Source organism: Triturus cristatus, chromosome 2_1 (genome assembly GCF_964204655.1).
Source record: "Triturus cristatus chromosome 2_1, aTriCri1.1, whole genome shotgun sequence".
Classification (NCBI taxonomy): Eukaryota; Metazoa; Chordata; class Amphibia; order Caudata; family Salamandridae; genus Triturus; species Triturus cristatus.
In genome coordinates, this window is record NC_140581.1 from 990,492,572 (window position 1) to 990,636,750 (window position 144,179).

A 144,179-nucleotide genomic window follows, 5' to 3' on the forward strand; every position below is an offset into this window, starting at 1 on the left:
GCTGGCCCGTGACTAGGTCCTACCTATGGGTGGGGCCAGGAGGGGGGTGGTTACACCCCTATCCTTTGTCCGGCTTCGCCCCAGCTCAGGGGCAGGGTTGCCCCCGAAACTGGTTTGAGCCGGGCTATGCACAGTGAGCACCGGGGGTGCCACTTGCAATCACCTTCCTTTCAGCCCTGCCTACCTGGGATACACAAACCCTGTCTGGGATGGTGCTAACACCGCCCTCGACAGGAAACCCTTTGTCCAAGCTCCCCTCGCTGGAAGGTCTCCCAGCAGCAGGAGGTCAGACTTGTGTCTGGTGGCAGCATCCATTTTGTGATGCTGAGGCTTGAGTCAACTTTAACCGGGGTTCAAGGTTACTTCCATGTCGTGCCCCTCTAAAAGGGAGGAATGCTAACCCCGTCGCCAGAATTGGCGAGGGGTTCGTATTCCAAATCGTATGACACCTTACTCGACATGTGTGGGTGATGCGATGCCAAAGTTAGCAAATAACCGCGAGGATTATAATGCATTTTAAGGTAGTTGGCACGCGTCACCATGGAACGGCTATTAGGACTTGGTTCCGCAAGCCGTCGACGGGCTCAGCTCGCGCCAGAGCACCATCCCACATGATTCCCAGCACTCTGCCTTCAGGATTGATAAGGCCTGCCATAGGAGTGACTGATAGGAATCCATGTGTCCATTTTAGGGTTAGGTATAGGAATACTACACCTACAGCAACGGGTGATTACACCACCTTGCCCCAGCTGTCGTGCAGCCAGTTGTGTCAGATTTGGGCGGCCATCCAGGGGTGGCATAATACATGCTGCAGCCCCTGGTAGGCCCTGGGTACACCGATGCCCTGGATACCTGTGGTATGCTGATACAGGGACTGATACGGCGGCCCAGTTCCAATTAGTGGATGCACCTAATGTACATGTGTGTTAATTTCGAGAGAGAACAGCTAGGCTGTGGGTCGGATTGGCAGGCCCACAGCCAGGGAAAGTCGTAAACCAATGAAGCAAAAGCAAAAAAATCTGGGTGATCATAGGATTGCAGACCCTACTCTCCTACACTATCTGTCTCCATTCATCGTGACTCAGAGTCCTACCTAGCTCCCCCTCCCATCGTTCGCGTCCCGGATTATAAAAGTGCGAGGGGGGCACCTGGAGGAATCCGTATAGGTTGCTGATGAGTTTAGCGTCGGACGTCCGCGTTAACAGCCAGCGTTCGTAAGGGAGGAGTCGTCTGTCCGCCGCCTCGCGCACCTGTGGGTGCAACGCCCAGTGGCGAACCTGCAGGTACCGTAATCTCTCGGTCTCTGATAATGCATACTCTTGTCTGAGGTCCGCGAAGGGGATAATCCCTTCCGCATTTTAGAGATGGCATAGAGCCCTACACCCCGCCTCATGCCAGCGCACGAACGCGCCCCTCTCCATCCCCGGAGCGAAATCCGGGTTATCCGTCAAGGGCGTTAACGGGGAGGGAAATGTGGTCAGCCCGTGTGTGAGATTTGTAGCATCCCAGACCTGGAGCTGCACTCTGGTGATAAAAGAGGCATATAAGTTAGCGGGTCGGTGAGCTCTGCGTAAAAATGGTACCTCCTGTAGAGGCCTCCCCGCCACCGCCTGATCCTGGAAGAGCCAATGTTTGTCCGACTCCCACCTGCTCCACTCCACCATGTAGCGCAACTGTGCTGCGTAAAAGTATTTACGTAGGTCCTCGATGCCTAGTCCCCCGGTCTCCGGCGTTAGCAGTGAAAGTGCTCTCCTCATTCTAGGTTTCTTGCCCTGCCAGATAAAGCGCCCCAGCTCCGACTGCATCTGCCGGAGCCAGCCCACCGGTGGGCGCAGCGGGAGTGCCCGAAACAGATATAGGATCTTGGGCAGAATTGTCATCTTAACTGCTGCCACTCTACCTAATAACGAAAGAGTGCCTCGGTCCCAACGCGTCAGTTCCTCCCGTATTTTCCGGCCCAAGGCGGTGTAGTTGGCCAGCACCATTGCCGGTAGAGTTGGAGCCAGGAGGACCCCTAAATAGAGCACTGGCTCCCGAGACCAGACTATTGGGACCCGATGTTGTAAAAGGGTCCTGGTCGCTGGTGCGAGGGAGAGATCCAAGGCCACCGATTTCCCCATATTCATCTTGAAGCCTGCCACCTCTGCGAAGCAGGTCAACTCGTCAATGCAAGCCGGCAAAGCCGAGAGCGGATCGTCTAAAGAGAGTATCACGTCATCCGCGTACAGGCTGATGGCATGACTAAAGCCACCGAATCTCACCCCTCTTACCGCCGGGTTGTCCCGGATCCGCTGTGCGAAGGGTTCCATATATAACTCGAAGAGTAACGGTGACAGCGGGCATCCCTGTCGCGTACCTCTTTCAATTTGGAAGCTCCTCGAACTGTACCCGTTGACTCATACTACAGCCGTTGGGGATTTGTAGCAGTTAAAAATCATATGACGAAATTTGTCTCTCACCCCTATCTTCTCTAGCACCTGTTCTAGGTACGGCCAGTGGACGCGATCGAACACATTTTCGGCGTCCACCAGTAACAACATCCTCTCTCCCCGGATCCGTGACGCCTTCTCAATGAGATGCGTGATTCTCTTGGTGTTGTCGACCGTTTGCCTTCCGGGAACGAAGCCCGCTTGGTCCGGGTCGATAAGTCCCGGCAAGAGGGGGGCGAGGCGTGCCGCCAAGATCCCTGTGTATAATTTAAGATCTACATTTAGGAGAGATATCGGCCGGTAAGTGTCAAGAATTCCTGTCATGCGAGGGGAGGAAAACGGTAACCAGCGAAAACGGACTACATCTCCCAGGATGCTTAGCGGTTGAGAGGTTATGTAAACAGGAGAGCTGTTACATAACTCAAGGAAAATACGCCCTTATGTAAACAGGAGAGCTGTTACATAACTCAAGGAAAACACGCCCTTATGTAAACAGGAGAGCTGTTACATAACTCAAGGAAAACACGCCCTATAAAGGGAGGAACCGGGAGGTACAACGCTGTTGGATATTGTGTTTACACCGACGTACCTGCTTAGTGAAGAGCAGTGTTCCGGAGTGGTGCTCCAGCAAGGCAAGAACGGAGGTAGGTCGAGTCGTTACTCCCTGGGCCGTGTCTTGCCCCATCGTCACCTGTGAAGGACCCGGAAGCTCTACCGGATAACCATTGAGCTTCGCTTTTTGACTCGGCTGAGTCAAAGCGCAGTGGCGCTTTTGCTGGTTGGAGTCGTAACTCCCAGCCCGACCAGAGATACAGGGACTGCCAGCTGTAACGCACACCAGGAGGTGTTTGCCGCGTTACAGACTCGGAAGCCCACAGGATCGATCGAGCGGCTGCTCTCGGTTCAGTCTTCTTTGCTTGTGATTGGGGTATCGGTGACGCATCACCAGGAGGTGACTCCGCGTCCCGGTGCAGTCTGAGGAAGAGGTTGAGCGGCTGCTCCCTTCAGGTAGAGACCCCGGCTGGGTGTTTCCCTGACTCCTCGATTCTCCCCAACACTCTTCGTGCCCCTCACAGCCTACCGATTGGCATTGTCGGCCATTTCATTTCTGCCCTCTGTTGGCATACGCCGGGATCGGCGTATATGCAGAGGACGGCTAGGACCATCCGTGCTGTGGGCTGGTAACGTACTTAGCCTGGAGGATTCCAGTGACTATAACCTTTGTTTATTCCTTGTAATATTTTTGCCTTCATTAAAATAACTAAACCTTCACAAGTGGTTGCGTTCTCATTATCGTGTCTGTTAAACGATCCTGAGACGTTCAGGGCGTTACAAAATATCCGACCTTAATAACACTAACTGTCTCCCGGTCGATAACAGACATGGCAACACTTGATGATGTGCTGGCTGCTTTAGCGACCGTGCAAATTGAATTGGCTGCCTCCAGGCAAGAAACAGCCGATGTAAAAGCCAGACTGGATGCTATCCAATTGGACCCGCTCACGCCCAGCACCTCCCTCACGAACCAGACCCCTGCGGTAGTAGTGGAAATGCCGGTAGCCGTCCCCTTGGCAACACCAGAGAGGTACAGTGGGGATCCTAACACAGTGCAGGTATTCCTCACACAAGTGGCGCTACATTTATCGTGCAAACCAAGGGCGTTCCCCACGAGTCAGGCTCGTGTGGCTTTCCTTATATCCTATTTGGCTGGAAACGCGGCACAATGGGCCGTACCTCTGGTGAGCAGGGACGACCCCATCTTATGTGATTGGGGTGCTTTTCGCGAGGAATTCCTGAAAGTCTTCGACAGAAGGGCTGACTCGTACACGGCGGACCGTGAAATGCTTGAGTTGAGACAGGGATCCAACAACCTGGTGCAGTATCTCAACGCGTTCCGAAGGCTGGTTGCGGAAACCAAGTGGCCTGTTGCTAAACAGACGGCGCTCTTCCATCACGGGCTGTGCGATGAGCTCAAGGACGCCGTGGCTCTTATTGACCCACAACCCAAGACATGTGAGGGCCTTATCAACCTGGTATTACGGCTGGAACATAGGCTAAGTGAAAGAAAGGGGGATCATGGGAGAAAAGGAAACACCCTTCCATCCTATGTGACAGTGGGAAGTCCTGAAACTTCCACCGCATCCAAGGGAGAACCCATGGACATCGGCGCAATACGAGCGAGCCTCACAGCCACGGAGAAAGAGTCACGCCGTAAACAAGGATTGTGCCTATATTGTGGCAAAAAAGGCCACTACGTACGTGAATGCCCTGCCAAACCGAAGACGTCACGTTATCGGGCCAACCGGTCGGTAACAGCCGTGGTGGACGTACCGGCGGAAAACTAGAGGACTCCCAGACCAAAGAAGGGGCATCTCGGAGTCACTCATCCATCCCTTCACTTTCCAACTCGGTCACTAAGGGACAACGACACCTGTTTCTCACGGTGCACGTGGGAGTGCATGACCAGTGGATACCCGTTGTGGCCATGGTGGATTCAGGGGCCACTGGCATGTTTATGGACCACAACGAGGCATGCAGGCTAGGGCTAGTGCTTCTTCCCAAAGCTGTACCCGAAGACGTCTATGCTGTAGACGGAAGGCGATTGGTGACGGGGCCCATCGGGCAGCACACGGGGGTCCTTCCGATGAGATGTGGGAGGAACCATTTGGAACAAATCGATTTTAACATCATCCGAGCGCCCCAATATGGCGTCATATTGGGATTGCCGTGGCTACAGAAACACAACCCCTCTGTGGATTGGCCAACACATCGCATCGAACTGACGTCACCGTATTGCATCCTGCATTGTGGAATAGGAACGGAATCCCTTGACGCAGATGAGAGCGGGAGTCAGACGGTGGCTACAGCGGCAGAAAAAGATGTGGCTCTCCCCCAGGCTTATCACAGTTTTGAGGATGTATTTGATGAGGTGAAGGCGGAAGTGCTGCCACCACATAGACAGTTTGACTGCCAGATCGACCTGGTGCCAGGGGCCAGCGTTCCCAGCGGCAGGCTGTATGCCCTGACGGAGCCTGAAAACGTGCATCTCCGGGGGTACCTGGATAAACTCCTCAAGCTAGGATTCATCCGCCCGTCCAAGTCTCCGGCCGCCTCGCCACTCTTCTTCATCCCGAAGGCTAATGGGGAGCTGAGAGCCTGTGTGGACTTTAGGGCATTGAATGCGATAACCGTAAAGAATCGGTACCCCTTGCCTCTCATCAGTGTACTTCTGGAACAGGTCAAGAAAGCTCGTATCTACACCAAGTTGGATTTGAAAGGGGCATACCATCTGGTGCGCATGAGGGACGGAGACGAGTGGAAGACCGCCTTTAAGACCAGGTTCGGCCTTTTTGAGTACCTCGTCATGCCGTTCGGTCTGTGCAACGCCCCGGCAGCCTTTCAGTACTTTTTGAATGAGGTATTCAGAGAGGAGTTGGATATCTACGTGGTCGTATATATCGACGACATCCTCATCTATTCGTCCAGTGTGGAGGAGCACGTACACCACGTCAAAGCTGTGCTCCAAAAGCTGAGGGAAAACATGCTGTTTTGTAAACTCAGCAAGTGTGACTTCCACGTCACATCCGTGGAATTCCTCGGAGTGATGCTGAGTCCAGAGGGACAGGAGATGGCAGAACGAAAGATCAAGGCGGTGAAAGAATGGCCGGTGCCCCAAAGCGTGAAGGACGTCCAAAGTTTCATTGGCTTCGCCAACTTTTACAGGCGGTTTATAGATGGATTTTCAGGATTGGTGGCCCCAATCACACAGCTACTGAGGAAGTCCAAGGAGTTTGTCTGGTCCCCTGAAGCGAACAAAGCCTTTGAGGCCCTGAAAAGCGCCTTTGGTAAGGCGCCGGTGTTGGCTCACCCCGATCCGGATCTCCCCTACGTGGTGGAAGCGGACGCATCGGATGTGGCGCTGGGGGCTATCTTGTCCCAACACAACCACGACACAGGGGTGCTTCATCCTGTTGCGTACATGTCCCGCAAACTCAACGACGCCGAACGCAACTACCATATTGCGGAGAAGGAGCTTCTCGCAATCAAGGACGCCTTCACCGAATGGAGGCATTGGTTGATGGGGGCAAGACATGTGGTATCGGTGTACACGGACCATCGGAACCTACAGTTCATGACGGCCACTAGACACCTTTCTCCCAGACAGCTGCGGTGGATGATCTTCTTTGCGGGGTTCAACTTCCGCATCACATATCGGCCGGGGACGGAAAACCGGAAGGCGGACGCCCTGTCCCGTCAATCTGCAGTTAAGGAACCATTGCCTGCGACCGAGCATTCCATCATTTCCCCGAGGATGGTATTGGGGGTTATCCAACCGGATACTTTCCTGAGGGGAATAAAGAGAGGGATCAGGTCATTCGCATGGCGGAGGTGGCTCCTCAGTCACAGAGAATGGCAGCTGAAGGACGGGATACCCCTGAAGGGTAGGTGCCTATTGATACCCACGCCTAGGCTAAGGAAACAAGCATTCATCTGGTGCCATGACTCTCCATGCGCAGGTCATTTGGGCTTTGAAAAAACGGTGGCTAGCATGGGACGGCATTTCTGGTGGCCAACCATGAGAGTGGATGTCAGGAGGTGGGGACAGGAGTGTCCTACGTGTGCTACCATGAAGGCCGACCATGGCCGAACCCAAGGGCTCTTACATCCACTTCCGACCCCGGATAGACCATGGGATAGCATATCACTGGACTTCGTGGTGGGCCTACCGGTAGACCAGGGGATGACGGCAATACTGGTGGTGGTGGATTACTTGACGAAAATGGGGCACTTCATCCCCTGCAAGAGAGTCCCTACGGCCGGGGAATTGGCGTCACTACTCCTAAAGAATGTGGTACGACTGCATGGATTACCTGGGGTGATCGTGTCGGACCGGGGGTCGCAGTTTACTGCGCAATTCTGGAAGACTTGGTGCACTGCGCTGCATGTTAAGACCGCCCTGTCCACCAGCTACCACCCTCAAACGGACGGCCAAACCGAGCGCCTGAACCAAACGCTCAAACAGTATCTGCGATGTTTTGTGGACCAGGGCAGGGAAGAATGGGTCTCCTTGTTCCATCGGCGTTTTCCTGCCAGCGCTGGACCCGTGGGGAGCCGCTGAGAGGGAGGATGTACTGTCAAGAATTCCTGTCATGCGAGGGGAGGAAAACGGTAACCAGCGAAAACGGACTACATCTCCCAGGATGCTTAGCGGTTGAGAGGTTATGTAAACAGGAGAGCTGTTACATAACTCAAGGAAAACACGCCCTCATGTAAACAGGAGAGCTGTTACATAACTCAAGGAAAACACGCCCTTATGTAAACAGGAGAGCTGTTACATAACTCAAGGAAAACACGCCCTATAAAGGGAGGAACCGGGAGGTACAACGCTGTCGGATATTGTGTTTACACCGACGTACCTGCTTAGTGAAGAGCAGTGTTCCGGAGTGGTGCTCCAGCAAGGCAAGAACGGAGGTAGGTCGAGTCGTTACTCCCTGGGCCGTGTCTTGCCCCATCGTCACCTGTGAAGGACCCGGAAGCTCTACCGGATAACCATTGAGCTTCGCTTTTTGACTCGGCTGAGTCAAAGCGCAGTGGCGCTTTTGCTGGTTGGAGTCGTAACTCCCAGCCCGACCAGAGATACAGGGACTGCCAGCTGTAATGCACACCAGGAGGTGTTTGCCGCGTTACAGACTCGGAAGCCCACAGGATCGATCGAGCGGCTGCTCTCGGTTCAGTCTTCTTTGCTTGTGATTGGGGTATCGGTGACGCATCACCAGGAGGTGACTCCGCGTCCTGGTGCAGTCTGAGGAAGAGGTTGAGCGGCTGCTCCCTTCAGGTAGAGACCCCGGCTGGGTGTTTCCCTGACTCCTCGATTCTCCCCAACACTCTTCGTGCCCCTCACAGCCTACCGATTGGCATTGTCGGCCATTTCATTTCTGCCCTCTGTTGGCATACGCCGGGATCGGCGTATATGCAGAGGACGGCTAGGACCATCCGTGCTGTGGGCTGGTAACGTACTTAGCCTGGAGGATTCCAGTGACTATAACCTTTGTTTATTCCTTGTAATATTTTTGCCTTCATTAAAATAACTAAACCTTCACAAGTGGTTGCGTTCTCATTATCGTGTCTGTTAAACGATCCTGAGACGTTCAGGGCGTTACAGTAAGAGCCACAGTGTGATCTATCCTTTCCCGGCTTCGGGATGACCGCGAGGGATGCCCGCAGCAGATCTGGTGGGATTGCTCCCGGCGTCGCGAAGGCATTGAACAATCGTGTGAGAATCGGCGCCAGTAATGTGCAAAATGTTTTATAGAAGAGAGACGTGAAGCCGTCCGGCCCCGGGGATTTACCGTGTTTGAGACGGGCTATGGCCGATATCACTTCCTCGGTCTTGATGTCCCCCTCTAGTGCCTCCGCCTGTGAGGGCGTTAAGGACGGTAGGGAGACCGAGGTCAGATATCTCTGCGTTGCAAGGGCGTCTGGAGGGTCTCCAGCGTACAGGTCGGCATAGTACTTTCGAAAACTTTCCGCTATGTGAGCGTCCTCTGTAACCGTGGACCCTGTGGGGTCGGTGATCGCCTTCACCGTGTGTTTCTGACGGGCGGCTCTGAGCTTGCTCGCCAACAACCTACCACACTTGTCCCCCCCTGTGTAATAGACATGCTTGAGGCGCAGTGCCGCATATTCCGCACAATCCATGTCTAGGGCCGTCAGAAGCTTTCTCGCCCCTTGGAGTTGCCGCCAAATCAGGGGTGCGCCCGTCCGACCATGTATATGTTCTAATTCACGGACCCTCTGCGTGAGTTCCTCCCATTTCTCCCGCCTGATGGCATTATCTGCCGAGGCAATCGCGATAAATTCCCCCCGAAGCACTGCTTTCAGAGCTGCCCATTGAGTCGCCCGAGACGTGTCAGGGGGTCTCATTATGGGACAGATATTCCTGTATCGCCTTCGTCACCTGCTGCACCACATCTCGTCTACTGAGCAGTGTGTCCCGTAAACGCCAGACCCTAGGAGAGCATGAGGCCGGCAGCAAACAGAAGGTGGCAGTCACCGGGGCGTGGTCCGACACCGAAATCACCCCTATGTCCGCCGCCGTGGCCAAAGCGCGTACCGGTCCCGAGACCAAAAGGTAATCCAGCCGCGCATACGTCTTGTGTGCATGCGAGTAGTACGAATAGGTCCGTTCCGCAGGGTGCATTTGCCGCCAGAGGTCCCCCATACCCATCTTCGTTAGGTGTGCCTTACACTCCTTCGAGAATTCCCCGCTCTGTGGGGAGCGGTGGGCGGATCTATCGGCGGCGCCTTCAAAGACCATATTGAGGTCGCCCCCAATGATAACGTGCCTATCCTGTGTAGCCGCGATCTCCTCCAGCGCCAAGGTGAGGAAGCGGTCCTGCCGGTCGTTCGGGCTATAGATGGACCCAATCGTGAATGTGAGGCCCGCTCCTCGAACTCTATAGGCCAGGAGCCTACCTTTCAATTCTGTTTGTTTGTGAAGTATTTCCCCTCTAAAGCACCGGGCCACTAGTATCGCCACTCCCGCTGTTTTAGTGTTGCTGGATGAGTAGAATTGTGTAGGGAATGCGGAGGATCGCAGTCTGGGGCAGTCCTGAAGCAGGAGGTGTGTCTCCTGTAAGAGACAGATATCTGCCTGGGTGCTCTCTAGCAGGGATAGTACGGCTCGTTGTTTGATCGGGTTATTAAGGCCCCTGACATTGAGCGTGACAATTTTAAATGTTGTAGGTGTCATGTTGGAAACTCGCCCAGCCTGCCCCTGCATCCCTGGAATCTACGGACTTCACGAATCAGAGTGTGTGTGCCGCTACTGCGGCCGTGTTTCCGGGCCCGCACTGGACTCCCCCCCACCCCCCCTGCTTCCTCCCCTTCCCCCGCCCCTCTCCCGTAGTCCCCCCCCTCCCCTCCCAGATTCCTGCAACAAACACCCCAACCATCCCACCATTCACCCATCGGCAACGTGCCAATGTCTCCCGAACCCCCTCAGGCACTGCCCCCCTCCCACTCCCTTCAACCTGAGTCAACATTGTCCAAGTCCAGTCCCGAAGGGACAAGTCTTTGGTAAAGTACTCCAGTGGACGTCCAGCCACTGAACCCCCCCTCCCCCCGCCTCCGTCCCGATCCGGCCCCCAAACCTGCTTAGTGTCGAAGGCTGTGAAGATCTCCCCCCGGAGCCGACCTACGCCGTCAGCGCCGTGTCACCTAGTCCAGTATTCTCCGCCACCACGGACACCGCCTCCGCCATGCTGGCTCTGATGGTGGGTGAATCTGGTCTCACTTGTCGTGCCGGGTTGTGCCGCCGCGACACCCGTTGCCATCCATCACTGCCGGCGCGCCCCCGCCTCCGCGGAGCCGCGTCTTCCTCCGGGGTCGATATGCCCAGGACTCCGCATGTCTCCTGCAGCGACCGTAGTTGATGCATAGTGCCATTCCATCGGAATATGAGCATGAACGGGTGGCCCCAGGCGTGTTTCGTGCGATCTCAGGAAGTCGGTGGCAATTTTGAACGCTTTCCGTTTCTGAAGCGTGATTGCGGACAGATCCTGATACAAGGCAACTGAGTGGCCCCGGAAGGTGAGGGACTGCTTCTTCCGAGCCTCCGCCAGGATGCGCTCTTTGAGCGGGAAGTCCGGAAGAAAGGCCAGGATGTCCGGGGGCGGCAACGACGCCCTGCGCCGCGGCCCTACTCGATGCGCTCTGTCTATCCGTACCTGGAACCCCGCCGGTTCTCCCAGAACCTCTCGAAACAGGTCCTGCAGGTAGCCCGCTATATCCGTCCCTTCTTCTGTGAGTGGAACGCCTTGGACTCTGATGTTGTTGCGTCGCGATCTGTTTTCTAGATCCTCAGCGTGTGCCTGGAGGTCGATCTGTTGATCCCGTAGTCGTAGCACCTCTTGTTGCAGACGTTCGATTTCCTCATCCCTGTTCCGTCCGGTGTCCTCCATCGTGGCCACCCGCTCTCCCAAGCTGTCCACTTCCCGCCGGACCTCCCGCACCTCGCTGGCAACCTCCTTCTTCAAAGCTTGGAAATCCTCCCGCAGGGAGCCGAAAAGGAATTCCATGAAAGATCTGGTGATCGGAGGCTCCCCACCATCGGCGACCAGCGACCCGCCGGAGGGCCCGGGCGATTGCTGCCCCCGGTCGGTTCCCTGCTGGTTCCTACTCAGTAGTTCGGGGAGAGTGCGGTCCCCCTTCCGTCCTCCCTTGCTGCCCGCCATGAGCTCCGGGAGACAATGCTGATCGCCTCTTCTGAGCCACTGAACCCCCACGAGGGCTCCAGTCCCGCTTCTGCGTCTCTGGGGCTCCGATTGTCCTCCTCCGCGTTCTCTCCCTGTGGTGCCCCCGCCTCTGCTGAAGCGCTCCTGTGGTCCGCCGATATGCCCCTCCGAGCCCCTTCTGCTCACCTCCGTGCTCGTGGCGCAGCCGCCGCCGGGGGCCGCGAGCCCCCCTCCCGCCAATCACTCTCAGTACTTGGACCGGCCACTGCTAACGCTACATTCTCGTGCCGCGCAATGGGGAGCGCGTAGGCCAGGGTCCGTCCATCCTGACTCCGGCTCCCATGTGCATGAGGCAGGTCTCTCCAAGCACTCCTTTCAGTCCGCGGTGCCCATCCAACCCCGGAGCTGGTTCCAAGGGCTGCGGGGGTGGGGAACAAAAAGGGGGGGTGCTCCTGCAGTCGCTTCCCCCGCGATCCAGCGGCTTCACCCCACCAGCGCGATCTCCAGGCCGCAGCGCTGGCGTGTGCACGTGTCTCCTCTGCCCACGCGTGTCCCACAGGCCTCTGTCCGCTGCGTTACCTCTGGGTTGTGGGGCCCGCACTCCACTCTCGGGGCCGCGTCCCGTGCAGCGCCACTGCCAGCTCCGCCGCTGTATTCACCCCACCGGGCTAGAAACTGCCCCTCCGGTCTCTGCTGGGCCACCGGGGCGCTGCCTATCCTCCACACCAAGCGCTTACTCCGCTTTCCAGCCTCCGGGGGCGGTGTCAAGCCCCCTCCCGGGTCCGATCACTCTTGCCCCAGTGCCGTGTCTCTATTAGCTCCAGTCCGGGCCGTTACCGGGTCCTCGGTTGATGTGTGGGGCGTCCCTTCTTGTCTCGGCCTACCGCTTCTGTGAAGCGGGGCGCTTTCCTCGGCAGGCGTCCGGGTCTACTGCTCCCTGCGCCAGCCCGTTGCTCCGCCCCCTCTCGGCTATGATCTCCGATCCGCTCCGGCGGGCGCTGCAGGCCTCCCTTGATCTCTCCGGGGGCCGGGCAGCCCCCCCCCCGCACTCCAGAGTCTCGGCTGACGATTTCCCGCACCTCCGGGGGGGAGATGCAGTAATTAGGCTCGGTCTAGGGCCTCACGGAAGCGGGAGCCGGCTGAGAAGCCGTCCGCTCACCTCGCCATCTTGGCCACGCCCCCGCTTTTCGATCTTTTAAGTACTTAAGATCATCTTCAGGACATATAGTGAGCAGTCTGAAATCTTATTAGGGTGTCACTATCCAGGAGGAGAGTTGAACTGTAGTCACTTTAGCAATGCAGGCAGGCCTCATGCGTCGGGAGGCTGTGTTGATTAGGGTAACATCCAAAGTGGCGTCAAGGTGGAGCTACTTCCAGCCAGAGGCAGCGTGTAGTCTGGAAACATTCAGGGGTTCGAGTTATTTGTACTGGATTATCTGGCACAGGATGAAGTTGCGGTTACAGTCGGTGAACCTGCGCGCCCGCCAGGATGGTGTTTAACTCGCCTCCGGTACTCTGAATCAATTTCGGACAAGACCAAACAACTCAACTTGTCCCATACTTCACATCAAGCGCTACTCCTGTTTGGAAGTAACCGCAACTTCATCCTGTGCCACATAACCATTGTTCTCTCTAAACATACACTAATCCCAGGTTCACATTTCGGGGTACCCTTGTTCTCCCATACTCCAAATCGAAATTAGCATTATTAAATGTAGTAATGTAACAAATTGCTTCCCTATGGAGCAGCCAGCCTTGCTAGACTGAAGCTTATGGTCCATTTTCACTGTAAAGACCTGATGAACATTAACAATTTGCATGAGCTATTTTTAAATACCATACACCCTTCCTTATGGGCAATAAGGCTACTTAAGGGTAATATTCTAAAATTAGTGTTTGGTCTTTAAAAGTGTTTATTTTGACAGGTTGAATTGACAGTTTAATATTGCACAACCAGGCTACAAAGGAATGCTTGGAAACATGATTTACATTGCAACCTCAGTGGATTGCACGTTGAGTATGGCAGTCCACTGTTAGTATTTCACTTACAGGCCTTGTGTAGAATTTGGCATATTTAATTGGCCTATAAGTCCCCTAGTATATGGTACAATCAGGATAATAAAAAAAATCATGTTTAAAGGGCAGTACAAGCACTAGACTTCTGGTAAGCAGGAGTAAAGCGTGCAGATTCTAAACAAACAAAAACAGTTCATGCAAAGATCTGGACATACACCACATAGATGGTCATTTCCAACAGTAACAATAATTAAGATTATGAGATGTTAATGGAGTGGGAAGCTGCTACATAATGTACTGGATGTGAGTATGTGTACATACCAGAACTATTGTCAGATTGTAATGTAAAAATTATGCATATCTTCAGATTATAACATGCAGCTTGTTAAACTACATCCTGGATACATTTTAACCAAGACTACATAAGAAGTGTCTGTACAAGAGAGAGTGTGGAGCATAGTGTCCTGAGTGTGTGTATGAGACACAAAATATATATTCTTTAAAACTAGGAACACTGTAATTCTGAGAGTGAATTATCTAACTAATATTAATATATACTCGTTCAAAACCATTCTGTGACATATATAGAATACTATAATGTAAGAATAACACTTTTTTATATACAAGACATGTATATAGACATATTTAACAGACATGGAATAACAAATAGTCTTTCAAGTTTGGCCTTTTTCTTTTTCGTAACATTAATAAAAAAATAATGATCAGTCAAACATGAAGTCATTTTTTAGATCTATTAACATATCAGAAAATAACATTAACAAAAACATGATAGAGAATAATGCTGCGTGAATTTCATTATCAAACAAGTGCATTTCTTAATGTGCAAAAATCTTATTTTGTGCAAATAAATATATATATTTTTTAATTAGGTATGATGAGTGATGTCATTTGAGATGTCATCAGTGATGTCATCAGTGATGTCACTGACCATGTCATGAGTGATGTAATATGTGACGTCATCAGCAGTGCATTGCAGGGGCGCGAGTTATAGTTAGCTGAACTAACTATAACAGGGGAATTTCTAGGGTTTTGTACGAGGGAAATGTCCAGCTAACTATAACGCCCCTGAAACCTTTGGTTTTTTCAGTGAAATTCTAAGGTTTTTTAAATGCCAATTCCTAACTATAACGCCCCTGAAACCTTTGGTTTTTTCAGTGAATTTCAAAGGTTTTTTAAATGCTAATTCCTATCTATAACTTATCGCTGAAGATATCATGAAAAGCATTCTTTTTTAAAAGTAGGGTGCACATTAGTTTTGTGGAGAAGCATCTTTGTGATTGGTTAAGAAAAAGCAGTTTCAACGTGGAGTACATATCAAAGGATAAAATTTGCTCAGATCAACCACACCTGCTACTTGCATTAGAAAGGCACTATTCGAACTTAAAACAATCGTCAACTTTTAACCTGCACATGTCGTTAAATATTCAAGAAAATGTTACAAAAAAATATCGTTAAGTTTTAAAAAATTGATGAACTTTTAACCTGCACGTGTTGTAGAATGTTCTAGAAAGTGTTGATAGAATGCGTTGCACTTCTGACTTCTATGTGTCCTTGAATATTAAAAAAAACTGTTTATATGGAAAATTAAAATAAAAAAATAGAGCAGTTTTGCAATCTAAAAGAATCGAGGAACTATTCTAATTCGTTCTTTACATGTATTTATGTGTGCAGCAACAAAATTATAGACACAACAGCACTAGGAAGAGGAAGATGCAGAGAGTGGGGGGAGGGGGGGAGATGGGCAGAATGGCACACATGCACAATTAAGTACAACACACATATAGACTAACAATGGCCAAAATGAAACACACCAACAAGCAGCACAAGTCACACAACCCGCCAACATCACACCACTGAACGAGCATAGAAGTGAAAACCACGCTGCATTCATACAGGATGTGTACAAAGGCCAGTCGATGGTGTTGTGGGATGTCTGTGACCGTGGTCATCATGGATGAGATGCCCAGCATGTGGCACATGGTCGAGTTCACTGTGTGTTATGTTGCCAAACGGCTGCACCTCCCTCCCACGAGCCCCCACACTTTTGTACGGTGCGCTATTGTATCTCGTGCACTCGTACGGCACACCATTGTAATGCCTATTTGTGCATGTCCTGCTACATTCCAACTACAACATCACAGTGCCGTTTGGAGGTGGTGCATGCCAGTTTACAACATCAACTGCTGCGGCTCTTGTAGCAGGCCACACCAGAACACAGAGACACACTTACCGCACTTCCTGTACACGGACATGTCCGAGACACCCCGTTCCCCTTGCCGGATAGGCACACCCCTGCACTGACCTGTGAACCCCAGACCAGCACACGCCAGTTGTGCATGCAGGAGGATGCGTGCATAGCTACACATCCAGGCTCACTGCCAACGCTGAGGTGACAGCACACTGTGATGTTGCAGGGCTCGTGCCTATCATGCTAAGACAATGACCACAGGGACACACTTACTAAGATGTGGGTTTGGGGGGCATTGGCGGTCCTGGAGTTGTTGAGAAGAGTCTTCTGGCCCTCATGGGTATCCCTGTATCATGCTCATTGACTCTATGGTACCTGTGGGTGTTCTGGTGTGGCTCTTGGCTGTGTTCCCTTTCATGGTGCAGGTAGTTGTCCTGCTTAACACCAGCAGAAAGCAGGTGTAAAATCCCTGGTGCTAACGTGTCTCATCGCCGGAATTTGTTTCGCATTGCAATTGGTGTGAAAGTTGTGATGTGATTTTTTTCGTGTGCAGAACAATATATGAACTGAGCAGTGTATCTCATCAAGATCCAGCACCTGACACACTATTCCCAATCAATATAAATACAATGAGATTTCTTAATAGATTTTATGTGTACACTGTAAGTGCAGCCAATACCTCAGTGCAATTCGGAAAGGTGCACCTCGTGTCTTTTTGCACGGGAATGGCTACTCTCCATTTTATTATCAGCACTTTAACGGAAGTAAAGTTGAGATAAATCTAACACACTATTCAGAAGTTGGTGCAAACTGCAGATATCACCAGTATTCCAGCGATAAGTGCCCCATAATTTAACACCATGGTGGACTCCATCAAATAACAGTAATAAGAACAAGAAAGAGTCACACACCAGTTAAGAGAACAACCAAAAACGTTATTAATTTTTTTTCAAACTTTCTTTTTTATAATAATAAATATATAAACGAAAAACTATTTTCAAACTTTATTTTTTTATTAACATATATATGAACAATAAACTAATAAACAAAATGTAACAACAATAATAAAAAACAACAAGGCGGAACACTAGTGTGGGGACAATGGATGTCGACGACAGACCTGGAAAATAAGAAAGATTGTTAAAAAAAAAAACAACATGGTATTCTCAACAAAATACCACAAGAAACAAATCACAGATATATAAAATGCATACAGCTAACAAAAATTTTATACGTTTAACTTACAAAAACTGTAAATGTTGCCGCTTTAAAATATTTATCGAATCTGAAGAAAATGTTTTGCAGAAGGCACCACACAAGCAACGTATTTCTTCAGTGGTGAGGACATTTTTTACTTTTTCCAAGGAGCAAACAAAGACCAATGCCACATTCGTCACTCGCAAGATTTGCCAAAGAGTTCTGTTACGAGGAGATCCTAACAAAAAATACTCGTGCGGCACAGCAAGTATGATGAAACACCTAAGGACCCTTCATCCAAACAATCTTGCACGAGAAGAGTGCAAACAGATGAGAAACACTCCTGTTCTGTATCTGTAAAAAAGAATCACAAATAAATGTATATTAATAACTTTCAAATTTATACTATTCCATTACTGTACAAACACATTTTATATAAAAACTGACTATGAAACTATAGCCCTGAACCACAAGTGTGACGATCATTAAAACACTACATGCATAGTGCATACTACTTTGAAGCAGTTCATGCCCTAAAGCCTACCTCACTAAAAGACTACATGCTAACTGACTAAATGATTACAGTACTATAAGGAGACACACTGGGTGACTCACAGGGTGTTTGCTAGAAGAGTATGAATACTAATTAGGGAATAGAAGGTGTGAAACACAACAGTGTAGGTGATTAGAGGACTGCATCCATACTGCATAGGCATTTAAAGCAGTCCATGTGCTAAGGCCTGGCTCACTGCATGACTACTTGGGTACTGACTGAATGATTATCGTACAGCAAGGAGAGTGCCTAGGTGAATTTATGAGTGCTAGGCTTTTCGCACAGGGAATAGATTAGTACTTGGTACTGAATGGGTCACTAGAGGAGTGCAAAGGCAGTGACAAGTGCTGGACTGTATGGATACTGACTAGGAAATTGAAAGTGTGAAATACAAGGGTCTAGGTGGTTAGAGGACTGCATGCATAGTGCATAGGGGTTTGAAGCAGTCCATGTGCTGAGGCCTGGCTCAGTGTATGAATACTTAGGCACTGACTGAATGATTAGAGTACTGCAAAGATAGTATCTTGGTGAGTTTATAAGTGTTTGGGTTTTAGCACAGTGAATGGATTAGTACATGGTGCTGAATGGGTCACTAGAGGACTGCAAAGAGAGTCACGGGATATTTCCTGGAAGTGTGTGGATACTGACTAGGGAATTGAAGGTGTGAAAGACAATTGTGTAGGTGGTTAGAGGACTGCATACATAGAGGATAAGGGTTTGAAGCAGTCCATATACTAAGGCCTGGGTCACTGGATGAGTACTTGGGTACTGACTGAATGATTAGAGTACTGCAAGGAGAGTGCCTGGGTGAATTTATTAGGGTTTGGCGCTGTGAATGGATTAGTACATGATGCTGAATGGGTCACTAGATGAGTGGAACGGCAGTGACAGGGTGTTTGCTGGAAGTGAACGGATACTGACTGGGGAATTGAAGGTGTGAAATACAAGTGTGTAGGTGGTTAGAGGACTGCATGCATAGTGGATATGGGTTTGACGTAGTCCATGTGCTAAGACCTGGCTCAGTGCATGAATACTTAGGCAGTAACTGAATCATTAGAGTACTGGAAAGAGAGTGTCTAGGTGAATTTATAAGTGTTTGAGTTTTGGCACAGTCAATGGATTAGTACATGCTGTTGAATGGGTGTCTAGAGGACTGCAAAGGAATTGACAGGATGTTTCCTGGAAGTGTATGGATACTGACTAGGGAATTGAAGGTGTAAAAGACAAGTGTATAGTATGTCAGAACACTTTTATTTGAAGCAATCTATTAGGTACTTAGAAACTGACTAAATAATCAGACTACTTCTAGGACAGTGCTTAGGTAAAACTTTTAAATTTTCAGTTCTGCCACAGTGAACAGAATAGTACATGGTACTGCACCTTAGTGTCAAACCCTGACTCATTTTATCAATGCATAAGCAAAGACTAGCTTCTAATGCTACTAAAACTTGACAACATGAGAGGTTTTAAATTAGTTATCTGTCTGCAAATACACGATGTTACCAAATGCTTCTCTCACAGTGGTTCTCAAATGCACACAGACTCACAGTGTAATTCTAGACAACAACCACTATACCTAGGAGTTTACCAAAAATCATTCACTACTGTGGAAGTGGTAAGCGAACTGCACACAATCTTCATATTTCAGGACTGCACTTTTGTGTCAAAGCCTGACTCATTTAATCAAAGCATAAGCAAAGACTGGCTTCTAATGCTACTAAAACTTCACAACATGACCGGTTTTAAAACAGGTATATGTCAGCAAATACACAATGTTACCAAATGCTTCTCTCACAATCCTTACCCAAATGCACACAGACTCACAGTGTGATTTTAGACAAGCAACACTATCCTAGGAGTTTACCAAAACTCATTCACTACTCTGGAAGAGTTAATGGTACTGCACACAATCTACATATTTAAGTACACCACATCAGTGTCAAAGCATGACTCATTTAATCAACGCATAAGCAAAGACTGGATTCTAATCCTACTAATACTTCACAACATGACAGGTTTTAAAACAGTTATCTGTCAGCAAATACATGATGTTACCAAATGCTTCTCTCACAGTGATCCCAAATACACACTAACTCACAGTGTGATTCTAGACAAGCACCACTATCCCTATGAGTTTACCAAAACTCATTCACTACAGTGCAAGTGGTAAGGGAACTGCACACAATCTACATATTTCACAACTGCAATTTACTGTCAATGCCTGACTCATATAATGAAAGCATGAGCCATAACTGTCTTCTAATGCTACTAAAACTTGACAACATGACAAGTTTTAAAACAGTTTTCTGTCAGCAAATACACAATGTTACCAAACGCTTTTTTCACAGTGGTTCCCAAATGCACAAAGAGTCACAGTGTGATTCTAGACAAGCACCAGTATCCCTATGAGCTTAGCAAAACTCATTCACTACACTGGAAGTGGTAAGGGAACTGCACACAATCTACATATTTCATGACTGCAATTTACTGTCAATGCCTCACTCATTTAATGAAAGCATAAGCCATAACTGTCTTCTAATGCTACTAAAACTTGACAACCTGACTGGTTTTAAAACAGTTATCTGTCAGCAAATACACGATATTACCAAATGCTTCTCTCACAGTGGTTCCCAAATGCACACAGACTCACTGTGTGATTCTAGACAAACAACACTATCCCTTGCACTATATCAAAACACATTTCTTCATCTAGAAGAAGTACTACATTTTAGTATAGAAACATAACATAACTCATTTCACAAATTCATAAACAATGACTGGTTTCTAATTCTACCAAAATATAAAAACTGCACAGTTATCTGTCTACAAACACATGAAAAACACAAATGCCAATCACAAAATGGTTTCTACATGCACACACATTGTAGAGAAAAAAAGTACTCCCTACACTTTAGCAGGAAAAATACATTAGTCTGATTGAAATCAAAATAGTCTACATACATCCCCTCACAATTAAATAACTCATCTTTCAAGTTCTTTTGTAGATTAAGGAGTATATCAATCACTCACCATATTTTCTTTTACAGAATCTCTGCACTGTGCACCTCTCAGCAAAAGCAAAGAATGGAAAAGTTTCCCTTTCATTTTCCACACATATACATGTAAACATCAAATCACAATCCTCCACACATAAACTCAAAAGCAAACACACATTTCTATTGGTTAAACATTTCAACCCTTTCCAACTGAAATACATTTCAACCCTTCCCCCAATCTGCCTTTTGCCTTTTACCATAGAAACAGGTCATGGAACACTGCACTGAGCTCACAGGTCACAAGTTCAGCACACAATGTTCCTACACAAGACAGGAAGTGTGCTTGACTTTTCAACATATCAGCTTATCATATATAATGTTCCTTACAATCTGTTTTTGTTAACCAATAATAATCATACCTTTAAAAAACAAAAATATACACCCTACCTTTCAGTGTAGAAAGTTGTTATACAACCAATGATTTCTTGTCGTTTTTCAAAAAACGTTGCCGTGTATCCGCGCACCCACCGCGAGAGAATCCGTGCATCCAACGCGATAGGATGCACGCATCGTGCGCACATGTCGCCGCTTTTTTAAAAAAAAAAGGGGGGCCACAGGGGGGTCCTTCTGGGACCCCCTAAGCAGATCTAGAGGGTCAGAGTATTTCCACTCGGCCCCCTTTATATCTTTTACACACTTATTCCTCTTCCATCTTCAGCCTCGTGAGGCAGAAAATGGCCGCCAACAGTTCCTGGTTTCAAATGTAGAGAGACGCTCGACAGCCAATTAGCATTCAGCGCGCGATCGGGAGGGTGCGCGCTCCGTTCGGGGAGGGTGCGCTTACGGTGCGGGTACGGTCCGCGGATCCTCCGCGGCCATAGATATCACTAACCATTTTACCCTAATTTTCTCAGGAACTACTGAACAGATTCACACCAAATATGCAAAAGGCACGAGTCCGAACTGAGGACTACCTCTTTGCCAAATTTGGTGTCATTCCGTTCAGCGGTTCGGGCTGTAGCTGCGACAACAGATCCTATGGGAAATTGCATGGGGAAAACGCGTTTTGGGACCCCCCTTTTTTCTCGGCCCCCGCTTCACGGATCACCGTAAAACTTTCAGGGTAGGAGCGGAGCGGAGCTGGCCAAAAGTTTGGAGAATTTCGCGAAGATTCGTCAATCGGCGGCAATGATATTCCCAATAGAATGTTGCGGATTTCCTATGGAAAATTGGTCCTAACTATAACTATCTACTGGCGACCGCCAGTAGATTATTTATATATATATATATATATATATATATATATATATATATATATATATATATATATATATATATATATATATATATATATATATGTATATATATTTATATTTTCAAACACGAAGGTTGCCCTCTAGGAGATGCCACACGCATCGGGGTATACGCACAAAACACCACAGGCAGCAGTCAGGTCAGCAGGCTGCAAGCGTTCCAAAGCCATACGCGTTTCAAGCTATTACAGCTCTTGATCACTGGCGGCAATGAGGAATACAGCTGCATTGTAATAACAACTCATTTATTCAAGTAAGAGTCCCGCCCCAATGGGCGTCACCCAAATGGCATGCTGGTCATAGTAGTTCATGTAAGACTCAAAGTTCTTTAACCAAGCGGACTCCGCTGAAACCTCATGCTAAAAATAATGTTCCCTGTAGGGTGGAAAGCAGTATCAGTATCCGCCTTCCCTCTGCCAATATATTCCTGTAGTTGAGGCCCCCTCTGCTCATGAAGCACTCGTGTTGTCAAGTGCTTCGGAAACGCTTCAACAACGTCGGGGCATCTCCGCGGCCGGACCTGCCGCTTAAAATTTTCAAACACGAAGGTTGTCCTCTAAGAGATGCCACACGCATCGGGGTATACGCACAAAACACCACAGGCAACAGTCAGGTCAGCAGGCTGCAAGCGTTCCAAAGCCATACGCGTTTCGAGCTATTACAGCTCTTGATCACTGGCGGCAATGAGGAATACAGCGGCATTGTAAGAACAACTCATTTATTCAAGTAAGAGTCCCGCCCGAATGGGCGTCACCCAAATGGCATGCTGGTCATAGTAGTTCATGTAAGACTCAAAGTTCTTTAACCAAGTGGACTCCGCTGAAACCTCATGCTAAAAATAATGTTCCCTGTAGGGTGGAAAGCAGTATCAGTATCCTCCTTCCCTCTGCCAATATATTCCTGTAGTTGAGGCCCCCTCTGCTCATGAAGCACACGTGTTGTCAAGTGCTTCGGAAACGCTTCAACAACGTCGGGGCATCTCCGCGGCTGGACCAGCCGCTTAAAATTTTCAAACACGAAGGTTGCCCTCTAGGAGATGCCACACGCATCGGGGTATACGCACAAAACACCACAGGCAGCAGTCAGGTCAGCAGGCTGCAAGCGTTCCAAAGCCATACGCGTTTCGAGCTATTACAGCTCTTGATCACTGGCGGCAATGAGGAATACAGCGGCATTGTAAGAACAACTCATTTATTCAAGTAAGAGTCCCGCCCCAATGGGCGTCACCCAAATGGCATGCTGGTCATAGTAGTTCATGTAAGACTCAAAGTTCTTTAACCAAGTGGACTCCGCTGAAACCTCATGCTAAAAATAATGTTCCCTGTAGGGTGGAAAGCAGTATCAGTATCCGCCTTCCCTCTGCCAATATATTCCTGTAGTTGAGGCCCCCTCTGCTCATGAAGCACTCGTGTTGTCAAGTGCTTCGGAAACGCTTCAACAACGTCGGGGCATCTCCGCGGCCGGACCAGCCGCTTAAAATTTTCAAACACGAAGGTTGCCCTCTAGGAGATGCCACACGCATCGGGGTATACGCACAAAACACCACAGGCAGCAGTCAGGTCAGCAGGCTGCAAGCGTTCCAAAGCCATACGCGTTTCGAGCTATTACAGCTCTTGATCACTGGCGGCAATGAGGAATACAGCGGCATTGTAAGAACAACTCATTTATTCAAGTAAGAGTCCCGCCCCAATGGGCGTCACCCAAATGGCATGCTGGTCATAGTACTTCATGTAAGACTCAAAGTTCTTTAACCAAGTGGACTCCGCTGAAACCTCATGCTAAAAATAATGTTCCCTGTAGGGTGGAAAGCAGTATCAGTATCCGCCTTCCCTCTGCCAATATATTCCTGCAGTTGAGGCCTCCTCTGCTCATGAAGCACTCGTGTTGTCAAGTGCTTCGGAAACGCTTCAACAACGTCGGGGCATCTCCGCGGCCGGACCAGCCGCTTAAAATTTTCAAACACGAAGGTTGCCCTCTAGGAGATGCCACACGCATCGGGGTATACGCACAAAACACCACAGGCAGCAGTCAGGTCAGCAGGCTGCAAGCGTTCCAAAGCCATACGCGTTTCGAGCTATTACAGCTCTTGATCACTGGCGGCAATGAGGAATACAGCGGCACTGTAAGAACAACTCATTTATTCAAGTAAGAGTCCCGCCCCAATGGGCGTCACCCAAATGGCATGCTGGTCATAGTAGTTCATGTAAGACTCAAAGTTCTTTAACCAAGTGGACTCTGCTGAAACCTCATGCTAAAAATAATGTTCCCTGTAGGGTGGAAAGCAGTATCAGTAACACGAGTGCTTCATGGGCAGAGGGGGCCTCAACTACAGGAATATATTGGCAGAGGGAAGGCGGATACTGATACTGCTTTCCGAGAAACGCACCATCCCGATAACTGGGAGCCACGTGGCGGGCTATTTACCTGTCCTCATGTGTGGGAGTCTGTTGATGGCGCAGGATGCATCTTCGCACTGGGGCCCATCTGTGGGCTTTGATTATGGACAGCAATGAAATAGTGATGCGCCCATATTGGGTGTAATTTGATGGACGCACTACAGGACCCAGAATGCTTTGCCCTATGTGGGGCGTGGGATGAAATTTAAAACTGTGGGTGTGTCCTCTTGCATTTGTCAAGCCTCTGAGGAAGAAGCAATCTAGCTTTGAAACGCGTCAGGCTTTTTGACATGCTGTAATGCCATCAGCGCTGTGAGATGTTTGCCTTATAAAGGATTGCAACACCAACTTTTTCGAGTGCATTTCTACGAGAGGGGCACCTGGAGCAGTCATCGAATACGCGGCAGCCCTCGCCGCGGGGAATGCACCCTCCTGATAACTAGGAGCTACGGGGCGGGGTATTTACCCGGCCTCATGTGTCGAGTGCATTTCTAAGAGAGGGGCACTTGGAGCAATAATTGAACACGCGGCAGCCCCTGCCGCGAGAAACGCACCATCCCGATAACTGGGAGCCACGTGGCGGGCTATTTACCTGTCCTCATGTGTGGGAGTCTGTTGATGGCGCAGGATGCATCTTCGCACTGGGGCCCATCTGTGGGCTTTGATTATGGACAGCAATGAAATAGTGATGCGCCCATATTGGGTGTAATTTGATGGACGCACTACAGGACCCAGAATGCTTTGCCCTATGTGGGGCGTGGGATGAAATTTAAAACTGTGGGTGTGTCCTCTTGCATTTGTCAAGCCTCTGAGGAAGAAGCAATCTAGCTTTGAAACGCGTCAGGCTTTTTGACATGCTGTAATGCCATCAGCGCTGTAAGATGTTTGCCTTATAAAGGATTGCAACACCAACTTTTTCGAGTGCATTTCTACGAGAGGGGCACCTGGAGCAGTCATCGAATACGCGGCAGCCCTCGCCGCGGGGAATGCACCCTCCTGATAACTAGGAGCTACGGGGCGGGGTATTTACCCGGCCTCATGTGTCGAGTGCATTTCTAAGAGAGGGGCACTTGGAGCAATAATTGAACACGCGGCAGCCCCTGCCGCGAGAAACGCACCATCCCGATAACTGGGAGCCACGTGGCGGGCTATTTACCTGTCCTCATGTGTGGGAGTCTGTTGATGGCGCAGGATGCATCTTCGCACTGGGGCCCATCTGTGGGCTTTGATTATGGACAGCAATGAAATAGTGATGCGCCCATATTGGGTGTAATTTGATGGACGCACTACAGGACCCAGAATGCTTTGCCCTATGTGGGGCGTGGGATGAAATTTAAAACTGTGGGTGTGTCCTCTTGCATTTGTCAAGCCTCTGAGGAAGAAGCAATCTAGCTTTGAAACGCGTCAGGCTTTTTGACATGCTGTAATGCCATCAGCGCTGTGAGATGTTTGCCTTATAAAGGATTGCAACACCAACTTTTTCGAGTGCATTTCTACGAGAGGGGCACCTGGAGCAGTCATCGAATACGCGGCAGCCCTCGCCGCGGGGAATGCACCCTCCTGATAACTAGGAGCTACGGGGCGGGGTATTTACCCGGCCTCATGTGTCGAGTGCATTTCTAAGAGAGGGGCACTTGGAGCAATAATTGAACACGCGGCAGCCCCTGCCGCGAGAAACGCACCATCCCGATAACTGGGAGCCACGTGGCGGGCTATTTACCTGTCCTCATGTGTGGGAGTCTGTTGATGGCGCAGGATGCATCTTCGCACTGGGGCCCATCTGTGGGCTTTGATTATGGACAGCAATGAAATAGTGATGCGCCCATATTGGGTGTAATTTGATGGACGCACTACAGGACCCAGAATGCTTTGCCCTATGTGGGGCGTGGGATGAAATTTAAAACTGTGGGTGTGTCCTCTTGCATTTGTCAAGCCTCTGAGGAAGAAGCAATCTAGCTTTGAAACGCGTCAGGCTTTTTGACATGCTGTAATGCCATCAGCGCTGTGAGATGTTTGCCTTATAAAGGATTGCAACACCAACTTTTTCGAGTGCATTTCTACGAGAGGGGCACCTGGAGCAGTCATCGAATACGCGGCAGCCCTCGCCGCGGGGAATGCACCCTCCTGATAACTAGGAGCTACGGGGCGGGGTATTTACCCGGCCTCATGTGTCGAGTGCATTTCTAAGAGAGGGGCACTTGGAGCAATAATTGAACACGCGGCAGCCCCTGCCGCGAGAAACGCACCATCCCGATAACTGGGAGCCACGTGGCGGGCTATTTACCTGTCCTCATGTGTGGGAGTCTGTTGATGGCGCAGGATGCATCTTCGCACTGGGGCCCATCTGTGGGCTTTGATTATGGACAGCAATGAAATAGTGATGCGCCCATATTGGGTGTAATTTGATGGACGCACTACAGGACCCAGAATGCTTTGCCCTATGTGGGGCGTGGGATGAAATTTAAAACTGTGGGTGTGTCCTCTTGCATTTGTCAAGCCTCTGAGGAAGAAGCAATCTAGCTTTGAAACGCGTCAGGCTTTTTGACATGCTGTAATGCCATCAGCGCTGTGAGATGTTTGCCTTATAAAGGATTGCAACACCAACTTTTTCGAGTGCATTTCTACGAGAGGGGCACCTGGAGCAGTCATCGAATACGCGGCAGCCCTCGCCGCGGGGAATGCACCCTCCTGATAACTAGGAGCTACGGGGCGGGGTATTTACCCGGCCTCATGTGTCGAGTGCATTTCTAAGAGAGGGGCACTTGGAGCAATAATATATATATATATATATATATATATATATATATATATATATATATATATATATATATATATATATATATATATATATATATATATACACAATCAGAAAGAACACAAGTAAAATGCCAAACTTTTTAAGAATTTGACCGCATAGCACAAGGAAGATTAGCGACCAGGGGCAATCAAAGAGCCCAAGATTATGTTGGTCGAGGACATGGCGGCAGAGGAGGTGCCAAGAGAGAGCATCCAAGTGATGGATAAATTAAAAGTGGTATATCTTTCGGATTATGTACTAATGAAATTTCTAACAGAAGTTTTAGCGTTGGGTTTATCGTTCTGCCCTCCAGCCCCCTTCAATTATACAAACAGTAGGATTGATTTGTTTCCTTTTACACAAAAATTAAAGCTTAAAAGGTGGTATGCTGAAAAAAACAGTGGTGGAGCTAGAAGGGAATGACAATTGGATAGATAATCCAACGTTGAATTTGATTAATGATGGTATGATTATTGATTACGCAAGTGAAAGTGGTTTTAAACCTAAATCGGCCTTTCTATCACTGATGACTAATGAACCAATTGATGTATTTGGGAGAGGAATGCTTGAGGAATTTAAGAAGATAGATAGAAAAAGAAAATGTAAGTGAACAGCAGTTGAATGCATTGAAAGAATTGAAAAACAATAGATCAGTGGGTATCAAAGAAATCAGATAAAGCAGGTAATGTGGTGGTGTGGCAACTCAATATGAATGTAAAAGGCAAGAGACAATTGAATGACGAAAACAATTACGAAGTATCAAACAAACTGAAATTTGAGAAAAGCAATGAGATATATAGGAAATGTCTCAAAACAAATGGAGGGATGAATTACTGATTGATTGTGATGAATGAAAAAAATTAAAATTACGATTTTCCTAAATTACCAGCATTTTATATTCTGGCTAAATTGCATATAAATAAGAGTAATCCCCCAGGCAGATCGATAGTCTCTTCAAGAGGGAGTCTGTATGAAAATACCTCCAAATATATAGATTACTTCCTGAGACCATTTGTACAGGCACTTCATTGTTATATGCGTGACACAGGTGACTTTTTTCACCTAATCAATGAAATAGTGTGGGATACGAATTTTATGTTATTGTGTTTGAACGTTAACAGTTTCTATACTTGTATACCTCATAAGCAGGTAATCAGTGCATGTAGACATTTCCTGAGAGCTCGCTCATTATCTTACCTCTTGCATACTGAAATGATTTTAAACATGATGTATATCTGTTTAATTAATAATCTCCTAATTTTCGATAAAGTGATATACAGACAAACCCAGGGGACTGCAATGGGAACCTGCTTTGCCCCAGTTTTGCGGGTCTTTCTCTGGGCTGGTGGGAGAAGCGGGTAGTCAGTAACATTAGACTGTTTGAAAACTACATAGGCTTCTGGGTTAGATATATCGATCATATATCGATCATATTTTCTGTATTTGGAAGGAAGAAGCAAGGAAGCTGAGGAGTTTCTGGATATATTGAATAATAACACTTTGAACCTTAAGTTCACAAGTCAGATACACCCAGATGAAATTTAATTCCTAGACATTAAGATTAAAGCATGTAATAATAAACTGGAGAGTAGGCTTTTCCGCAAGAAAACTGCGGGAACAAGAAAACTGCGGGGAACAGTTTTATTACATGCAGGCAGCTGCCATCCCAGAAATTGTAGTTTAGAAGAAGGATTTAAGAATGAAATGGTAGAGTTGAGACAAAGGTTCAGTGAAAGAGGATACTCTCCTAAAGTGATTGACCAGGTGTGTAAAAGAGCAACAGAGATGAAAAGGGAAGATCTATTAATACCAAAAGTTAAGAAAAAGGAGAGCAACCAATCAGATTTATAACTGAATTTACCACCCAGGCCTGGGAAGTTAAGAAAAGCCTTAATAAATGTTGGCAAGTTTTAAAAACAGATGAGATCTTCTCAAAATCCTTGAGTGAAAATCCGCAAGTAACCTTTAGGAGGTGTACATCATTGAAAGATGTTTTATGTAGCAATTTGGTACAAGAGAAACAAAAGACGAGTATCATACAAGGGTTTTATGTTTGTGGAGAATGCAAGGCGTACAAACACAGTGCGAGCTGCAAACAGGTACAATTGTCTAAGAGAAAAAAGCTTATACTATTGAAAAACACCTCACATGCAATTCAGATTTCTGTGTGTATTGTTTAAGCTGTACAGGTTCACTATTTTACATTGGAAGCACAATACATAAAGCTAAGAAAAGGATTTTAGAACATTTGAGAGCAATTGTGAATGAAGATAAACAATATCCAATAGCTAGACATTTTAAGGAACAACATAAAAAAGATATAAGTCTGCTAAAGCTCTGTGTACTGGACAGGATTCCATTATCAGAAGGGGGGGCAACAGAGTAGAAACGTTGCAGAGATTGGAGTCCAAAATGATAGTAAAATATGAAATCAGGTATCCAACAGGGTTGAACAGAGATGAAGAATTATCAGTGCACCTAGGATAGATTAGAAATAAGCCTTATAGTTCTGCAGCTTCAGTAGTAATGTATGTTAAAAATGTTATGCAAGTCTGTGAAAACAAGTTTGCTGGTTTTAAAAGAGGGAAAATAAGGTCATGATTGGTCTTACACTGTTTTTATATTGTAGGTAACATGGAAAAAGGAACGGAGAAGAAAGAAATGCAAAAGAGCAAATATATCCAGGCCATTATGAGAAAGCTGAGTAACAGAGCATTGAAACGAACTACACAGACCTGGTCTATATTGGTCCAAATTGTTTTGATAGTTTTGGAAGTATGAAAGAGACCGTAGAAACAACACTGGGGCAGAATTGAGTTGGTAATGATTAATGAGCATGAGACTGTAGTAACAATTAAGATAATTTATATGGATTCAATGCCCACTGGGGCAAGACAACAGTAAATTTAATCATGCCATTTGATATTTGGATGAATCCTAGACAAGTCATTATATTTTTGCATAATAATTAAACAAATGTAAAAAGTTACAAATGTTATAGAAATGACATACATGCAGTATAAATTACTTGAGTAGTGATAATGTTTTCAGCTTGAAAACGTTTAACAGAATGAATTGTAACAGAAGAAATAACGGTATAAGATGGCCACCGTGAAATTGAATAGAAGAAAGATATTCCATGTTGTCCTATTTTGATGGTGGTGGGGAGTCACATGTTTATATGATACTAGGAAGTAAACGCAAATGACCCGTGAAGAAGAGGTGAAGGCTTTTAAACGCTTCAGGCGTTAAATTGCTGCTTGCTTGAGTAATTAAGTGCACAGTAGTATAAGGAGTCCTGGCTGTCTCTCTTTTTTATGTGGACAACGTTTAAGAAGGGAAGATCGTGTTGAAGAGTCAAGGGGTTAGCCACCCCACCGTGGGCTTGCCGTCAGAAGAGGCAAGAGAAATGGCTAAATTTGTGACAGATATATATATATATAATTACACTCCCTTAATGTTTGTAAAAAATGATCAACATCTTGCCTTCTCCTAACACCTTCTTGAGATACAGTACATCTATTTTCTTACGTATTATTTACATCTTCAACAATGAAATCACTGCTACAACTTACTTCTACTAGAGAATGTTTCACAGCAATGTTGTGTAATGTACGACATGTAACAATGATCTTACACACAATGTGTGTTTTCTGCAAAAGTATACCTCCAGACAATTCAAGACCTCTGAACCTCGATTTCAGTATTCCAAATGTCTGCCTAATAATGCTACATTTACTACAATGTGCAGCATTCTATGCTTCTTCTGTTATTGTTTTTTGTTGGCAAATGGTGTTAACAGGAAACGGCAAATACAACCACCGCCACACAACGCGTTTCCTTTGCAACGTGGGCGGAATAACGAATGCGTCTGAACCACCGATTACACTTACAACGCAAGTCATTACAATGACATGCGTTAGGGCAAGGGCGTTGGCCTTTAAAGTCCAATGTTTTTCCCTACTGTTACGGTGACTGGAGTTGGAATAGTAATATATACTATTCCAAAGTCCATCACTTCCCTAAGGCAAGTCGACTTGTGTTGTAAATGGAAAACGTGGTTCAGATGCATTTGTTGCTCCGCCCGCATTGTTAAGTAATGTGTAGAAAAAGAATGCGTGATTGTGTCAGCCAAGGGCTTAGAGCATATTCCATATCGCCTAATATGGAAATTTACAATACTATATTATTCCAAACACTGATGTGTTTGTAGTGTCTGATTACATATTTCAATCATAATATAGATATGTATTCATAAACGTACATAGCTAGTTATTAAATATGTGCAATGTGCACACAACTATTTTTACAACTTACCAATTAATAAGCAATCTCCATACATTCCCTTTTCAAAACAAACATTAAACGTAGAGTGCCTGAAGATATACGGTTCTTGGGCACTGGCAGAAAAATTGGGCATTACATTAATGAAGCAGTACTTGTTATCACAAATTGCTTGCACGTTAATTGAGTATGTATTCTTTCTATTCATTTAAAGAAGAGTTGTTTATGTAGGTGGAAGCAAGTTGACTTGCATGCAGTCAATGGCACCCAGGACATTTGGAAAGTTAGTGACTGATACAAACATTGTTTCACTTGTCTCTGTTCAGTCCAGTTCTGGGAAATCAGATATTCTGGCATTACTTTGAGAATACCATCCATGACATGTAGGAGAAATGTTGATACTGCACTCGGCAAGACTCCTGCCACTGAAGCACATGTATTCTGAAAGGATCCTGATGCTGGAAGATGTAGTCCCACCATTATGTTTAGATGCTGTGGTATGGCATGTGACTTGCCAGTGTTTGACTCGAGGGATGTTCCAATTTGACCTAGGACAGAGATTATCATTTCTGCGGTGAGCCGCTATTTCTTAATAATTTCTTCTTCACACAGCTTAGTGAGAGAAATCTTTTATTTTATATGTATATATATATATATTCACTGAAAAAACCATAGGTTTCACACATGTTATAGTTAGCGGAAATTTTACTGATAAAAAACCAATGAAATTCCCCCGTTATAGTTAGTGCAGGCAACTATAACTCACGCGACCGCAATCCTCTGCTGATGCTAATACTGTATTTAGACACTTATTTGCCCATGTCTTCTTCCATACATTTTTAGCTATACATATATTACAAATATTTTTTTTTCATAAAGACACATATGTCATCAGCAGAAGATTGCGGTCGCGTGAGTTATAGTTGCCTGCACTAACTATAACGGGGGAATTTCATTGGTTTTTTATCAGTAAAATTTCCGCTAACTATAACATGTGTGAAACCTATGGTTTTTTCAGTGAATTTGCAAGGTTTTTTAAATGCTAATTCCTAACTATAACGTGTGTGAAACCTAAGGTTTTTTCAGTGAATTTGTACGGTTTTTTAAATGCTAAGTTACTTTACGCCATTCGTGGCGTGCGCGCCCACTTAACGCAGTTCGTTCCGTGCGCGCACGGTGCGCTTCGCGCACCGTGCGCGCACAGTGAGCACGCGGTGCGCTTCGTGCACCGCGCGCCCACTTTACGCAGTTAGTGCCGTGCACGCACGGTGGGCACGCGGTGCGCTACGCGCACCGCGTGCCCACGTTACGCTAGATGGGCCATGTACGCACGATGCGCTTCGCGCACCGTGCGCACATGGAGGACATATGATGCACTTCGTTTTGAAAGGTAATATTTTAATTTTTCGTATATTTTATAAGCCATGCACAAATGGTGCCCTTCGGGCACCATTTGCACAAGGGGTGGAGAGAGTGTGGATAATTTTTTATTATTTGTTTTTGTATTATATTAGTTTATCTCATCTCTAATAAGCCATGCACAATTGGTGCTCTTCGGGCATCAATTGCACACGGGGTGGAGAGAGTTTGGATAATTTTTTTTTTTTTTAATTTTTTACCGTACGCGTACGGTAAGCGTAATCGGCGAAATTACCGAAAAAATAAAAATTCCGTTTTTGGCCTTGGGGGATCTTTGGGGACTCCCTCAACATGGCTATGTGTGTGGGAGCTGTCTAAACAGCCCCTTTACATGTTTTTGGGCTTTATATTTTAAAAATCACTCTCAGTGCGAGAGAGAAAATGGCGGCCGCCGCTTCCTGGTTTCGGCCGATTCGAATGTTTACTAAGATCTAAGAGCCAATCAGAATCGCGCTCGCGCACGAGACCGTACGCGTACGGTAAGCATACCGTAAGCGCACCGTAAGCTGGCTCAGATATATATATTGATTTAAAGGCTATTTTCTCAGAATCTACTGAACAGATTTACACCAAACCTACAAAAGGCACTTCCTTGACCTGAGGACTACCTCTCTGCCAAATTTCTAGTAATTCTGTTCAGCCGTTCGGGCTGTAGCCCTGTCTAAAGGTCCTATGGAAAAATGCATGGGAAAAACGTGTTTTGGGACCCCCCTTTTATCTCAGCCCCCGCTTGACGAATCCCCCCGAGACTTTCAGGGTAGGAGCGGAGCGTAGCGCCCCACCTATTTTGAAAAATTCGCGAGGATTCGTCGACCGGCGCCAAAGTTATTCAAAATAGAATGTTGCGGATTTCCTATGGAAACGTGGTCCTAACTATAACTACCTACTGGCGACCGCCAGTAGGTAATATATATATATATATATTTATATATTTATTTTTTACTTTTTTATTTAATATTTTTTGCTTTGTGTTTTCGCCTCTTTGCCAGACTAAATAGACACTGACGGTGTAATTTACAATCTCCATTGTGAATTGACAAGAAGCTGTGTTGTGCTACTCTGCTATTATGTTCCAGTGAATAGCCCTAATTTTTGCCCCTGCTTTCATTATGTGTTTTTTTACGTATGTCAAAAAATTCACGCAAAGTGACTCAAACCTGCGCTAAAATAAATACATTTTGCACAGCTTTGCATCATTATTTGCGTACGATCCACCCTAATATGCCCAAAATAAATACTTTTATTAAGTTCGAATGCACAACAGAACCTCTGTTTTGTGTGACACATTACTTAAAATGCTAAAAGTATAATGCATCAAAAATTAAATTGCGCTGGTTCTCACATGACTCATACGCTCACACCCAACACTTTCTAAATCTGGGCCCCAAGAGTTATTTGTGATAGGATGCATTGCCAAGACACGTTGGTCAGGGCCACTCCCAAAACAAACTGAAGTATCTAAGGAAGGCAGCAGGCATGGGTGTGACTTTTGTTGATCACAGGTGGCAACAGCAAGCAGCACGGGCTCACAGACTTGGGGATAAAGGGAATATAAACTAAAGGAGTAAGAGCGCTTGGGGCACCATGCTAATATCAGTGGCTCACCCCAGAACTCTTTATGTGCTCTTCCCTCTAGCCTAGCAGCACAGTTGCAGTAGAGCTCGAGCCTCTTTCACAGGAGAAACCATGAAAGTGGCAGGTAATGACTGTATCTCTCCCATTGTAATTCAATGGGCTTGGCCGTACCAATATGTCGCTGATTTCTGGTAGGTGGCTCACAAAGTGAGAAGGTAGTTGCAGCAAAGATCAAAACAGCTCAGCTTTAGAGGTTTTTGAGATAATCAGGACATAGTTTCAGCATACAGGGAAATCTAGCAGCCTTTTCAGGTCCAAGCAACAGAAAGATTTTCTTCCTTTAGTCATAGATTGATCTTGATTCTTAAAAGGGAGCAGCCACTCAATCCTGCCACTGGTTTTAGCCTTTCCTTTGCACTAGTGCAGAAAGATTCAGAGAACTCAAAAGATGAATTGATTTTCTAACTTACAGGGCCAGCATTTGGTATGAATTAGTGGCAGTAGTGCATTGACAAGCAGTCACTCAGATCATTTAGATTTTTGTTCCCTCCAAATATTCAAGTGCATCTTTCCAGATGCACAGTCCTATCCCATGACAAAGAATAATCCATAATGCATACAGTAGCGCTGACTCCATGGTGATGAATGTTATCTTATATTACTGCCAGGGAATGTGCACCTTGATCATAAAATCCTTGAACCAATCACTAACTGCCCTAAACTTCAGCTCTCTTGCTAAAGAGGAGATAGGAAGTGGGGGGAAGGGGTGGATGGGTGTGTACCATATCCATTTGTGTAGGCGAGACCAAGTGACGATGCCCTTGGCTACTTTTGTACATGTTGATTCTTGCAAAAAACAGGCAAGTGTGATTGTGTATTTCCACTGTTTGGAAACATTTTGAAGAACCCCAGTGTGCTACATTGATATGTTTGTTGAGATGAACTAGACACACAACTACCAAAGCTACAGTGGTCTGTGCAGTGAGTAAGAACAGAATGGAGTAGCATAACCTTTGAACAGCTGACACTGAACAAAGTCATGTCCTGGCCTGGACAGTGGAGTGGTTTTAATCTCAAATGATCCTCCTTTGAACACCGGTGACTAACGTCTCCAAAAGAACTGGGTTGTGAGCAAATTTTACAACATCTGCCAAGGGACTCTTGGCACAAATATCCGGAACTAGAACCACAAAAAGTCTGTTAGAAAGGATGAAATTAGGAATAGGTAGCATAGCAGTACTGCACCTGGAACGTCTGGCCCAGTACCTATGAACACGCAGTACAAGAAAAGCAAGTAAAATTCTACTGTGTAAATTTCAAAGAGCAACTTAAAAATAGGTTGTCATTTGGCACATGTTCCAAGATGCAGTGGGACTCAATGTTTGTTCCAAAACACATCAGCATATGTTTTAGACTCAATGGACTAGCAACTGGATGCAGTATAAACTACATCCAACTCACCAACTGGAATTTCCTGCCACCAGGGAGCAGCTACTCCTTCTACAAACTTATTTTCGCATTGCAGGTGACCTTGGCTTACCCAGAAAATAATCACTCACCAGTGATCCAGAAACAATGTACAAACCCTATGGGGAACAGAGGTTGGCAGTGGTCTTTCATATGTTACAATCCATCATTTCCAAAAATGCTGACAGATAAAAATCTTATTGGAAATTCCCATGTACTAAGCGTACTGATAAAAGCTTCAAACAAATCTGTTGCTATGACAGCAGGTATGTTAGAAAGTATATGTGTGCGATGAAGACTTATAATGGTAGCTTGTTTTCTAGATGGCACTTTATTCTGCTTGTTCTAAAGGCTGTAAATAACAGATACTATTACACAATTTGCCAACATCATAAAGATAGAAGGCTCGATCTGCCTTGCCAGGATTCGAACTCGCCACCTCATTCAACTAAGTGAGACACTTTAGCTCAACTCCACCCTGGCACCTCTGGAATCCTAAATCCCAGGAAGCTGAACGCGAGCAGATCCAGTTTCTCAATCATGTGCGAGCTGATCTATTACGTAGGAGCAGATTTATTTCTATTCAAAAGGAAACTCATCGTGAATAATAGTATTAGGCTTGCTCATGTGATTAACTTGCTAAAATATAAATAACCCTCTGGTAATGTGGTTTTACCTCAACTTGAACTTCCTCGAACTATATCAAGGTCAATCAAGGTGTACATATGCGTACTTTGCCCAAGGACGCGGCCTTTGCGATTCTCAGAATTATGAAATGTTGAATTTTCCATGGGTAAATTAAAATAATTGTGATGGAAATTCCATATTCGTACATTTAGATCAAGGGGTGGTTTATGGGCATTTCTGAGTGAGTCAACCTGTAACAAAAACCCATAAACGAGCACCCATAAGCTTGTACATTGGTTACCATTACCCCAACAATGTATCAGAGTTTGTTATTACAGAAAAACAGACAAATCATTTTAAGGGAAGGAGAGTGTTGCGAGGGTGAGAATGGGGAGAGAATCCCACCCAATTTATAGGTTATGGAAGAAGTGTTTTCCATGCAGAGAGTAATATGTTGCCTATGGAGAAACAAACTGCCATATGTATCATGCAAAATTGCGATCGCAAATGCCGAAATTCGCAGAATTTCGGCGTTTGCGATCGCAATTAGGCTTAATGGTCTGGCACATGCATCAACGTAGGCTTTAGCGATTCCTTAATTGCGATAATTAAGGAATCGCAATTAAGGAATTGCAAAAGCCTATGCATGTAGGAATCGCTATAAAAATAGCGATTCCTACACATTCCTTAATTGCGACTCGCAAATTGCGAGTCGCAATTAACGAATGCCATCCCATTCATTCCTATGGGCCTCCTGGCCCATAGGAATGAATTGGACATTGCATGAGCAATTTGCGAGTACCAGTAGGTACTCGCAAATAGCTCATGAAATTTCAAGGGTGCAAGGGTGTCAAAATGACACCCTATTGCACCCCTGAAATAGATCTGTGCACATATGTTGCACACACACATGCCCTAAGGGCATGTGTGTGCGCAACATGAAACTTTGAAAAATGCACAAAAGTGCATTTTTCAAAGTTTTTGCAAATTACCATGAAGTTCAACTTCATGGTAATTTGCTCCCCCTATTAGAGAAATCACTATTTTTTTTAACTTTAATGCATTGCATTTAAGGTATCTCAATTTGGGATTCCTTAAATGCAATTGCAATTTAAGTAATCGCAATTGAGAGATTCCTTAAATTGCGATTTTTGCATTTGGGATGATGCATCCCAAATGCAAAAATACCGGTCGCAATGGGGCAGATTCTGAGAATCTGCCCGTTTGCGTCCGGTTTTTTCTTTGATGCATGTGCCTGGGTATGTGTAAAAGAAAAACTGCCTCACAAAATAAGGATTCGCAAAATTTGCGATTCCTTATTTTGCGAATGCATTTAAGGAATCGCAAATTGCGATTCCTTAAATAGAATGTATGAGGCACCCAAGTTGTGCGAATATGGCACAAGGAATCGCAAATAACCACCAACTACAGGTTGGTGGTAATTTGCGATTTCTTTCAAAAATGCACATTTTTGCATTTTTCAAAGTGGCATGTGGCGCACACACATGCCCTTAGGGCATGTATGTGCGCCACATGTGCACCCATGCTCATTTCAGGGGTGCAACAGGGTGTCCTTTTGACACCCTGGCACACTTGAAATTGCATTCTCAATTTGCGATTCTCTAATGGAGAATTGCAAATTGAGAATGTCTTCCCATTCATTCCTATGGGCCTCTAGGCCCATAGGAATGAATGGGGAGGTATTCCTTAATTGCGAATTGCAATTTGCGATTCGCAATTAAGGACTATGTAGGATTCACGAAATTTATTGCAAATCCTGCATACATTGCGTTTTGCGATTCTCAAATAGCGATTCCCAAAAATTTGCTATTTGAGAATCGCAAAACCTAACTGATACATATGGCCCAAAATGTGCTAAATCTGCAAAGGCACAGTTGTGCTCAATTTACACACACAGTACTGTACACCCCATTACAGCTCCGGATACACAAATACTTATGCCTTTGAGCTCTGTAATAGACCTTTTTGACTACTCCTGGAAATCTTTGAGCATTCCAAAGTACTAGAAGTCACAAATTAGCTCCAAGCATGGGTGTAATCCTACAGTACTTAATCACTGAGTATTTGCTCTTCTGGCTTTTGTGTATGAGGTCCATTGAGTATCCTAACAGCTCTTCTCTTCAAGCAAGATTTCATTGCCTAATGCAAAGAACAGATGTAAATGTTTAATTCTGCTGCAAGTTCTGTTGTGCGGTCCTGTTTGTGTCCTAACATGCTTGGATTGTGCAAAGAACTCTGTAGTTGCCATAAGAAAAAAGTACTGAACTCAAAAAGTAATATGAGACACTGGTGGCTACAAGTGTTACTACAGTTCCCTACCAAATGCTCTGATGAGGAAGCAGCTTATTCAGAATCATTTACTCGTTAACTCGGAGGTGGTCATCATCTTGACATTTGGGTCAGTTGTTTGTCGTTCTCAAGAATTTTAGGGTAATTAAATGTAAGTGCATTATGTCTCACTTCTCTGTAAGGGAAAGAAGCTCTCTTGGCCACCAATGTGCAGCATTAAGGTGTGCAGTTTAGGAGGAGGAGCCAAGATGGCGACCGGAGCAGACGCTTGAGCGCCCGGCTCCGTCGGTCCGTGGCCTCGGACTACTATCCTGATGCCCATCCTCGCCGATTCTCGAGGTGCACCGTGTGCGAAGACGCGCTGACCGCGCTGCTGTTTTCCCGGAGTCTCAACCCGCCCGGATGCCCGAGTTCTGGGTACTTTTGTCCTCGGCACTGAAACCCTGCGCCCTTACGGCCCTTGCCGGCCTCCTGGAAGCTCCGCAGTTACCGGACCAGCTAGCGCTAACCTGAGCCCCGCGGCCCCGATCTCGCCTCGCACCATGGATCGTTTCCGGATGAGCCCGGGGAGAGACGGCCGGACACCTTCTGCACCCTGTGCCTGACGGGCTGGAGCTGTGGGGTGGGCCCCGGTGCGGTGAGTCTCCTGCCCCGCTCTGCGGACCGGGCTGCGGGGGGCTGCTGCCCCCTTTGCCCATTGCCTAGCCAGCGGCGAGGGGGACCGGCGAGAAGATAAGCGACTGTCGACCTTTCCTGTTGCGGCGTAGCCTTGAGGGGAATTGACCCCTTGCCACGACCCCCCCCCCTGGCCATTGCACCGTATAGCGGCAAAACATGGCGTTGAGTGCCTGCTCGCGGCTGGGGGGTGATACTTCGGTCTCACCCGCTGCCCACTTCGCCCTCCCTCTTCCGGACACCAGCTCTACAGTGCCGTCCCGGATTGCTGCCGATGTTGGGGCCCAGCTTCCGCTGACATGCGGCTCCGTTCTGGCTGTCCTGCGGGACTTTCAACTACAGATGTGCGCTGGCCTGCAGGCGCTGAGTGAGAGGTTTGACCCCATACTGTCGGCTGCGGGCCGTGAGCTCACTGTTTGTCATCCACAGGGCGTGGATCTCCCGGTGCTCTTGTCCCCTTGCGGGGACGCAGCGGCGGGGTATGATTGTGCTACACTGGTGCCTTCACCTAGCGCTCCCGGCACCCAGGGTCCACCGCTCTCCACCTCAACTGCGGATACTTTGTCCCCCTGGTCATGGCTTCCTGCTTCATTGTCCCCTGCATCACCGCGTCCGCGAGGCTATCCTGCTGAGCGCTACCTAACAGCTTCGAGGGACCGTCCGCGGTGGCCCACTGCTGCCTGTTTGTGGAACTCCTGTACCTTACTTGCCAGGTTTGGATTTTATGTGGTGCAACGAGGGACTTCAATCGGTGGTCGGCGGCCATTTCGTGATCCCACTTCACCATCCTTTCACAAGCGGCCATCTTGTCTTTGTCTGCTCGGGACACGGGGCCTTCACGCAGGAGCTGGTTTAATCCCAAGCCCGCGATCGGGCCAGGGCTAGACTGACTTCTATCGTTATGGTTTATGGACGGGCTGGCCTGGGTCTGGGACTGTATGTATGTTTTGCGCGCACTCATCGCGACTTGTATCCCTTGCTTAAACTGTGGTGCCATGGTATCTTTGCATGCCGTTTTTTGGCGTAGAGGGCTCTCAGTGTGTGGGGGCCATAACGGGCTGATGGTTCGGGGCGCTCTGGTGTCCAGTGGGCTCCTCCCCACCTTCTTTTCTGTTTTCTTCCCTTCTTTACTCTGTTCCCACTTTCTCTCTTCTCTATATTTCGGGTTCATTGGGCGACAGGCACTATGCTGGGGGGGGGGTAGGCCGTAGCCTCCGCATTGGTGTAGGGTGGGGGGGTAATACTCTGTTTTCAATTAGTTCTATGGGCCTTTTTTCTTTTATGTCTCTGTGCTCTACTTTCTTCGATTCGGGGTCCGGGTGTGGGGTGGATCTAGTGGGGGCGGCTCTGGAGGGGCGCATACTTGCTCATGTGACTACCCTGATATATCCTTGCACCGCCTCACTGATTGAGATTTTACTCCCAGTGTGGTTCTTACTGATGTTGCTGCTCGCCCGTGTGGTGAAGCTATCTTGCGGACTCGAATCTACTTTGCTCTTATCCTTCATTGACTTTTTTCTCCGATAAAATTATCAAAAACTTAAAATTAACCTTCACCTCTCCTTCCCCGGGTTTCAAAGATATCTCCAGTATGTAACTCATAACCTGTTGTTAATCCTGACCGTTGATGCACGGGGGCTGTAATGTGTGTATCAGTGCTCTACTGTATCGTGGCCGGCCTGACGGTTGTAGGCCCGTATTTGTTCTTTTAAGAAGCACGAATAAAGGTTTTTAAAAAAAAAAAAAAAAAAAAAAAAAAAAAAAGGTGTGCAGTTTACTTTCCACTGATGTAGTTTTGTGAAGTTCCTTATTGTAAACAAGACATATTCACTGCTTGTATGAGTGTCTTACAATGGCACAGCCCCAATATATTTATGAATAAAGATGACAATACATTTATCTGAGATTCCTATGATCGGGAGTCATTTAAATGACCGTCTCCTCCCAACAGCAACTGTTGGTCAAATGGATTGGCAGCTGAGTCAGGGCTTCCAAGAAGTAAGACTTCGGTTTATTGGCATTTGTTGTACATGAGGAACTAGTACCGAGAATTGCCTTTACGCCTTCACTTATTGAAGATGGAGTTAACTGCACCAAATCATTCCTCTGTGATCTTACTCATGTACAATAATCTCTGTTAGCACTTAAAGATGGATTGTTAACATAGCTACCTGTTTAGGCATCCCTCCATTTTCACATTTAAATTATGTGAAAGGAAACATTACCTTAGAAAGAAATGTAAGATTATCCGTCCATGTAATGAATATAGCTCTGTAAGGACTATTTGCTAAATTTTCTAATCCCCTCCCTCACTCCCAACCTCACAAACATTGCTCTTGCCCCAGCTGTGAAAGGGTGTGCCAAACTGAAGACAGATTACTCATTTTCCTGAGCCTTGTCGCCAGAACAGTCAACATCTGGTAGCTCTGCAGTGGTGTTCTTCATCAGTGCCCCAGCAACTTCCCTTGCCTCAAGCCAAACCATACTGTGATGGAAACCAAATAGAGCATGTCTCCGTGCCTCCTGATAGACCTAGTCATATGTAAGATCCTAAGGGTTTGGTGTTTTTTTTTTAAATCTATGGTGCATTATTTTTTTATTATTTTTTTAGTCCTCAATAGTCAATTTTTTATAAGTGGAGACAAAAATGAATTCTGGCGACCTTGACTCTGAAAGGGGAGAGTACCGGTCACTCCTCAATGAGGAGATGGGTGACATCCCGGGTCCCCGTCGCAATATCACCAAATTCTTACTCCAATTATACAGGTACTTGTGGATTGAAGCAAAGGCTAAGATGCTAATCATAGTGTAGCAATCCCCTATAAACGCAAAAACCTGTATTTCCAATTGATAATCATTGCATCAGGTATCAGACATAACACAACAAAAAATAAAGTGGAAAGGAAGAAGAAAAAGGATTTAAACATGAAAGGTAAAAAGGTAGGAGAACAGAAGGGGGAAAAAAGGAGGGACTATCCCAAATCAAGGGTATGCTATTTTATACCAGTTATCCCAAAGGCTCCAAAGTTTTGTTCTCTTAGTGTTTAGTGTAGCCCGATCTATTCTTTGTACTGAGCTTACCCATTCTCCTTCGAGAGGGGGTTAGGTAGAATCCATTTAATACGCAGTTCTCTACGTGCCAAAAGAACTAAAGTGAAAGTGAGTGCTCTATGTACTTTAGAAAGAGACCTGTTACCCTCCTAAACCGTTATCACCCCAAAAATAACCAGTGCCAGGCTCACCTTAATTTCTTGACCCAAAATTCCCGAAAGCGTCATACCCACTTTCTGCCAGAAAGTCTGGATGGAGGGACACTGCCAAAACATATGTGCTTCGTCTGCGTTGGGCTCACCGCACTTTGGACAGTTCTTCACAGCCTGGGTCCCCTTTTTGGCCAGTCTCCGGGGCGTCCAATAAGCCTTATGGATGGTAAAAAGGTGATTTTTCATTAACGGAGCAGATTTCACAAACGACCATAGGAAAGATAGAGATACTTGCCATAACGGATCATGGTCGTATGCCTGCAGTTCCCTCCTCCAGGTCGCTATCCACAAGGCTTGTGTGTCTTCCATGGCCTGTATCAGCATCCACTACCATTCTGATACCTCTCTCCGCAAAGGGGGACGTGAATGAATCTTTGATTCCCAAAACAAATGACCCGTTCCACCTTTTCTTGGCATTTTAGCCCAACTCAATAGTTGATAGTATTTGAACTTTGAGACCGATCCCTCCTAAATCTCCTGCATGGTTTGCCAAGAGATTAATTCTGTACCTTCTAAGAGTTACCCCATCTAACAATTCCGCTTTCCTTCAGTGGTATAGCGGGTGAGTCTTGCAGGCACTAGCGTACCTGGTGAATTCCAAATGGGTGTATAATGACTAAAATATGGTATCTGTAGCTGAGTTCTTATTTGGTACCAAATGTTATATGCACCCTGGAGAATCTTGAGTCTCACTTTTTTGAAATACTTGGGGTCCCCAAATTTAAAAAGAAAGAAACTAGATGTATCTGGTGGGCCAAATGTCGGAGCACGGAAGAGTGAGGATAAATCAGGAGTATCCCTCAGCAACTGCCTGAACATTTTTAAATGAAAAGCCCTTTCTGGAAAAATCCCCTTGTGCCTTGGTTTAGGCAGATTCCCATTGACCAACACTCTGGTTAACGGCTTCACAAAAAATACAAAAAATAGAAACACACCGGGTAGGGAAGCATGTGGGAAGAAATCATTAAAAATGTCCTCGTCAATTTTAGAAGAAAATTAATTTTTCAAAATTTTCCTCTTTCGAAATTGGCTAAATTACTTGGGTCTCTCCTGGTATCCTTTTTGTTCTTTAAGTTCTTTTACACTCTATGGTTGGCCCGGATAAGCCTAGGCTTCTAAGGATATTATCCTGGAATGTTAATGGACTCAGGGTATCCCTAAGAAGGAGAAAGATTTTAGAGTATCTTAAGCTTAGTGAGACCAATGTTATTTTTATTCAGGAATCTCATCTTCTTAAGGAAGAATGGCGGGAGATCTTAAAAGGTCAACAGTGGATGGAACATTGTGTATGCACTTCCCAGTCATGCACAGTTAAAGGTGTTGCCCTTCTTTTCAAAAAGTCCTTTCAAGCTTTATTAGGGGAGTGTGTGGTGGACCCCTTAGGTAGATGGGTAATTGCCAAAGCCAAAATGTATGGTGTCTGGCTGGCATTTATCAGACATTACGGGCCGATTTGGACTACCCTATGCCTTTACATACTTTATTTTTGCATTTAGTGGACATTAATGAACCGATTATTTTGGGAGACGACTTTAATGTCCTTTTGGACCCAGTGCAAGGAACAACCTCTAAGAGGGCAGTCGCCGCTGCACCCAAAATGAGAAGGGCTTTGAAACAACTGATACGCGATACATGGCTCATTGATATCTGGAAATTCATGAGTTCTAGGGAGGGGGTTGAGGGGGGTAACTTCACCTTCCATAATAAAAAACACAGACATTGCTCTAGGATTGACTTTTTTCTGGTAGATTTAGCCATTAGTAACAACAGCAGGAAAGTTATCCATATCCCCAAGCAATTATCAGACCATTCAGCGGTTTCCCTTGAGATCCTTTTTAAAGATAATGTCCCATTACGGAGTTGGACTTTAAATCGTATCTTGCTTTTAGATCCCTCTGTAGTGAATGATCTGAAAAAAGCAACAACTGAGTTTTTTTCCTTTAACCTTGACTCAGCTCCTTTGAATAAGGTATGGGATGCATACAAGGCTTATCTTAGAGGTATTCTATCTAGTCTAAACTCAGCACAAAATAAAAAGGTCAGGGAGTAGAGTAAAACCTACCAAGCTTCTATAAAGACTCTACAGGGTGCTCTAGCGCATGCTCCCAATCTTATAACCAAAACACGAATAGAACGTGATCTGATAAAAGGCAAAATCTAAATTAGCTGACTATTTGGAGGCTAGGGTAAGGCGAAAATGGGAAGCCAGCAGACTTTCTAATTATGAATATGGGGAAGGGTGCAGGAAACTCCTGGCATGGAAGACCAAAGCAAATCAAGCTAGAAATCTCATTAAAGATTTAAAATGTCAAGTCACGGGTAATATAATCTCTGAGGATGGCGAGATTGAAAAGGCATTTGTCCAGTTCTTCCAAGACTTGTACAAAGAGGATATTGCCATTGATAAGGAACAGCTAGGGGCGTTCTTTGAGGATTTAGCTCTTCCATCCCTTAACGAGACTCTGAAAGGCAAACTGAATGGCCCTATAACTATTGAAGTCCATAATGTAGTAAGTAGTTTAAAAAAGGGAAGGCTGCAGGCCCAGATTCCTTCCCAAATGAAATGTATCTTTTATTAAAAGAAGAATTAGCCCCAATTTTGCTTAAACTTTTTAATTTAGCTTTCATTTCAAATCAAGAACTTCCATCTTCCTGGGATTTCGCTACCATAACAATCCTTCTTAAACCTAATAAAAATTTGAGGGTGTACGAGTCGTATAGACCTATTTCAGTTCTTGTTTAGATCAGATTGTAGGGTCCCTGATACATATCGATCAAAAGGGCTTCATAAAGGGGAGGCAGTTACAAGACCTGACGCATGAGTTACTTGGCGCTATCGACCTGGCCACAGAGTATGGTAACCCCTTGACGGTTATGACATGCGACGTCACAAAAGCCTTTGACAGGGTTAGCTGGCCCTTTCTCTACGAGGTGATCCAACGTTTTAATTTAGGAGAAACTTTTCTATTTGCTGTCAAAGCTCTCTATAAAAACACTATGTTGCTTGATTGTGTATTCTGTACAGTGTCCAACGTTTAATCTCCTATCAAGGCCTTCAAAACATTTCTTACCGGTCTCCTCTTGTATGGTTGTTTTTCCAGCACTATGCAAGCACCTAACATTGCCTTGAGTATATTTACCAGACCCTTAAGCATAGTTACTAACTTCTTCTTTATTGCTTCCTCACTCATGAGCCTACCCTTGCCAAATTTACAGGCCAATTTTTCATATTCATAACCACAAACCCTGTAGACATAAGAAGCAACTCATACTATTATACCTACTGTTGGTCATAGTGACAAAACTGACGACATATCATTGTCGCCTTTTTTCCAGTTAATCATGCCCTGTTGACCATTTATAGCTTGGATTTCCAAACATGTATAGAAAAGAGAGAGGGTATAAGATAAGATAGGGCAGGTTTATGTTCATGTGACATGTTTTTCTTTACCTGATGCTTAGTTAAAGGCAGCTCGGTTGCAAAGTTTTTCAGAATCCTAGAAAAAATTTAATTTTGCCATGTCGGTGCTGCTAGAAAGAAGGTCTTTATGGAGACTAGTTGTTGCAGTGTTTTATTTTTTGTGTCAGTTTCTGCTAGAGCCTTACAGCAGCTGCCTGTGGTGGCCTTAATGTAGCTCGAACTCTGATCAAAAGACTCTAACAATCTAAAGTGATTTGTTCCACTTTGAAACACTTAATAAAAACATTTCATTTTGAGTGATGCCTGCTTGTCAGCTTTCTTTGTTGCTTTCCGAAAGCTCAACTAGGCTCAAAACATAGGTTTCATAGTATCTGTGGCATGGTTACAGATGCACCCCCTGAACCAATCTATTAATGACTAGCTGTAATAAATGCAGGCTGGAAGACAGTGGCATACAAATTACACAATTCAATCAATCAATCAGTAGATTTGTAGAGCGCTTCTTGTCATCCAGGCGCAGTTACACAATTGAATCCTATGACAGCCGATCATGTAATCAATAGAGGCTGCTTACCCTCCAAGTCCTATTAAGGCACCTCTATCACCATAACAGGACCATTTTAATTCCCTAAGCAAACTGAACACATAGTATACTAATAAATAAGATGATTTGCATATCCTCATCAATCACACTGCTAAGTGCTGCATCCCAAGACACAACTCTGGTCACAACTCTGGTCACTCAGCAACAACAACAAAATGCTTCCCACATAGGTTCAAATAGAGTACAAAACCTTTCCAATCATGAACGCCCCCAGGGTGCAGTATTCTACCCATAAGTAATGCTCTGCAGCAGCTCACCAAGGGGTATGAAGTGCTATATATATATATATATATATATGTATATGTATGTATGTGATCAAGTCCGCTGGGAGGGACGAAACGCGTAATGAATCTTTTCCACTGTGAATGAGAGCGTCAGCAATGTTATTCATGTTATGATACACCAACGGTATGTGCCTTGTTCGGTATACTTCGTTTCCCTTTGTGTGTGCCAAACCAAATGCTTTAAAAAAGTACAGCACCTTTGCACTCCGAGTGAGGAAACCTGTGGGGTGCAGGTGAGGCAAGAGGTCATCTTAATTACTCAGTGTCCTAGTACTCTTTGTCACAGTCATCACGATATGAGTCCCACCCCAACTTTAGATTGTTACCCTTCACAGCAAACACATTCTTTTTGCATTAAACTAGTAATCCCATGATGCTTTGAAAGACACATTTCTTTATAAGAAAGTAAATGGGATTTGTTAATAAGGAGCGTCCTGCTTTTCTACACAAAAAGACACCACCCTCCAAACATGTGGCAAAATTTGAAGGAAGTGGAGGGTTAGGTAGCTATGACTGTGACAAGATGGACTTGCACTCAGAGTAATGAAGATTACCAGCAAGTAACTGGATCATGACCACGTCTGTTTTCCTGGTCACAGTCATTGATGCATGAGCTATACCCAAGCAAAGAAGTAGAATAATATTTTGTCACAAGGCAAGATAGATTGTAATGGTATTTTTATAGCGCTCTCTACCCCTGACAAGGTGTTGAAGTGCTTTTCTGCGAGCCGCATACGTAAAGTGGATTAGTGTTGGATTACTGTAGGGAAATATAACTTGTTAGATGCTGCAGTGGACATGTGAGTCTGTTAGTTGGACTGAATAGGATAGTGGAGGGATAGAGGAGAGAAGAGTCTAGAAGGTGTTATTTGTGAGATCATTGTAGTAAAATGAGGTTTGGGATGAGTCAGAGTGGAGATAGAGCTTGATGTGTAGATTGGAGACACAGAATCTTAAATAGCTTTGGGCATCCGGATGCACTGGGATATGACAGTTTGTGTCTTTAAGAACCAGTGATGTCAGCTTGTCTCCAAAATAGAGGAGTGGGATGATGTATTGGAAAGAGACCATTTTTATGGTTGCATGAGAGATGAAAGATTTCAAATCCTTTAGGCCTGTCATTGGTTTGAACTTTGCTGACTGTTTTTGAATGAGAAAAAGAATGGAATAAAAACTTTTGCACTGTTTTTCCGAAAGCTGCTGCTTTCTTGAGTAGGTTCTTTATCCCTTGCAGAACAGCCTCTCTCCGTAAGGGACATTGAGATATTGGAGTCCTCTTGAAGTAGTATGGAAGAAAGTTTGTCAACGGAATCTTGTAAACACGCTGAATGGTTTGCAGCACTCAGTAATCTGAGATTAATCTTTGCCAAATTGGTTCAAAGTGTTGAAGATGACTGCCCACTGAAAAATCTTAGGAAGATTTTCACCGTAGATACTCAGGATTAAAAGGAGATGTTAGCAATTAATGTATTTGATGACTGTGACTTGTCAGAGACAGGTGTCCACTGCCTCGAACCCTTGATTGAAAGGGCTGACTTTGTACCTTCCACTTCCAACAGATGTCAAAGACCCTTCTGGACCTGAAATCTCTTCCTCAATAGGAAGGGTGAATAGGAATCATACGTTTGCATGCTTCATCGGATCTTTTGACCATGTCCTCGTGTTCTGAATTGAAGAGGTTTGTACCAGTAAGAGGGGTGTGCATAATGAGCAATTTCTGCAAATGTTCTGCCCTCCTAGACCGCATACACAGATGTCTTTTAGCCCAATAGCAGAGGCTGAAGCAGCTGCATGAAGAGGTTTGTACCAGTAAGAGGGGTATGCATAATGAGCAATTTCTGCAAATGTTCTGCCCTCCTAGACCGCATACACTGGCGTCTTCCAGCCCAATAGCAGAGGCTGAAGCAGCTGCATGAATAGGTTTGTACCAGTAAGAGGGGTGTGCATAATGAGCAATTTCTGCAAATGTTCTGCCCTCCTAGACCGCATACACTGGCGTCTTCCAGCCCAATAGCAGAGGCTGAAGCAGCTGCATGAAGAGGTTTGTACCAGTAAAGGGGGTGTGCATAATGAGCAATTTCTGCAAATTATCTGCCCTCCTAGACTGCATACACTGGTGCCTTCTAGCCCAATTCAGAGGCCGAAGCAGCTGCTGCATCCCTCATGGAGTCATAAAATATGTCAGATAGACATCTGACCGGCTATTCTATATGTGACGAGCCATACCATCAGCACCTTGTTGCATGATACTCGCCAGAATCGGAAAGGCCATGAGTAGTGATTGTACCCTACGTTTCGCTACCTGGGTGTCTATTTGATAATTAGGGTAGCTGGACTTCGCAGGTCACAATTAAATCACAGCACTTGCTCGGTAATTTTGGGGCAGTCTTTAGGTTTACCGCTAGGCTCGCTCCTTGAAAGCAATGCACAGTTTGTATAGTGCCAAGGCTGTGTCAGCTGCTACCTATGGGGCAAGTAGTTGGGCATATTGAAGAGTGGAAAAAGTGCAAACTATGGAGAACAGTATTTTGAGGTGCATGCTTTCGGTTCCTCACTTCACGCCTGCTTCCATCTCCCATAATGAATTAGGCCTGCCTTTTATTTAGGATATTATAAAGGCAGCACCTATTCTGTTGTAACACTCCATCTGGATGAAGCCTGAAGTCGCATGAATAGGGGTGTCGTATTCGATTGCCTCTCTCTCGACCAATCGCTTGAGATACCCTGGCTGTGTTATATCAGAAAGGTGGATTCATCTTTGAATAGTCCTTTTACCACCAATGAGGGGTGTTTCATCTTTCATTGCTCGAAAGTAGAATTAAAGGCCTGATTAAGTTGGGTGTCACAAGCTGCGATGGATCGACACTACCTCTTGAAGAGCTCAGTGGCCTCATATGTATCTATTCCCCAAGTGTACGGTATGCAGGCGTATTTGAGCTACATTTTATCTGCCCATCATAGATACATTTTAAACAGGTTTCGTCTTCATTTAGACCATTAGAAGGTGGCTTACTCAGTGCGAGGCCAAGAGAACAGGGAAGGGAGGGTCTGTCCTTGTGATGGACAGTTTGTTCAATGCAAGATGCACTTTGTTTTCTGTTGTACTTGTACTGCCTTATTAGAGTGAGATATATATAAGACCACATGTTTTGAATTTTAGGCAATGTAGGTGGTCCTTGCTGTTTCTTGTAAAGTTTGTTTCCACTGGACATTAGGAAGCATTTGTCGGATTTTTATTCTATGACTATATGTAGCTGAACGTGCCTATCATTTTCTTTTATTGCTGTGTTCTTCTATGCCTAAGCATTATTTAATAGTTGTGGATGTCTCTTTGTATTACTTTTTAACGTATATGTCTTTTCACTGTCCCGCCGACCTGCCGTGGATTCAGTTATATGTGAGGGTAGTGCTGGGTCTTCATCACCACTAACATAGCAGATCATTAGATAGGTTTTTGTTTTTATGTTTAGTTCGCCTGTGCTTAGATCCTCAAATGTTTATGTTTAGTTATAGGGTTTGGATTTCCAGACTTGTGATTCCGTTTTCAATTTTAGGGTTAACATATTAACTGCACGGCACGGTTTAATGGTGCACTCTGTTTAAAATCAATTGTTAATATATTAACAATGCTGTTTTTACTGTGTACTTTAATAGTTTTTCTTGTGTAATCAGACTAAAGAATAAAGATAGGAAGACTGTACCACATGCATGAGTATATGAACGGATAGCAAAATTAGAAGATGCATAAGATTGTTTGGAGCAACTTCAACCTTTTTATCAACAGGATCCGCTGTGGGGGGGGGGGGCACATCCTTAGACATAATAAATCCTTGAGAGGCTAACCCCTCCAACAGTGAGTCTACCTTCAATATAGGCTGAAATTCCTCCCAAAAACCCTGAAACTTGTAAATCTTGGTGAGAAATCTTGGAAAAATCAGTTTTTCCTCTTCCTTCTATTTTTTTGCTGCTTCCTTATAGCAAAGTGCAAAGGAAACTGTTCTTGTTCCTTCTTTTGCTATTGTAGAAAGAAGAAATTTTCATAATTTTTTTAGGTTTAATATTAGGAAAAGCCATATTTTCTCTAATACGTGCATGACTTCTTCCAATTTAGTGCTTTAGCCATAGCATCCGTTGACAACTTCTCTTATATAGATTTTGATACTCAAGGTAACGAGCATCGGTTTATGTGGAAGGCCTTCTCTTGCCTACAGGGCTGAGGCTACCCCTTATCAATCACAGACTGTTTAATGAAAAGCTCTGGTTACTCCACGGCTAAATCAGCTGCATTATCTTCACCCGCAGTAACAGAGGAGGCGCTTTCTGCAATAATAGCTCATCTGTCAGTGGAGGCTGTATTTGAAAATATTTGGCTCAGGCCTGGCCATTGGAGCATTCTGTAACCGGGGGAGCGGAAATCTGTAACACAACATCTAATGGTGGGTCAGGTACAGCCCCCCTGTCCTTTAATTGAAATGCTTCGGCACCTGCTCAGCTGAAGGATCAAGCTGTATCCAGGGGAGCCGAAACCTGTAACTTGGAGAATGAGCGCCGCCATTGGCACAGCTGCTCCAGCCCCAAAGTATGGAAGGGGCGCAACAGCAAAATCCTCACACAGGTATTAAGAAACAGAAACATAGGTCATATTTTTTATATTTACATCAGAAACGAATGAATCTAGTTTCTTTCAGAAATAGTAGAATCAGTAAGTTTCCTTTATACCAATCCGTTTGACTTTCTTAGCAAGGAGTGTTTCTTTCAAAGATTCATGAGATTGGTTGGTTAATAGTAAAGAATTTGTTTACTGGAATGGGGAGCAATCTCTCTCAGGCAGGGAAGGGGCTCATGCTGTAATGGCTGTGACAAGGAGGACAGACGAGGCGCTAATGAGGTTGTTGCTGCCTACTCTGAGATGTCTGGCAAGCCTGCACCAATCTTTGTATTTCCAGACAATGATTGGAATATATTTGGAGCCAACAGGGCCGCCAGAATCTGTTCCATACAGGTCACTCATAGAACCACGAAAATGAAGGGAAAAACGTATAACGTATAATGGCCGGTGAAAGGATAAAGTGATAGCTGGGAGCAAAATCTGAGAAAGGCAGGACCACTGTCTAATTTGTGTTGAAGGCCATTGTGCCCATCACTCATTATATTTCAAAGTTCCAACCAATGATTTCAATCCACGACTGCAAACAATGCATACCTGCCGGACCACCTTGCACGCAATATTTTTTTTGACAAACAATTTTTATGGAGTTTTGTATGTAACAACAAACAGCACCATTCAGAGCTGCATATGCATTATCAGAATAGGGAGAAAACCACATCTCAGTGACATCAAGGCTACAGAAGGAAATCACTAAAAGCATATCCACGTGTGCCTGAAGAGAGGACCACACCATCTCAATCATCGAGTACCCCGACCCATTTGCCCCACATACGGCGAAATTTCTCAGGACACCCCCTGGCTACATATAGAGGCCGCTACTGCGCTGCGCACCAATCCACCCCCCGGCGCCCTAGAGTGGGAGGAGCAGTGTCCAGCCAATGCGCAGCAATGTCCCTCTTGGCAACCACCAGTGCTGTGTTAAGGAAGAGCTTCTCAGCCCTAGAGCCGTCCAATCCATCAGTGACTCCCAGCAGAACATGTATGGGATCGAGAGGCACCTCCCACCCCAGGACCCCCATCAGGTCTTGTGTTAACAATTCCCAATATCTCTGGATCGCAGAGCACGACCAAACCATATGGTAGAAATCGGCGTGGGGTTGGGCACAACGGGGCCAGTGGGCGTCAGGCCGAAGTCCAACGCGGTGGAGACGCAGGGGTGTAAGGTAGGCGGCATGTAGAAAATAGACTTGGACCAGGCGAAGCCTCGCCGATACCGCGATCGTCCTAGGGGCCATCAGGGCGTCTCTCCAGTCCTCATCCTCCAGAACCCCAAGCCAGCCCTCCCACTTCTCGCGGAGTAGGGAAAGGGAATTAGGAGTGTTGTTGGTGAGTGAGCGGTAGATCCGAGAGACTCCACCTTTCCCCAAGTCCCCAGTCAGTACCTGTGCCTCGGGCGGGCTATATTTTGAGGCAGGGACGTGCCCAAGTATTTGAAAGACAACCGCCAAAGAGGGATCGATGACTGCCAGTCAAAGCACTCGCGTGATACGTGTAACGGGACAAGGACGGACTTGGCTGGGTTGAGCCGCAGGCCTGAAGCTCGTTCAAAAATAGCCAGTGGCCGAAGGCAACGAGGTCCAGACCAGGTTGGATCCGCCAGGAACAGCAACACATCATCCGCATATAGCGCGATTTTATCTTCCGCTAAACCGGGCCACATCCAACCAGTCTAGGAATGGTCACTGCGGACAAGACAAGCGAACGGCTCCATTGCCAGAGCAAAGAGGATCGGGGAGAGGGGGCATCCCTGCCTCGTACCCCGTCCAATGGGGAAAGGGCGGGATAGAGCACCATTGACGAGGACCTGTGTCCGGGGACGGTGGTAGAGTAGTCTCACCAGGTTATGGAAAGGAGTACCAAAGCCCATCTGTTCCAACACCGCTTCCAAGTAGCTCCAGTCAACGGAGTCAAAAGGCTTCTCAAAATCAATAAGGAGAAGGGACAAATATGGAAGAAACATGTGTCGATTCTCGAGGGCAAGCTGAAGGCGGCGGAGACAGTGCCTAGTCCCTCGGCGAGGCATAAAGCCGCATTGGTCCGGGTGGACAAGCTGGGTTTAATGCGGCCGTATGCGATTGGCCAATACGGAAGCGAAGATCTTAAGTTCCGTGTTGATGAGTGGAATGGGCCGATAGTCCGAGCAACACTGCGCGGGGGCTGGGACTTAGGAATCATTATGATGGTAGCGAGATCCGTCTCTGGCCGGAATGAGCCAAACTCCGCCGCTTCCCTGTACATCTCCACGAGAGGTGGAATCGCGATAGGACGAATAAAACTCCTGAGGGAGCCCGTCCGGCCCAGGAGTTCTGCCAGATGCGAAATGGCGTCTGCTACCTCCGCAGGTGTAAGCGGAAGGTCCAACGCGGCTGCGTCCGAGACGCTAAGTTGCACGCAATATTTAACAGTCTCTGCAGTTGTAGTGATCAAAATAATTTGGCTTGCGTCGCTTCCTACTCTAATTGATCAGTTCTTCACCTTTTGCATCAGTAGCAAGACTGTATTTTTCCAAGTCAGTGTTCATCAACAAAAACGCTACTCCCATAGTTGTGCCCTCTGTCCTTTTGAGTATCATTGGCTGCCCTCTCATGCATGCAAGTACATCAAATATCTTGACAGCCTCTCACAATCTCAGTCATAGTCTTTCCTTCCCATTTGATCTCACTGAGACATGAACATTAATTCCAACTCCAGAAATACAGCATAATACCTAGCAGTCCATGGGCATCTCCTTGTCTATGTAAGTCTGCTCTTGCATTGCTTCCCTGGGTGATAAAACGTCCTTTGGTACACTGGAGGAGGCTTGGAATTGCTCATATTGCGTGCTGCCATCTTTTCCCATTAATAACATCTAAACACCTCACTTAATGCTCTGTTTTAAAGGAGACAAAAATAATATCCAGTGTGTTCAGTTCTACGCCTGTCACTGTCAGTTTTAAACATTCAGGCTTGTCAAGAAACTGTGACTTCCCTATAGGAATTAAGCTCGCTCACCCACTCCAGTAGAGAACAGAAAGAACTTCCTCAGAACGTTTTTCAAGTAAGACTTGCTTGCTCTATTTAGTGCATTTTCCATTTCCATTGTGATGAGGGCCATTGGGCTATATTTCGTTACAATTATTTATTGGTTTTACAGGAGTTAAAATACACTTGTAAACAATGTAAAAAGCATCAGTATACATTGATTCAAAACAGTGATTGCCAGAACATAAATAGTAATGTAGAACAAGAATAGAGGACACAAAAGCGTGCCCACAGTGTCCGCCATGCAGGTCTTAATCGAGATGAAATCAATTTAAACGAGAGCAAAAGAACATATTCCTGCATACCATTGCGCACCCCTGGGGCCGTCCAGTGTCGCCCCATCAAATCGGGCAGTGATAAACATGGGATAATCATAAGAACCAGGTACGTATTCCAAAGTCAGGTCACACGAAGGCATATACTGGCCCTGCATGACCAATAAGTGATAAGCTAACATGCAGTTGGCTTAAAAATCAAACTGAGGGAGGGCGCGATGAGGGGGCAGGAGTGAAATGAGAAAGGAATGTGAGGGTGGGTAGTGTGGAAAGCTGGCTGTTCTAAGAGAAGGAATAGAAGTTGGATCCGACCAGGTATGCAACACAGAAAAGTCCTCAATAGAAAATGGGACATGGCCGGCCACGGATACTCCAACCATGGTTCGATTAAAACAAGACAAGACATGTCAAGTCTCATCCCAAAGGTCAAGGAGACTTCTACCCATATGTGTGGGCCACGAAATGGCCAATGAATGGTGACCAGATGTTACGAAAGATGTCTGTTATTTTGTAGCCTGTAGATAAGGCGATCGTAGGATACATTTCTTGCAACCATTCATTGTATTAGGCAAGATGCGGAGCTCTCCAATGTCTCAAGATGCAGTCTACCAACAGTCATAGTTGAGGCTAATAAACACCACTGTTGGCCCGTCATTATGGGCAAATCTGCTATTTCATGTAACAGGACCAGAGATGGTTGATATTCGGGCAATCATATAAAACAAGGGCTGTGTCACAGTCCTATTGATTACACCACCGACAGGTACAGTATGAGGGAAGACCTGCCTCAAAAGCTTCAGAGGTGTCCAGTGATCAATCTTGGAGCTATTTGAAAAGGCAGAATTTGATTCTGAATTGAAAGACCACCTTGTCGAGATTCGCTACAACTTCCTCCATTCATCCTCGGTGTATGTAATTCATATAGTATGTTGCCATTTCTCACGCAATGCGGATTGGAGAAGCCCGGAGTATAAATGTCGGACTATCAGCTTGTAGACCCCTGACATCACTCCCTTGAACAGAAACCAGTGCTTTAGATATTGATGATGGGGGAGTCAAGACCTTCCTGCGGTTTGCTCCCCAACATACTACCAAGGCAATGTTTGAGTTGGGTATAGTGCCTTGCCTCAATCAATCAATCAATCAGGGAACTGTGAGCACACTACTCACCCGTGAAGGTCTCAAAGCGCTGCAATGGGGGGCAGGTCGAATTCCAGCCACAACACTGCAAAGGGTTTTAGACTCCCTTGGACCATCAAGTGGCTCAGGGTATGTATTCCTTTCCCATGCCAAACTTCCCAACACTAGAGGCACTCACTATACACAGGCTGCCATTCCCCTAGAGCTGTGGCCGAGTATGAAGTCTGGCATTAATCAGAAACTCGTTTGTGGCCTGGCATCCAAGTCTGTGTCAGGAACATAACAGGTTTTGGAAAGTCTTGAAGACCGGGCTCTTCACTCTTTAATTCCTGTCCAGTAGTTTTCCCCAAGGATGGTAGTTCCTTCCTTGATCTTTCTCGCTGAAGCTCTCCTCTCTCTTTAGCGCCTTGATGCCTTTTGGTATTTGTGCGCTTTATAAATCTATCTAATTTCATAGCCCATAAGGTAACTGAAAGATGTTTTTCTGATTGCTATTTTCGATGAAGTGAGCCAACTTCTTCACACTGTCAAATGTCGGCCTCTGCTGACTGTGATTGATCGAGAACTAGTTTGGAAAGGAAGTAAGTTTTGTTGCCTCTTTATAAGAATTGTTCTAAACATCTTATTTTTAGGCCTTTGGCGTTTATTTAGAGTTTGTCAGGCGTGGCACCCCACCATGAATGGCTGCGGCAGAGTACCCAGTCTGCCAAACTCCTTGCTCACCCACTTTCTTTAGAGTCAGGAAAACCATCATGTTTCTAGTGGCTCTGCAAGCAGAAATCTGAGACTGATTGCCCTATGGACATCAGGTTTTTAGTCTGAGTGCCTCAGACCATCCACCCTACTTATGTCGGATGTTCTGAAGTACTTTTTTCCTGTTCCCAAGAAAACGCAGAAATGACCCACACACGTGGGAGAAAACTCCTAGTGTGTCAGGGACAGTTGATTTTTGTTTTACAAAAACAGACTCCCACTTTGAACATGGAGTTGAAACAGACCACTGTGGTTGATGACCAAGGTGGCTACTGGCTTACTTATAATACATTGTAATATCCGACCATGCCCCAGTGATTTTGGATTGCATGCAGGAAAACTAGGTGGAAATTCAACCCTACTCTTTTAAAGACATACAGCTATTGACCAAATAGATGCAAATTTTCCTTTAAGTAATGTGAATGAGGTCTCGCAGGCAGTGTTTTGGGATGCCTTTTTGCAATTATTAGAGAGAAATGTCTCCCTTTGTGGACAAATTTTAGACCTAAAATTATAGACCTACTTCGGCACTCGGTCAAAAAAGGCCAAACTGATTTGGTGGGGCATAGATACAGGAAAACAGATTCTATCTGGTCCTTGATGGAGATGGTATTGTTAAGGGGCCATATTAAACTGCAATGTTTCTATGAGACAGCAAACAAGGATAAAATATTGGTAGCTAAGCTTAGAGTGGGTATGCTAGTTTTCTCCTATGCTAAAGTCCTATCTAGTGCTATTGTACTGTCAAACGCACAGGGGGGGGGGGGGGGGAGCATTTATTAATTTTGTTAGGGCCCTTTATAGAGAAGTCTTTCTCACAATACCTCGATCTCACTTGGCTGGGACCTCTAGAGTGGCTTCCCTGGAACAGGAGATGACAGTGTTGCTAAGTGTAAAATGGCATAACAGACCTACAGTCGCAAAAGTCCCTGGGCCCAGATGTCTTGATTAACATGTTCTATAAGCAACACTGCTCAAAGCAAGCCCTCAAACTTGCTAATAGTGGAACTCTTTTAGATATACAGAGACTCCCCCCTGTAACAGGACTTAGGCCCACAGAGATGTGTCGTCCTTAATCAGTAGCAAGCAAACATCTAGGTCCTGAGGAAGGCCATGGCACTTTTGTAGGTCCTACTGGCCGAAACATGTAGACCTGTTTTACCGGACAGATGCAGTTATTATTTCCAAACTGCACATGCACTGTTTTTAATCCTGACACCAAGAGTTAATTAATAAAGTCTTTCTCTCTTGGTGGTTAGTTTTATAACATACTTCACCCCTTTTTTGCACTGCGCCCATCACTCGAAACCTCTAGTGCTTTACATATTTTGGATTTTAGTAGATTCTATGCAGGAATAGTATCTCAAAACATCCCTAAGCTCCTCCCTCACAGTGAGGGGGTCGTAGCCGTTGGCTGCACTAGGTGTTGCAGCCAAGAGGAGAAATTCCCAGATGATGAAGCTTGCCACCTCGGTGGGTGATGGAATTCCGTCCTTATTAAAGGATCCCCTATAAGTACGAGTGAGAGTTCATATGCCTGCGTTCTAGTTTTTTCAGGTTTTGATGAAGCCTGTTAGACCCGCAGATAACTGAGTGTTATATGAGAGCAGAACTGTGCCATATATACTAAGAAGTGGCACAGCTCTGCTCTCTGCCTGCGCTGTTGCACTTTTTGCACACATGTGCCAATGCAGGCACCCTTGCACCATCGTATTTGCTTCTTTGGTTGTGTACTGTAGTAAGCAGCACACGTGCAAAGAGGAAAAAATGAGGAGAAATTAAAACATTTATCCTTGTTACGCCACGTTACATAGGACAATAACCCTGGATGAATTGGAATAATTCTGATAAACAATACTAAAAGCTTTAAGGATTTTCCAGAATAGAGATTGCACTACATATTGCTGTACAACATGTACATGACTCAGAGAAAGTGAAAGTTAATTTAGTCCAATACTGATGCAAAATGCCAGAGGAAATTCTTTAATGTCTCTAGGCATGCGGATTGTGATGGGCATGCCTGACACTGCACATAAGAATGGAATTAGGTTACCCAACACCAGCTGACCCTGGGGCTTACATTTTTGCTGAAAGACATGTCAAGTAACAATTGGGAAGCAGTTATTAACTTGCTGCTGATGGCAAAATAAGAACTAGAACACCAATGGGAAAGGTGATAACTACCCCCCCCCCCATCCAACCCCCTTCTCCAGTCAAAGGATTAACGATTGGTTGTGAAGGCTTTGGAGAGTAACTGCCATGGAAATGCTTATTCATGATGTAAGAGAAAAAAGATAAATCCAATACTATCTGGAAACCACTGCTGGATTATTTGAGCAGCTGCTTCCTGCAAATAATGTGTACAAAGACTTTAAGAGCACTGTGAGAGTCTTTTTACAGGCGAGAGAATTTGTGGTACCCCAAAGCTAGAGGATGAGCTGATGTTTGGACAGGGGTGACTGAGTCACATTGCAAGCAAGAGAATTTGCCTGTTTTACTTATCGCATTGTTAGAACCGGCGGTCTCTAGTTGGCAGAGGTATACACTTCTGACAAATAGGGACCCACCAACTCTAGTCAGGGCAAGGGGATTACACACTCAGATAACCCCTGCTACCCCCTTGGTAGCTTGGCAGAGCAGACAGGCTTATCTCAGAGGCAGTGTGTTAAGCATTTATGACCACATACAGTAATAAAGTGAATACACTACAAATGGACACAACACAGGAGTTATTATAAAAATAGTATTTTTATATAAGGCTTAGCACAAGACCAAATAACGACAAAAATATACCACAGTCTTAATAAATACTCTTTGGAAGGAAAAATAATAGTTCAAGTAAAGTTTCTTCTTAGGAAATAGTTCTTTAGCAACAAAAGTAAGTATTCTTCTGAAACAGAACCCCCAAACACAGTACCTTTTGGAAATGAAGAAAACGATGATCCACGGCGTCGAGATGTCAGCGTCGAGGTCGGCGTCGGTCGTGCCTCGGATTCAGGTCAATCCGCAGCGGCGTCGAGGGATGTCGGGCCGGAGCAGCGCTCACGGCGTCGAGAAGGGCGTCGAGTCGATGCGATCAGCAGCGGCGTCGAGACGGGGTCGCTTGGAGCTGGAGTCGATACTCACTACTCACTGGCGTCGATACCGGCGTCAAGACGGGGTCACTTGGAGCTGGAGCCGATACTCACTACTCCTGGCGTCGCTACTGGCGTCGATCGGGCCCGGCGGCCGGCGTCGAAGGCTCGGAACACTGGAGCCGTTACTCACGATGTCGAGCTGGATTCGGCGGCGTCGGCGGCGTCGAGACTGCAGATTTTCCCCTGTGTACTGGAAACAACACTTTCCAGCAACCAGCAATTCAGTAGAGGGTGAAGTCCTTTGGCCCTGTGACTTCAACAGGAGGCTGGCACTCTTCCAGCCCTTGGAGATTTTCTAGCAAGCTTTTGAGAGTACACACCAAGTTCCTCTCTCCTTGTTCCTTGGCAAAAATAAAGAAGCAGCTTCAGGTTCCCCCCAGCAAACAGCACACTGGCAGAAGGGGGAGGCAAGTCCTTAGATCAGCAGGCTTCTTGTCCTTGGTAGAGGTTTCCTTGTCAGAAGTGATCTGAGTTCTTGGTTCAGGGGTCCTTCTCTTATACCCCTTTTGTGCTTTGTTCCCATTGTCCAAGCAGGGAAATTCCCCCCATCCTGGGTTTGTTGTGGGTGTTGCCAGGCAGAGGCACATGGTCTATTCACTGAGCAGGGCAGGGTCCTCAGCCGCCCAGCAGGAGGCGGAGCCAGTATTGTGTCAGGCAGGGCAGGCTACTCTTCCCTCACTCTAAGTGTAAATGCCTCATTCACCTCACACTGACTCATTCAGACCTCTGGAGCCACCCAGCCCCTGACACACACACCAAACCAGCAGAGACCGGTGGATAGTTGGACAAGAAAATAGCCACTTTCTAAAAGGGCTATTTTCAAACACAGAATTTAAAAACCATCCATCCTAAAGGGTGTGTTATTAAATTCTGAGTTCAGGGATACTAAACTCAATCTGCTACCATGCTCCCTGAGTCAGTTAGATTATAATGGAGTTAATAATCAGTCTGCCCAGTCTGGCCTATTGGAGGCAGGTAGCCCTTCAATAGTGAAAAACGAAAATGGTTGTAATTCACTATTAGGTCATGCCACACACATCAGGGCATGACCTACCTTTTACCCACAATGCACCCAGCCCTAGGGCCTACCATAGAGGTGTCTGAAATGTGGCAAAGTGAAGGTTTTAGAGACTGGCAAGTAGGTTTCCTTGCCAAGTCGACATGGCAGTCAGGGACTGCACACAGGCTCTGCGATGGCAGGCCTGAGACACATTTTACACGCTGCTTCTGTGGGTGGCACAACCAGTGCTGCAAGCCCACCAGCAGCAGTTAACTTACACGCCCTTGGTACACGCAGTGCACTAGACTAGGGTCTGAACAGTAAGTCAACCAAGCCAGGCGGTAAGAGTTGGTGGCAGCTACTCCCCGCTGGGCGCCGAGCACGAACATTCTGTTAATGTAACTCGCTTTTGCAGAGGCTAATAATTGTTTTAAACGCACATTGTGCAGTGACACTGAGCTGAAGCTCGCTTTTTTTTTTTTTTTTTTTTTAAATAATTGAAACTGTTGTTGTGTATATGTTGTTTTTAGATTCACCCTGAAAATAAGAGCACATACTTGCACTCACCAGTGACATTCTTTGTGAGCCGTGGACTGTTTCCGCGTAGTTTAGAGGCAACCGGCATCCTAGCCAATTGCGGTTGTCGAGGGCGGGACAGGGGCAGCACCTGACGGAGTGTCGAGCGGTTAGCGCTCTAGACCTCCGCTTCCTGGAGAGTATTTAGCCACTCGGAGGCCCCCAGCGCGCAGCGATGGCGCGCAGGGTAGGCGCCTTTGACTGCGCCAAAGACGAGCCTAAGACCAGCCCGTCTGTGCCCGTCCGGGCCAGGCCGGGTCACGGGGCAGGAAACGCTAGTCCGGGTAAGATCACTGTGGATCAGTTAAGGTCTATGCGCCCAAGTAGCAATAGTAAATGCTCTGTCCTAAAGCCTTCCCTAACGGGTATACAAGTATGTCCTCACTGTACATTTGCTCTTACAAATGTTCAGCCCTACCCAGAGGTATCACACAAACCTAAGCCATCAACTCAAACCTCTGTTTTAAATTCTCGCACATTCACATTCTACACTGTGAATTGTAGATCACTGCCTCAACATAAAGCTGATATCTACCACCTCCTAGCTGAAGAAAAACCTTGTGCGCTATTTCTAACAGAGACCTGGTTGCATGATGGTGCAGGTCCCGATGTAGCCGCTGCCTTACCCTCTAACTATGCCATTGTTAGAGTAGACAGAGATAAACAAGTAGGAGGGGGCATCGCTGTGATCTTAAACAGGGATTTTAATTGTGATTTTGAAACAGTAAATATTCCTGGATGTGAAGCAGCTTTTTTTAAAATTTCATTGAATCCAAATTTTATGTTTTCTGGATTTCTAATTTATCGTCCTCCGGGAAACAGCAGTGGTTGGGCTGCGAACTTGGCTAATTTCATTTCGCCTTACTTTCTGAATGCCCAAAACTTGACCATACTGGGGGATTTAAATCTTCATTTGGATGACAAATCTAATAGCATAGCTGTTAACCTGTTAGAGGACTTTAATACTTTGAATATGTCTCTACGAAATGAGGGTCCCACTCATAAAGCTGGGCATCTGTTAGACCCCATTATTTCTAGTGTACAGGAGCTAAAATGGTTGAAAACAGACCCTATTTGTTGGTCGGACCATTTTTTAACGCTTTTTAGTATTACTCTTGAACAATTTAATTCGCCAGGCTCTGCTTGCCCTCCAATTTTTATGAGAAATTGGAAAAAGCTAGATCTAACTGAGTTACAGAACGCGTTACAGGTATCCCTCCCTGTTCTGGGTGCTGATATGGAAAGAAATGCGCTGGAAACCCACACTTGGCTAGAGAGAGCAGTTGACATCTGTCTGCCCGCTACCAGGTGTAGAGGGAATGTCCATCGTCCCCCGGCCCCCTGGTATACGGAAGTACTGAAACTAGAAAAAACCAAGTGTAAGGGACTTGAGAGGAAATGGCGCAAACAGTATGATCCTCTTAAAAAGGAAGCATATCGTAAGGCCAGAAACCTCTATCACACGGCCTGTGCTAGAGCTAAAGCATCCTATGTAACAGAGACCATTAATACTGCTGCTAATAAAGCACGGACCCTTTTTAACACAGTTAAAGAATTAGCCGGAGCTAATTCTATGGCAGTTGCACGTCCCCTGACCCCTCAAAAATGTCAAGACCTTGCCACATATTTTGTGGAAAAGATCGAGACTATTCTTGCCAACATTAATGTTCCGGGGAGGGATGACAGGAAAGTTCCTCCCTTAGAAAGCCTACCAGGAAATCGGCTTGTCTCCTGGCCATCCATCTCCCTGGACACCTTGAAATCTTTAGCCACCTCTATCAAGTCGGGCTCTCCATGTGACCCTCTCCCAATTAATATTCTGAGCCAACTGGACGACAGTGCTTTGGGGATTATTGCCGAGACATTAAACGCCTCCATTCATCTGGCAACCGTCCCAGCGTCCTGGAAGCGCGCCATGGTCAGCCCTCTGCTGAAAAAGCCGTCAGCTGATCCAGAGGTACTGGCCAACTATCGTCCGATTTCCCTGCTGCCAGCATTCTCAAAAATACTGGAGAAGCACATCCATGGTGTACTTTCAACTTACACAGAGAATAACAACCTACTCCATTTTTCCCAATCGGGTTTTAGGGCAGGCCACTCCACCGAATCTGCCCTCCTGGGAGTCACGGAGAAGATCAGGGGATTTTTGGACGACGGGCAAACGGTTGCTCTTGTTCTGCTTGATTTAAGCGCAGCCTTCGACACCATCTCACACAACAGACTGCTTGTCAGGCTGAGTGAGGATGGTGTCGGAGGGGCAGCGCTGGACTGGATTAGATCTTACTTGAGCAACAGGACGTTTCAGATCTCGTCCTCACAGGCCCAGTCGGACATTTTTCTGTCACCCCACGGTGTGCCTCAGGGCTCAATTTTGAGCCCGCTATTTTTCAATCTGTATCTCCGCCCCCTCGCCGATTTGGCAGAGCGGGTAGGTCTAGAACTTATGACCTATGCGGACGATTCGCAGATTATTTTTTCCCTTACTAACTCAGAATCTTCATCCCCCTCTGTGCTGAAACTAGGCCTTCAGGAAATTTTCAGCTGGATGTCTACGAACCAGCTAAAGCTCAATGGGGAGAAGACAGAGATTCTTCTCCTGGGGAAAAATAAAGATCTGTGGCAGGATACCCATTGGCCACCATCTTTGGGCGCCTTCCCCACCCCGGCTACCCAAGCTAGAAATTTGGGGGTGTGCATTGATGATTCATTATCAATGAAACAGCAGGCCAACAAAGTGGCTGGTGTCTGCTTCACGATCCTTAAATGGCTGCGGAAGATTATCTGGATGCTGCCTGTGGATACCCAGAAGACCGTAGTCAATGCATTAATTACATCTAGGCTTGACTACGGTAACATCTTATACCTGGGTTCCAATCTAGCCGTGATCAGGAGATTGCAGCTGGTCCAGAACTCCGCAGCCAGGTTGCTGTGCAAGATTCCTAGGACAGCAAGGATCTCGAAGCATCTGAGGAACCTGCATTGGTTGAGGGTAGAGAACCGAGTTCGGTTCAAAGCCTTGACATACATGTTCAAGATCAGGGCAGGAACTGCACCAAAATACCTGCAAAAATTGGTTAGGCCCCATGTTCCTACACGCAATCTCCGTTCTTTAAATGGAGCAAATTTCGTGGTTCCCAGGTTCAAACTGGCCCGAATGGGGGGGAAATCTTTCTCCCATCTGGGACCAGTTCTTTGGAATTCTCTCCCCTTAGCCTTACGGAAGGAGGAGAATTTTGCCAGTTTTAAGAAAAACGTTAAAACTTGGCTTTTTAATAAATAATTGTGGTCCTTGACAGTTACTGCCTCTATGTTTTGACCTCTTAGCCCTGGCGCCGGGAAACCCTTTGTGGGTATCTGTGCGCATTACAAATGCAAAAATAAATAAATAAATAAATATAAATAATCATGGTAACACCAATCAATGTAACAATTTAACATAGGGAGCACTTGCACTGTGGCACTGATCAGCAGTGGCACAGTGCCCAAAGCAATAATCCAGCAAAAACATCGTAAACAGAGGAGGCAAACAGAAAAAAATGGAGGAGAGACTCATGCCAATGATGCCAGGTCTAACACGCATGCCGTGCTTTCATGAGTTTGATGGTATTAAGTCTTCCCAATTACTTACTCCTCATTATTTTCTTAAAGAACAAAATGCGCTGCACTCTGGAATCCCGATTTTAAAGCTTTTATTTAGCTATATCGGATCACACCAACGCGTTTCAGCCCTCCAAGGCCTTAATCACAGTAGGTGAGTCTTTCTACCAGTGCACTTTTATTCAGTTCACATTTACCTTCTATTCTGCATTGTGGGAGATGTAGTGCATGTTTTTTAACATTTGAACTATATTACATTATTTACATGGTATATTCAGATTCTTCTGGTGATATTGTTTGTATAGTACATATGCATTTTTTGGGCATCATTGCAAATTTGGTTCCTTAAATTTGTATACAATTGTTTTCATTTAGTATTCCATCATTCAAGAAGTCTTTCTTTTATGTCCATTAGTATGGTTTTTGTATGTCTCAACCACAGTCATGGAGTATTTCTTATTATTCATTACCATACATATGGTTTGAATTTCTTGTACTCCATTGTTGGGATTAGTGCCCTTAGGATTTTATTCATACAGCAGGAGTTCCTTCCATGTTATTTGTTTGGTTTCAGTTCCTTATTTTCCGCTTCTCATTTCATTTTATTTTATTCCAGATGTACATATAGTTCTTCGTTGTTGTTAATTCCATGAAGGGTCTTAGTTTTTAATCTAATTATGTACCTTGATTCCATCTGGCGCAATTTTTGAGTCCTGTCACCTCCTCTGTCAATGCTTTGTATTTGGATGGATGCCGAAAAAGCTCATAGCTCTCCAGTCACTATTTTGACATGCCATGTGTTTTGCAGTGGCATATGTTGCATCTTTTTTTTTTTACTGCTCATACATGTTCGAGTATTCTCTTTTTTAACATGCAGATGGTGCTTCCAATATATTGCATACCACATTTGCATTTGATGATGTATATTACAAATTTCGTGGAGCAAGTGATTTTCTGATTGATTTTGATGGTATTTCCCAGGAAATCTTGTATGCTTTTTCGATTTTCACCAATTTTGCAGGCTTTGCATACATTACATTTCACAAATCCTTGTTGTTGTTTTTGCAGCCAATTAGTAGATGTTTCTTCCTAGAAGTGGCTTCTTACAACTAGATCTTTAAATAATTTTGTTTTCCTGTATGTAACTAGTGGACGTGATCCAAGTAGAGAGCCAATGTCTAGATCATTTGCTATTAGATGCCAGAAATTCTGAACGTTTTTTATAATTATTCCACTTTCTTCACTGTACGTGATAATGCATGTGGGTGCTTCCTGTGCTTTGGAGCTTCCTACTGATTTTCTATTTTTGATAATTAAAGTTTCAATTCGTGTTTTTTTACGAATGTTTCATCTGCTTCTCCGTAGTGTGGTTTTTTTTGTAGCCTCTGGATTTTAATCTTAATGATGTTTCGATGATTTTTTCCATCCACATCGCTTTCTTTTGAGAAATTTCTTTTCATCCTTTTAAATTCCCCGTATGGGATGCTTTCTAGAAGTGATCTCGGATGAAATCTTGTGCCATGCAAAATGCTGTTCGTTGATGTTTCCTTTCGGTACAGTGTTGATTGAATTTGATCTCCTTCAATATATATCCAAGTATCCATGTATGAAATACCTTTGGTACTTGTTGTGCAGGTAGAACTTAAACCTACATTGTTTTCATTCAGTGTATTAAAATACTCTTTGAATTCTCTCTCTGTTCTGTTCAAAATTATAAATAAATCGTCAATAAATCTGACCCATAAAATTCTTTTGTCAATTTGTGCTTCATTCGGCAAATTCCAGGCTATTTCTTTTTTCCTCCACCACATTGTAATATTGGCGTAGTTGGGCGAAAAAGAAATGCCCATGGCATTCCCGCAGTCTTGTCTGTACAGATCATGATTGAAAAGAAAAATATTATTGGTCAGACATGTTTCTATCATTGATAGTAGCATTTTGGTATGTTCTAATTCAGATATGTTTCTTTGTTGTAAAAAAATAGGTACATGCTTTTAGGCCCACTTAATGTTCATTCGATGTGTATAAGGAATACACATCTATGGTTGCTAGTATGTAGTCTTGGTTCCAAATATTCCGGTTAAGATCCTTAGGAAGTCTCCTGTATCACGGATGTAGGAACTCAAATTCTGTGCAATAGGCGCTAAAAAATAGTCTACATACTCTGACATTTTCTCCTAAAGTGAATTGCACGAGGAGACAATTGGTCGACCTGGTGGATTAATAAGAGACTTGTGTATTTTTGGCAAGAATAAATGTTGGAATAGTTGGGAGATCGTTTGTCAAAAATTGTAATTCATTGTGATCAATCAGATTTCTTTCATGCCAGCTTTTCAGTTTTATGTTTAGACTTATTGTCATGTCATTGATTTAGTTTTTTGAAGCTTGGTGTACTTGGTGACATCATTTAGTTGTCTGTATGCTTCCTCCTTGTAGGAATCCTTGTCCATCAGGACAACGTTACCGCCTTTATCCGCAGGTTTAATTATTAATGTTTTGTTCTCCATTAACAATTTCAAGGCTTTCCTTTCTTTGCATGTTAGATTTTCTTTCTCATTTGGATGTTTTATTTTTTCCATTTTGTCTAGTTCTTCTGTTATCGCTTCTGCAAATAAGTCAAATTTGTTACTAGGTGACATTGCCGGGCAGAACCTTGACTTTTTCTTTAGGCCAGTGGGGGCATGTCTGTCAGTTTCTAGTGATAGTTCTCCGAGGATTTGTTTCTCCGATCGTTCTCCTTCTTCTAAATCGAACATTAGTTCAAACATACTTTTCAAATCTGGGATTTGATCAATGGTTAACTCAGTGTTGTCTTGTTCAACAATTTCAGGTACCCGTAATGTATTTTCTCCTGATTTTTTTAATCGCATTTACTTTTGCCAATTTCAGTATTCTTGTATATTTGTACAGGTCGATTTTTGTTTGGGTGTAATCAAAGGGATTTTCCGGGCAAAAAGAGTCTTTTATTCAATAACGTTCTTTTATCCTCTGTTAACTTATGTTTCGATATATTTACTATTAGATTGTTATCTGTTACTTCTTCAGACTGCGAAGTTGATATTTTCTTCTTCCTTCTTGATCTTCTTGTCTTTCTTGGTTTTTGGAGGATTCCGAATCTCCTCTGCCTCTGACTCGCCCCCTGTTTGTTTCTCTCCCCCTTTGCATAGTTTGGTTGATATGCATCAACTGCATGTTTTTTTTTTTTAAAGTCGGGTTCATGACTGAGCTTGCACCAGTTGATGTCTCTCCCTCACTTATGTCAGATTCGCTTGTGATTTCCACAGCGGTGCTGTATTTGCTTGTTGAATAGTTTCTTTTTAATGCATTGAAACTTTTAGCAAATGTTAGTATCCTTCCATGCATGTGGTCTGCTTCATCTCTCTTGAATTTCCTTTGTTTTCGTTCTTGGGTTTCTGTCTCATATTTTTCTACGTGTATTTCCATCTTTTTACGTAGTTTATTCACTTCCTCTTTATTTGTGTGTGATTTAATTTGTGCTTCCACCTCTTCAATATTTTTGGTTATCTCATCCAAATCTATCTTTGCGTGTTTAATGAGTATTCTCATCATTTTCATTGAGCATTCCATATTGTTTTGCCCCCGTTCTTCCAATAAAGCTGGTTTCGTGTCAGGGTGTGTGGGTATTGTAAAGATTCGTAGTCTTCTTGGGACTCGATTTGCCTCTATGTATTTTTCTAGAGCTATGGCTTCCCAGCTTTTGTTCATCTCTTTTTTATATAAGTGTTCCACTTGAAATATACGTTGATTTGGTATTGGCCCCTGATTCTCCTGAGTGCTACTTTCTCCCAGCAAATTCACTGTCGACCGTGCACCGGGTTGAAACAATGTTGGCACTTTCAAAGCGCGCTTTTCCTTCCGCGCTTCCATTGTGCCTGTATTTGTAAACTTTCACCACAATTGATTCCTATTTTTTTTCCTCACTGAACCGATACAAAAGGAAAACCTTTTCTCCTTGCCTTCAGGTTTCAGCCTCACTGTTTACTTGTCACCGGTATCGTATACCGGGTTGGCTCCAATTTTCAAAAAACAATGTTAGGCCATCTCGTGGCTCACATTAATCATTAATTTCACTCACCTATGGGGAGACTCCCATACGGCCGGCGTCCTCCGACCCCGACCTTTGGCACTCAACCACGGCGGTGATTTCTTCCTCTCTTTCGTATTTGCTGTGAGCTCACGGGCGCCGCTGCTCATTATTTTCTTTCAGTGTTATCCTAGGCTCCACAGCTATCGGCAGCGAGGGAGGGCTGAATCCTCAAGGGCTGCTAGATTCTGTGACAAGTTCAGGATCTATGTTCAAGTCAAAATTCCATAAAATGTTGTTTTTAAATAAAATTGGGACAGAAGATGCCTCTGCTCTAGCAGCAGATAGGTATTGTCTAGGTCTAGAGATGAGGGTTTCATCCTATCTGCATTTCCCATGCTTAAGATCAGAAACCCGGGAATGACTATTAAATTTCCCCTTTTCTGGTACACTCTCCAGCTCAAATGCAGGTAAATAAATCTACAGTATTAAGTCAGAATCTCCATCTATAGCAACACAGTTTAACTAAAATAAATCAATTATTTAAATTAAACGTTAAGGTCCAAGCTCCCATTTTCTGTCCTGTTGGACTCCAGTGGGACCTTAAGGAGCTGCTGCAGCTCTTTACTTCTCTGGGTGAGAGCATCCCCACCACATTTATGGTATTTAAACTGGGCAGGGCAGTCTTCTGGCTCACTGTGCTGTCTTAGGAAAGCATGTCGTGGTGTACTTGCGTAGACTAGAAGCTTTGGATGGTGATCTTGCTTGAACCGTCTTTCTGTGTGGGAGAAGGTGGTGTGCTGAGTGTGAAGTTGGTAGATCGTGCTAGGGAGACAAGCGGAAATGCGGAGTCTGCCATGATCTGTCCTCTACCCCAGTATTGTCATTCACATGGCAGTAAGTTCTCAAGAAATAATGGATGCCCCAACAAGTTGTTACTCACTTTTTTGCAAGGTTTGGTGTTCACCCCTTTTGTAATGAGACCCTGAATACAGTGCTGGTGAATAATGTGCCTCTGGAACTCTGCCCTTAAAATTCTACTCATGCGCACGGTGACCATAGTCAATGAAAATACCCCAAAGAATGAGATGTGCGAAAACTAGTCTTGGCAGCCATATTGGAAAGCAGATCATAAAAGCCCTGTCAAAGACTGCCCCTATCACTTGATCTCACAGTTTCTTCCAGCGTGGCTGTGCAGAAAAGCTCCCTAGTTCCAGAAGAGACTAAACTCTTAACTGAATAGAGTCTTGATCCAGTGCCATCTTGATCTCTATATCCTAGGAGTTGACAAGACCAGTCACTCAGTAAAGACTCTGAAAGATGAAAAAAACAAAGGTTAATGATAGTAAGGCTGTATAGGGATAGAGTGCATGCAGCGCCAGACATAAGCCTAGAAAAAAGATCAAGTGAGACACATTAAAGGCTTTGTTGTGGAAAGCTAAGCTAACCAGGAGATTTTTAGAAGGTGTTCGATGTCCATAAATAGACAAAATTCAAGTGAATTTGTAGTATCTTGTATATGTATTTATCCTTCTCTCCTGTTGCTTTCTCCCTAGTTGCTCAGCCAGTGTGAATGTGCTGCGTGGAATGTTGGAGTGGTGATAATGAATGGAATGTTCGGGTGCCTGTAAGGTGAAGTGTGACAGTTGGAGTATGGGCTGAGCAGCAGGCAGGCTGCTCCTGGTGGGGCTCCTCTGCATGGATTTACCTACCTGCAACTAAGTCTGAATAAATAAGTTAAAGCAACACTTCGGCTACCTGATCTTCATTACCACATTTTGGCAATGAATTGGAGCTTGAATGTACAGCAACTACGTGTGTAAAGAATTCAACTTGAAAAGATCTGAGCAAAAGTACATTTATTTCTATATCTTCAAAGTTCACTAGCAATGTGGCCTTTAAAGATTGAAGGGTGACCATTTTTCATGATTTGTGACTGTTAAATAATAAATGTAACTTTGCATGTGATCATTCATCTTCTGATTTGGTAATTTCTGTGGACAGAGGTCCAGATAAGACAAAAGACACATTAGAAGACTACAGCTTAATTTCCATATTGACTTCCCTAGTCCCTCTTTCCCGCGAGGCCTCAACTTGCCTAGCATTTGGTCAAAGCTGCGAGGAGGTTTAGATGTTACGCGGTTAGAAAGGACTTCGAATCATTATTGCAGGTCTCCCAAGTAAGCTGGTTAGTGGCTTACCAATAGTTACCCTAACCGGCCTTAGCAGCTTAACCAGGACTCAGGTATGAAGCATTGGTCCTGGGGAACAATGGTGATTACTCACCAGCTCCTGGAGCCCTCAGGACTGTAGACTGATACTTAGAACAATAAAATGGGATGCTGAACACCTTCTCATGTTGGCCTGTAATGAGCTACATAATTACACAAAATTCCACTTCGATGTACAATCAGTTGGTTTTGTTTTAGTGCTTCTTTTATTCTTCTGTTCAAGGAAAGAAAATGCAGCTCCCCATGTTTCCACCCCTTCAGCGTACATGCTCGGGGCTTTCTCAAGGCTGTAAATATATGTACAGGTATAAAGACACTAGAATCATGTCAGATATACATATAAGAAGTGATTAATTGCACATGATTGAGTTTAAATTAACATACTAAACATGGAGTGGGGTTCACACATGAGGCACAGCATATGTATTCAGCCAACTACATTTCGAGAAATCATGGGAGAATGAACACTGGTGGTGAAGTCAAAGTCTCATGAATTGAATATAGGTTTTCTTGTTTAGCCTCCCACAGCCAGCTAATATAGACTGTATTAAGGGAACTGTACAGTTACCGCCAAAATGTAGGTATCACAAAAGAGGTGGAAAACATGTAAAAGTCGATATCTGGTAACAGTGTTCACAGTATGATGTCAATAGGATTCTGTTTTAATCTGCATGCACTGTTTATTCCCCTTTTTGGTGTATATTACAAGATGATATATCACTTTTAACAAAGAGGCTGGTACCTGATTCAAATATAACAATTGGCAAAGTCACAGAGAGCAGAAATGAAAAACAGAGGGAACAAATTATTAAAAGAGGCAGGACTAAGGTATTAATCCTCAAATGGTTGAGGACGAGTGGCTAATGCAAAGCTTAAAACATCTATTGTTGTCAGTCACCAAACCGGTTGGCTAGCAACAAGTGGCAAAAGCTCCTGCATGTGGTCCAATGTGGTCTGCAGGCATCCTGCCTATGACCCTGAGAAGGGCCAGTATATGAAGGAGCTATACCCCCCTCCGAAGCGTGACTTTCCACGTGTCCCGGGCGGCCATGATGTTAAAGTTGTACTGTTGATCAATAAGTATGTCTGTCCAGTAGATCCAAGATCCTCTGCATTCAAGGACCAGGTTTAAGAGGTATGGAAGCCGTGAGGAACCAAGCATTTCCATTACAATATGAGCGAGTTTGAAAGTAGAGAATCTAATAGAAGAAGGCTTTATGTGTGGTTTCAGACACTATATCAAGGAGGTTGGCCAACCTAGGAACACCATCAAATAGCATTGTTGTGCACGGGTCGCTAAGGTATAATGCATCACAAAATAAATCTCACTGTGGTATCATTAAATATGATCTTGTTGACCATAGGGGTTACGAATTATGTTCACCTCCCTGTTGTGATGAAATCAGAGTGTTCTAATCGCAAGAAAGAGAAAGAGGAAATCAAAAACCACGAAGGTCTTAGAAGCAAAACTAGTTACTGTATTTAATCATGAAGTGTCAAGAGAAATCTGGTGGTGCAATACTTAATACATTGTTATGCAAACCTCAGAAACTCATGTTGGGCGTGCAATTATCCTCTTGTTAATAGACTGTTGGATACAAACAATGGTCTTTGCTTCTTCCGGATTATAGACAGGGCACGAAGGTATAAGAATGGAGTGATTGGCATCAGGTTATGGAAAAACAGAGAGGTTAAACTATAAATGGCAAACTGAGCGATTGTATGCAAGTTGTTGCAACATTAGTTAGTGCACATGGGAATGTGATTTCATCAATAGTCAAACAGTTCAATATACAGTGTGCTGTAATTTAAATATATAGTGTGCTCTAATTTAAATATATAGTGTGCGCTGATTTAAACATAAGTAAATTGTGAAGGAAATCTACAAATTATTACATTATCGGTTGGTTATGTAGACACAGAAACAAATGCTTATTTCCGATTTTAGATAGGGTACAGAGTTTAAAACACCAATTACTAGTTATACATTCCTGAAGCAACAATTGGGCCACAGGGGTTCTGACAGGTCTCTCTGTGGGTTGCAATGCTAGTAGGCGCATAAGCTAATTTTGCTGACATGCAAACATGAGTGAATCATAAAAGATGTTATGTTATGTTAATGCAATTTATGCAGCGCACAAATACCCAAGGGTGTCTTGGTGCTAGCTGAAACCGGAGATTAAAACCAGAACACTCTAATTATTGAACAAAATCCTAGTTGTTAAAAAGTCATGTTTTAAGTTCTTTCCTGAACTGAAGCAGGGAGGGGATGGCCCTGATATGAGGTCTGTTCCAGAGGTTTGTAGTACCAGTAACAAAGCTTTTTCCACCCCAGTTAGACTTCCTAACACTGGGGATTGTGAGAGTATTTGATCCCACAGAGCGAAGGTGTCTGTTGGGAACGTACCACTGAAAGATGTGACTCAGAAATTCAGGATCCGAATTGTGTAGAGTTGTATGTGCAACACACAGAGCTTTAAATTTTACTCGGCTTCACACCGGAAGCCAGTGAAGCTTCCAAATTCCCGGGGATTTCAAATAGAATTTGGGCAGCCCTAGCACTAATCTGGCAGCAGCATTTTGTAATGCTTGGAGCCTTTTGATGTGTTGTTCCTGAAGGCAACAGAAAAACAACAAGAGAGGAAGGGAGAAAAAAGGACACTCTTAATCCCCTCAGTAAACTAAGCAAAAAACAACAAAAAAGTGCCGAAAGGGAAAAAAAGGGGGAGGGAGTCACTCTTGTGAGTAAAAAGAACCCTCACTCACCAACCTGGTTGGTGACATGCTTCATCATTGGGTTCCCACCAGAGAGGCCGAATGCCTCCCTGGTGTGCTACTACGCCTGATTACAGCGGAGCTGGATGTTTTCAGGTGAGTTAGTGGTGATTTAAAAAGGGCTTGGTTTAAACCCAAAACAACTTTATTCGTGGTTAACCAAGCGCTCGTAAAAATTAAATGGACTAAAGGACTAGACTTAGTGGTTTAGTCCAGGGTGCAAATAGGATAAAATCATGGTCAACATGTTTCTGCCTTTAAATTTGCCCATTTAGCAAGGCTTTCATCAGGACCGACTGCTGAAAAAACAAAAAAACACCTCGGCGGTATGCACGCTCTAAGGTGCACCCTAACCTGGGGTGTGAGTGAACGGACGCAAAAAGACTTACAAATTGTAGTCTGGCTTGCTGCTTTTAAGGAAGCCTTAGTATTGTGTAAGGGGAGGGGGATAGCCCCATGGGTCCAGGAGGGGAGCGCGCACTTATAGTCACACTTACTCCAAAGTACAGCGCCCACCCGACACCTGTGACTGCCCAGTAGCGGGACCCCGACGATGAAGGCAAAACATGGAGTTGAAAATGGATGAGAGATTATTGCCTATCACTTCTGGTGAAAGCTTGAGTATCCGAAGAGGGCAGGAATCATGTAGGGGACAAGATTCCATTTCTTTAAGTATTGCAGTAACTAGCTCAGGGGAGGTAGGTGGAAATTCTACAAGAGGAGCAAAAGACAGAGCTGTCTTGGAAGTTTGATTTTGAACATCTAGCATATTAGGGTTGTCAAAATTCCTTCAAATGTGATCAATTTTGTCTTGGGAGCTAAATGCTAAAGTGCCACAGAACAATTGACTGTGACTACCTGAATTTTTACTGAGAATGCAGATGAATTTAGAAACCACCTGGAAAATTTCCTTGGTAGAGTTTGGAGCAGAGTCAATCAATTGGGTGTAGTAATTACTTTATTCCTTTATTATAAGATTCTTATATTTAGCTAAAGCTTGTTTATAGTAATGCTTTTCTTGTTGATCATAGCTTCCAAGCCAGCTTCTTTCCTGTCTTCTGCAGGCTTGTTTCTCGAGTCTAAGAGCCTCAGAGAACCAAGGGTCAGAGGGTTCCCTTCTATTTGTTTGTGAGAATTTGGGAGGGGTTGTCTTAAGAAAGGTGGAATCAAGCCATTCATAATAGTCGGCCACAGCCAATTCTACTTCACGCTGAAGAGTAGGTTGGGATTGTAGGAGGAGTTGAGTAAGTATTTTTGTCAACTTTACCACAAGTCCTAACAAGATGTGTGTATGATGGGATTCATCATCTTTGTTGATATTGCTTTCAGAGGTGTAAAGGTTGGGTGATTGGTTATATGTTGCTGTATCATGTTGGAGTGGTTTCAGATAGTTGTCACTCAGGCTCCTTGATATAATAGTCTATTTGCAGAATAACAATGTCACCTTCTTTATAAATAAAGAAGCAGATGTTGGATTGTTTTTTTTTTGCTAATAGTTGATATTAAATGGTAAGTACTTCTTCTTTTTTAGGTGGACCTGAACACCTTAGGTGGTTGCAGATGACCTATTGCCAGCTTACCAAGAACATACAGTGGGCTTAAAGTCCGCCCATTGCTTTGTTGCTCTCACAGTTGAGACCTATTGGATTTGCTAATTATTCTTTGAATATTTGTGGCATAGGTTGTCTAAGTCTATCATATACCATGTCTCAGTTGGTGGGACAAAAGTAGAGGGCTTTGTTAATCATTTTTGTGTTTATTTCTGTTTGTTTGTTTGAGGAATGATTATCTATTGGTTGGATAGATTTGCCTTGTCCTTTTCTTGTTCTTTCAGCCATGCTCTGATGATTACTCCTAAGGTGGAAGGTTGGTTGGTCTGTGTAAGGTTTGGTTTGGTCCTGGTGTTTGTTTAAGGAGACCTTAGCCGTCATCGATTTGGCAATCGAGACATAAATGTATTGGATACAAATTGACCTCTAGGCTGAATGCAGATGCTTCCACTCTGCTTCCCAGTGAGTCAGTGTCCGATGTGATCTCAGTCAGTGAAGATGATTTAGTGCCACAATTCGGTGGTCTATTTTTGTGAAGATTGTATTTCTTGGTGAATGTATTTGCTCTCCTTAGTTGGTAGTCTAGTTGATCCCGTCTATAGTCTGTTTTTTTTCTTTGATGATATCTTCCTCAAATTCAACTATCACTTTGAGTGTCTCATGCTTATTTTTGGCTGTAAACTGAGACTGATGCTACACACTGGGAGTTTCCTCCAGGAGTGGCCTCCTTCTGGGCAGCACCACAGAGGCTTTTTGTTAATAATGGGATTCACGCTGCTGTAAGCTGAGGGGGCCAGCTGCTAGGGAAATAAAAACAGAGCATTACGATCAAAATTCAAAATAACGCCTGTGTCTAGTGATCACCCGTAATCATGTTGAATCAAAAGAAGCAGGACTTTTCCTTACCCAGAGGAGCGCCATTGAGAAATCACACAAACGATGTGCCCTCCTTGCGATCAGGAGAGGCTGTAATGATAAAGATAAGAAAACCTTGAGTCAATTATTACACTACATTGTGACCTAAAGAGGAAAACCAGTATTACATCTGTGCTAAAAGTGTGTGGAGGACATTGCTGGGCCATAATAGTAGAGTGCAAACCCAGGAACGGCACGTGAAAGGTTTGGATTCTGGATTGAAAGAATCAAATGCCTATGAATCTAATGCAGTGGGGGGGGGGTTGGTGAAGTTGGAGGTGAGGATTGAGGTTTTGGACAACTTGAGAAGAGGCTCTCATCTTTACAGTATTTGGGATTCTTGCAGCGATGGTGGCACAGACTATTGCAGATGAACTAGCAAGGATTCTTGCTGAGCTCCTGTGTTAAATGGTAGCGGCAGTTTCAGTCGGTATCCTTTCAAGTATTTGCCCGGCGGTAATCGCCTCTCATACCACTCGATAATTTACCAATAAAAGAGGCAGGCGCCGGAGACTGGAAGGCAGGAAACAAGGTTTTATTCCGTCGGAGCAGAACACATCAGATCAGACAGCAAGGTATCGTCACGAGGTGCTCTAACTGCATCTCTGAGACCTGGTCTCTTATACACTGGTTTATTGCTTTATTATACATAGTACATTCTTGAGATTCCCTTGATGCGCGGGGGAAATATCCCCTGAAGCCCCGGCTCAGATCCGATCCCACACATGGTTACAGTAGAGGTTCCCACCCTACCCGCAGTGGGAGATGGCTATCGCGCAGCAGGGAATTCCGCTAATTCCCGGGGGTGTGTGCAACCGGCCGGGTCTCAGGGGGTAGGGGCTTTGATCTACTGTAATCCCTTTGATGCGGGGTGTTTCCCTTACAGTAGGGGCAATAAACTGCATCCGCAGGGCTAGGTGATGGCCTGGGACCAGTTCGGACAATGGGGCGCAGAGGAAGGGGGTTATCAAAGGAGAGGCATGACCATGTATGGGTTGTCGGTCGGAAGTGGTTCCGTAGAAGGGTCGCGCAGAAGGAGAGGGTTTATGGCCTGTATGAGAGAGCGGGGGTGGCCGGCGCGCGGGGGATGCTCGCAGCGCCGGGGGAAAGCGCTGGCGATCGAGAGTGAGCGGGGAGAGAGAGTGGGGTGCCTAAAATGGCGACCGTACATTTGCTATGCGTGGCGCTGGGGAGAGGCAAGATGGCGCAGATAATGTTCAGTTTGCAAGCTAAATTTCCACAGTCCTCCCTTTTAACATATCTCACCAGCTTGTCCGGCCAATATTCACCTTTGTTAGCCTTTCAGTTACAGTATCGTCAATGTTCGTCATACATTTAAAGATACAGAGTCTTAAGGGTAGGCAGGAGTAATCTGACACATTTGTACATTGTCTCATACAGTTTAATAAAGTAGGCGAGGAGGAAGTACATTCAAAGTTGCAGTATAGTCGTGTACATGGCTGGTGTTGTATGAATGTTACTATACAAAGTTACATTTTCTTAACTTCTCAGTGTACAGTCGGAAGTGATTGATGCAACATCATGAAGAAGATAGTTAATATAATAAGGTGGTTGGGAGAGGATTTTCAACTTTGACATGGGTCCTTCTTTCCAGTGTCCTTGTTTTATAAAGAGCTATCACTGGTAAGCTCTCATTGTTGTCCTTCTTTCGTTGGCACTGTTGAGCACCGGCGGTGGAGCTAAGGTCCAGCTCAAATCCGATTTCTCACGTGGCAGGGTGTGACCACTCACTGTTCTTTGATCACAGTCCTGTTCCTTAACACAGTTCACCACAGGCACTTTGAGACAGGGTGCCGGCCTTTTGTTCCTCGGTAGTAGGTCAAAGTCATAGTCCAAATGAAAGAGGAAGAGAGAATGGGGTGGCGTGGGATCGGATCAAAAATGCGGACCAAGGAGAGCAGAATCTTTCAGCACTGGGCCCATCAATCGGGCCCGACGGGTTGAGACTTCAGGCACGCTGGTCAGTGAGCAGGGGCCTCGATGTAGCCCTTCGCGCTTATCGTTCTGATAATGGTGTCTCGTCTCACACCCTTTTTGCTTCGTCGCTTCCCCCTTGGTCGATGTCATAGATGCTTTATGATCCGCAGCCAGACTGTGCGTCACGTCCGACCCCTCTCTTCCGATGGCTGCGGGTTATCCTTGAATAGGTTATAAGAAACGAAAGTCTTAGGGATTTTGGCAGGGAAGACATTCACATACTTCATTCTCTCTCCCAACCACTGAGTAGTTGCGGAAATGCTCTTATCTGTTACTATATGATTGGTGTCTATTAACTCTGATGTTAAGGTGCGTGTTACTAATCTATTAATTACTGCTGTGGTGCAGGGCTCTGTGGGTGTCCCTGTCCATCGTCTGGCCTTCTAGGTGTCAGTTTCTGCGCCCTATAATACAAGGTTTGGTAATACCCGTAAGTGCGAGGTGCTACGGTCATGCGTTCACGAGTATCCTTTTCATACAGTAGGTGACCCTTTATCAGTTTAAAACAGGGCCATCAGCTGTTTCGTTCGGGATACTCTGAGACGGCTAGTATAGGGCTGGAGTTATCTTTGGGAGAACAGGGTGCTTTAGACATTCTATTTCGGGCTAATTGGTCAGGGGTAATTCTGGGCGGTGGAGATGGTGTCCCTTAAGAACAAAAACCACTGACATATAGTCCCCGTGTTGAGGGTCAGATTGGGAGACATCAGTCGTCTTACCTGTCCTTTCCTTCTCAGCCGATTAGGCTTAACGTTTGTAAAAAGGAGAGGTAGTAACGTGGTAAAGTATGGTCGTTTTTGTTTCTGTCAATTTGTTCGAACACCACTGTGTTCAGGCCAATTATACACTTACCAAAGAGGTGTATGTCGTTAATTTATTCAAGAAGAAAAGAGGGCAAGAAAGAGCCTTTTGCGAGGGAGGGGGAGAGAGAGTGAGAGAGAGAGTGAGAGAGAGAGAGTGAGAGAGAGAGAGTGAGAGAGAGAGTGAGAGAGTGAGAGAGAGAGAGAGTGAGAGAGAGAGAGAGAGAGAGAGAGAGAGAGAGAGAGAGAGAGAGAGAGAGAGAGAGAGAGAGAGAGAGAGAGAGAGAGAGAGAGAGAGAGAGAGAGAGAGAGAGAGAGAGAGAGAGAGAGAGAGAGTGAGAGAGTGAGAGAGTGAGAGAGTGAGAGAGTGAGAGAGTGAGAGAGTGAGAGAGTGAGAGAGTGAGAGAGAGAGAGAGTGAGAGAGAGAGAGAGAGAGAGAGAGAGAGAGAGAGAGAGAGAGAGAGAGAGAGAGAGAGAGAGAGAGAGAGAGAGAGAGAGAGAGAGAGAGAGAGAGAGAGAGATGTGCATCAAGTAGGCTATTTTGGCATACATACGACACAAAACGAGAGAGAGAGAGATGGGTAAGATAATAGGCCACTTGGTGCACACACAACATGGAGTAGCATGGGTCTGTTCCATGTAAGAAAACACAAGCGGGGAAAAGACATAAATTCGGTGACCACGTACACACAAATGCCGGATAGGGTGTGACAGTACATGCATCAAGACGGAGACTCAGGGCTGCGTCGAGCACGGGGACCTCTCCTTTCCTGTCCTCTATTCCTATGCATGCTGCGTACCTTTAGCATTTTGTAGTTTATCTTATGGGTTGTCTGACCCTTTATTCTCCTCCCTTTGATCGGTGGACGAGCACCTCAATCATACGATGACGCTCTCTTCAAGTGACCCGAACATGAAATGCATACACATTCATATCGTATAATCGTAGTACACACGCACAATCATATCATACAGTTTTTCATGTTCCCAATGGTGGTCTGTAATTTTACGCACTATCTCACAACGTTTGTCTATGTTTTCCCTGATATTGAACTTGGTTCGGTCCATGTCCACTCCACTCTTCAGTCGGAACTTCGTCGTGACCTATAGAGGGGAAAATAAGAGGGGAGGTGCAGTATTCAAAATACCCCAGCGCGCGCAGACACGAAAAGTTCTACCTACCATGTACCAGGCTAGCCGCAGGGGTGGGTAATACCACGGACCTATTATTCTTTAGTTCGAGGCAAAGATGCTCTAGTTCATTCATCTCCTAAATTCGGGTTCCCTGGTCGTGCATGTATTTCTCAATTGGTCGTGTATTATGGTGCAGGATACCATACCTTGCGTGCGACATATACCTTAAGTTATAGTTCATTATTGATTTGACAATTCTTGGAAAAAGGGGGGCAGGCGTGATGGGTACAAATTCCGTTAAACAAAAATATTTTAGGCAAATTGAGTCCGTATTATCTGTATGCTTTCGCTTAGGAGTGACAATCTTTTATTTAAAAGAGAAACCTTCAACAACCCAGATGATTAGTCATGACACTGATTCCGTAATTCCTTTTTAAGAAGCCCTTTATTTAAAACAATGTCAGTGTAGAAATACGGGCCTACAGCCGCTATAGGCCGGCCACGGTGCGAGAGGCGTCGAGCAACATGAGCAACACTAGATTAACATAAAAATCGGTTCCCCCCCCCTCTCCCCCACCATCATGTGTGAAAGCATCGCATACATATATTTATATATCTCTTTTTAACACAAATGTCACGTGGCTGGAACGCCACAAGGAGTTGTAGGCCACTCCTACATCAGCGCCATCTTGGGGCGGGGTCGGGCCAGTGCACAGTCTAAGTCTTTCCATGAATTAGCTGTTGAACCAGAATTCCTTTTGGTAGTTCGAGAACTTTCGTTAGCGTCAACTTTGCGTCAGCATGGGGTCACTGCAACCCTGTAGCAATGCCACGGTTTGTTCTTAGGGCGGGGCAGCAGGCGGGTTCTTCCGCCGACGCTTTACTGTCTCACTGCACCAAGCGGAGGCAAGGTGGCTGCCGCCCGTGGGCAAAAAGAGCAATGGTGGTGGTTTTGTCCTTATCGGAAGTCCGCAGGAGTCGAATGTCAAATGACTCCAACCAATTCTGCAAGGCTGAGGGGAGCGTTCTGTCAAGGGTGGGGCCCATGCCCTAGCAAACAAGCTTTCGAGTCCAGAATAGTCTCACGGTGGGACAGGCCTGGAACCGGAGGGGTCAACCGCCGGAGTTCAAGGGCAGCAGTAGCAGCAGCTCTTCGGTACAGTCACCGGAGAGGAGCCAGCAGCAGTAACAGCGGCAGTCCGGATGGTACTGCCACCGGGGTGATTCCAGTAGCAGTGACGACAGCAGTTTGGATGGTATCACCACCGGGGTGGGTCCCCGATTACCTTGCTGCGGGGGCCCACTCCTCACGTCGGGTGCTAGCGGCAGTCCTGGTGAACCCGGTGCTTGGGTGGTTGCCTGGCGGCCGCGTGCAGGGGTGCCGGCTCAGCCGAACGGCGAATGAAGTGGCAGGGCGCAACTCAGCTGGCTGACGTGTGAAAGATGCGGTTTGGGGTGCCCTCATCTGCTGGCGAGCCTCCACCTGGGGAGGTGGGGGAGGCCCGTCCGCGTCGCCTCCCCCCGCCAGGGCACCCTCCGTTATTGAAGGAAGAAGTGACTGGGAAGATCCGCACAGCGTGCCAGGGTGAAATTCAGCAGGCCGATGAAAAAGATGGCTGGGTGCAGCTTAGCTGGTCGGCGAGTTAAAGACGGTTGGGGTGCCCGGCGAGCCTCCACCTGGGGAGGTGGGGGAGGCCCGTCCGCGTCGCCTCCCCCCGCCAGGGCACCAGCCCTCATTAAAGAAAGAAGAAGAGAAAGCGGAAAGGCCCGCACAGCGTGGCGGGCTCCGCCTTGGTGTTGCCAGAACTTCGGCGCTTCGTATAGCCTCCGGCCTATTCGCACAATCGCCCGCCACTGATGTCAAGGGATTTTTGCATGGCTTTTATAGCCCAAAGTCAACTAAGAGGGACCGCCCAAAACAGGCCAATGTTGCGATTTCGAGGAAGGAGAGGCGAGGACGGTGTCACGTGGACGTTAAGGCTTTGGGATGGAGGTTGCAGCAGACTGTCATGTAAATAGTTGTTTTAAAACGTGTTTTAACCTGTTTACCCTGTTGGTGTGTTTGTTATATCCTATAAGTTATTAAAATGTTATAACTACATTACTTCGTTGGAGTGTTTGTACATATTTGTAGTTTGATGACGAGCACAAGGAGGTTACTGTGCAATCGGAAAAATAACATAGCCCAATTGTGCGCGATCTAGCCCTAGTTTGGTGACGTCGATGGTGGGTGTCAGCAGGCTTCCGTTTGTGCGGGATTTTGTCATGCTTATTGGGCGGGGTGGGCAGTAGGGCAGACATGTTTAGGTAGCGAGAGTAATGGAGTCGGGCTACCTCGCGGTCGTCTCGACCGTGAGCTTGACTCCTTCCCTTGGTTTCATATGTCCCACAAAGGGCTAACTCCTAGCGTTATTTTAGTTTTTGTAAGGTCAAAAAGGATCCTACCAGTGCCTTTACTATCTTGTCGATTCCTGTTCGTTCATCCTTAGTTAATCGATTCATTCTGGTGGACTCTTTCTTTCCTATCTCATGGTCGTCTAGCGTTGTAGTCGACGTTGGGTTCGGCACAAGAGGCTCAGCCGGCGCGGAGGCCGTGAGGGCCGAGGCCCCTGTACTGCTTTCGCTCGTGTTCGGGGGTTGTGGGTGTTGCACTATTGATTGGGAGGGTGCATACGGAGGGGGCATGTAAATGATCGGGGGACCTAACAGTAATTCGTCATTCGTTCGCTGCTTGGAGGACAACTCAGGGTAGAGCAGAGAAGGGGTCCTAACAGCGTACTGGCCTGAGGTTTCGGGCTCCTGTCTTAGTTTAGTTTCCCTTCTCTCCTTTATGTCTTCTTCTAACTTTCTAGCGGCAAGGTGAGCTGCCTTTCGTAATTCCTTTTCTGCTTTTACTTCTTCCCTCTTTTTCCGTTGCGTCGCTTCTTTGCTCCACATGCCAATACTGTCAAGCATAGTAGGCGTCGTCTTATTGCTACGCAGAGCTACTTCTAGCGCTTCTATCTTGCGGTCGTCGAAGGATCCCATCAGTGGCCACTGACTTTCGGGGTCCTTCTTGGTATATTTATGCCACAGCTTGCTATAGGCTACGGCGACTAGTCCATATTTAGTGAACATGTCCTTATTAGGGGTGCCTTCCAGTGGAGCCGGATGGTTCACCTCTAATAAGCGGTCCGGGCAGAACCAACTACCAATCAGTGGGGAGAAGATAGGCATGACGGGTTTCAACGGGGACAAAAGTCAGCACTACCTATCTTTTCACTGCTTGCAAAGACTAGACAGAATATCTCTATTCTTCGTTATTTGTAAGCAGAGAATACCTCCAAAGAACCAATATCGAACAACTAGTGTTCGGACAATCAATCAATCAATCAATGGGGAGATAAAGATAGGCACGACGGGTTTCAACGGGGACAAAAGTCTGCGTTACCTACCCTTCACTATTTGCAAAGACTAGACAGAATATTCCTATTCTACGTTATTTGCAAACAGAGAATATCTCAAAAAGCACTATTCTTCAAAACAATCAATGTTCGGACAATCAATCAATGGGGAGATAAAGATAGGCACGACGGGTTTCAACGGGGACAAAAGTCTGCGTTACCTACCCTTCACTATCTGCAAAGGGAGAGAGAGAGAGTATTTCTACTCCTCCCCGTTTGTAGACAGCGAATATCTCAAAAAAGAACAATCAATGAGCAATACTAGAATTTCCAAAGCTTCAAACAATCAATCAATTATTTCTCAATTTGTCGTGTATCACGACCTTACCCGGACCGCGTGGACAGTTTCTCGTCTTCCGCCTCCAGCGCCCGATCGTCCTCTACTCTCCGTATTTGCCGCGGCACTCCTGATGGTTCCCAGTCAGGACCGTAGATCACTCGAGAGAGGTCTGCTCGGAACCAGTGAAGTTCGGATGATCGGCTGCCAGACGAGGGTCTATTGGGCAGGAGCTCTCCCGATCGTTGCAGTCGTTCACTCTGTCGTCGGGACCTCTCCCACTGGATCCACGTGTCGCTGATGGGCCCCACGTTTGGGACGCCAATTGTTAAATGGTAGCGGCAGTTTCAGTCGGTATCCTTTCAAGTATTTGCCCGGCGGTAATCGCCTCTCATACCACTCGATAATTTACCAATAAAAGAGGCAGGCGCCGGAGACTGGAAGGCAGGAAACAAGGTTTTATTCCGTCGGAGCAGAACACATCAGATCAGACAGCAAGGTATCGTCACGAGGTGCTCTAACTGCATCTCTGAGACCTGGTCTCTTATACACTGGTTTATTGCTTTATTATACATAGTACATTCTTGAGATTCCCTTGATGCGCGGGGGAAATATCCCCTGAAGCCCCGGCTCAGATCCGATCCCACACATGGTTACAGTAGAGGTTCCCACCCTACCCGCAGTGGGAGATGGCTATCGCGCAGCAGGGAATTCCGCTAATTCCCGGGGGTGTGTGCAACCGGCCGGGTCTCAGGGGGTAGGGGCTTTGATCTACTGTAATCCCTTTGATGCGGGGTGTTTCCCTTACAGTAGGGGCAATAAACTGCATCCGCAGGGCTAGGTGATGGCCTGGGACCAGTTCGGACAATGGGGCGCAGAGGAAGGGGGTTATCAAAGGAGAGGCATGACCATGTATGGGTTGTCGGTCGGAAGTGGTTCCGTAGCAGGGTCGCGCAGAAGGAGAGGGTTTATGGCCTGTATGAGAGAGCGGGGGTGGCCGGCGCGCGGGGGATGCTCGCAGCGCCGGGGGAAAGCGCTGGCGATCGAGAGTGAGCGGGGAGAGAGAGTGGGGTGCCTAAAATGGCGACCGTACATTTGCTATGCGTGGCGCTGGGGAGAGGCAAGATGGCGCAGATAATGTTCAGTTTGCAAGCTAAATTTCCACACCTGGGTCTGCAAACTGACGGGATGTCATATAGTGGTAAAAGCTTTCAGGCTGTCCCCAGGTTTGTATCAATCAACAGGCGGTACTGGTGCCACTGTTATGATGGTTCTTGAGATGGCAGTCCACCAGAAAGTCGTAACTTGGGGAATGATAAGACTGTCATCTCCAAACTTGAGTCTGCAAACACTGGCAGAAAGAAAGAACTGATGACTTTCAGATGGCCTTGCGTACTGTAGGTAGTTCTTTGCCTCAGAGGGTAACCATAGCATATTGTATGTAGAGGTGGGCAAGCCATTGAAGGCTTGCGCCAGATGTCTGGCTCTGGCTTGGCCTGAGGTACTCTGGGACCATTGAGCCCAAAACGAGCCAAGCCTTCATGTGAGTTCTGCATCTGTATTGTCAATTTATTTCTGGCTTTTCCATCCCTTTTGTCAATTTATTTCTGGCTTTTCAGAGCCCACAATCACAATTCCTATTGGAGTGACCTATTGGAGTGAAGGAAAAGCTCCCTGCGCTGCTGGTGATGCGCTATGGGACGCTGTGCATGTAAGAGCTTGCCCTCCTACTGATAGCATTGCACTTGTGCAGAGGAAGGAGTGGTCTGACCAGTGGTTATTTTGCACTGGATTGACCCCTACTGTGCCAGGAGCAGTGGGATGGTGGGGGTGAAGTGGGGGAAGCGAGTCGAAATCGGGCTTTGTTGCCATTGACAGCATCAAATGAACTGTCACTAAGCATCAAATGAGCTTTGTGATGCTGGGCATCCTTCCCAAATCTTCCCTTTTCGGCTTTGAGATGCTGGGCATCCTTCCCAAATCTTCATTTTTCCGCTTTGAGATGCTGGGCATCCTTCCCAAATCTTCATTTTTCCGCTTTGAGATGCTGGGCATCCTTCCCAAATCTTCCTTTTTAGGTCTCGGGACCATCCGGTCGGCAGACCGGAAGTCCGGAGATTTAATGACTTGGGAGAAGAGGGGCTTGAACCCGCCCCTCTTCTGCCCTGTTCTCCATTGGCTGGCCTCGTAAATGCTGGCCAGCCATTGGAGAAGAGGTCCCGTCACTCCAATCATGCCCCGTCCTTTTCGGATCGGGGGGCGTGTTTTTTGCGAAAAGTCTCAAGGAGGAGACAACAGCAAAACACGCCCCCCCGAATCCGAAAAGGACGCTGCGTTTGTGCTTGCCTCTCCCGCTTTCATCACATTGTTTGCAAAGTGGAAGTTTCAGAAATGTTGAAGATGTGGGCATGTAAATCGGCGATCGCTGCACTGTAAAATAATTGGCATCGCTTTCATCACATTGTTTGCAAAGTGGAAGTTTCACAAATGTTGAAGATGTGGGTGCCCCTCTCCCTTTGCTCTGGTGTGAGGTGACTGGCGCAGCTCTCGGGGTGCCCCTCTCCCCCTGCTCTGGTGTGAGATGGCTGACGCAGCTTTGAGGGTGCCCCTCTCCCCCTGCTCTGGTGTGAGGTGGCTGGCGCAGCGTTGAGGGTGCCCCTCTCCCTTTGCTCTGGTGTGAGGTGACTGGCGCAGCTCTCGGGGTGCCCCTCTCCTCCTGCCCTGGTGTGAGATGGCTGACGCAGCTTTGACGGTGCCCCTCTCCCCCTCCTCTGGTGTGGGGTGACTGGCGCAGCTCTCGGGGTGCACCTCTCCCCCCTGCTCTAAAGTGCCAGGTAAAGCAAGGAGGGAAGGCCCCTCCCTGTTCTTAACCCTCATGGCCTCGCTGAGCCGGGTCACTCTGGCTTTGCATCTCGCTGCGGTCTCGTGCTGAGCTGCTTAGTGAAACCCTCGTCTACCTCCACCGCCCTGACCAGAGGCGGGAGTGCTCCGCTGTGAGTCATGTGCGAGTGACTCACACAGATTGACTGCAAACGGCAATTATCGCCTCTGGAGCGACAGAGTCGGCGCTCTCCTCCAGACATCTGCGATCTTCCTCTTCAGTAATTCCGCAATCAGCACAGATGTATTGTCTCGGGATCTGGCACAAGGCGTTCTCTGATAATCTTTTCCGGTGCAATGACCACTGATATGTAAATCAGAGACCTTCGGGCACCTGGAGATTGGTCTGGGCTCTGTGCTGACATCACAACGCCCTCTCGAGCGCCAGCATGCAACGGCTAGTGCAAACAAACAACAAGCATTTACAATGCAATGGTCTCGGCATTGGTAAAGTTAGAGCTATTGGCATTGCTCATGACATTAGTTTTGTTTATGTTTTTAAAACATTTAAAGAAACGGCATTGTCATGAGCAATGCCAATAGCTCTAACTTTAACAATGCCGAGACCGTTGCATTGTAAATGCTTGTTCTGCTTTGAGATGCTGGGCATCCTTCCCAAATCTTCCTTTTTCGGAGCAGCGTCCCTTTTGTTTCATAAAAATATTGTATATTCCATTCCCACTCCTGTTCTCAGTGCCTATGAGTTTACTCTCATAACCCTAGCTCCTCCCCCTCTCTGTTCTCATGTAGCACTTTGATATGCCCTTTGTTGGCCTACATAGGATCACTTCCCTTCTACCCTTGTCAGGGTACCATCCATCCTTTCTTTTCTCCTTTCCTCTGATGTCCTTCCCTCGATTTCCATTTTATGTGTCTGCCAAACCCAACAAGACAGAATAAGTGCAGTGGAGCAGCTGTGCACACAACAAAGGTGACGTGAAATAGCGCCTCAGACCCTTACACGAGACAATCAGTCAAGACAATGTTGTGCTTTTGCCAAATAGGGCTTTTTCCCTAACTAGGGTGGAATGTATTTCAGTCACAAAATTTGGGATGAAATGCAGCACAACTGAATTATCACAGTAGCTCATTGCTCTTTGAAACCACTTTTTATTAGCCTGACTCTAGGAACACGTGAAATGATTGTGGTGTCTCAGGAAAGATGTATGAAACCTTCAGAAGAGCTGGTCTCTTGTTCTCCTCCCCAGCACTACATTCTCTTGTTAGGTATTTTTTGTGTATTGATCAAGAGAGATCCTTCGGCTGCACAAACCCATATTTCTTTAATAGCGTCACGTGAATGAAAAGCGAAGTGTGCAGAGATTCAGACCATTCGCTTTCAAACTGCACACACAGTGGCAGGCGCTCAACCTGCTGAGATATTTCTCTAGCTCAAACCAGCTCCAAATCTAGTTATTGAGCACAAGAGGCTGATGGGTGGATGTAGATAAAATGAGTGAGAAAGAGAGGCAGACAGAAGGAGAAACAAAAGAAGAGGGAGGAAGGCAGCGAATAAGTGAGATAGTGGGTCATAGGGAGCAAGAGCAGAAGAAAGCGAACGAGAGAGGTGCAAGATAGAAAAAAGAGAGAGCAAATAGAGAAAATGGAGGCAGAGAGGAGTGAGTGAAAGAGAGGGGAGAAACAGACGAGGAGAGACAGCAAGAGAAGGAGAGGCAGAAAGACAAGGAAGTCAAAAGAGAAAGAAGATTAAGAGAATTTGAGATGATTAAATTGATGATTTGTTGCTGGCTCGGCTTGTTCTTCACCTCTTAGAGCCAAGCCAGACTCCAGGCCTGGCTCTGGCTCGGCTCTTTAAATTAATTTTCTGATTTGCCCACCTGTAATTGTCCCTTGGTGGAGGCGTTGAGACAAACCATTAGAAAATGCTGGCCCTGACGTCATTTTTTTTCATATGGGTCACCAACGACACGAGGCAGTATCAATGGCAATATTCTAGTGCTGGCATACTGTGCATAATTCTTGGCATTAAGGGGCACCTGTGGCATGTGTGTGGCACCCATGACAACGTGCTAGCAATGGCACAGTGAGGGCAATTCTTAACATATGGGGATGGGAGACCCATCGTAAATGGTAAGTGTTGGGCTTCATTGAAACATGATGAAAATAATGGAATCTTTTTTCAACATCATCTGTGGGGGAGATGCACCTATCCCCCCCCCCCCTAATAAAAAAGCCTTGTAGAAGAGTTGAGGTTCACTTAGCTCACTCACTAGGTTTTGGAGAAGTATTATGCCTCACCACTTTCAAAGGTCACCAGCCGCCTCTGGCATGCTTAGCAGCCTTCATGGAGTAGTGTGCTTGGAGGGGAAAGCAGAAAGCAGGCCTGGAAGAGGCATGAAACTGGGGAAATGGACGTTAAGATGAAATTTGGAGTCCAGGGGGATAAGAGGGACAAAGACAGAAGGCTAAGAGTAAATTGAGGGGAGGGGTTGACATAGATGGGAAGAGAGAGGGGACATTGAGATGGATGACTGAAAGAGGGTACCAGATGTAAACATCACAAGTAGGTCCACTGCAACTCTGCAAGCGTAGAAATATGACATACACAATTCATGAAAACTTTAAGGTGGTTTCACTTTCTGTAGCAGTGGGGCCTTGTTCACCCAGAAGTATCTTGGTGAGCTGTGGTCCACACTGTGGTCTGCTATCTAAGGGTGGGGGCACACAGTGGACTGTCTAGACCATGCTCGTGGTGTGATTGAAGCAGTGAACCTTCGTTACCGCCCACAGTCCCACGCGTTGTTAGCAGGTTACAACCAGGCCACTCCTCCCGCTCACAGAACAATCGAGACTCCGTGGGCCAGGCTGGACCAGCACAGGAAGGCAGCAGTCAGCGCCACGTGGTACCTGGGTCTTCGACAGGACTCCGAAAGCAAGGCTTGGCCGTAGGGTGTCAGCCGTCATGGAGATGGAGTGGTGCTGCAGATGGGCAGCAGTCATGCATGGCCCCCGGAAAGCTTGATAGGAAGATGTCGGTGAACCAAGATGGCCTAGGGTGATCATGGCTGTTTCTTACATGCATCCCTGTAGGTTACTCCTCTGCCGTCCTGGATGGCCTCTTATCACATGCCTAGGCTAGATGTATACAATGCACGTCTGGGGGTCACTCACCTGTATCCCTGGGCTGAATATAGAACATGTGCCATGACTGCCTGCATCCAGTGCATACATTGGGCTGTGGGTGTATTCCATAGAGTCCTGCTGAGTCAAGCGCAACACTGAGTCAATGTAAATTGCATGAGGCTATTTCACACTCCTCTTCGTCTCCTCACATGCCTGGGCAGAGTAACAGAAGACAAAACAGCACAGCAATTCCCACATAGGCCGCACTGCCATTCAACAATCTGCCTACCAAGCACACCCCAATAGTCTAGGGCTGGCGATACCTGTACACCACTGTGCTTTGGCCCCTCATCAGAGACAGGAAGCGCTATTTAAATGCAATTACAATATATTTGAGGGTCTGGCACAGTTCCAAGGAGCACTGCTGCTCTGCAGCACCATATCATTCATATGTCTCTGTGTAGAATGGGTGTCCGCAATCCCTGATCCCGCCCCAGCCCTGACTACAGCTCACTCTCGCCACGGCAAGCGGGAGACTTTGGAGAAGTGTCATGGATTTATGATGTGGAGTGGGTAGTTAGGCGGAGCAGGTCAGCACTGCAGATTGGATTCATGACGCGGAGTGCATTAGTAATGTTGCCTTATACTGACAAAGCATCTACGGAATTTATTTAGCTGTTCTGGTTGGCTGCTTGGGGCAACCTATGTTACAAAGCTACTTTAGAAATGGAGACCCAGCCTTCAAAAGTCTGAACCAGTACATTGCAATCTCTTAAGATTGCAGTGGTGTGACAAGTTCACGGCACAGACGCCAAAATACACACTGTCAGACTGTGGTATGCAGAAACGTCCTAGCTGCCATTAGTGCAGCAGGGGCACGTCCACGGCTGCCCACAAACGTGAGGGCAGGGGCGCAGTGTCCACTGGTGCGGCAGGTGCAGTGGCACCGGGGTCCAGAGGAGCCCACTAAAGCCTGATTGTTGCTCTATTTCACACATCAAACATGGCGGTCCTTTTCTTCCTCGCACTCGGCCCCATGACGCACTAGATATGTCAGTGCGTGAGGGGCCAACTGCACCCCTGCCTTTCACTGCAAATGAGGCATTCCCCATTTGCCGTGAATCTTCGTGTTCTTCCAAGCCCCCGTACAATGAGATTCTAATTAAAGCAGCGTCTGTCTCCGTAGATGTGAGGAGTAGCTCCGAATGCCTGTGGTGAGTAACACTCCTTGGCCCGGTGCCCTGGGAAGCAGCAGGACTTCCTCAGCCCGTCCCGTCCGCATGTTTATGAAGCTCCAAGGAGACTCCGAGGCGGCTGAGACACCTCTGAGGAATGCTGGCCCTACGTTGTGTGGTACAAACACTTGCAGATCTTGCTCCAGTCTAATTGCAGGCTATGTTTATTGCTTTTATCCAGGCAGTTTTTCTTGTTCTTTTGATTCAGGCTGTCATAATAAGTGAGCTGTGTCTTGTAGGAGGGAACACGGAGGAGGGAAGCTGGTGATAAACCTGTGTGTTGAGAGCGGATACCCATTCCATGTTGGGCGACAAGAGGAGACGTGTGGGAGCAGGCACCAGCTCTCCAGCATGGCGTTTGACGACACAGATTTCATTCTTCAAGAGCCGAAGCCTCCACCATTTATACTATGGATCATCGGTGTAACCACTTGCCTCCTGTTTGTGGCATCGGTAATCCTTATTACCATTGGTGCCATATATGCTTATGGTGTCCTGGGTATGACACTTGTGGGCTGCGGGGCAGTTCTCTACCTTGCGACGGTCGTTGGCCTGTTGGTGGCTTGCATTAAGGTGCAAAAGAGATACCCTGGTCGCCGGCTGCTGCCGTCTAGATTGATGCCTGGAAGAACAGTCCGGCGTCTGTCCCTTCTGACGAACCCGAACACCAGCGGAAGCGCACCAGGCAAGGGTCCGAATGGTCAGAAGCCTCAAGACCAATCTACTGCTCAAGAGACACAAAATGATCAGGCACAGGAGGAGATCCCACCCGCTGCCCTCAACTCCGAAGAATCTCTAGCTACGCAAGTCGCCCACACAGTAATGCAGGATCCCACGCAAGAGGAACTTGTGGTGGGTGATCAGAGTAATCCTCACCAAGAAGACTCCTCCTCGTTAGAAACATGCTCTGAAGAAGTGACTATTGTAGCAGACAGCCCAACCTTCAGCAATGGTGAATTTCAGTTAAATCACAAAGAAAATGTGTCAACGCCACCAACAGATCCACAGCTGGAATGTAACACTACTAAACCAAATGCCTCAATTTCCAGCCACGCACAGTCCACCTCGGATCAGATGGACCAGCACGACCAAGAGCCTCTTGGAAGAATACAATGCACAGCCGAAGATTCCAGCCCATGTCCGTGTGATCCTCCTACTAAAAATGAGCTTGTGTTAAACAACCAGGATCAGCAGCGTGAGACCACAGTCGCACAAATTACAGTCTCCAAAGCACAGGAACAGACCTCTTTTCCCATGAATGGAAAGTCTGGGGTACATCATCAGCAAGACAATGCCCCCCAGTATACTCCAGGTACAGCATCTGATTCTAAAGTTTCCAACACCGTGTTGGTCGGCGCTTCTTTCACTGACTGTACAACAAAAGCCGATGCAGAGCAGCATGCAATCCTAAGAGATGCGCCTCCCGTCGCAAAGGGTTCTCAAGATGGTGACAGTGTTTCATCTGCTTTTGCTCCAAGTAATCCAAAACTGGAACTAATTCACAAGCTATATCAAGACAATGAGGATATAATGGAAACAAAACAAACCCTGGGAGAAGGCACCACCACCCCATCAAAATCTTCCTCCAAGACCATGCAGCACATATTGTTTCACAAGCAACAGCCATACCTTGAGGAATCACATTGCGCAGATCCAAACTCTAGAGAGTTTACCAACACGTTACCCGACTCTACAACCTGCAAGAGCAAACACATTTCATTCCAGGATCAACAACAGTGTCCTAATGATTCACATCTTCAGGTCCCATGCTCAAATGTTTCCAATATGCTTTCTGCCTCTACAGCAAATCATAGGATTAATGGTTCCCCTCACGATCTGGAGCAACATGTCCCAAATGTCCCCAGCACACCTTCAGAAACGACGACTATCCCAGAGCCAGCCGCCAGTGATGAGATACATGTATCTCAGGACTTGCAGCCAAAAGATTGTGACCACGTTAGTACAAGCGCCGCAGATTGCCAAGATGGTCCAACCACAGCATCCCCTTTTCATTTGAGCCACAGAAGGCAAATATCATTTCATACACCGATCGAGCACAGTGAGTTTGTGCCACCCACTGATTTGTATGATGGAAACCCAACCTCTGAACAAGGTGCTTTTGTTCCAAACCACAAAAAATATCTATCGGACCTGGAGGAGTGCCATAAACACCAGGAGGAGCGTCTGAGAGCCCTGCGCTTCAAAGATCCATCCTGGACACCAGATACATCCTCTCCTTCCTATAGGAAATTGCGATCACATAGGGGTCAGCATCTATTCTTCAAAGACATGACTCACTCCTCAGCATCACACTCCACAGAGTCTGAAACTGCACAAGCTGGTCTTGACCCAGAAAGTAGTATCCTTGTTGTACGCTCAAGGCACCCCGAGCCCAGTCCATATGAAACTGCAGGAGACCCATGCTACCCTGACTCTATTGTAACCTTCTGGGAATACTCACCTTGGAGCGAAAGCACAGCGGGGTCACATCCTAGTCACAATATGTTCTACATGGATGAAAGTTCCTCATTATCCTCATGCTCCACAGAGTCCGAGACTGCAATAGCTGACTCAAACTGGTTAACTGGCTCACCTCGCAACGCAAGCACTCTGGGGTCACATCCTAGTCATGATCCATACTACCAGGGTTTACCTCCCACTCCATCCTCCAACACCACAAAGCATGATGATGCACAAGGCAGCCTAGACCCAAGAAGTGGGATCCTTGCTGCACACCCTAGGCTCTCTGAATATAGTCCACATGAAACTACAGTAGACCCACGCTACATGGACTTCATCCCTACCAGGTTGAAAGGCTCGCCAGGCAGCGTGAGTGCAATGAGTTCACACCTCAGTCAACATCTATACTACAAGGATGTACCTCCCTCCCCAGCCTCACGCTTCATAGATCAAGAAACTGCACAATCTGGCCGTGACCCAAGCAGTGGCATTCATGCCGTTCACGCAAATCACCATCCGGCCAGTTCACATGAAAGTACAGCAGACCCGTGCTACTCGGACAGGACCCCGACCAGGTTGAAAGACTTGCCAGGCAGTGCCAGCCCAGGGAAGGTAAGGTTACCCCCCAGCCAGGGCCCATATTACAAGACCGTGCCCCCTTCACTAACCTCCCACTACACAAAGCGCAACACTGCACCAAATGATTCATTTGATCAAAACAGTAGGATAAGCATTGCACGCCCAAGGAACTATGAGCATGACCCACATGAAAGGAAAGAAGAACCATACCTTTCTGCATCTATCCCCAGCAGGCGGACTGCTTCACCTCGCAGTGCAAATACAGTGAGATCGCACACGAGTCAGCATGTACGCAACAAAGGTATACCTCCATCCCCAGCCACACGCGTCAAGCCACGCGTAAATGTACGTGCTGTTTTTGATCCAAGCAGTAGGGTCATTTCGGCACCCCCAAGTAACCATAGGTCCAATCCTCATGGGTACGCAGTGGAACCACGCTACCCTGACCACCTTCCCAGAAAAGTGGTTGCCTTGCCTCGCAGCTCCTCACATCCCAGAGAGAATCCACACAACCTGTATGCAACTGTACGCGTCCCACCGTCCAGACATTTCAGCAGTTCAGCGGTTGTCGCTACTCCCAGCCTGGGGAGGTCTAGGTCACATCTTAGACAGTATCAACAATTTAGAAGCCACCTCCTATAAGTGCATGGACTGCAATGCCTTGAATGGAGTCCTCAAGGTCTCTTGGAAAGCGAATGAAGGATTTAAACATTTTTTCTTCCTCTGGAACTGGAAATCTCTGTTTTCAGAAACATGTGGAAGAGTAGAGTGACATTAATATGTATGAGGAAGTAGCACGGAGGCATGTGCAATTTTGATTTTCCTTTGGTGGGAAATACAATTTGACTTCACATCTTATCAGAAGATTGTGTGTGTGTGAGCGTCTTGCCTTTGCAGACCTTAGAAAACATGACTGTGTTGAACAGTGAGTATCGCACAAGCAGCTTCCGGCACAGGCTAGGGGTGTTTTTGAACATATACGTTCTCTGGTGGAAATTCCAGTTGACCAGTTGCAAATGGTTTCTGCTGGATACAGGTATAGAGCATGGGATATTGGCTATAATATGAACTCTCAGGGTTAAAGAAAACAGGTGAAAGTATACTTTTTAAATAAAACTAGCCAATAAAATGATTAGACACCCAGAGCGATATTGCATCAACATCTCCTAATAAATGACAGCCTCCATCAGTGCTGGGGCAATCTGTTCCGACATTAGAAAGACAGGCAAAATGTATTTTCTTCCACTGGTCTCTTTGTGCAAATCTCGTTTTCATACTAGTGAGGTAGTGCATGTGTTGGTTCAAAACTGCATTGGGCACCTGTGGAAACGCCAACATTGTGTCCAAATAGCCATTTCCAAAATAGAACTGGATAAAGTTGGAATTTTCTATGTATCAGTTCGTTAGGTGTCCAGAGCCATTTAAATCAGGCTACTTGATGCCAGAAAGGCCATTTATAACTGGTCAATTGGGATTTCCGACAGGGCCGATTCATTCTGTGATAATGTTTCAATGCGCATAAGCAAGTTTTAGATCGTCAGGGTCCGGAAATTTGAATAGAGTAGAAATTAATGTTGAGTCCTCTCCTTAAAGTCTCCTGTAGAAGACATTGAAAATGAATATCTTACTGGCGTTTCAGCCTCTATTCGTTTTGCTGGTCACATTTCTGTCCATCGGTGTGAGAAATGTAATCCTTGGTCAGTCTACCATTGGAGGAAATTCTTCTGCATTTTGAGTTCTCACCCAGGATGGCAGAGGCTTGTCCTTCAAACTGTCTTCCCCTCCCAAAGAGGATTCTCCTGTGGTTGAGTCAAACTCTGGTGGAAATTCTGCCAACGTTTGTGTTTCATGGAATAATTGCTGCCATCTGTGTGGGCTCTAAAAATGTGCCCCCCAAAGAGGAGGTACATTTTCAAGACACATATGTATTTTCTTCCTTCCATCCAGGATACTATTTATTTTCTCCTATTTTGTAAGATACAGATTTCTATGACAGTATGGCTCATGTTCCTTGGCACTGTGGTCCGATGATGATTCTGCTGGGGTTAGATATGCAATAATCTTGTGTGGGTGACTGCTGCAACCATTTTGGGTGGACCTGAAAGTGGAGATGTAGGGTTCTCCTGCACTAGGCCTTACACCACAGAGGCGGCTCATACTATGACATTTCGACCACATGATGAGTGAATTGAGGAACTGCCATTCTTTGAAAGATCCTTTGCTTCTGCCATCCTTTATTCTCTTAAGTCAGGCACTTTGACTTTTGCCCTGTTGGCCAAAGTAAATACTGTGAAGCTGGTTGAGTATGAATGTGTGATTTGGAAACATTTAACTGCAAAACAGTTGGTGCAGGTGATTAAAAAAAGGACAGCCAATTAAAATGCCTTATTACGGATCACCCTCTGCTACTCTTCCGGTGTCCTAATATATACTTTTAAGACACGTTTACCCCACCTCGTCCCTTTTTTTGGCCCTGTGACTACACTGTTTTGTTCTGATGTATTGTGTTAATTGTAAGCTGTGGAGGAGGAGAAAGGAGTAAGGTTTGGGAAAGAAATCCGAACTTTGAGTGTTTACATGTACAAATAAATTCAAAGGTATTTATCAACAGAAGTGTGATGGTTCTTCGACAACTAAATGTTCTTAGCCTTAAAGAATAATACAGGTAAAATAAAATCAGCCGGCCATCCATCAGAAAATACATGTGAAAGTCTGACACTGTTTTAAGGAAATGGGCAAACTCTGGTAATTAAGTTGAACTTTTCCCTTTTTTGAACTTCTTGGCAAAACCATGGGGCAGTGTCGCAAGGAGTGCTGTGTTGCCGGTTACTGGGCGGCTATAGCTGTTAACCCACACCATTAGAAAAGAATGGAAGGAACATCTCATTAGTAGTAATTATGCTCCCCTGAATGCCAATTAAGCTTATGTAACAGCAAGAACCGTGACTCACAAGGGATGTTTGCATTGTTTGAAAATGCAAGATGTATTCCAACTAAAGATTACTTTCGGTCCACACCTTCACCTCTGCTCTGGATGCTTGCACAACAGCTCGAATGAAAAGAGGCTTAACAGGGAATCCTTAATGCATGACTGGGCTGGGAATTCTAAGTCTTGTCCATTGTATTGCAGTGGTTAGTATCATTTCAATAGAGCATACATGACTCTGGTATGGCTTGTTGTAACATTACCCTATATGCATGTTTGGCAGTGGGTATTCTTATGGTGTGACATACATGGGAAACACTTGGTGTCAAGCATAAGGGCCAGAGGGGTTCCACAGTCATGTTGCTGCACACTTGGTGCTGCACGCAGGCGTGTCACTGAAACAGAAGTGTGTAAGGTGGATGGGATCATGCTTGTCTGTAGCTTCTCATTCCTGGTAGGTAGATTGGATGTTGGTAGTGTACCTATTTGTGAAGGAGGTGATTGCAGTGATATGACTGGGTCACGCCTCAGGCTCTCATGCATGCAGACTTGATGCTTTGCATAGGCATGTTAGTGAAGCAGAAGAGATGAAGATGGATTGTTTGTTGGCTTCTTGCTTAGTATGCCTAGTTAGTGGAGTGTGTTTGTATAGCGTGCAGGAGTGCCCTAGTCCTGCCATTACAGTCACGGGCTCCACCTGGTCATGCAGAACGGTGTGAGGTTAATAAGGATGAATGTGCCAATACGTATCCAACAGGGCATTAGGTCAGCACATTGGGAGTTGGTTTTGGTGGACTAAGGTAGTCTTGGTTGAGTATGAAATATGCTTTTAGCCAGGATTTTACAGCTCTTCAGAGCTCCAGGTAAGTTACTTCCTGTGATGTCATAAGGGGCAGGTCAAAAAGCGTGGTGATGCCATTTTGGTGCATGGGCGTCCTTGCCTGGAGTCAGGTCCAGAGGTTGACCACCGTTAGCATTGTTACCTCAGCTCAGGCACTCTTTGCTAATTGTACAGGAGAATACATGAGACAGACTCAGTGGTCTTGGGTACATGCAGTAGGGTTGACTGTGCTCCAGGATCAGTCCCAAAGCATTCTGGTTAACTGGTCTAGAAATAAGGTGTCAAGGGAACATTTCAGATGTCAGCCTATAAATACGTGATGGGTGTTCATGTAGGAGTTTCAATTATTGATTCACAGGGGTATTCAATAAAGATTCAAACTTCAACTGAAAGCTCATGTTTTGCAAGTGCTCATGAAAGTGAACTAGTAGCAGGAGGAACATCAGTATGGCTTGCCTTGCTTTATATCAGCCATAGTGGTTTGAATAATATGTAAAACTAAAGATGGTTACCTGTAAACAACGGGGATGTCTTTGAGGGATTGTGAGTGACATAAAATATAGCAATTGATAGCTAAGCTCAAGTTGTCGGTCACTCCAAATACTGAGGTGTAAAACATCCCCTTTATTCAAAGTTCTCCACCTACAATTTTATTTGGTACATGGATTCCACACCCATGACCCGTCCACTATTGTGACTAGTCTTTTCATGCGGTGGTATTTAAATAAAAAAATAAAAAACATGCATGGAAGTAGGCAGGCTCCAGCATTAAGCATTATTACAACATGACAGAGGAAAACAAGCATTCATTCTCGCTGCACTGACGAAATTGCACTGAATCCCAGCATTTTGAAAAGTCTGTTTAGGACATTGGATGGCTCTTTTGACATTTAGACATACAGATGGGTAACTGAGTACTGTGAATTGTAAGAGGTGGTTTACTGTGAACTGTAAGATGTTTATTGTAAACTTTAAGAGATGTTTTTTATCAGGGCGTTCTGGGTGGCGACAAGAGCAATCCGGCTTTCCATCCGGTTGTTCATGAAGGCGGCTCCAATACAAGTCACACACAACAGATATATTGATTTGATAATAAAAAATGAAGGCCCATTTTTTGACCTAAAAAACTTAAAGCCTGTTGTCTTGGAAGTCAATTTGCTACCCCTGACTGAGTCCTTGCAACCACTTAAACAGTACAGAGTAATTATGTCAGTATGGAAGAAAAGTACGTAGTAATCTTTAATTCGTGAAAATGAAACAAATGTGTATTTTGGCTGCAGCCTGATCTGCAAAGCATACTTGTCAACACTGAGTGATCAAAAAGAGGTGGAATTTTTCAGACATTAAAACCACTAGCTGGTATAATGATAACATAACCAGAAAATGGCATGTAATTTGGCCTGATACTGACATCACAGCAACTCATTATACCATTGTCAGCTGAAAGGCATATGTGGCTTTTGTCCAAGACTGACTAATGAGAGAAAAAAGATCACTGACTTAGATTGTTCCTTTTGAGCTGCCTTCAGCTCGCATATCTCCTCATCAAACAAGTATAGTGCTTTATGCCAGTCCCAGAACCGAAGTAAGTAAGATAGTTCAGTCTGTCAATGCACCTTCTGCAGGACTCTGTGTTCAATCCGATAGCGAGCGTGCATTTAAAAAAAAGGATTTAAAGAGAGAAAGTATGCGAAAATGAGTACATAATCAGGAAACAAGTGCCTGTTACTCCAGTGTCAACGAAGGCTAAAAAATCAACCCCTGCATTTTATTTTTGAAAAGATGCACTTAATGTACTCTGAACAATTGCAGCTGGGGGAGTTCCCTGATGTGTATAACCTGCACTTTTAAATGCAGCCCTTGCAGATAGTATGTCTCCTTATTGGACACAATTGAATGTTACCCACATTACAATATTTTAATGTGCTTTAGTGTGTTTTGTATCACCATAATTTGTTTTTATTGCAGGTCTTTAAAATTCAAGGACATCACTTCCTGGATGTCACTAGTGTCAAAGATCATGGGAAGCCACTTCCTGTGATGTCATTAGGGGCTGGTCAAAAAGCGTGGTGATGCCATTTTGGTGAATGGGCGTCCTTGCCCATTGTATGTATCAGGTGGCCAGAATGCTGCTGGTAATATGGGGTATTGCAACCAGGAAGTAAACTACTAGCCATTATAGAAGGTGAAATCCTTACCTTGCTATCAGACCCGCTTTACAAGGTTGCTGCCCATGTTAAAAATACAGCTGGAGGTAATATGCATTGCCTCCAGCTGAATTTAATCTCTTGTCAGAAACGCCCACAAAGGGAAGATGACTGGACAAAATTACAGAATTTACCACCCAAAGTATTATCAGATCTGTGCTAAAATCCATAACTAGCTTCCCCATTATGAACGGTCTTAGAATGATGCAGGAATGTAATGACCTGCAAGAATAGTGCCCCATAACAAAAATAGATTTTTACTTTGATGGTAATTTATCACAGAGTAATTAATAATAGTCAAGTGGTATTTGTTAAGCTGTTGAATGCATTGATTTATATTTTCAACTCTCTGTACTTTACCATCTAATAGTTATTACCTTGATGGTAAAAAATGAAATACGTGCGGAAATATACAATGTAAGTACTGTGAACAGGAATCGAAATAGAGGATTACTCTCAGATGAGTTGTAATTCACAATTTGTAAAGGAGGACAAAAGAATATATTTATATTTGTGAAATACACTTGTTTGCATGGGTTAATTTGAGCTGTATGCCAGTGATGGGTCCTGTCCAAGCAAGATTTCCTTGCAAGGTCACCAATGGTATACATTCCTACCACACCATTTGTATTTTGGCTATATAAAAAAACTGTACTTTTAGTAACATGATGAGCATATACAAATAAAGTAAATACTCTCCACATTGCACTGCTATTGGACTTAACAGGGATTATTGCTGATCTGTTGAATAACCTAGAGTTGTGCAATCACTAGGATGAGGGGCTTTGTCAGAAAACAGGGAAAGTACCTATGCGTAGTGACAGATGGACTTACAACTTGCTCTCTACTTATTTTAACATGCCTGCAGCAAAAGTCACGAGAGACATTTCTTATTCCTTATGGACCAACTTGGCGTCTCTCTACATCATCTCCTGCTTTGCTCATATTGTTTTTAATGTTGTTATTAATGTTTTCATATAGTCACATTACAGCTTCAAACACTACAGTCTGCATAAGAATGCATAATCTACTAAAAACAAAGGTACCTTACAAGTGTCAAATCCGCATACAGAGAGCACAGAAGAGCAGACCATTCATTGCAACAAGTATTGCAATGGTGACATTCAAACATGGTGGCGTTGACTACATAACGCAGGAAGAGGCATAAGATGAGGGCACCAATATGTGTGGCTGCATATCGTAGCTGCTATTGGGCAACAATAATAGAACAATTAATGAAAAAAGAAACAATATGGCAACTGGGATGGTTGCGTGGGGCGAGAAGGTGAAGGAAGACTGCCCCGCAGGTTAGGGCAGGAGCCACAGATATAGTGATGAGCTTGCTTTGCTAATGTTGGTAAATTAATAAACCAATGGATATATTCTGATGACGCAGTTTTAATGTCCCAAACACCGGGCTTTATTGACTGCTTTTGCTGATTTTATGAGTCGCCTGGGGTTGCGCACAAACCAGTCCAAAATGCTTGTGGTGCCATGTGGGCGGAAGTGATTGAAATCACAGCATTTTTTGCTTCAGGGAACATCCCTGGGTTTAACCCATGAATTCCCCTACTTGGGGGTTATTTTTGACTCACATGGGACCTGGGGACCATGTCTGAAGCAGAGGTGACTCAAGTACTGTAATTCTGTGGGTGTCCCATTCAGCCTGGCATCCAAAATAGTCAGCACATCAATGACGGCCTTAGTTGAGATCTATACCAAGAAATGCATCCCAACCCTCACCTATGGTGCTGGATGGTGGGGTTATGAATTTGCCAAGGGCCTCCAAGCCAAGGAGAATAGGATTTGCAGGCGCCTAGTGTGTGTGTCCCCTAGTTCTGCCATTCAGGAAGAATTGGGCCTGTCTTTTGTGAAGGATGCCAATAAATTGGTCCCTCTGATGTTATGGTGCTCCATTTGTCAGAACCAGGATGCCTCGTTGATTAGAGATATTATTCTGGACTGCCTTGGCTGCGACTCTGGCCTCTGCATCCCATGGCTTAGTTTCGTAAGGGACACATGTCACAAGTTAGGCAGACCGGATATCTTTACTTCACCTGCTTACCTTACTGTGATAGACCAAAAATGGCTCAGGGTTGGCTTTAGGGAACTTTTGGGCAGGGAAAGGGAGGACTGTGAACTGCAGAAACCCGTAAATAGAGAGTATGCGGCCGTACAAAGAACCTTGGCCATGGAACCTAATTTAGGCATAGTACCGAGAGCTTGGAACAGAACCTTTCTTACCATGTGCCAACTTTAATTTCCTTTAGGTAAATTCAACCCAAAGTAAATCCTAATCTGTCCCTGCGACGAGCGATCTTTGCCCGTTGCCTGTTTTACTGTCTTTTGTAGATTTTATAATCGTCATTTCAGGGGGTGGGTGTTTCCCCTACTGAGAGGCACCCTAATCTCCCGACACATCTTGGCTCTTCTGTATCTGCAGTCCCTCCTAAATCCCAGGGTTTGTTTCGATGTGGCCACCTCTCTTAAACGCTCATTACAGCTTAGGCATTCTTTGATGTTCTAATTTGGATTTTTGCTCTGTACTCCATATTCACTTCCTCCTGCTTTGTTTTATTTTGCTTATGGGCAAGTGTTTTTAACATATGCATTTTAGCTTTTTATGTTTTTAATTTTGTTATTTTATTGTATTTTATGTTGGGTATGCTTTTATGGTTTATTACATAAATCGAATAAAGCTGGTGGATTGAGTTGATTGAATAATACAATTAATGTATGTACATGGCGCTTTTTACCAGGTAATTTACTTGAAGTCTAGTTCAAATGGATAGCCTGGTGCTGAAGGTAGAATGCAATTCCACCACAGATATACATTACGCAAAAATGGTTATATTCTTAAACTTTAGTAATAATATTTTAAACAAACAAATGTATAAGTGAAGGAACTTCGAGGAAAAGGGGGTGATGTTGATGTTGGTGAATACAGCATACACGGGCATACGCTCTAAAAAGAGAGGGCGCACAGAGAACCATGACAGAGTGAGGAGTCTTACTAAATTATCATAAAAATAAAAACAAAATAAACTGCTAGGTTAGTGGCAACTTAATGAATTTTATAAAGCAAAATTAGTAGTGAGAAGTAGTAAAACATTAGATGTACTTAAGCGATTGATGTAGAAAATTATCATTCGGTGTTGACATGCATAAACAAGTGTCTGTGCCTCTGATTACTATAGGCAAAAACAGTGAGTTAAAATCTTTGAAAAAAGATGAAGTGGTTCAAACATCCACAGATGCAGACATGACAAAAATATTTGGTGGACAGGAAGAACTAGCGCACACCACATCTTGCCTGCTCGATGGACTACACTGGACCTTTAAAAAGACTATTTTACTGTAATGCTTACAATACACTCATTTGAGAGAATGACTTACACAAACCTGTCTGCAACAGTTTTCTTTTAAGATCATTCATTAAAAGAATCAATGTATAAATGGCAACAATCAAATATGTTTTTTTTTATTTCTAGAAGGTAAGTACAAAATAAACCTGACTAATTACTTGTTAAAAAAAAAGTAACATAAGTTTTTGTAAGTCTTATATATGGCACAATTATTGAATGGAACATCAAGATAGTTTTCATCATCAATTAATCCTTAAGAAAGCATAGGAGAAGAGGAAAACTCCACATGTTGTTATCCATAACTTAAATAAGCATGTAAATTCCTGCATCTGAAGTTCAAGGCATGGGAATATTGACATTTTGTGCAAGGAAGCATGGAGAACAGCTTGCATAAAAGATATTTTTCTTTATCTTCTTTAGACTTTTCTACCCATAAACTCAAAACCTTATCAATTGAAAAATTCCAAGCTAAAACAGTTATTTCTTCCATATGTTTAGAAACAGCGAATGTATATGAAAACAATCCAATACAAAGAGGAAGCTCTAAGGATCGAAACACAGGAAGTGCAAAGTAATACGAAGATCTGTATATAGCATCTGGGTGCTTTAATTGTTAATTCATTAATAGTGGTTTTTGTTTTTTGCAGAAATAAAACTATTTTTTCCCAAAGTGGTCTTGAACCTGTGTGTGTAATTCATTTGCCATAGAGTTGTCTGAACTGCAAGTCAATCAGAGCCACACCCATCTGGTGTGAAACAGGATGGGCCTGGCTGTCTTCCATTTACATAGTATCATCTTAATTACCATTGATTAGCACAATGTCGACCAGGAGGAAATGTAAACAGACAGTTATGGGTCAAGTATGCTCTCTGGGATGACCAAACCTGTACTGTGACAAGGCAGGGGTAACTTTGGCAGAGCAAGAATAACTGTCTCTGTAGACCAATTTCTCTTGAGATAATAATGCCACATTTGTCATTTTATTTATTTTCTTTTGAGAATTGAAGGGCACTCTTAATTTATTAGAAGCACCTTATAGACTTTGGGTGCTAGGTGGCCAGAACCTAGACTCTGTTTTGATTTGTTGATGATAACAGGCATGTCTGGGGTGGGACATAGACCTATTTTGGAAACAAACACATTACATTTTAGGAAGTTATAGATGGTTAAGTTTTGATAGACAAATGCATGCTGGAATTCAGCGAAGGTTAGGGGAAAAGTGCAACTTCCCAAGACTCCAAGCATCAAAATACCTCTGGCAGACCAATCTTTCCAAATACAGGGTTCGACCATCTACTTCACTTTTCATATAATGCCACCATAGCTGCATCTCATTCTGGGAGGGTATGTCTGGCATCTGATAACATGGACCTGCAATGCACACATGTTATGTTATTAATTGTGAAGTTTGCCAGGAGGCAGAGAAGAAAGTGTTTTTTTTGACGACTAGTAACCATGGAGATACCAAACTCATGAGGAAGCCAATATGTGCCAGCACTAATCAAATACTAATTTTAATGAAAAAATGATTTCCAGTAGAAGTATGCCGCTATAACAGCTGCATTGTATTTGTATTTATTATATTGTATTTATTAACCGTGATACAGTTAATTTAAACTTTTACATGATCGAAAAAGTGCAAATTGAGAATATAAAAACAAATAAAAGGCATGTGCACAGACAAAAGACACTGTTAAAACATATACAATTGCTGTATGCTCTCAGGATCCTCCGAAGCCATGATTCACAATGTTCGCACCAGTGCCAATGGTCCATTTCAGTATTGTCCATATTAGTGCAAAAATGAGCAAAGTAACAGTGACAGTGCATAAAAAGTGCAAATATGGAAGCAGATCCAAAATGTGTGCAAAGTCAAAGGGCACTTTTTAATACATATATCACATGCTGTGTGCTATCGGAGTCATCGAACGCCATGATTCATCGCGTGCACTCCAATGCCAATGGTCCGTCTCAACATTGACCATGATAATGCGAAAAAAATTATTAGGTCCCTGTAGCGCTTGGTGGCTCTATAAGGAGCACTGAGGAGCATGAGAGGGATTGTTCAGGCATACAAAGTGAAAAGAGGCGGAGCTTAGAGAGTGCAACAAGGCATACAAGTTGCATGCTAGAAATTCAATTTTTGATCCTTTTTTCCATCACCTTAAGCCTTTGGTAATGATTCTGAGGCTTGTTTTGAATTTTGTTTGAGGCAGCTGTCGGTGATGTGATCTTCCAGGTCGATGATGTACCTGCTTTAAGTAGCTTCTCCGCGATGATGATAAACTTTACCAGGAAGACTATTACTTGGGCGCTCGAGCCTTGCAAGCAGAAAAAAAGTGCATGATGGCATGTCCTTATTCCATGAGTGTTAAAGATGTTTTGTAAGAGCTTTCTGCATGCAAAGTGGGGCATACGCACAGTATGTGCAAAAGGGTTTCTTAAGGCCCCAAGCACAACCTGCGGAATAGCGAACTTGGTTTTGAGACCCTCTACATCAGTGTTTCAGTTGTTGCTGCTAGGCTGAACCTCATCGCTAAAAACCTGGGGGCATATTTACAAGCACCGTGCTCCACGTCATTTTATGTGATGCATAAGTGGCACAGTGTAGTGCTCATATTAACAAGGACATGTAAAGCCAACCTGCATGGCTTTTCGTGTCCTTGTAAATACGGCCCCTTTTCAAGCAGCACTTTGCATGAAAGGGGTGTGCAATGGGTGTTGCTGTGGGTGTTCCCACGCAACACCCATGGATCCTGCCGCATTCCTAGATTTACAACGTTTCGTAAACCTGGGAATGTGTCAGAATCATACACCTCCCCAGGGGAGGCATAAGGAGGCTCAATGAGGAGAAATACTTTTACTACATTCTGCAGCACACATAGAAAGAGGAAAAAACCCCACATGATTGTTTTTGTGCAGGAAGGTTTCCCTTCCTGCACAAAAAACAATCATCCCTGCAACGCAGGCACCCTTGCACCATGGTGCAAAGCTACCTGCGTTGGTGCATCAGCTGGTAGTCTAATGTTTTCAAGCAAATATCGGTCATAAGTTCTTAGCAGTAGCTTGCATCTAGTTATTTAAGAAGCTGAATTTACTTGTTTCAGAATGAACAAATCTAACAGAAAATATTCCAAAACGGGTGTATGCATTTTGAAACACAAATTTATGTTGAAAACTTATTGGAGGGTACAAAAATTGTTACATATATGAACATACATCAACACATAGTGACTGAGATAAAACAATTCTTTGTTATAATGTGCATCTCATTATCACTAATGTGGCCACCTATTCCAAACAATATTTACAAAAGGAAATTGTGACTGATTGTACAGAGAACAAATCCTTTAGTGAAAACAATTCACAAAGAAAATAGGTGTAAAATGTCGACGTTTCGGTCTAGGTAGTGAAGTCATTCGTTATACCATTTTCAGGACGGTAATCGGTAAATTCATATGTTGATTGCCCCTATGAGGTGATTCTAGAATTGTAGATGCACTCTGATTCATTAAGATCGAAGTCAAAACGATAGCTCATAAATAGCTGGCGATGATTCAGTAAAGGTCTCGGAAATGTGAAGCACTCGAGTGCTTTCACGCCTCCAGTGCTCCACTTGGACACACTGATTCAAGTGCTGGCGCAGCCGATCACTTCATATAATATAACATCATATACTGCTCCGTATATCGATTCCCTGCCTTTGCAGTCAGCATTTAGGCTGTGCCGGCACTTGAAACAGTTTGTAGGATTTTAATCCAATCTTTCTCATTCCTTGCACGTTTTGCCTCCCAGATTGCTTTTTTTGTACTCCTTCCTAAACTCTGTGAATACAGGCTAGAGCGATTCAGATGTTTGCACAAGTTGCTTTGCGTTTGCTGCTTTTAGAGCTCGCTTCTGATCTTTAAGAGCACTGTTAAACCACATGTTTTTAGCCAAATGTAGGAAGACCAGCTGTTGCCATTTGTTTGCTCCCAGGGAGCATTTAAGTTCTTCTTGCGTGATTTCCCCCACAGCCAGATGGTTCAGCAGATTCAATCTGTTTTGCAGTTTGGTCTCTTTCCACCGCTCATATTTTCCTGGGTGAGTTCTGACCATTTGAATCAACTCCAAGTTGTTCCCGAGGCCCGAAGGCCTATATTGATCCCCGGGCAACGTGCTCGTTGTTATTTGTAATCTCTACCATCGGAGACCGATGATCAGTTTCTTGGGCGGTCTTCTACTATAAACTTCCTGACCCCGTGGAATACATAAAAGGAGATGAACAGGTATTCTAGCACTGACCCTGCCAACTTAGCTTTTTGTCTCATTGGGTATTCTCATAAAATGTTCTGAGACCCATGGCTTCAGAGATGGACAGCAGCTGATGGACAAAGCTGTTTAGCTTTGCATATTTCGAGCCTGCTTGGGTATGCCATGGCTTGCATCCAAAAGCAAATGATGGATGGAATTCTGAACAATGCAAATGTTCACCCCCGTCACAAAATTGCTCACCGTGCCACCAGAGTTTGGACCCAGCCATCTGCAAATCAGTCTTGACCCTGTGCCCGATGGGAAAATTCCAACCCGAACTGCCAAGCCAGGTCCTCCCTGGACTGGAAACAAGCACCCTGGGACTGCTTTCGGGGTATTGCCCCATATCAGCCAGGCTAGCTTGAATCCTGTGGCACAGTGAGCATGGGACCCACATCTGTGCATACCCTTCTCACTTAGGACGACAAAAATGAAAAGAACAGATTATGGGCGGAATGCTGAACAATGCAAACATTAATCCCAGTTACAGATCTGGGTTTAATCCATTGTTTTTTGCACACCTTTCCACCCCAGTTTGGACACAGCCATATGCAAATCAGTCTTAACCCTGCTCCTCATGGGAACAGTCCAGACTTGTATCCACAGCACGTCCTTTCATGCTACTCTTACGGCGGTTTGCCAAATTTAGATTGAAATTGCTGGTCACTGTCCATTCGACGCACGACTAACAGCTGTTTAGTTTGAGCAATGTATGTTTCAGGGATGCAGGCGTCCTTTGGGTTCAGATAAACATTCTACTACTAGGACCATTTTTTCTCGTGTCAGATTTCCAATCATTAATCTGTGATACTTGCAAAAAGGGAGAGTCTAATTTCAACTCAGTTACACTTAACGCTTGTTTACAGGTCACATAGATGCTTAGCCTGCCTTTTGGCCTGCCTCTAGCTGCACTTTTTACAGTGGGTTTTTAAAACTGTGAATAGCCTATAAGAGGTATTTCTCCAAGGCTCCAGGTCGCCTGGAGACATATGTTACATTAGCGTAAGTGGGTTTCTAGTTCAGAATATTGCATTCTTGCCTGCACGGGTGATGCTCCATGAAATCAAGATCTTACTGTTAGGGTGTACTGTACGCAGAAACCTCTTGCTGGCGCGTGAGTGCTAGGAGCATTTGTATAGAGCTTCCATGAGCCAAAGTGCTCATTACTTGGTAATGTCAGACCAGTGCATCTAGCTTTGTGTGTTGTGGATAAGGTGACTTTCAAATTGCGTCTAGTTTGTTGCAATTCATCTGAGGCACCTTTTTCACTTACTAACACCGACTGCCTGGTTCTCAAGGGTCTGCTCTCTTCTCGGGTGTATTCTGGGTCAAGACATGAGGCTATTTCTTTGGGGCTGGACAACACAAAATGATTCCCCACTCTTCCAGCAGGCCACTATGACAAGACCCTTGGTTTTTCCATCATGGAAGCGTATTTTAGTAGATTCCACTTTCTCCCCTGGTCCTGGTGGCATAAATGCTTCATAGTTCATGTCCTCACTGTTTATTTTGTCAAGACCAGGGAAGACAGAGCAGATTTTGAGAATATTTTACCTGTTTAAAATGTCCCATTGGTCTCGGGAGCTATATGCAGGGCAAAAAATTTGATTGGTCAGCGATGCAGATGAGGCAGTAGACTCCCTTTTTAGGTCTTGCCTAGCTATTGCGTAGCAATCGCTATGCGAGACTCTAGTAAGGGGCTCCCAAAAGTGGATTGCATGGCGAGCACGCGCACAATCACGTGCATCGTGCTGCCATGCAGTCCACTTTTGGGAAGCGCTTCAGCCCACTGGCGCGTGCACCTACTTCAAAGGGTCCGCTCCCCCGCCTGGAATGCGCTCCCCCACCCCTTGCCGCTTCAAAGCCCGCGGTTAGCGAGATTAAAGTGACACTGTAGTTGGCTTACTCTGCTGTGTGCCCTCCACTACAATTTTGAACCATCGCGTCTCTTTCGTCTTTGCATGTACCACAACCCCATAGGGAGAGGACCTGGGTATGCATTCATATCAGATCAGATGAATACTCACAGTGCTGACAAGACATACTGCCGACAGCGGTGGGCTACCCAGGCGTCTTCGCATGCCATCCCCCACCTTAGCTCAGCCATGCCCTGTAACAGGACACCACTGCCAAAGGCTGCTCCCCTGTGTGATGCCCACTTCACTGTAGCCAGAGCCACTGGCAGTTATAAGTGTGTGCTCTTCCGACAAGGAGCCCCATTCTAATACCATCTCTCTTCCCCTGCTCGCTTCTGGTCTTTCCATGCTCGCAGTTCGCACGATAGAAAAACCTTCAGCAGACCTGGGTCCTTGGTTCACTCTCACGGGCAGCCCTGAAGAGCACAGTTTATCAACTTGGAAGGGCACGGACCGAACGCCATCCTTTGTTAACAGCCGTAGAACAGCTGCTGCGCTGCGCACATACAGTGAATATTACACCAGCCGAAGAATTATCTGTTTTGGAATGTGATTGCGCTTTGCATATCAACTGTGCACCCTTGCACTGCCCACATAAATGCACACTATTTGAGTGAAACACACAAAATCATCAGAAACACGTCTAACTACTCGCTCAGACAGTGAGTATGGGAGACCACACACAGGACGGCGTATGATCTGCTTTTGGGCCCGCAGACTTGAAAGCGTGCATGAAATTCCGGTGCATACATGTAATTTTTCAGTTGGAACATGCATGCATGAAGAATTTCATTTACAGGACTGGTTCTCTAACAAATGCACATTCTTCTCTCACCTCACTTTAAACCGAACCGCATCATACACACACTCACGTCAAGACAGCGTGAAATGCACATGTAGTCCTTTTGACTTACTCAGCTTTAATTCCTCTAACGTAAAAGTTCGGTTGCGCTACATTTATCGTTTACGTCCGGATTCTGAGAGTGTAATGCAATAGGTCTCGCATTTACGCGAGTTTGAGCTATTGACATTGCAAATGACTGCCTTTTATTTAAGTTTTAAAAACAGATAAATGCATTGTCATTTGCAATGTCAATAGCTCAAACTCGCGTAAATGCGAGACCTATTGCTTTGCAAATGCTTGTTTAATTGGTTTGTTCCTGGTTGGTGCTGGGAACAGGGGACTGATGGCATAAAACCAGTTTGGCCTTAGAACTTGTATGGAGCGCCTCTCTGGGCCTACTTTTCTAAAGCTTGTACTTGCTGAGAACAAAAGGTTGTTCCTGATGGCTGATTGACTTAGCTGATCCACTCTATTGGGTGCCTCAAAAGTATTTTAATTTTGCATGTTATGATTTTTCCGTTCGGGTTGTCTCTCCTCAGGAAGTGCTTATGTGATGTGCTTACTCTCCCAAGTTTCCCATTGAGTCCTTTTGTTGCTTTCCGGCCCCATGGCCTAGTCTAGTGCTGATGTAGACCAGATGGCTAGTCCCCTTTTCTGTTCTCTCACTTCCCACTTGGGTACTGTGCTTCCGAGAGGGCAGCTATCTTGAGCAGGAGGGATTGTGCGTTATTTTGAGAGCCCATGCTTTTCAGTAGTTTGGGTGCATGCTCTTTGAGTGTCATAGTAGCAGATTATCCCCTCTGCTATTTAACTGCGCATAGATTGTTAGTTACGTGCAAATTCAGGTCTAATGTAATTGCGCCCCGTGTATTGGTGAGCTCACGTAGTGCAATGCTCAAGGGCCCTTGTTTTAAAGGGTGCGAGACCGGCGCCTTTATATTGGATGCTGCTGGCCAGGCGCCCTGCCCAGCTTGACTCGGTCTTTTCTTTTTGGCGGCCATCAACCCAGCTCAGTGGTGGAGCTGGCCATCCTGCCTGCCACAACCCTGGGTGCAGCCACTAGATTTCTGAGGCCTCCTAGCGCAGCGGGGCGCATGTGAGTCAGGTGACGTCCCCAGCGCCATCCCTTCCTAGCTGGTTGGGGAGAAGCGGAGAGCCACAGTTTTGGGCGAACATGTTGCCCCGGGGGGCGGGGGGGGCTCTTTCATCGTGGTTGGTTTGCACCGTCGGGGCACAGCGCCATCTTTTCTGCCCTCCTCCCCCCATTTGAATCCGCCATGGGCGGTATTGCAGGTCAGAGTGCTCGCGCAATAACCACTTCACGCTGTATGTTAGCATAAAAGGCCATTTTGACAACCATAATTAAACACAACATCAATAAACATCTAACAATCCCCAACCTCAGGTCTTTCATCCATCATCCATTCCCACACTCCAGTTACTCTCTCCCGATTCACTCAGTGACCTCTTCCCTTATACCATTCGCTTCCCCACTTATCTTTCAACCTCCTCCAGCATCTCCAGCCATCGCACTCCTGCATGCCGCACCCCCATCATGCACCTGTATCCCCCTCCCCGGAAGGGTGAGTATGCCCGTCATAGACTCCCCACCCCTCCAAAGTACTGCCAACCAGGGAACCCCCGGAGGGCGGTTACCTACCCCCCCGCTCAAGTGCACCTTTCGCCCTCAAACTTGCGGCACCAAATGGACTCGTTCCACAATTTACTGATGACATCCATCATTTCTATCATGTAGTATGCATTACCCATGTGCGAAAGGTGCACTCCATCATCGCGAAAAAGCTGTGGCTCCTCGAGCCGCAATCCCACATGAGCAATCACTTTAAAACCATTGTTCCCACAATTGCGCGATTCAATTTCCGACGCGCTTTTTCGACTGCAGCGGGCCTCAGTGCCCCCGCCAAATCCTTCTCGGTACAAACTCGGTCCATACAATACAGGCGCCTGCCAGATTGCTCCTCATGGCCTCCAGATCCCGTTGCATCAAATGTAGCAGCGACACGCCGGATTGCTTGATTAAGTCATTCTCCCCCAAGTGAATAACCAACATGTCCGGGCAGCCCCTTTGAGCCACCTTTTTCGTCAGCCAGGGCAGCAATGCTCCCCAGCGCATCCCACTCTTACCTCACCAGTGTACCTCATGGTGGCTGCTTCGCAGGCCCAGGCTACGGCCATACACATGCCTGTCCGCATATTTTGATGCCCAATGTACAAACGAGTGTCTGACAATCCAGGTAACCGTCTTGGCTCCCGGACCCCCAATGCAACCTACGAAGAGAAACAAATATTAATACAACTGAACCAACACACAACTACCCTTACAAAACCCTTACCCTTACGCCTACCCCAACGTCTGCACCTGAGTCATTTGCGCACATAGCGTTCGCAGCAGCGAGACCTCCATCGCCCAATCCATTTAATCTTGTCCCAAGACCAACCCAGGAGCGCTGCCACCGTCGCCGCACCAATGCGAAATGAATGTGTCCCATACCTAGCAGGGTCCCTGCCCAGGCGCCTCAATGCCATTCGTAACACCGCGATTAACTGACAAGCCGTCACCCGCTTCTGGGAAGCATGACAAAAAATTTCCCCAGCAAAACTCTCTCCACTCCCTCACCGGGCATGTCATCACGCATCCGCTTTCGTCCAGCCACTCCCACTTGCCTCTCCCAACCTGGTCCGTCTTAGAACGACCCAACCAAATACCCAGACGTGTCCCATCCAAACGCATGTCCTCATACACCCTACCCACTTTGCCCCTTGCCCCCACCAATTCTGAAACCCGGAAGTCCCCAAAGAACATCCAAATCATACACAAACAGAACAATGCCACCTCATACTCATCATAACAACAATGCGATAACTCAGCCAACAGGCTTTGCAACAGGTCAAAAGCAATCGCCTCTCTAGGCGCCTCCCTCACCCCTTTCCCGCCCCCAACCTTTCAACATTCTACTCAGCAAATCACTTTTAGCAGGACCAAAACCCATGTACAACATGCTGTAAAAAGAAATCCCTGCCAACTTCCCTGCAATCGTAGTCTGAGACAACCCTTTATCAATGCAGTCCAAAACAAAACGAATGGTCCCTGTTCACATCCTTGTCTGGACTTACGCCATGTTTCACTGGTCCATCCCAGAAACGCGCCAAATTCAGTCCACGCCAACCTGTAAGAGCGTCTCGTAGAGTCAGCTATGGATTTCTCGACCAGGCCCACTACTCTCACTCCCCCCAGGCCCAGATACCGTCCGGCACCTTGGTCTTGCAAGCCTCCACTCCCGGCGCCAGACGTCTGAAACGCTGCCACTGCAAATGAGACAATGCATCAGCAATGTCATTGCTTGCACCTGGGACATGTTGCGCGTGAAACAGCACATTAAATCGCAGGCATTGCAACATAAAACTTTGCAACAAGCGTAGCATACGTAGGTCTCTTGCTTTCTGATTGTTCACCAAGTCCACTACTGTCCTGTTGTCCACGTGGAACAATAACGACCTGTTCTGGAACTCCCGGCCCCACACCTCTAGTGCTACAAGCAGTGGAAAGAATTCTAGGAAAGCAATGCTCCTGCCTTGTTTCAACCAATGTACTGGCCACTGTTCCGCGCGCCACCTCCGGTCCCAGAAGACCCCAAAACCAGAAGCCCCTGCGGTGTCAGAGAAAAGTTGCAACTGCCAAACCATCTTGTCATCCACAAAATCAAGCGATACACCATTGAAGTCAGACAGGAAACTCTGCCACACCCGAAGGTCTGCCCTGACCCCCATTGAGATCCTGACTCTGTGATGAGGGAGCACCGCCCCCGACATGGCCATGCTGAGACATGTGCAAAAAGTCCTCCCAGCGCGCAACACCCGGCACGCAAAATTCAAAAACCCCAGGAGTCGTTGCACCGACCGCAGATCGATCTTTTTTTCCCCAATCACGTGCCGCAGAAAAACCTGCATGTCTGTCACCTTCTGCTCTGGTGCCTAGGAATGTCAGACAGCAGCTGGGCCCAGCTGTTTTTTTCCAGGGCTAAAGGAACCCCGAAGGCCCGGGCCACGACTTGAAACTGACTTAAGTGCCCACTCACACTCACCAGACCTCGCTCTCCCGACGAACAGAAAATCGTCCAAGTAGTGAGACACCTCACGATGACTGCTCCTGCACGTAAATGCCCACTGCAGAAAAGAGCTGAACATCTCAAACAAAGCACAGGAAATTGCGCAACCCATGGGCAAGACCTTGTCAACACAAATGGCCCCTTCGAACAGCATCCCCTGCAGGGAGAAATCTGCAGGGTGAGTGGGAAGGACGCAAAAGGCAGACTTTATGTCACATTTAGCCAATTCAGCCCCCCGCCCACACACCCGCAGCAGACTGATCGCATCGTCAACTGAAGCGTACAAAATTCTGGAATCCTCTTCAGCAATTAAATCATTCACAGATCTCCCCTCCGGCCAGGACAAATGATGAATCAGACTGAACTCCCCGGGGTCCTTCTTGGGCACCATTCCTAAAGGTGATATAATGAGGTCTGAGACTGGCCAATGATTAAATGGGCCCACAATCCTGCCTTCTAACACCTAATTCTGCAATTTAGCTGCAACCACACTCGGCAATTCCTTCACTGACTTCAAATTCTCTGCCCATCTCTGTTCCCGTGGGCCCTGGTATCCCACCCCAAAACCCTCCGTAAATCCCCAATGAATCTTCAACGCGGCCTCTCTATCGGGGTACCTAGATAGCCATGGACCCATGGCCTCGACATCAACCGGTGTAGGAGCCCTTGGGCCTAGCTTGCCCCCGCCCTTTCGTGACCCGCCACTGCTCGGATGGTGTGGCCAAAGTGAAACATTGGGTGAGAGGGTGGGGTCCGCCACACTTGGAGCACTCGTGCTTGAATTTTCAGGGGTGCCGCGTGCAGAAACCCTTGTTAAAGTTCCAGCAGGCACCTGTATTAACCCCTGTGGCATTGGGCAACTGTCCCGTTGACCCAGTGTAAGTGCACCGGGGGCCCATCCCCCCATGCGCACCCCCCCCCCACTGTCTCCCTGGCTGCATACAATACCTGCCACTTCATCTCGGTCTCTTGGATGATGTGAGGCTGGTCGCGGATCTTCTCTTCCAGTGACATGCCTGCCCACCTGCCTACTGAGGGCCCTTGGCTCAGAACACCTGTACTCGGCCCCCGGGCCCAGGAAGGGCTGTGGTCACTGCCCCTAGGGGGTTCTGATGGACAGTGCTGCTTAGTGTCCTTCAGGGGCCCTTTCCCTTTTGCCCCTTGTAAAGCAATCCCCACTCCAGGTCTGCAGGAAAGATCGACTGGATGATCCCCCAACCCCCCCTCCTCACCCCCGCAGACTCACTGCCTGACAACACAAGGGCAAAATCCTCGGTTGCAGTCTCCTCACACTCCCCCTCCTCCCCACTAGCTTCACCCAGGTCCCATGCTAAACCCCCGATCCATGCCCGCCAGCTGCCGGTGTCTGGGACACGCTGAGAGCACTTCTGGCTGCCTCTTCCCAGGTCGCGTGCTACTCTGCCAACAAAACCCCGCCCCTCCCCCCAGCCCTGCCGTCATGGCTGAGGCGGCCGCATCACCCTGCAGTTGCACGGGGAGGCTCTTACGCCGTCCCCCGCACTTACCCGGCTCAGTCTGCCCCATGCCTCGCCCCCACCCAGACGTACCTCTTTTAGGTGGTGGTGGATCTTCCTGGCATGCCACCACTCCCGCGGCTACACCCGCCGACGCGGACCGAGGCGTGCGGGTCATCCCGACCCACGCCTGGTCCAGAACCCAGGGCCGCAGGAGATCCATTCTCCCGGCCCAGGACCAACAATGCGGCACGAACCGCCGCCGCGTCCGGCTCCGCCATCACGTGCACGCGTAGAGTGCACCACCGTCGGGAGCCACACTCAATCCGCTGGGCTGCACTAAATTGAATCGGGGTACTGCAAGTAAAAGGAGAAAACGCACACCAGGTCAACCGGCTGCGCGACACTCCCGCCTCGATCGGCAGATCGGGCCTACGAAGTATCCTACACTGGCCTGGCTAAACTAGCTATCCTAGACTCCTCAAAACTTTTCCTAACCCTTCCCTAATGGCGCTGGGGACAGGAAGAGGATGAAACTTCCTCTCCTTCCCCCCCTATAAACCCTACCTTAACCCACCCCTAAACCCACCCCTTAACCTTCCTAACACCCTGTCCTCACTATCGCGCAAACACCCCGGGGGAAGACTGGTCTGCCGACCTCACTTCCCCCGGGGGCCTGCAATGAGCGCGATCATTGTGACTGAAGAGTACCAGCGAGGTTGAGTTGTGCCTGGTGCTGCCGATTTGGGAACAGGGGGGTGGCAGGTTCGAGTCTCAGCGTTTTACTCACCATTTTGCTATTCAGGGCATCGTGTATACCAAAAAATATATATTTGATAATGCAACTTTTTGGTGGATGTAACTGGTGCCCCTGTAAAGTGCTTGAATACCTTTGGGTTAAGGTCTCCTGCAGTCTCACCCCCCCCACCACCCCCTCCATTGGGGGTCGGGGCTCCTGCCCACATGTGAGGGGATACAACTTCCTGTGTGCCAGGGGGTTAATAATGTGTGAGTGTGCAAGTAGCAAACAGGCAGGGTGGGCCATACCGCGATTGGCCACTGGGGGGGTACTGTGCTGGCACATCATCAAAAAATGAGTTCTGAGAAAATGAATATTTAAAAATGAATATTTTCCCAATGATTCCCTGGATGCTGTGACTGGGGACAAGGTAACTGGAGCTCTAGTAAAGCTCTTCAAGAAGGGCAGATCGATTTAGCTCTAATTTGCAGCAGGGCAATAATGAGGTAAAAGGTTGGTATCAGGGTGATTCATTTGCGCCTCAAGCAATTTCGGTGGGCCACAAAGCGTTGACGCTTTCAGTACAAGCATAAAATGATGGCTCCCTGACTAACTATGATAATTTCCAGGCACGTTCTACTCAACAGGCATTGATTGTTCTTCTTTTTTCAAGATACATCGGCGAACAAGTACGGACCCCTTCAAGGGCCGCAAGGCCTGAAGCAACCAGTTTTGTGCATCAGGACTCGAAGAGTAAGTGATGGGGACCAAGTAGCATGCTAGGTGACACTCTTGCGGTGGCACAGGGGGGATCAATGGCGAAATCTCCATTGCGGGGAGGATCTTAGGTCAGACAGTGTGACATGGTATGGTCCCCAAGGAAGCGGCAGATAGTTCTGCTTCCACCACTGCCCACCCCAACATGAAGCAGGCAGGGCAGTAGCAAATTGTCTCTCAGTTTCAGAATCAACTAAGCACACATATATCACACAAATGCAAAATGTGGAAACCAAAGACAAGACACTATAGGTAAGAGACAGGTGCACACAAAGGCGGACAGAACCAGAACCGTCCTTCCGCATGTTACCGGCAAGTTAGTAAAGGTGGGTGCGGGGTACAACAGGATGGAACTCCGGAGCCCAGGGTTAACCCAAGTATCGTATTGGTTGGACAGCCTTATAATTTGCTTTCTCATTCCAGATAAGACGGGAGCACGCCGTTGAGTGATTGGAGCCTGGGAGAGGTATTACAGGCAAACTTGCATCAAGCGCTGGCAAATGAGTAAGTACCTAGCAATGGGATGGTGGCATAAGAGGTGGCCAACAAGAGTAGGGGCCAATTGCAGGACATTGGAACAGCAGCCAGATAACGGGACAGCTACTGGGTCCACAACCCGAAAGGTAGTACGGAGCTAAAACAGAAGCATGCGAAAGATAGATGACTTTTACATAATATGCTCCAGGAAAGGGCAGCAAAGTAAAAGACATCGTCCCCACCGCCATGCAGAGCCAGACAAAAATGGAGGAGCAAAGCTCGCCTGCGTTATTCTCCATGGAAGAGACCCCTTACCCTGGAGCAGAAATAAGCGAGGCGGCGAACGCAGCCTTCTGGGCAGAATTTACGGCATTGGCGCATGCACAAGGGTACCCCAAGACAGAAGAACTGGCAACTCTGTGAGACCACAAGACTCAGGTGTGGCTTCCGTGAGCCAGAACACCCCCACCACCTGCAAGAGATAGACATCTGGACCCAGCAACACGCCCAAGCCGATGCAAGCAAGGAAGGCACCGCTTGACTCAGCTCCACCAGTAATCAGATTTCCTGAGCCCAGCTCGACGAGCCAACAGGTCATGACACAGCCCTCCCCGCAGCTGCCCAGTATAAGCGCCAAGGCAAAGCAACGTGGCGGCCAAAAGAAATCGACAATAAAGGGGCAGTTGGGTAAGATGGTGGATGTGATGCAAGGGCTGATGGCCATAATAAAAACCCTGAAAGAGTCCCGCGCTTTGGCAGGCAGAAAGAGGAACAATGGGAAGCAAGGCCCGAGCTCAGTTTGGGGACAGGGCAAAGTAGCACTGCACGCCAACCCAGAGAAGCGGGACACACCCACCAGCGTTAGCGTAGGCACTACAGAAGGTAGCAGCGCAAGAAGGAGTGTGACAGGCCTGGGATGGAACACAAGTGGGGATACCGCACCAATAGTTTATGCACCGCCAGCACTCATCTTATCTATTAAAGACATCGCTAGCCTGGAGAATCATATTAGCTGCAAAGGAAAGGATTTGGAAACGGGAATTCATAGACATTTTCTCGCTACTGATGCACAACAAAGAGGCTACTGACACAACCATGTTGACAGGAAAGGAGGAGGACAGGCAACCACGAACAGAGTAGTAGGACGACAAGAGCTTTTCACCCCTTACCCTCTCTTCTTCTGATAGGAACAGTGACTCTCTTTGGTTGTATCTACTTCCAGTCCACCCCAGCAGTTCCACCTGCTCAGCATGAGTTGGTGAGAAAAATGTTATTTCGAAAAGTGCATGCCCATGGGCTGTCCAGTTTCCTGTTTGTACTTTGAAGCTTTTAGCTCCTTCGTTGAGTGGGCACTCAGGACTAAGGCCACCCCAGGGAGTGCTATGCACTACCTAGATTACTTTTTGCTGGTGAGGGAGGCAGGCAGGCACGAGTGCCAAGAGACCCTTTCGGCCTTTCAGGAACTCTGCAATGAGTTAGGGGTGCCACTGGGGCCTGAAAAAGCCCAAGGCCCCACCCATGTGCTTACATTCTTGGTCATAGAGCTGAACACAGTGAAAGGGATGTGTCTTTTGCCGTGGGACAAAATAATGGCCCTGTGCACAGAGATAGGAAAAGGTGACACTAGGAAACATTCAGAGCTTGCTAGCTAGGCTCAACTTGCTTCCAAAGTAATCCCGGGCAGGAAGACCTTTCACTCGCAGATTGGCGAGGGCATCGGCCAAGGCACTCAGGAAACATCACTTGGTTCAGCTGAAGCAGGGGATCAAAAAAGACCTGACAATGTGGGCCACATTCCTGGGAGATTTCAGTGGGGCTCTGATCTGGCGAGCCCCACGGGCAACCAACCAACAGCTTAGGCTCTTCACTGAAGCATAAGGGCGTGAAGGATTCGGAGCCATACTAGGATCCCATTGGTGCCCAATGCCTTGCACAAGAGGGGCATCACGAAGAACATTAGCAGTCCTAGAGCTCTACCCCATAACATTGGCACTCAAGCTATGGCTTACGGAACTAGAAGATAGAGAGATAGTGTTTTGGTCTGACAACATTACAGTAGTGCCTGAGGTTAACGCCCAGACAGCAAAATGCTCCATCCTGCTCGACCTGATCCGAGAGCTGGTCAAGGCTTGCCTTTACGGCAACGTCGACTTCCGTATACGCTTTGTGCAAGGCGTAAAGAATACTGCAGTTGAGGCACTTTCTCGTTTCCACTGGGAGAGGTTCAGATGGGTATGCCCGGATGCAAGTCAACTGATGATGCCTTTCCAAGACAACTGGTGGAGACTGGTGCAGTGGACCCCAGACTAATGGGCCTAGGTGAGCAAGCACTAGCGCACAGCACCAAAGAGAGGTATGAGAAATTCTTCTCAACTTTAATGTCTGTAACAGCTACACAAGCTAGGAGAAGCCCAACAGAGATGGAAGCCAGGGTGCATCAATTTGTGCTATGGACAAAGGGCAACAAGAAATCCCATGCCTGGATTTCAAGACATGTGGCAGCAATAGCCGACCTCACCAAGCTAGCAGGGGAGGCCAATCCCACTAGCAGTTTCCTGCTGAAGGCCGCGCTAAGAGGGTGGGCACAGGAAGAGACCAAGGCAGTTGACAGCAGGCCTCCAATAGAATATGGAACCTTAACAAAGATGCTGGGTGAGCTCCACCGGATACACAGAAATACTGTTCAGTGCAGCATTTGCACTTGTGTTCTTTGGTGCCCTAATATGCAGCGAGCTAGTAGCACACTCTAAAGGAGACACAACAATGAAAGCCCTGGCAGCGCAGGATGTGGAAATTAGGGGCACACAGCTGCACTTCCTTGTGAGGAGCTCTGAAACAGACCAAGCACGGAAAGGCGCAACTAGCACCCTACATGGCCTAAAGGGGAGCATGTACTGCCCAGTCACAATAGTGCGGCAGTACACACAATTACGCCTGGGCACAGCAGGTTTCTTCCTCATACCACTCACCAGGTTTCAGTTCTGCAGAGTCCTGGCCAAAGCTCTGCAAAAGGCGGATTACACGGAGGGAGCCTACTCTGCACACGTGTTTAGGATTGGGGAAGCCACAACAGCATTCGGGGAAGGCCCACCCCATGACAGAATAAAACTAATTGACCGCTGGGCATCTGACAAATACAAACTTTACATACGACCATAGGCAGAGGTGGAGGTCCATGAGTACACACGCCAGGCACCCAAAAAAATAACTAGAACAGTGGAAGGATGGTGCAAGAGGTGTCAGGCAAGGAAAAAGGAATGTCCAAAGGGGGTAACATTGTTATCGTACAAGTGGGGGAAACCTAGGCGCATTGCATCCCCACAGCGGAAGCTGCCACACCAACCAAAAGACAAGGGTGGGCGGCGAAGTGACAATTTGACAAAAAAGCAGTGATGCAATTGGAATCTGCATGAGAATGGAATGTAGATGTTTTAGTGACTGGGGTAAGAAATAAATGTTTTGAAAATAAAGTGTGTTAAATGACAGACCAGAGTGCCATGGGAACGCTCAGTGGGAGGAGTTAAGGGGCAACGTTGCAGTGAACAAGGGGACATCACAAAGATGGAAGGGGTATTGGGGACCCATTACATCAAGCACGTCGCTCTAAGTATTCTTTTTCATTGCATGGAGTTGCAAGAGTCTGGGTTATAGGCCACTCTTTCGCAATTAGGGCAGCAAGATGGGCGAGCAGGAAAGAGTGGAGTGGACACCCGAGTATGCAGGTGACATGGATCGGCACCCTGCCATGAACGTGGGCAACGTTGAAACCCAAAATAAGGCAAACCATGAGGACAGACATAAAGGGACCAGACATATTGGTAATACACCTAGGGAAAATGACCTTAACACACTTGGCAGGGGCCAGCTGCTACACGACATGAGAGTGAAAATGACGAGATGAACAACAGACCCGATTCTCTGCAACATAATCTGGTCTGAGATAATACCAAGGGGTGATTGGCGGGGAGCTCGCTCACACTCAGCAGTAGAAGCCTCAAGGCAGAAGTTCACTAGAAACTCAGGAAATAGATTTGTAAAGCATGGTCCGCTATGCGCAAGGACACATGACTACTTTGCGCATGATGGGGTGCACCTATCAAACCTCGGAAATGAGGTTTTTGTGAGGAACATTTGGTGGGTCCGAAAGCATTTGGGTGTGGAGAATGAATACTAGAGCTACACAGGTGGGGGACTCAGGGTCGCAGTAGGCCACCCGGAACCTTTGTGTGTCTTACAGGTGGTCTTAATGCCAAAAGCGATTAATACTCCATCAGAGGGTGATGGGCAGCTAAATATGAGATCCTCAGGCCATAGGGGGCCATAAGAAGAACGAGACGTGACCCCTTCATCTCGGAATGGACAGTTGGTATCCTGACAGCTGGGGGTTGGCCTTACCTCACTCTGTGGGGGCATGGGTGCAGCAACCACATAAAATCATTGGGCCGCAGAATCAATATGAAATATACAGCACCGGATAAATAATGAGATGACAACGTAATGCCCGGTGGCTGAAGATTGTTTCAGGGTAGGGGTCAGTGGTTAGTCCGAAACGGTGCTGCACTCGTAGGAGCACCTGTAAGCTAACCCTACCTGTGTACTGCATAACAGAATTTATAAACTTGCAACAGTTTTCCCACAAGCAAAAGTTGTTGGTCTGTTTCTTTAATGATGCAACTGTATTTTGTCACAACAGTATGTGAGTTGACATGTCAGATAACTGAGGGGCTAGGGGTGGAAATGCTAGGGTACTGTGCTTCCGAGAGGGCTGCTATCTGGAGCAGGAGGGACTGGTTGTGCGTTATTTTGCAAGCCCATACTTTTCAGTGGTTTGAGTGCATGCTCTGTGAGTGTCATAGTAGCAGGCTCTTCCTTCTGCTGTTTAACAGTGCATGGTTCGTTAGTTCCGTGCAAATTCAGCTCTAATGTAATTGCGCCCCGTGTATTGGTGAGCTCCTGTGGTGCAATGCTCGAGGGACCTTGTTTTAAAGGGTGCGAGACGTGTTCAAGCTCGCTGTTTTCTGCACGGCTCATTGCTCACTGTTGTTTGGGTGTCTTAATTTGCTCCCAGGAGCGACTGTCCTTTTCAGAGTTTGGAGCAAGTCTGAGGAGTGGATTCATTTGCGGGCCTTCCAGCACCTCAGATTTCCTGGTATAATATGTATAGGTTGGAGGTTTTTAGGTCTCGCCTGACCCAGCGCATGCGCTGGTCTGGCGAGACTTATTGAGAGGGCTCCAAAATGTGCTACCAGGCCAGCCTGGAGCTACAGTGCATGTGTGCGGGTGCGCGCGCCGCGCTTTACCGCGGTTACTTTCACTTTAGCAGCCGCATGGCCGCTTTGATGTTTGATCGTGATCGCGATCACTTTTACTTTCGCGGCCGCTTTGCATAGCCAATAGGTCTCGCTTTTGGGACCTTATAAGTATTTAGTTATGCAACTGTTGCATGGCTAAAGACTTATAAGGTCCCAAAGCCGAGACCTATTGGCTATGCCAATGCTTGTTTATTAAGTTCTTAGTCTTTTTTTTTTCTTCTTTCCTTGAGAGCACGGTTTGAAAGTGATTCTCCTGTGCTGCATTCTCATAAGAAGCTTTCAGCATTTGCTAAAATGGTTTCCAGTGGATGTAATGTGGGATTATTTTGAGATGAATTATCTGTTGAGTGAACGGTTAGTTCTGTGAACGCTTTAGTCCCTGCATCGCCTGCTTGCGCTTGGAATAGTAGCTCCTGGCGCGGACGGGGAGCTGGCTCTGATGGAGTAGGAGATTATTTTATGTCTTTAGCATCATCATCCTTCCCTTGTGGAGAGTGCAAGGGGTTTAATGTAGATTCCTGTAGACCAGAAACCCTTGGATTGTCCCGTAACTCTGCCTGCAAGACACAACAAATAAAACAATTGCTGGTGCAAAGAAACAGCCCATCTACTGGAAATTTAGGGAGAGGGAGGGTGGGCCAACGCTGCAAACCCACCAAAAGAGGATTAGAGGTTGTGGGGGCCAGGTACATATCACCGTCCCGGCCCTTCCCCTCCAAAGTGCGCCTGCCCCGGAAGACTCCACCTTGACCCCAGAGCGGGTTAGATGTGGCCCTCCGTCAGACTGGAGTCCCCCAAAATCGGATGGTGTGGGGAGGAGCAGATCATGGGTCATGGGGATGCAGTTGTCTGCCCCTGCCCGCCAAGGTGGCCACGATGTGGTCAGCCCCATAGCACCAATACACCATAGCCCCCACTGCCCCCCAGGCATGCAAGTGAACCTTGAATTGAGGGACCAATAAAAGACCAGGATACCAGATTTTATGTTGGAGAAAACGTGTTGCAGGTTTATTATTGCATATGTAGGCAAAACAAACTTGGGTTAGTTTACGAGCGATCCAGGACAGCCAGCAGATAAGCAACCTATGCTGACCACCCACCTGTTTGGCCAAATAGCGCCTGGACTACATACTAATGGGCGCTATAACTCTTGGGGGCCCTCCCCCCTGTGACCCACTAACACTGAATTCATGTCCTGGGGCGGAGCGGTACCGAGCAGGCGCCCACTTGCTCAGGTTTACAACTGCTCGTGGAACTAACATGGCACCGTCACTTTTTTCCCCGGGGTCCTGCTGCAAGGTCTCGCCGGTAGTTGGCCAGGAGCGCACCCTCTGTGCTCCGTCTTTGGATGTATTCCGCACTAGAAACCCTTGGATCACCCTGCAACTTTGCCAAGCCCACAGGGCCAGCTACCGTTGCCCCTGGAGCCCCCCCAATGCTGCCTTGCCAACCTTTTACCTGCATCCTGCCCTCTCCAGGATCTCCTGCAAGTCAAACAGGATTATATCGGTGCCCACGTCCGACAAGTTCACTCCATCCTCTTCAAAGAAAACTTTGGTGTGCACATTGATCAGGCTCTGCTTTATGAAACCCCATCCCCTTTGTTCTGTGAACTTACAGATGGCGCTGTCGGTACGTCTGCGGGACCCCTCAACAGCCGCCCGAAGACGGGCCCCCTCCAAAACTTGTGCTGGATGTCAGACCAAATAATCTTGCAAGAGCCCATCCATCTGCTGATATCCACCAGTGCTTCCTTCATGCTGTACCAAGGGGCGCCTCCCTAATACTGTCAAGTCATTGCCTCCCAGGTGGATTAACAGCATATTGGGGCCCCCGGGGTCCCTAACTTGCCCCTGGCGCAGTCTATTCATGAGGTTTGCCCATCACATGCCTGGGAAACCCATCCACATTATGTCGGTGTGCAAAAGCCATGGTTCCAATTCCTTGGATTGGCCTGCTGTGCTGTGCTGCCCTTAGAACGAAGACGAGTGCCCGATGACCCAGATACTGACCCCCTGGGAAGCAGTAAAGCAAAAAAGTGTCAAACTTGATTTAATAAGTGGAAACAAACAGCATCACATCGTTAATACACACTGAATTCCACAACGCCTCTGCTAAATCAACATGAACACAGCAGCTTCCATTAACTGCCCAATTAGCACTTGTGCACAAGACATACCACTGCAAACCCATTTACAAAGCGTATGACAAAATAAAGTCATCCCAGTGGAATGGCATTATTGGAGAAGTTAATCTGATCCAAGACACAGCCTATGTTTCAGAGTAATTTTTGTGACTGATAACTCGCCACTCCCTGAGTGCCCTCACCTTGTGCTCTGGTAATTTAGATTGTAGCATGACAGTATCACCTCCTGTGCCCAGAAAGGACAAAGGAGAGGCAGGGTCTTGCAATTTTCAGGCGTCATTTAAATACCTATATGTGCTACCGTTTAAGAAAAATCTGCCCACATACATGTCAATTTGAAATCTGAAAGTACTTATTAGTATAAGAAAAATCTACCTGTGAGTCACAGAAAAATGCTACAGGGTGATCCTCCAGCATGGCAAATGAGCATAACCTGCACAAACAGGGGAAAGATCTGACTTTATAGGTTTCGATGTACAAGGCTCCGACGAAGATCATGTCATGCACAAGTTAGTCACTGAGTTAGTCACTAAGTTAAAAGTGCACAGGATTCTGGAGACACGAGAAAGCATACAGACGACTTTGAAGCAGATACAGAAATGTATACTCTTGCAAAGCTTGTTAGAAAAAGTTGTGCTTCAAGAACCAAGTATGGAAACAAAGCTTTACACAAAATGTGGGCAGATTTTGCCCAATAAATGTTTGCCGCGCCTTGCCTAAAGCAGATGTAACTAGCGCCAGGATACCCCCGGGTAACCGCTGCGCTGTATAATATCATTAACATAACATCATGGACGAGCACAACTTGAAGGCATAGTTAGCATAAGAAGAAAGATGGCTGCAGCAATTACCATTAAGCTAAATCAAAAATTTTAATCTCACACTGTCATGCGTTGGAAAGGGTCTGACAGCCTTCCAGACTCATCCGCGTGTTTGCAACATCTGCCAAGATAACTAGGATAGAGACTGCTTAAAGAAAGGTATTCTATGTAGTAAAAACACTCCTTGATGTTGCTGGCCTTAAGGGGGGATGTTGCTGCACTGTTGTAAGAATTATGTAGGTTATTGGTGATCAGGAAGCACAAACAAATCTATAGTTAGGTGAGAGTTTCAATGGCGGCAGCATTTTTGTGTCGTGCATATTTGTCAAACTGCGCCAAAGTTATTAGCAAAACTTTCTAAAAAAAAGTACATCCACTTCGCCTCCTTCATGAAAAGTTTCATGCTGATCTCTCAAGCGAGGGGTGAGGAGGGCAAGAAATATGGGGGTTCCCAAAACATTGATTTCCCATGTTATGTTGTATTGGAAACTTTACTCTCCACTACAGAAAAAATGGCTTAAATGAACAGCACCAAATTTTGCAGAATGTTATAACTTTACTCAGTAAATGTGCTGTTTGTGATTTGGCCGAAATCTGTTCTGCCATTTTCGAGAAATGAGTGTTTAAAGAGGGGCTCGGGTTTGGACTGAAGAGGTAAAAAAGTGACTTGGTTCTGGATGTTGGTGTCCACATATGCTCTGAGTGACCACTTTAACAAGCATTTGCAATGCAATTGGTCTTGCATTTAAACGAGTTTAAGCTATTGGCATTGTAAATGACAACGTGTTTTATTAATGTTTCAAATACCAAAACACAAATAAAAGGCATTGTCATTTACAATGCCAATAGCTCAAACTTGCATAAATGCAATACCTATTGCATTGCAAATGGTAGGCATCACAGACAATGGGAGGCTGGGAGGGTGGGCAGGGGGGAACGGGGAGAAGGCACGGACAACGGGAGGGGGGTAAAGAAGGCACAACAATAGGAGGGAGGGTGGGAGGTAAAGACGGCACAGACAGCAGGAGGGAGGGTGGGGTTGTACAGAAGGCACCAAAGCGCGTTGTGCCTGCAGAAAGAGAACCTGGATAAAGAAAATAGTACTCACAGTCTAAATAACATCTACTGTGTAACAACTGAAGAAAAGGGACCACTCACCATGGGAGGTGACAAATGACGAGGAGGCAGTACTAAGGAGGGACTAACAAGCCTATTTACAAATCAGAAGCCAGCATTTAGGACGGACAATGACACAAGCCACTGGCAAATATGGGCAGGGAGTGGGCGGGACTTCTATTCCCTACTCCACAACAACAAGTCTCGCAGAGCAGCGCATGCACGTTGGCTCTAGGCTCGACCTAAAAAGGACTAGTCAAGGGGCAACAAACCGGCACGCATTGCACAAGCAAAACTAGTCTGTGGATGGTACGACGGGGGCATTGCGCTCCCAGATATCCAGCTCTATTATTGGGCGGCGCAGCTTAAGGTGATCAACCACTGGCTCCATGAGCCCCAGTCAGACCCCGCGTTTAAAGCAGATAGGGATATACTGGGTGAAAGGGGTCTGCTAACTCCACTATATGATGCCCGGTTGGCCCCGAAACTGATCGGCCCTCTGCGACAGACTGTGTCTCTCTGGCATGCGGCGCAGGCCAGGCTGGGTTGGCGGGGAGTTCTGACAAAGCTAACGCCTCTCTGGGATACAAAACGACTGGGGCGGCTGAGGGACAGCAAGGGCTTCGATGCTTGGGACGCCATCGGGATCTCGGTGGTAGGCGACGTGGTGCATAAAGGGGAGGTGGTCCAATTCGCTCGCTTACAACAGCAATACGAGCTGGCTCCCTCAGAATGGTTCCGCTATCTACAGATGAAACATGCCCTGACGACGCAGTTAACCCCAGGTGTGCAGGTTCCGGAGGCCTCCCCGCTGGAGGACAGGTTGTTGACCGAATACATGCCTAAGAGGGCCACGTCCTTTACGTACCGTAAATTAGTCAACAATTTGCCGGACTCTATGGGACTATTGAGGGAGAGGTGGGCTGGCGAGGTCGGCGAATTTGATGACCCAGACTGGCGGGAGGCGCTGGCCTCGCCACGTGAGGCGGGCATACCTTCGAGGCTGCGGCTGGTGCAACTTCGTATTTTGCACCGCTCATATTTCACCAGGTGCTTGCTACATAAACTGGGTAGAGCGCCGCACCCCTTCTGCCTGCGGGGTTGCGGGGAGGAGGGCACCTTTTATCACCTGATCTGGGACTGTCCCGTTCTCCAGCTATTCTGGAGGCGAGTGCTGCGCACAATGTCACAGGTGTGCGGGGTGTCGCTGCTGCCGGTGCCCAGGCGTTGTCTCTTGAATGTGTGGGAGCCCACAGATCTCAATCGTCAGGCGCAGGGCTGGGTGACGCTTGGGAACATGACGGCCAAAAGGAACATAGCCCAAAAATGGGGAGCGGTGGAGACGCCGTTGCTATCAACATGGAAGAGCGAGATGGATAGGGCTATGTTTGCTGAGCGCTCCGTTTTTGTCAGGCGGGGTTGTCCTCGTAAATGGGTCAGAGTGTGGGGAGCATGGAACAAGTATAGGGGTAACATATGTGATCCACCACCTCTTTCAGATGAGGAATCCTCTGATTCAGATGGCTAGGGAGGCTAAGGGGGTGGAGGGGAGGGTGGGCGGTACTGGTGATTGTCAGGTATCTAACTCGGGTCTATCTGAAATAACTTTGACTGTGCACGGTGATTTTTCTAATGTACTATATATACGGTCTGATTCTGTATCTGTTGGTTGTCTTTGTTGCAAAAACAATAAAAACTTTAAAAAAAAAAAGGACTAGTCAATCCAGGATTGGCTGGCCATAACATGAACAATAGGTTGTGGCAGCAATTACAGGATTCAGGGACATGGTCCCCGCATCCTGGAAATGGATTTAAAAATAGGTAGAGAGAACACATCCTGGCCCCCACAGGCATTTGACGAGGTCCAAATAGGACCCCCCCATCTTGATTGGCTAACGACAAGATGAACCACAAGTGGCAGCCATTACAGGACTTTGGGGCCCGGTCCCCTTTTGAAAAGCATTGTAATGAATGCTAAGTTCAGAGTGCTACAAAAACGAGCACATGTAAAGGGTGATAGCTGATTCTTAATTACAATATACATTATTTGTTGATGGAATTATACTCATTTTAGGAATTCTGGTGAGTTCTCTGGAGATTTTACTCTGTGAATACTACTGACCCTCTGTTGAGATCTGATGAACCCTGTTTGAGAGAAAACTGTTTTCTCTCATAATTAACTCATAGCGGATAGGAAGGAGCTCCAGAAACTAAAGCAAGAGCACATTTTCTATAAGTGCACACTATCTTCCTCAGCCATTTGAGACCAAACACTGATATTCTGAATAAAACATATACTTCCAACAGCAGCAGAATAGTCAGGACAGTGAGAGAGTCAGCCATCTTTACCCTACTGATTGCTTACTTTCCGTGAATGTTGTGTGTGCTGTAGCACAAGTCCTATGAGTATCATAACCTCACAAAGAGCCCCACCCATAGGCTAGCCTACACCTAATTGCACAGAAAGAGTAGCCAGAGCAGATGTGGAGGCTGGACTATGGCATGTAAGTGTTAAGAAAACTTTGGCCTACATGATGGTGTGCATATGGGCTCAGTTAATTGTTCAATTATATTGAGTCTTATTTGTAACTGGAAGTCATTTTCACACTTTGAAGGAAGAATGTTGCTCCTAAAGCAGTTGCACTGCCTTGGGTTGTATGAGTGTTTTAATTATTAACTAAAGTGTTATATTGATATGGTTTAAGACCATGCAGAGAATAAACCTGGATGGAGGCTCATTGGCAACTTTGGATGTCTCAAACCAGGAGAATCAATGACTTTGACTGTCTGCAATTCCCATGTCTGCTGCCAGGGTCGAACTGGGGCAGATAATAGGCCCGGGCACCAAAATAAATGCTCCCATTAGTGAATTAGTGAATTAGAAAGCTAAAAAAGTGGCCTATTTTTGCAAACTGGGGTAGTTTTGAACTTGCAAAACACTTACACAGTTTGTCTTCACTGCATGAATTTGAACTTGCTGCAAGCAATGTTTGTTTTATTATCTGCAAAACCAACAGTAAAAACCGGCCCATACACTGACCTGTCAGGCCAGCCTGTCGGGCACTGCCTGGTTGCCCAAGGGCTATTCTGACCCTGTCTGTCGCTCCCCGCGCTCATGCGCACTCAGCTCTGCGGATAAAGGTTCTCTGTGGGATGTTACATCTGCATTTAGGACAGATCTTTTATTCTTCGTTTTTTTACTAGTGGCAACGCCTCTATTTTCAATACTTGTATTTTTTAAAGGAAATTCTTAGAACATATCCTTTCCTGTAAATCGTTTCCAAGGATTACCATTTTTAGTACTTTAATTAGACGTTCTTACAACATTTTCTTTCCTATAAACCTCTCCCTATACTCTGCGTTATGAGCAACTGTGCAATTAATTCAGGTAGTTACGTGCATTTCTGCTCACCTACCGTCATTGCACTACGAGAATTGGGAAAGCATGCCCAGTTATGGATCGATGACAACGGGTGCTAATTACAGCTTAAAAACATTGCAGACAAAATGGCAAAGGTGCAGCTTATGTTACAGGTAAAATTCGCCCAGCCCTCTCGATTCATTTTGTTCCTCATGACTCACTGAAAATTTTAAATGTGATATTACTCTGGTGTTCCTGTTCCAGGTGACAACACTTAAACAAGCATTGGCATAGCCAATAGGTCTCGCCTTTGGGACCTTATAAGTGTTTAGCCATGCAACAGTTGCATAACTAAATACTTATAAGATCCCAAAAGCGAGACCTATTGGCTATGCAAAGCGGCCGCGCGGTCCCGAAAGTGAAAGTGAAAATGTGCATTACACAGCCTGGTGAGAAACATACAAACCCTCCCAGGGCCCCGTCTGAGCGCTGTCCTACAGTGCTCAGACCAATCACAACGCTGCATTGCAGTTTTGTGATTAGTCAGGGATTGGAGCCAGGGAGCTTCCTGGTTCTGGAGAGACGAGGGAGTACACGACAGAGAAGGGGCAGCTGCGGGCTCGGTGACAATGTAAGTACGTTTTTTATTCATTTTGAAATGCCCCCCTCTTGCAACCCCCTCCCTTCCCCCAACTCTCCACTTTCATTCCCTGCCAGCCGCTACTGCATAAATGCTCCAGTGTGCAAAACAAAATGGCCAATGCTGCTGTTACAGAGGGAGTTAGGAATAACACATGTTGCTTGATTGGGTTTATTTACAGTGTTAGGAGACCTTAATATTGTACAATAATTCATTATAAACAGAGCCATTAAGAACAGTAACTCAACCTTCAAGTATGTACAAAAGGATCTACAGCAAGCAAATTTGGTGCTACTTGAAGCCAATTTATCACACGGTGCAAATGGGTACATTGGTTAAAACATTGACGTGATCATAAATTAGGAGGTAGACAATAAGATGGTCAGCTAAAGGGCTAATACATCAAATAACCTGCAATGAAAAATCATGTATTTTGAGTAAACAGCTTACTAAAAGGATAGTCAATCAGGAGCTGTCAGTGTGCTCACCAATGTTGACGATGTTTCGACCCTTATGAAAAACTTAGGGGGTCATCATCAGGACGACAATTATTTGCAGAGCTTTAGGGAAGATCGTATAAAGGAAATAAGGTATATTCTCTTAAGGAAACTATATTAGACAAGGTGCTCAAAAAAAGATTTAAAAATCAAAAAAAAAGATTAAAAGACTACTAGGATGTTTATAATTACCGAAATCACTTGCTAAAAAGGTGTCCCTACATATATAATAAAGCAGCAACCATCAGAATTTAATTAGAAAAAGGCAAGAAGGTGATCTGAGTGGTAGTGCAATGCACACACTACAAGAGGATGGCTCAGCAAGGTCCTCAATCTGCTAAATTATGTAGAGTTTAAGCGAAAAGTTTCAATGAAAAAATTACATTAGGAAATTGGGCATTGTTAATAAATTTCAGTTAATCAGGGTAGAGCACACAGGGTCTAGACAGGATTGATTCAGGAACAGGCGACTTGAAAGTGATTGGCAAGCCAGCAGAGAGTAACCCTACAGTTCAATTGGAAGCAAGAATAATTAATGGCCGCAAGCATTGAAAGCTCACTGCAAAATAATCGTAAAGCAGCCCTAATGTGAGGGCTCAACAGTTGCGCAACGCACTTTGGGTAGAAGGGCTTCTGCCCCCCACCCCGCCCTCCCCTGTCGGGTGCTATAGCCCAGGCTGCAGCTTGGGTGCTTGTCACTGGGAAAGCCTGGACAGAGCACGGCTTGAGACACTAGAGCAAAACATTTTTGTTTCAAAGACATGCTCAGATTCTCCTGCTGTTTGAAAGTGTCATCATAGGAGAGGGTGGAAATCACTGGTTGTTAACAATACCGTAGGGCACTGACCCCATGGTGGGGACTCTAACTCTGCTTGCCAATGCCTTTTGAGCATTCCCCATTGTTTAAAGGAGAGGCAATGTTTGCCCATCAGCACTGGGATATGAGAAGCTCATGAATTTGAAAGGCAAACTCTGCCCTCTCCAAACCTAAAGAATACCCTCACACTTGCCATTTTTTTACAGCTGGAAAGTGGGACATTTCGGGAAAAAATCAGGGAATGCATTTTCCCCATTTGCAAACATTGAAACTGGGGCAACTTTAGGTGGAAGACAGGTAAAATAAAGCAATTTTTGGCTTTACAAATCCAGTTTTCCTCCTGAATCCAGTCTATTGTATGTATGAAATCGGAGTGCTTCCAAGTAAAAAAAGGCTCAAAATAATAAATTAGATGGTATGTAATTTCATTTATATAGCACTTGCTACCCCTGATGAGGGGTTGCAAGTGCTATATAAATTAAACAAACAAGAGAAAGAAGTATTTTTTTTTCTTTTTAAAATGGATTTACAATGATTTAGTGTCCATCAGGTAATTCAGAGTTATTTGCTAACAGCATCATTCATTCTGGGGGGTGGGGGGGTGAGTGCGCTTGTGGCTTATATTTTAGTCAGTACTTTGAGTTTTTAATAGCTAAGAATGTGCAAAGTTATGTTGGAAAAGAGGGTAGCACTTCTTATTGGGACAGGGACTTTTAAAAGTTCATCCCACAGGCAGGCTCTGAGTAAAATGCCCCTGCCTGCCTGTTTTATACCAGAAGGAAGGCCAGTTAAGGCCCAAGCATTGATTCTGCCAGTCAGGGTGATGGCTTGACTATAACGTCATGTCACACAGTTACTTTAATAGTCGCGCAATAACTCTAAAATTCCGGACACACAAGCAGCGTTCCTGTGTTCCTCTACTCATGATTGCTCTGTGCCTCTGTTTGGGTAGGGCCAGGCATGTGCACCACAGTAGGGACAGTGCCTGATTTGAGCAAGTAGTTGCAGGTGGGCCACACCAGCGCCCATTACTGGGGACCGGCAGTCTTTTTTACTCATCAGACTTTGACCCAGAGCAAGAGAGAACAAGCATTTGCAATGCATTAGGTCTCGCATTTACGCGAGTTTGAGCTATTGACATTGCAAATAACAATGCCTATTGGCATTGTCATTTACAATGTCAATAGCTTTAACTCGTGTAACTGCGAGATCTATTGCATTGCAAATGCTTGTTAGTGTAAGTAGCATGCATAGCTGGAGACCAGAGCTGGACTGAATCAATGAATAAAAAGCCTAAACCAACGCTGTAAAGTGTTGGAAAAATACCACTTTAGTACCATCAAAGGGACCTATGGCAGATGGAGGCCAGTGCTAGCACGAGTTACTCAAGAAGTTACTTTATCAACACGTTGCATCACTCCCTTCAAGGGTACTCGAAAAAGCAAGTGAAGATGCCTGTCAAACAAGACAAGCAGGAAGTGGGATAAGGGAGGGGGTGGCAAATGGCGTGTACATTCCGCGGGCGCTTCGATGTTCGCAGTGGCCGCGCGGCTCACTGAGAACATCAAAGCGCCCGCGAAATGTACACGCAGGCTGCCAAATGGTGTGAAAGCAAACGAGTGCTTTCAGGCCTCCAAATGGTGCGCACGCCCGGCCGGCGCACATGCACTGTATTTGGAGGCCTGAAAGCACTCGTTTGCACTTCCAGATCCCCCATTTACAAAAGCTCTCGCGAGGCAGCGCTAAAGCGCTGTCTCAGGCGAGACCTAAAAACCGCTGAAGGGTGAAAGAAGGAGGGAGAGAAACACAGAAAAAATAGCGACAAAGAAATATTGCAAGGATGAAAAAGTGCAGAAAGAGTGAGATAATGTGTTAGAAAGTACCTGATGGTGGGTGAAGAGGCACGAGGGAGACTCAAGACTAGGCTGCCTTGGTATTCACAATGCAGACATTTGATACACTGCACACGGCTTCGGCGCAAAACCTTGGGTCCCAGGTGCTTATTATTTGACAAATTAAGCAGCAAGCAGGGATACACGTGAGGTGCACTATTCCACCGTGCCTTGTTGAGAACTGCTGGGTGCTGACATTCGACATTTCATCTCACAGAACGCCGTGTCTGACTTGTGCTCTGGGTATTTGGCAGCCGAACATATAATAGATTGACAAAGTGGATCAGCATGGCACTGTGCATGGAGAACACCTGGCACTATGCCCACCAAAACTTTCTTTCACAAGCATGGTGTGCCTCAGACCGTTTGGCCTTTGTGTGGTTTACCTCTTGGTCCTCCTTACTATCTCTGCGAGTGGCAGCTGGGAGTTGGAAAACAAGGAGAAAAAAGGTGTACAGCTCCACATCAAAAGCACATACACATTTCAAAGGCTCAGCTGAAATGCATCCTGGCTGCACAACCTACGGGTCTTGCTGTCCTTCGAGCTGACCCACTTTTGCAGTCAGCTGGTACCTGACCTGCCATCTACTACCCTCTGCCAAGTTCAAACTGGCAAGTGTGGTCCTGTTGGTTAACACATTTGCAGCTGAAACACAATCCAGGTGCCTCCTCCCTTTTTAATGTCCACCTAAAGACTGGACTTTAAAGCTTGAGCTTGGTGCCAGAGGCAAGAGTTTACTTTCACAAAGGTGAGGGACCTACTGAGGTTGAGCATAGCTGACATCTGGGTTAATACCCTTAACCAACCCAATGCCCCATCACAGCATCAAAAACATGAAGTTGTCTGAGACCATGAATCACTGAAAAACATACCACAGCCACATCATGACATTAGCAGCACCCATAACACAAAGAATAGGTACTGGGCACATGACAACAGAAGGATAAGCAGTCCACGGTGTTGTCAAACAGATTAGGTACATAAAGGACAGCAATTGTGAAACTGTCGCTGCATACCAGGTTGACTTCAAGCAGCAGTAGAAATGTGTGCCTCTCACAGAACAGGTACAGATGAGGAAGGAGCAGTGAAAGCTTCACTTCCTTATAGAACAGGTGCAACTGAAGTGACAGCAGTGCAAGCTTCCCCCTGGTAAAGAATTTGAATGTCCTGACAGCAGCAATGTACACTTCACTTCATATTGGGACCCTAAAGTGTAAGCTTTCTTTCCTCGCAAAACTGGTACTCCTTGACAGGAGTAAACATGCTTTCCTTGCTAACAGTAGTTAGCAGCAGTGCAAGCTTCTTCTCTATTTAGATCATACACAACCTGGCAATTGACAATACATGTGCTACTCGCCGAAAAAAGCACTTCAACCTCCCCCCCCCCCCCATCATGGGTAGCAAGGCTATATTAATGCAAACCTTTTTCCCTTCACTATCTCTCCACTATCCTTCTAAATCTAAATAACTGACTAACATAGCCACCACCCAAATTACTTTCGGATTTTCACTATACTAATTCACCACTAATCCTTTATGGGTTCCAGAGTAGTGTGCTACTCACCGAAAGAGTGTTTGTTCCTGATACCTGGGAAGATGATGTACCCAACACAGCAAAACTTCCATTTATACAATTTTTAGAAAGAAAAGATTCATTTTCCTCCACAGCACGTTTTTACCTCTTTTCTCTAAAACCAAACATTTTGGTTTGTTTTGGCTATATTCTAGGTTCCCTCCAGGAGAATCTACAAAACCTAGGAATGTTTGGAATCCTCAGGATGTTGTAAAAAAGGACGCTAATTTGGCATGGATACATTTTGTGGGTATAAAGTAATTAAGGGTTAAGCATGAACTACTCTGAACATATAAAGGAGCATTGGCAATGCCAATAGGTCTGACATTAAAGGAATGTTGCATGGTAATAAGAATAATTGCAAATAAATGGCATTGGAATGGATATGTATTTGTATGGAAGCAAAGAACTATAGAATAATATTTGTGTGGGTTAAAAGGTTAATTAACAGTTACAATGTCAAGTCAGAACTAAACATCCATGTAGGTTAAGGCCTGGCCTCCTCCCATCTGTGCTGCTGTCAGAGACAAAACACCATCAATTATCTAGTTTTTCAAGACACTTTAGTAGCCTTGCAATGTCATGTGCATTCCCTTGAAAGTTCAAGCCCGGGCAGCTAGATAAACAAAATGTTCCCAGCTGTTAGGAGGGCAAGCACCTTCTTTTGTGGATGCACACAAATTCTATCTTAGTCACATTGTACACCAGCATGTCTGCTGTTCAGCATGGCTAACAGTTAGTGACGTAGAGGAGCATGAAGTAGAGTGGAGTAGAGAGGAGCTGTGTATATTTGAGTGAAGTGGAGTAGTGTCATGGAGTAGTTTAGAGTGGAGTGGGGTGAAGTCGATTAGCGTACAGTGGAGTGGCGTACAGTGGGCTGTCATAGAATGGACTGTCGTAGATTGGAGTGGCCTGGAGTGTGATAGAGTGGGGTGGAGTAGAGTGTTGTAGAGTCGAGGGACATAGAATGACACAGAGTGGAGTAGCATAGAGCGGAGAATGCATGGTGTGGTAGTGCACTGCCATCACAGACCACACATTTTCAATTGAAATTGCCATTACATTTGCACAGTCATATTGTTTTACTGATAAAACTATACAATGCGCAAACGATAATGTGTGGAAATCGGCATCACCTAGTGCATTGATTTCCTTTGAACGTATTAAAATATTTGTTTCTACCACACTTCAGAATTACAAAACAATTTGCTTCATTTGTGATTTTCTAATTCTGATATATTCTGTAATGCTTGCACAGAGTATTTACTGGCATTTAAATGTAGTTGTGTGGTAGAAAAAAATAATATCCTGTAGCCTTTCCTTTCACACCCCCAGTACCCAGCAAGATTGTCACATACATCTTCTCACTTTATTTTCTTTCCCTGACTGCAAACACCAACCCCCCTTGAAAGACAGAGCCAATCATTTGACCTCAGTCTTAGAGTGCCCAGCAAATGTGACAAGATAAAAACTAAATTTAAAAGCCTGTCTATTGTTCACTTCTGAACTTCAGGATGGTTATTTTGATGTTGCTTTAGCAGGCCCCCCTCACCTGCTTCCAGTGCCTATGTCATGGCTGTGAAATTGATGAAGAGGATTGTTTAAGGTATTCTATTAGCAAAGAGCACTGACCAAAATAAATAAGCTCGGAGACAGAACATTATTCCTCATAGGCATGCGAGATTGATGAACTCGTAGTGGCAGAGATAAGAAGAATCAGTCAAGCAGAAAGGTAGGAGGTAGAAAACCTTTTCAAGGAAATACAGCACGCTTACTGCTTCCTGAGCTAGCATACAAGAGAGACAACTGAAAACATATGCATTCTTCCATGAGTGCTCGCTTTCTGGCAACTATTTTCTTTCTTTTATGTGAGGCACTGCACAAGAATACTAGAAACCAGTCAGAGAGTTGGTAAACAGGCTATGCTCCACAGGAGAGACAAAGATATGCTGGACAGCCTAAAACAAATAAAGCCAGCAAATAGAAAGCAAGCACATGTGAGTTACAAAACACAAAGCCAATGGTAAGCAATGGTCTGGATGCATTCCTGGGGAAGCTTTCAACATGTTCCCAACATGTCTTTACAACCAGGCAGTTGTGCTGTCTGGTAGGCTTCCACCTAACAAGGGCTTAGTGTGAGGGGAGAGAGCAGCTAAGCAGCCAAGAGGTTAATATGGTGATAGTGAATAGGACAAGTCCTTATTTGAAGCCATGGCAGCTAGCCCACTGGTGGGTTGTTTGCAACCCAGGTATGGACTGGGGCTTTGCTATCTGAAACAGACTCATTTTTCCACCCCTCGTTTAGTTGTGAGGAAATCACTTAAACGTTTGGTAAACGTTTCCACCCGAACCAAAATGATCCTTTAAATGCCCTCTTGCCATTCATTTGGCAATGCCATTTTTAGGTCTCGCCTGAGCCAGTGCATGCGCTGCTCTGCGAGACATTTAGTAAGTGGGGTTTTCAAAGTGCTACCCCACGCTTTTGCTGGCCTAGCGCTTGCGGTTACGCGCGCGTGCACATACGCAGCCTCCAGCTTTCACCGTCTGAGGCGCCATCTGGACTGCGATCAGTTTCAGTTCTGTTGCTGATCACTTTCACACACGCACACAACTCCCGTTCGCGGCCGCATGTCTTGTTTAAACAAACATTACCGGCTTCTGTTGCTGATCCCTTTCACTTTTGCGCGCACACAACTCCCGTTCGCGGCCGCACGTCTTGTTTAAACAAACATTACCGGCTTGTTGTAACTATGTCAGCGGTTGGGAAGGCGGTGAGAATGTGTGAGTGAAGGACCGCTGAAACAAAGTGGTCATGTGACCTTGCAAAGCAATGGAGATCAACAGAGGGGATTACTGACTTATTCGCTCTCTCCCCCGAATGCTCTTCTTCATAATTATATCAACAAACACATAGCGTAGCTTTGCTGAAAAGCAAAGTGCATTTAGGGTTGCAAATATTCAATCTGTGCACAGAAAATCCGATTCATAAAGTGCCAAGTTACATTCAGAAATCTCATTCGGTTTGGTTGTTATTTACGTTTTGAGAAGCTCTCCGACTTTGGAGACGGTGTAAATCAATTATTTTTGGAAAGATCAGTTTCTGCACGCATTTCAATGGGGCTCCAAGTCAACAGAACACTATAATTTAGAATAGTCAAATTGGGGCGCTGCTGTTCTTTTAGAAGGGTACGGCTTCAAGGCGACTCAAAATACCTTGTATGTTTTCTTGTTAAGCCCAGAACGGAGACTGGTGCAATATTTGTGGTCGTCGTGCACTTGAAAGGTGGACCACCTTGCATAGACAAGGAAGCGGCTGTTCTAGCCACTACTTTATGCCTGAAGTTGATCTAGAATGATTCCGGACTTTGAGAAGTGTGTTTCATTTGGATAAAAGGAAATGTGTACGGTCTCACTTTTGGAAGCAAGTTAAATCTTATAAGGAACGTCATGGGTTTTGATTTCCTGCTCTAAGGATTTTCGTTTATTCCTAGGCAAATAAAAAGACCTGCTCCCTAATTTTATTGATTAGATAATTTGCCTGCTCCAATTTCCATTTTTGCAACTTCTCCCTCATGTTAGTTATTTTATGATTTCACGAGTGCATCAACAGAGATATTTATCACGCACAATTTGTGCACGCGTTGCTACTCCAACCCCCTTGGCCTATTGTGTAGCATACATTTCTGGTGGTTATGTGACCTTGCAGCCTTCCTGGATTGAGCAAGTCCCACCCAGCTCTGCAGGGGTTAAAGCTGAGTTTAACGCCATTAAACAACAAGAGGCCACATTCATTAAATTCTCACAAGTTCACGTGTTCTTCATTTTCTGGACCAGAGGAGTGGCACTGGCAGCATCAGCTTACCCCACCTCTAAGGCTGCAACAAGGTCCATGTAGGACAAACTCTCACGTCTGGCCTGGCACCTGTTCACCCAGTTCACATTTGGCACACCTGGTACAAGCACCTCCAGAAGGCCAGCCCTAGCCCTCCCCACTTTGCTACTACCCTCCCATGGCTCAATTACGATGCCGAAACAGCTGCACCGCTGTTCCCTTAGATTAGATATACACGCGCTGTTGATTTAAACGTGCAGAAAGGCGTGCAATTTGTTTTAGGCACGGGGGTTATGACTGTCGGAAGCACACGTCTAGTCACAAGTTTTCACACAAAACTTACATCTTTTGCATAAACAGAAACATCAAAAATAAAAAAGATTGAGAGAGGGCTGAAAATAACAAAAGGGAGATGTGGTGTAAATGCATCCTGGGTCTGGTGTCTGAGAGTTGCGTAAGGGTTCCATCATACGTTTGTTTTTAGCAGACCCTTCCTAAGAAAATAATAAAGTTATTTTTTTGAAGTTATCAATAAATTCACGCTTCACTAATCACGGACCTTAAAATACAAGGCTCATTCGGTCAAAAGACCAAACCTCTCAAAATAGTATATACAACTATGAGCAGCCTGGGTTCTCACTATGCTATGACCTTCCAATATGATACAAAATAAGATACAATAAGTGAGCCGCTCTTCACCCAAAAATAATAGTAACTAACCGTGTGACGAGGCCCGTCACAAATGCGTTCTAATTCAAAATGGTCATTGTTCTTTTATTGTTTTCAGGAGTTTAATCATTATTAACTATAAAATGTGCCCTCATTGCAATTTTAACCATTGTTAAACAAGCTGGCTGTACTTCCACACTCGCGCTCAGCACATAGTGGAGCCATAGTCAAGAAGCAGCAGACTGGCTTCGATGGGAGCTGTGTGCACACACTTCAATCAGTCGATCAATCAATCATAACAATCAATCATAACATTTGTAAAGCGCACTACATACCCGTAAGGGTCTCAAGGCGCTAGGGGGGGGGGGGAACGCTGCTGCTGTTTGAAGAGCCAGGTCTTGGGGAGTCTCCTGAAGGTTAGGAGGTCTCTGTTCTGTCTTGGCGGCGAGGTGGGAGAATGATCTGCCGCCGGCGGTCACTCTTCGGATGCAGGGGACGGTGGCGAGGGCGCGGTCTGCGTAGCTGGTGGGTGGGGGTGTAGAGGCTGAGTCGGCTGTTGAGGTACGCTGGTCCAGTGTCGTGGAGTGCCTTGTGTGCGTGGGTGAGGGTTGTCCTCTTTTTGATGGGGAGCCAGTGCAGGTCTCTCAGGTGGGGTGTGATGTGGCTGCGGCGAGGGATGTCGAGGATCTGGCGTGCGGAGGCGTTCTGGATGCATTGGAGCCGTTTCAGGAGTTTGCCCGGGGCTCCTGTGTAGAGTGCGTTGCCGTAGTCCAGTCTACTGCTGACGAGGGCCTAGGTGACCGTCCTTCTAGTTTCGGTGGGGATCCACTTCATGTACGGCTGAACTGGCAGCATCGATGGCACATACACAGACATGCCCAGACTCTTCTTTCTACCTCCTCCTGCGGTCGGAGTAAACGCACTATTGGTATTTCGCCTGGTAAAGCTCTCCAAACACAAACTTCTCTGATTCCACAACAGTTTGAGCAAAGTGTTCTGCAGATCGGGCAGGGATCTTTCTTCCTCCTACAGCCATTTTACTGGAAATCACACCCACTGCAGCAGGGACCCTCTGCCAAATATCAACTCAGTGAAAGCTGGGAATGTCTGCAAAAAAATGCCAACCTTAACTACGCATTGACAACGTAGTAATAATAAACAAGATAAGAACATGATTTACAGGTCTGTTTACAGAAAAGGCGCTTTGCGCTCAGAGCGAGTGAAAACACCAGTGCTCCTGAGGAGGTCTGTTACAGAAAGAACAAGCATTTGCAATGCAATAGGTCTTGCATTTACGCGAGTTTGAGCTATCGACATTGTAAATGACAATGCCTTTTATTTATGTTTTGGTTTTTAAAACATAAATAAAAGGCATTGTCATTTACAATGCCAATAGCTTAAACTCGTGTAAATGCGAGACCTATTGCATTGCAAATGCTTGTCTATGGAGAAAGCAGAAACATTGTGGGGCAGGTTTATCAGTCTTTCATGCAGAGCAAAGCAGCAAACCAGCTTGCTGGACTCCATGAAAATGAAATGGCAGGAATGTGCTGTATTTACCATTATACAGCGCATTCCTGTCATTTCCTAGTGCTGGCGCACTTTTGGCTGCCTAGTGCCAATGCAGGCACCCTTGCATTGTAGGCAGGATTGTTTTTGTACAGGAAGGGACACATTCCAGCACAAAAACAATCCTGAGAGGCATTTTCCTCTTTCCTATTTCTCCTCATTACGCCTCACATGGGAGGTGTAGCATTTTGACACATTCCCAGGTCTACCACTAATGGTAAATCTGGGAATGCGCCAAAATCCATGGGTGAATGCGTGGGATCACCCACGCTCCACCCATGGAACGGCTTGATGGGGCAGAGTAATGCAAGATAGCGATTTGCGCTGCCTTGCATTACTCTAGATTTATCAAGCCATGCAGGGCCACACAAGGTAGAGTATGTGGCCTGATAAAACTCATTTTCGGTTTTGTGTCACCCTGAGGTGTCAGGGTGTAGGGCGATGCAAAACCGTTCATAAATCTGGCCCTGCATCTTTCAAAAGCATGCAGAGTTTTAGAGAGGGATACCAACAATTAGGCAGTTGCAAGTGCAGCCTATTGTGGAATTACCCATTTAACTGCAGAGCAGACAGTACACACTCACTTCACTGGCCACATTTTTATACTGATATAATAGAAAATGTAATGGAGGGTAACTATAGCTCACCTTTGTGAACTAGTAGCTCTAATTAAGGTTATGTTTAGTATCTCTTCGTTACGGTAAAATAAGTATTATGGAAAATCTGGTGCTTCAATGCCTCGTCACAACTACTAGGCACTAGATATGATACAATACAATGTTATTTCACTGACACACATACTGTACGTTAAACACATTAACTGACTGACTCATTACATTTTCATTGTGCTCACTAGGCAGAAAGGATGTGACCAAAACAATTTTAGTATAATACATGGAATTCTGTAATCCCTGTATAAATGGCATTCTCTAATTTTTTTATAATCGGCAAATTGTGACACATCCAGTCACCAATTTAAAAGAAAAGATGTCAGAACTTTACTATTATAAGTTATTACAATTGAGTTTTGACATCTTAATGACTGCTGCCAGAGCCAGCATTTGAGATGAAAGGCATGTCAGGTCACGGAGCGTAATTGAAACTGCTGTTTAAAGAAACAAATACGGAACATTGCTTTTCTTTTTCTGCTCTGTTTTTAATCTTGGAATGACAAACAGAGAGAACATGTTTCTTTTTTTCACTCCTTATATAGCTATGCAGAAAGATTCTAACTTTTCTCTGTTTCTACTCATTGCAGGCTTGTGCATTTTTTAAAAAAATGACTTGTATTGAACTGTTT